This window comes from Schistosoma haematobium, chromosome ZW (genome assembly GCF_000699445.3).
Source record: "Schistosoma haematobium chromosome ZW, whole genome shotgun sequence".
Lineage (NCBI taxonomy): Eukaryota > Metazoa > Platyhelminthes > Trematoda > Strigeidida > Schistosomatidae > Schistosoma > Schistosoma haematobium.
Genome location: NC_067195.1, coordinates 42697703 through 42820965, shown reverse-complemented (window position 1 = coordinate 42820965; position 123263 = coordinate 42697703). Strand labels below are relative to the sequence as shown.

The 123263-nt window shown below is 37.2% G+C and overlaps 4 protein-coding genes across 14 annotated transcripts; 2 read left to right on the top strand and 2 right to left on the bottom strand.

Moving 5' to 3' along the window:
- Positions 1-27687: 27687 nt before the first annotated feature.
- MS3_00003615 (uncharacterized protein) lies at positions 27688-28530 on the bottom strand (the record flags this gene model as incomplete). 8 transcript variants are annotated; one of them, XM_051211449.1, is made up of 6 exons in its annotated part: positions 27688-27900; positions 27934-27987; positions 28020-28058; positions 28167-28253; positions 28294-28411; positions 28445-28477. In XM_051211449.1, 6 exons carry the CDS (start codon positions 28475-28477, stop codon positions 27815-27817), a joined length of 417 nt encoding a protein of 138 aa, XP_051071518.1. In that variant the 3' UTR covers positions 27688-27814. The 8 variants fall into 8 exon arrangements, with proteins under 8 accessions (XP_051071518.1, XP_051071513.1, XP_051071516.1 ...); XM_051211451.1 differs by having other exon boundaries at positions 27688-27894; positions 28194-28253; positions 28294-28530; XM_051211454.1 differs by having other exon boundaries at positions 27688-27894; positions 28294-28527.
- Positions 28531-34892: 6362 nt separating this feature from the next.
- On the top strand, positions 34893-36173 carry RANBP3_3 (Ran-binding protein 3; the record flags this gene model as incomplete). The annotated part of the gene is made up of 2 exons (XM_012941580.2): positions 34893-35112; positions 35857-36173. 2 exons carry the CDS (start codon positions 34893-34895, stop codon positions 36171-36173), a joined length of 537 nt encoding a protein of 178 aa, XP_012797034.2.
- A 7118-nt stretch (positions 36174-43291) lies between these two features.
- CLEC16A_1 (Protein CL16A) lies at positions 43292-102594 on the top strand. Of its 3 annotated transcripts, XM_051211447.1 has the most exons (20): positions 43292-43404; positions 47585-47713; positions 47751-47884; positions 47923-47990; positions 48040-48120; positions 48178-48283; positions 48362-48470; positions 51065-51260; positions 59207-59734; positions 66582-66681; positions 70221-70439; positions 73709-73758; positions 75087-75159; positions 78186-78343; positions 87857-88361; positions 91103-91145; positions 93347-93452; positions 96925-97175; positions 97875-98209; positions 101225-102586. In XM_051211447.1, exons 1-20 carry the CDS (start codon positions 43340-43342, stop codon positions 101767-101769), a joined length of 3801 nt encoding a protein of 1266 aa, XP_051071510.1. In that variant the 5' UTR covers positions 43292-43339; the 3' UTR covers positions 101770-102586. The 3 variants fall into 3 exon arrangements, with proteins under 3 accessions (XP_051071510.1, XP_051071509.1, XP_051071511.1); XM_051211445.1 differs by adding an exon at positions 79306-79557 and having other exon boundaries at positions 51065-70439; positions 91078-91145; positions 96925-98209; positions 101225-102594; XM_051211446.1 differs by lacking the exons at positions 73709-73758; positions 75087-75159; positions 78186-78343; ... (4 more) ...; positions 97875-98209; positions 101225-102586 and having other exon boundaries at positions 59207-71161.
- Positions 102595-113307: 10713 nt separating this feature from the next.
- MS3_00003611 (uncharacterized protein) lies at positions 113308-117008 on the bottom strand (the record flags this gene model as incomplete). Of its 2 annotated transcripts, none has more annotated exons than XM_012941578.3 (2): positions 113308-115007; positions 116799-117008. In XM_012941578.3, 2 exons carry the CDS (start codon positions 117006-117008, stop codon positions 114030-114032), a joined length of 1188 nt encoding a protein of 395 aa, XP_012797032.3. In that variant the 3' UTR covers positions 113308-114029. The 2 variants fall into 2 exon arrangements, with proteins under 2 accessions (XP_012797032.3, XP_051071508.1); XM_051211444.1 differs by lacking the exon at positions 116799-117008 and adding an exon at positions 115053-115119.
- Between the last annotated feature and the right edge of the window lie 6255 nt (positions 117009-123263).

The following is a 123263-nucleotide window of genomic DNA, read 5'->3' as shown; positions in this document are numbered from 1 at the left end:
AGGCATAGTCATAAAACAACTGATCGCTTTGTTATCTAAATTTTCGTCTTTGATGATTTAATAAACTATCACATTATCCTGACTGAATATTTTGTGTACAAATGAAAGCACTTAATTAAAATCTAATCATCTAACTGACTGTATCCTAAGATTTATTTGACCAATGATAGGAGACAATTTCTTGTCAACGACTTATGAGTTCGATCACATTAAAATTACCATAGGGGTTGTGGAGATTGCTGAATTTTGTAGTTTACATCACGGAACGAGTTTAGTCAGACAAGCGTTGGAAATCAGGAAACACTGAACAGTCGTTTCGTTCTAGCATTGAAATCTTTAGCAGTGCGCATCTATAGTCTTCCAAGGGACCTAGCTCAAAACAGAGAGATAATGTATCCGTTTATAATTGTCAAATATGTGTTTAGTATCAAGCATTCCCATGAATTTTTCGTTCATTTAATGAGCTATCACTCCATGTAAGGCCATAATTTTCACTGAGGATTACATTTGAAGCCCTAAATTTCACTCTGTTTACTTTTTCCTTCCAACAAGTTCGGATGAGGTACAGTAGTTTGTAAATAGAAGACATAAGAGATAGCTTCAGATGACTGAAGTGAAATTCCTAGTGGAAACTATTACATTATATATAGTTTTCACCTACAAAATGAACGGAGACATGCTAGTTAATGTTAGATGTTGCACTTTTATTGAACTGTGAAAAACAGATGTATAACCTCACACATCTAAGACCTTCAAGTCTTGGAATGAACGCTTGACTCTTGTACCATTAAATCGTCACACCATTTTTAATATAACGTCCAATGACCGCCCAAGACCATTCCATGATATAAGCTATTAATTAAATTGTTATAATATATTACAACTGAGCTATCTTGATTACAAATTATTCATTAAATGACTTCAAATGATAAATTTATTGGTTTGAATTAAACGATCCACCGTCTTAACTACGCTTCTATTTAGTCAAATTGGAAGGTATTTACAAGCATTAACTAACATGTAATTCATGGTCTTAAAAAATTTGATTGCCAATATCTGATCCCAATCATCGAGAATTCCTGGTAGCTTTTTAAACCACGTTGATCAACACAAATACTGGGAATCATCATATCATTTAGAGAAATAAGCGTTCACACAAATACACACATTTTGGTCTTTGTCCTGATCAATCAATATTGGTTGTAGACAAAAATAAATATGAAGGCTGTCTAGTGAATGCAAATGTATCAGTGTGTTTACGTGTTAGCAAGTCTGTGTGTTTGTTTATGTGGAGTAGATTTAGTAAACAATAAACAGAATTCTATCCCATCACTTTTTTGTGAAACTAGTTTATTTTCATACTGATTTTATTGATAAAATAAATTCCTACTATGATTTGGTGATTTTACAATGAAATTCTACTTTACAAAACTAACTAGTTTACTTTAATGTGACCTCTAACTGTGTCTAGAAATTTACATATACCTGCAGTGACATTAACTGAACAGAAACGGAGGCATATCTTATATTTGTTGAACATGTTTCAAAAAGCTTTTGGGATAAGAGAAAGAAATAGTTTAAACAGCGCAATTACTAAACATATCTTGGATACAGGACATGAGGTCAATAACACCTTACAATCTTTCAGATGAATTATTATTGGTTGGAACGACCATTAATTTTAGTGATAAAAGTTCGAATCATGTTAATTTGAATATAATTTTAATCGTGTCGATATTTTTCATACTTTTATTTCAACAACAAATATTGTACATATTGATCATCTATAAAAGACTTACTTACTATAGACACTCACAGTTGTTGGAATGTAACAGTTTTGCATTTTATTTCAGTCATAGTTAATATTTGTAATATAACAAATTCAACATTCTGTTTGGTTGTTGTTTCTTAGTAAGCTTGCATAAATAGTAAATTTTATTTGTGTGATTTATCTTAATGTTGTTTATAAGATAAATAGTGATTAGAACTCATGAAAATAGATTAGTGGTAATAAAGAAAATATGAATTGAAATCAGTCAGTTATGTATGATGTAATTTAAACTTCAGAAAGAGTTGGAATAATGACACAATAAATAAATAAGTAGGAACAAATAAATAAAAAAGGGGGTTATTGTTACCAGGGTAAAGAAAGATTTATTACTGTCTCTTTTTGTATACATAGGTCTGGTTTTAGACGTGTGATTGCTAATGCTTCAGCAAATTTCAGAAGGTTGGAGCTTGATTGTTTATTAATCACCTTGAAAGACTTCAGTATGTCGATTTCGTGTCCTGTGTCAAGGAGATGTTTTGCGATGGCACTGTTGAATGCTTTCAATCCATTTGATGTTAAACTTTTCCGAATATGTTCTTTGAATCGGCTCTCCTTTCTGTTCTACCAATGTAACTGCTTTGGCAGATACATGTGAATTTGTATACACATGAAAGGGATACTTGTCGACCCTTGATTGTGTCAAAGAACATGTTGTTTTGGACAGGACAATCAATTTCGCTGCAGGATAAGTTCTTGTCAGTGGAGTTTTTAGTCTCATATTGATTGATCCTGTGACATCATCACCTTTTAATTTTAGTTGAATGAAAATAAGCTTTTTATTTGCTGTAATTTCTTTGGGTTTTTTTATCTTCACGTTTGCCATATTTCTCAATAAATTTCAGTGGGTATCCATTATTCTTTAAATATTTTTTAACATTCATAACTTCCTCTTCTAGTGTATCGGCAGTACATATTCTTTCTGTTCTGTGAAACAATGTTTTGACCAGTATCCTTTTGTAACTGACTTCAATTCATATTTTCTTTATTACCATTAATCTATTTTCATGAGTTCTAATCACTATTTCAATGTTCCGGACAAAATTTTATGACCTCATTAACTCTATCGGAATCTTCGCTACACCATGATACATTTATTCGACCTTAAGCAAACTATCAGCCAATCAAGAGACAGTGTTTAATTATAAAATAATTAACGATGAATAATAATAGTTTCGACATGATTAACTAACGCTTACAAATTAAACTATTCATTATAGTAAGAGGAAAAAGTTAATTTTACTTACTGAGTCGGGTTGGTATTGTAAGTTCTGGTTATAAACTCATAGAGTTTTTTTACCAACTGACAACAACTATAATTCAATGATTCTTTGCCATCTTTTAGTCTAAAAGCTTAAGAAACTTAGGTTTCAGATTTATAGTCAGAAGTTAGAGAGGGAGAATACTATTCAGCTACACAAACACCCATTACTGTTCACTGAACACGCCAAATGCTCTAATCCGTATTAGGAGATATTTTTTATAACTTAACTTAAGTACGAGCTTATATTCACTGTATGATTCCATAATAGGTATTTTTTATCAGTTCCATGTATTTTAAGAACCAAATATTGACAATTTTCACTTAGATCATAGCAACACACAAACTATCTTTCAATGCATTTTCAGTTCCGTAAAAATTCATGAAACGCTGTCTTGGTTCTTACCGGTTCACTCAAGGTTGTCAGCATAGTATACATTTACCGACAATGTTTTTAAAGATAGTTTGAGACAAATTTCCTAGGGATCGGATATGGTTGTGTACCTATTTAAATCTCCTCCAATAAGTTCACAAACTGCACTACTGTTGTCATCACAAGATAGATAGGCCACCCAAAGTCACGTTTTCCGAAACCACCAATCAGAACACTAGTAAAACCAATTAGTGATCACAGGGACCTATATTATACATTATTTGTAAACAGAACCAATAAATAGATAGCCATGGTGCTATATGAGCAGTTTAATGAAGTTGTAGAAGCTAAACTACTGTAACCTAATAATATTAGGGCTTTTAATTGGATTCTGTCGAATCTCAAAACTATATATTACCAATTAGCACAGAATATGGTTTAGTTCGATTCATCAAAATCTTTATCCCAAATACAGTTGAATGAATTCAGAACATACTTGTTTTTGAGTAACACAAGACTGAATAATGTAACAATTTATATAGTAATAATTCAAAAATGAATATTGACAGCTACAGTGTGTAGTGATGATTCATTAGTTCATCCTAATAAAATCTTACTTCTATGGTAGAACAATTGACTGCTAAGCTACTAGAATAACTGAAGTGATAGAACTGATAATCGAACGAATTTCAGTAACATTGACCAAATGGATGAACATATTCGGGAACTAAAGCTGTCATTTCTACCGCAAATGCCCAAACGAACCAACATGACCAATAAAAAGTAAGAATAATTGATTAAGTGTCATAAGATAATCAATGACGCTTCAGTTCAGTACGCAAATCACATGCAGCTTTAAATTGATAAGTAGCTACATGTCTGCTCAATAATCGATTAATACATAAGAAATTGTGAAAATAAGGGGAAAGATCTAATTGACGCAGTTTGCTAAATAATTTTATGTAGGTAGTCAGGATAACATAAATGTTACGTACATAAACTGATCGTGACCCAAACAAACATCTATGTCTAGACTTAATGATTCTAGCAGAAATTCATTAACATGAATATAAAGGTTCTATGGAGAGTTAACTACACTAACAACTAATACTTTCAATCAGGGATTAGGATTTAGGATATATTATTAAAAACAAAAATTTCCCTTAGTCAAATTAACTGAAGGTTAATAAACTGAAACTCACCACCAGCCGTCTACGTAACCCAAAAATGGTAATCATGTTTATAAATGCGACAATGGACAAATCGACTAGATATCTTAAACATATTACTGTTCCTTTCATAATCACTTAGTACTAGCAGGATCCCTAAATTACTCCTCGGAATTAACTTACAAAAAGCTTTTAAAAACGAGCTAAGTAAAGTCGGGAGCAAATCAGTGGATTAACACAAATCATATGGTCGAAAATATCATTTTGTTGGATTTCCATTAGCATCAATTGGATAGGATCTTTCTATAATTTGCATGTGTGCGTATGTGTAAAGGGGAACAAGAGAAATAAATTCCAGCTTATGGAATACACAGTATGGGTTCTTCTCCTTACCAAAAAATTTTGAATTCATGTTTTGCTATTAACTTAGACAATCACAAATTTACTGTACTATTAGCTAAAACTGAAACCACAAACATTTGGTGTGGAACACACACACAAAGTATTTCCTCTCTTTCTCGCTGTCTATCTATCTATCTTTTTATCTATCCGTCTTACCCAAACACTTATAGTTGTTATCGTATTACATGTTTAAATAAACGGGCACACACAAAAATCCTGGCTAGACAATTAATGAATACAAAACAACTGTTACCAAGTTGACTATTAGACAGAGTTTGTTTCGCAGTCTGTAAAGTATTATTTGGTTTTCATTACAGATCAACACTGAAAAAATCTATCGAATTTATGCGGTCTTCCAAATGTCAAGATTCATTTAATACTTTTTTAACGAAAATTTCGAAAAGTACATTCATTCCCCCACTCTGAAAGTGAACAAAATAGGTATTGTTACTAATAATTTCATGATTTGATTTTTAAGAAACTTATAAAGGAATTTGATTTAGTTAGCAATTATATATAGGGTTTTCATCACGAACTGACATCAGCTATAATGCCAGAAATCTATTTAGTCAAATGGATGAAATGCTTTCACGCCAAAATCCGAGATCTGTTATCTTATACCTGATTGACTCGTCCGCAAATTATAGTCTCGCAGTTTTATTTGTTATAGCCGCTCAGTTATCACGTTTTGTCCCTGTGAACCGATCGTACGTTAGCATTAAGCACTGAAGTTGGCGCCGTAACCTTGAAATCCCTAAAACGCTTCTGATTGGCTCGTCCATAAATTAGAGTCTTGCCGCATACTCATAAAATAGTTTGCACTAATATTTCACAATTATTCTGTATTTAAAGTGAATCTGAAGTTTCGTAAATTCAGTCTACCCAACCGTTGTTGCTACATTGACGTGGTGGTCGGGCTTGCCTATCGTGATGAAGCAACCGAGCACAACAAGGGCGGCCTGCTTGAGCATCTGGGCTACCTGTTCCTGCCATCTAGATATTTCAACAAGTTATCTATTTTTGTTTGTTTTAATATATCATTATGTTTATTAATCACATAACCTACTCTGCTGTGTTTCTGAAAAGTGTACAACCTTTTGTTGTCAAAGTTACAAAAAACTCAATAAGAGACAATGTGGTTGCTGGCAATATACAGCGAAAAGAATGCACATTATTCAGATGTTCATTTACTGAACTGCTAACATCTAACTGGCGATCACTCAATATTTATTGCCAGGACCGACCAAGAAGAAAGAAACGGAAACTTGTTTAAATACTTTGTGCTGAGAATTCTACATTGTACCAAAAATATAATATTGAATAAAGCTTATAATAATAATAATAAAATAATAATAATATACTGGCTTGAACAACTGTTCCTCAAGGTCCTACCATGTCAGACAGGTCGGTTGAAGTGCGGTAAGACTAAAAGCAACAAACCCAAGGTCCGAAGGCGAAGTCGTACTGCTGACTGCATAGAGGTGTGACAGCAGTAAGGTGTTTCCTTCAGACAACCAGCATGACAGCGATGCTGCCTTCCCACAAGGAGGGGTGGGGTTAGAAAAGGTCGACCCTACAAATCCACACCTCGCCTTATCCCACGGGTATCCGTCTCCGGCGGTAAGGTCTCAACAAGTACGGAGCTAACACAAAAAGTACTCATAAAAAGGTCGTGTGTGACCGACCTCAAACAGTTGTCCCTTGGGCACTGCGGTCACGCTCCCAGGTCACTAAGACCACCTCTAATCCAATTCCCTTTTCAGGTACCTCCAGAACAACCCTTCCACGGTGTGGGCAACCGGGAAGTGATAACCGCCCTCATACCTCTAACAGCACTCAAGACCACTGTATTCATAATCAACCTCCGTCTTCACTTTCTATTATTCCTCCTACATCGACTTTCACCTCTAAACTTCCTTTTTCGGCTTCCTCCTCAAGTGTCACCATAGCCAACGATTCTAGTGCTCAAAACACTGTCCCAGGTCTACTGAAACCTCGCTCCAAACTACACATTGGAGCCTTCAACGTACGCACTCTATGTCAAATCGGTCAGCAGGCTTCCTTGGCTAGAACCCTAGAATCTCGTACCATTGATGTATGCTGTGTCTCCATAACACACATACAAGATCCTGGTGAGGTCATTCACTTGACCTCACCTCGGCAAAACGGAGAGCCGACGAGATACACCCTACGTGTATCTGGTGACCCGATGGCCAGCTCTCGTGGACTGGCAGGAGTAGAGATAGCACTAAGCATGAGGGCGGAACAAGCACTGTTAGAGTGGATCCCCGTCAACAGTCGTCTATGTGCTGTTCGGCTAAACGGCTCCGCAAGAACTCGGAAGGATAGGGACACACGTCGTTGCCTTTTCGTCGTTTCTGCCTACGCTCCCACCGACTGCAGCTCAGATGAAGTGAAAGCTGAATTTTACAGAAAGCTATCTGAACTTCTTCAGAAAGCTAAACGTTCAGACATAGTACTCGTAGCAGGTGACTTTAATGCCCAGATAGGCAATTTACACCAAACAGAAAGGCATTTAGGTGGGTATTTTAGTATTCCGGTTCAGCGAACAGATAATGGTGATCGTCTGCTGAAACTATGCTCAGACAATTGTTTATTTTTAGTAAACACAAATTTTAAGCATAAGGAGAGACATCGTCTAACATGGCGACCCCCTACACCAAACCAACGATGGACTCAAATAGATCATATAGCCATCAGTCATCGTTGGAGAGGGTCGGTAGAAGATTGTCGCTCATTCTGGAGTACCTGCTTGGACTCCGACCATGCCCTAATACGGGCACACATCTGCTTGCGCCTCACTGGACGCAAAAAAGACTCAGTAAGAAGACCCATTAGAACTGAATTGAGTAACGAGAAAACCAAAAGTAGGTTCCAGGAACAACTGAGGTCATAATTAGGTAGTTCTGAAAACGAGGTTGACCCAGATGTTGCTTGGAAGGCTATACAAACTGCTGTGGAAACAGCAGTGACATCTATCAGTGATTTAAACCACAGGGTTACAAAGAACCAATGGATTTCCTCTAGGTCTATTGCACTGATGGATTCTCATAAACTCATCCCATCAGGCTCTGAACACGATGAAGAGCGACAACAAATCAGATCTAGGTTAAGAAAAAGTCTAAGGAACGACCGTGAGCAGTGGTGGGCAACGAAAGCAAAAGAGATGGAAAAGGCGGCGGCTATAGGGAACACAAGACAGCTCTACAGACTAATAAGTCAAGTGTAAGTCAGACTATTTAGGAAAAAGACGACACTCTCATCTGCTCCCAGTCCAGACGTTTAGAACGGTGGGCGGGACATTTTAGAGAACAGTTCAGCTGGCCTTCAGCTACTCTACAACTACCCTCCATTCCCAGACAGTGTGAATGGAACATTGAAGTAGGTCCCCCAACTCTAGCTGAAGTTCAAGAGGCTATGGTTAATCTGAAACGAGGAAGGGCAGCTGGTCCAGATGGATTAGCTCCAGAGGTCTTTAAGGATGGTGGTCCAATTTTAGCGATTAGGTTTACTAATATTTTAGCTAAAATCTGGGAGTTAGACGTTATCCCATCTGACTGGTCACAGTCACTTATCGTCCCAATATATAAGAGAGGGTCAAAATCATCCTGTGACAACCACAGAGGGATTAGTTTAACTAATATAGCATCTGAAATACTAGCCTCGATAATTATCAGCAGCATTTAACTCGGTAGACCGCGTTTGGCTTTTGCCAACTTACGTCACCTATGGCGAAGGCGAGATATCCCTCTATCAATAAAAGGACGAGTATACTGCGCGGCAGTCCGTTCTGTTTTAATTTACGGCAGCGAAACATGGCCATTAAGAGTAGAAGACACTCGTAAGCTACTAGTATTTGAAGACAGATGCCTCAGAAATATTGCTGGCGTCTGCTGGGATCACCGGGTAAGTAATAGGGAGGTTAGACGCAGCGTATCAGAGCATGACGGTAAACTAGTTGATAGGGTTGTGAATCAACATCGACTGAGATGGTTGGGCCACGTGTTACGTATGCCCAAACACCGATTACCACGACGTGCAATGCTAACCGGTGTTCGGGATGGTTGGAAGAAAGTTAGGGGCGGCCAAACCAAAACGTGGCATCAGTGCTCGAAGTCACTAACTTCTAGTCTGAGCCATGTTGGTAGATGCAGACTACTTGGTTGGGGTCCGCGTGACTATCGTAACGAATGGTTGGAGACTCTTGGTGACATGGCTCAGAATCGAACACAATGGCGTCGGTATATACACTCTCTATCTTCCCTTAAACTAAGATATTAAAACCACTTCATATCTTTCTTTCTACGAAGAAAGAATTAGTTCGTAGAAAGAAAGATATGAGACGATTATGTATATGGTCGTTTCCATCTACGATAATTAGCCGTGGTTTGAGCCTTTTTTCAGCTCGATTTAATTCATGCAATGCAATCATCCTCTACAAATTGTTTAATTCAGAATAAATTTTAATGTTTATTTATTCTCTTATTTCTTCGTCAGTTCATTTCTACACTTGAATCGATTGGTTATTGATTGAAATTGCTTAAAAGTACATTGCTAGAATTCATCCGATTATGACATTAAACTGAATAACAATTCTCTTGACTTAATCAAACTGGTTCATTCTTTTCTCACCTACATGCGTCATTTAAACATGCTGATTATTAACTTTTTAAATTTGTCTCTCATGTGATTCAAATTCATGTATGTCTGTCTCACAATCTATCTGGAGCAGATTCTGAGTCAAATACAAATTAATGTAGTGTTAATTTTGGATACCATGTGATAGACTCATAATCTCACATCGATAACAATCCTCATTGTGTAACAACCTAGTAAGTATTTTGAAAATCTACTCACTTTGTCTCCACGTTTTGTGGTGAACTTGTTGATTACTCTGATATTTAATGATCTGGATGGTGTGATGATCTAGACAATATATATATTATATATCGATCACCTCAGTTATTAACTCGATCAGACATCAACTCCGTGTTTTGGTCTTGATTTCATTTATGAAATATAAGACATTAGTCGTTAATCTAATTTGTCATCACGCTGATTGAAGTTGAGCGGTAATCTTCCATTTTAACCATTGAGCACTATGGGAAGGTTGGGAAACTTCGTAATCATAGTTTGGAACTACTTAACAAAGCGTAACATAAGCCTACACATGATCAAACCTTGGACTATAAGATCTCATGCCAAGCCCTAGATTATTGAGATAAATCCCAACTTCTGATACAGCATGATCCTTATTTAGTACTATCTGTAAGTTAAGATTCTATTCATTATGTTTGGTTTATGTCACCGAACTTAATTTGTTATATTTACTGATAAATCTACGTCTTTTGATTTACAGGACTTTGATGAAGTGTGTATTTCAGCACCTAATTATTTTATTGTAGGGTGTTGTGGAGATGGTTGACTCTGAATTTCATTGTACGCATTGAATTTGGTCAGACAATCTTAATTTTTATTATATATAATCTATTAGTTTAAAATAAAATGAAAGAAGTAGTGATTGATTAGGTTGTATACTGCAAAATTATTTCAAAAATATTTGGATGAGAGTATCCAAAATCCATATACAATATATTTGGCTGGACTTAGTGACAAAACGGAAATCCGTAGTAAAATAATTAGTAGACAATCACACCAAGTAGCTGAATTTGATGTTGATCGTAGAGAAGTACCCAGGAAACAGCCTCGCTATGTTGATAGGAGACCTGAAATGCTTAAATACCACACAAATAATCGATCACTAAAATTCTTACTAACAATAAGATGCTACATATTCTCATATGATACCTAAGTAAACTCATGGACAGAGGTTACAAAACCATAAGCTGATTAGAATATTTTCTTCTCAAACAATATTTTGCAAACACTAATGTTTTCTCACAAGCACTGAGTCGTGCTTTTTAATGTGGTCTATCCAAGTAGCATAATGGTAAGATCAATATGAACAGTTTTCTCTCCTTAATCAAGACCTTAGCCATCTGGTGTGCATATTTGTTAGGTTTTACCGATCAACTTTTGTTCCAAAATGGATCCAAACTAAAGAGTTTAATAAACAAAGGATCAAACCGTTAACCTAACCCTGTATAGGCTGTCTACTCGAACACTACTGGTCGAGTCAGAATTTATGGTGACCTGTCATTGAAATTGAAGACTTCAAGCGGTGTTCGTCAGCGTTATCTTTTTTCTCTATTTTTATTTAACTTTGTGATAGATATCCTTCTACATATGACATTCATCATCTGACTTGTCAGGAGTCGATCTTCTGCCAGGAAATTCTCTTGTTGGTTTGAAATACTCAGGTGATACAGTTCTGTTTGATGAAGACGCTGACAAAGTGTAAGGTATTCTGGACGCCGTAAGCAACAATGTTGACATTTCTGGGATGAGTTTCTCTCCCTCCAAATGCAAAACGTTTCTTCAAAACTGGTTTATATCAACGCCTGAACTAGTTATAGGGAGTGAATTAGTTGGGTACGTCGATCGGTTCATTTATCTTGGAAGCCTCTTTAGTCCTGATGGACTGGTGTTTGACGACATCTCAGCAAGAATTCAGAAAGCTCAATCAGTTTTTGCCGACTTTCGTTACTTGCGGCGTTGGAAAGATCTCCGCCTGGAAACCAAAGGATGAGTTTACTGTGCAGCAGTTAGATCCATTCTCGTTCGTGCCTGCGAAAAGTGGTCATTTTAAGTAGAGAATATTCGCAGGTTACTAGTTTTTATCATTGATGTCTTCAAAGCATTGTTCATTTATGTTGGGATCATCAAGTAGGGAATTCTAAGGTTAGATGCAGAGTACTAGGTAGTTAAGGCAAACAGATGGATGAGGTAGTCAATCTTTATCGAATGAGATGGTTAGAATATGTATTGTGTGTTCACATTCATCGAATTGTTCGATGAGTGATAATGGCTGTTGTAGGGAGTAAGTTGAAAGAAAGCTAGTTGTAGCCAAACCAATACACAGCAGAAGTCCATGAAGATACTAACTGTCAGAGTAACCCTAGTAGGCATTCTCAGATTACCGAATCGGACTGCGAGTTATTGTCGCGACCAATGGTTAGAGACTTCGAATAACATGACTCAGAATCGTTCGCAATGGTTTGGGTGTATCCACTCTGTTTTCAACTCCACCTGTATCTCTTCTAGAGTTACTGCCGGTCCCAAGCCCGGGTAAAGGAGGAGGTTTGAGCATGGGGTCGACAACCACATCCCGTACAAAACAAGTGTGCTAAAAAACGCCAACCAGATTAAACAAATGAAAACATTTAAACTCTACCCTGAGAGTTGAAGGAAGAATTATGACGCCTCATACAGAAAAACAAAATTCTTAGGAAGTCACAAGACTGATGCCCATTCTAACAGCAAGATCAACAATTTTTGTAGGGACATGGAACATCCTGAAAATGTGGGAGACCGGGAGGACCAATCAAATAGTTCAGAAAATGAGGAGATACAACTTGGCAGTACTCGGAATCAGCGAAACCCATTGGACCCAAACTGGACAGAAATGGATAGATTCGGGAAAGATGCTGTTGTACTCTGGTCACGAAGAAGAAAATACTTAGCACACTCAGGGAGTGGCTCTGGTGCTGTCCAAAAAAGCACGTGATGCACTTGCAGGATGGAAGTCTCACGGACTCGGAATCATCAAAGCATCTTTAAAAACAAAGAAGGAGGGACTTACAATGAATGTCAAGCAGTGTCATGCACCCACCAATGATACCAATGACGACAATAAAGATCAGTTTTAAAGGAGGCTGCAATCAATCATAGCGAAGTGCCTAGGTAAAGACCTGACCATCCTGATGGAAGACCTAAACGCCAAAGTCGGAATGGACAACATCAGGTGTGAAGACATCATGGGACAACATGGACTGACTAGAAGAAAGGAACGAGAATGGTGACAGATTTTCGAATTTGTGTGTATTCAACAATATGCATATATGTGGCACAATATCCCCACACAAACACACACACAAAGCTACATGGGTCTCACCGGAACACACCACGGAGAACCAGATCAATCAGATTTACATCACCGACAAATTCAGATCAATGGAAGATGTGAGAACCAGGGGAGGAGCTGACATAGCTTCAGATCAAAACTAGCTAGTAGTTGCCAAGATGAAACTGAAGCTAAAGAAGCAGTGGACAACGGGGAAACAACATTACATAGGTTCAATGTAGCCTTCCTTCGAGATACCGTCAAACTCGACGAATTCAAGACAACTCTCAACAACAAGTTCCGAACCTTACAGGATCTACTGAAAGAAGAAACTACTATGAACCACAACTACAAAGGGATCAAAGAATCACCGACTTCAACAAGTCAAGAGGTTCTTGGCAGCAACAAGCATCATCATCATAAGGAATGGATCTCTATCAAAACCCTAGACAACATTCACGAATGAAACAACAAGAAGGTAGCAATTAATAACAGCCGAACAAGAGCAGAGAAAGTCAGGGCACAGGCTGAATACACAGAAGTAATCAAGAGAGTGAAGAAAGGCATTAGAGCTGACAAGTAGAAATATGTGGAAGACATAGCAATGAAAGTGGAAAACTCGGCAAGTGAAGGAAATATGAGACAACCATGTGATGCGACGGGGAAAACAGCGGGGAAATATAGTAAACCAGAGAGACCGGTCAAGAACAAAGAAGGCAAGCCAATCACCGAGATTCAAGAACGGAGTAACAGAAGGGTAGGATAATTCGAGGGACTCTTGAGGGTCGGAAGCAGACGTAAAGGCGAGGACTGGCAAAGCAAGGGCCGCATTCCTACAATTGAAGAACATATGGAACTCAAAACAACTGTCAGCCGACATCAAAGTCAGAATCTTCAATACGAACGTCAAGACAGTCCTACTGTACGGAGCTGGAACTTGAAGGACTACCACAACCATCCCAAAAGGTAAAGGTATTTCTAAACAATTGTCTACGTAAGATACTCAATATCCGTTGGCCGGATACCATCGACAACAACCTACTGTGGGAGTGACCAAACCAGCTTCCAGTTGGAGAGGAAATCAAGAATAGATGTTGGAGGTGGACAGGACAAACTTTGCAAAAACCACCAAACTTTATCACGAGGCAAGAGATAACTTGGGATCCTGAAGAGAAACGGAAAATGGAAAGGCCAAAGAACACACTGTGTCGAGGATTGGGGGCAGACATGAAAAGGATGAATAGCAGCTGGAAAGGATCGCCCAAAACAAAGATGGAAAATGCTGGTGGGAGGCTTATGCTCCTGCACGAAGTGTAACAAGCGTTTGTTCACATACGGTTCCTTTCATCTCTTGTCCTTCGTCTGCATTATCGAATGTCTGAAATATACATTCCCCAAATACTTTATATATATATAATTCATATCGGTTTGAAATCTTTCAGAATACAGAGTATAGTAGGATACTTGTTATTTTGATCGATAGTTTGTGGGAACGGGCTAAGATCTTTTTATGAGTTATCGATTTTGTTGGAGTATAGACTGAGTTAATGGACTCATAATTAATGCAGTGTGATTAAAAGAATAAATAACAATGATTAACTTCTGAATATTAATTAGTCCGTTTAAACAGTTTCAATTTACTCCATCACCAGCTATGATTACTAACAACTGCGATAGAAGAGAACAAACCATAAAATTAGTAATAGTGAAGCTTGACTTTGAAGAAGTAAAAAACATCTCGTCACATTATTGTTTTAAAAAACAGTGGGTTTTTATAGAATTTCTTTAGACCGCATCATTTTTTTCTGAATTTATACTGTTATTTCACCACAGACTCAGTCATTTACGATCTCTTCAGGAATCACTAGGGGGCATCTTAGCAGGTAATTGTTAACCTGTGATTTAAAAATTGTATAATATTGTTATTTTATCTTACTAAATTATCCATTTTATTATTTTAAATGATTGAATTCAGTTAATCATCTCAATTAAGATAATTCATCATTAAAGTTGTTTTAAGACGATGCATTTATGTAATGATAGCTAGTAACAGACAGTGTTCATGACGATTATGATATTTCACAATTATAATGTCATATGGATTGTTTAATTCAATGTTGAGTATAATCTAATGTTATTGAGTATCCTAATATTTATAGCTTATCACTGTAGAGTTTGTTCTTTGCATTTCTTTGAGAACGAATCATGATATGTTACTTAGTAATTCCATTGCAAACAGGTTATAATGTTTCTGGTGGTGTTGTATTCTCTAGACTGTATGACTTAATTACGGGGCGTTTTTCTCTTTGATTAATATTGACAAAGTCTTTTTCATATTGAAGTAGATCATGATGTACCAAAGTTGGTTAGCAATATTTTTATTTCACTGTTTCATATCATGCCTTCGAAAATATAAGACGTTACTGATGAAAGTGTGAATTAGCTTAGTAGTGTCGTGGTTGTCATAAAGCCTAAAGGTTCTGGGTTTGAGCACATGTTATATATTATACAACTACAATAAAAAATTTCTATCAATCATCAACTATCAATGATTCTAAGGACTTTAAATTTCATGGCAAGGACATTTTCTTCAGAGCAATCGGTCGGGATCTAGTGGTTGACACTTTTAGCTTCAATCAAATAGCGATATGTGACATTGATACATCCTGAGTGGAGATTGCCGAGGATCCATACGCTAAGATGATTCTCTCTAGTTTTCCATTTTTCTCTGGATGAAAACTAACCTCATTATTTGTTCATTAGTCTGTGAAATTTGTTTATAAACACAACTTATTCAGTTATAATTAAGATTTGTAGCCTACTGTTGTTCATCACTCAGGTTACACTTTACATTTCTTGATGCTCTGTTAAATGATCATAGAAACGTGTTAAAATATTGACACATTTAGACTACTGTCATACCAAGATTTATTTAAGAAAAATGTGTACAAAATTGGGTTGCTGAGAGTTTCATCAACATTGTAAGACAGTTATCAGAGTTGATGCTTGTTTACGACCATTTTTCTAATAGTCTTTTTTGTCGTCACAGTTATATTCTAGTCAGACAGTGAAAAGACCTACTTAAGCGTATAAATCTGAAATAAGGTTCAAACACTAAAGGTCATTGAACAGCCAACAGAATTCCATTGATCTAATGATCACTATCATTGAGACAACCAATCCAGATTAAGTTCACTGGGACATAATATTAGGCTATTCGTCAAAAGTTTTCAGCCTAATGTGTGTTAAGTTTAAATGATTCAAAATCATGGTTTCTATTCTATTTTTATCGTTAAAATTCATCCTTTCAATATATGTCTAGGTTGTAAGTATTTTTATGATTGTTTGACGATAGGTAATGATGGTTTCGTGAGAGTTGAGAACTATATGTTTAGATGAGGACATAAAAATACCTACATTCCCTAGTTGATCTTACTGAATCCACTTATTTCTTAAAGGTGAAGAGAATTTCATGAAAGAATAAAATGGAATGACCTCATAGAAAATAAGTAGAATACACATCATTCCTCCTATTTCTAATATTTTAAGCGTATTATATGCTGGATGAACATGATTACATATATATTTGTTAATCTTAATATTTTCAGTTTTCATAACTATACTGAATAGACAATTATCAGTTGTTTGTTCGAACAGGTTTTGAGAAATCATTTGATTTGTGGGCCATATTCGTTACGGATTGATCTCATTTGGGGCACCACTGGGAAACAAAGAGAACTAGAAGGATATTTTATCCCAGTATGAGGCTCCATAGCACTGCACTCCCGCGACCCCAGGACATTGAGATCTAAAGGAGCTCAGATATGTCAGGAGTGGATTAGTCATCACCAATCCGATTGGACAATCATCGCGTTACATAGCAAAGTTGAGACTAGACAACTGAAAACCTATTTAGTGATCCTAGTGGTTATAGGTTCATCATGAGACCTGAAATTTATGGTCCCCATCTTTGATGGGGTCACGGGTACGTACGGCAGCAGAGTCACATAATAGGATGAAACTTTCAAACACTACTTGGTTTCCAGTGGCACCCCAAATATGACCAGTTTCTGACGAATACAAACGACAAATTCTCAGTTGCCTTGAAAATTATGAATTAGATGTGGTCCTTTCAACTAGTCTGTAAGTGTGGAATGATTTCTAGGTATAAATAAACTCCACCATTTTGAAGGGCCCCCAAATGTCCTGGTATGGCTGAGAGCTGGGTGGGTTTGCCCTCCCTCTTGAAGTACTCTCACACGGCCACGCTTATACAGCCTCTGCCAGGGAAGTCCTACTCACTACCTTCTCGTGGCGGGGGTTTTGTTTACGAAAATGAGAGGACGAAAAGCGAATGTCCGGCGCTTTAACCGGATTCCAAATCAATGGTGAACATGGGCTCCAGTATCCTGAGGGAACAAATGGCGTATGAACCAATTTTCGGTTGCCGGCTACCATGGGACTGCATCTCCTCACGATGCTCCACTGCCTTGTGGGTTAGACCATTAGGTCAAAGGCTCGGGGTGTGGCCCCCTAAGATAACCACCTGCTTCGTTTTTGGCACCTGGGCAGTATCGCAGCCCACACACAATTAATGAACTGAACTGTCTATGATCATGAGAACTAATTCTCTTGCTTCGACGAACCTTCAAATGATTCAATTATTATTATTGCTATTATTATTATTATTATTATTATTTACTACGTCACTTATCCACTCTCTTTTATTCCCACTCTGTGTATCCTTATTTTTCGACTTATACAGCAGCTCGTCTATGGTGGAAATTCGACTGTATCTAGACGTTCTCGAGTCACTGTCCGGTTGAAAATTGTATGTTACCACCGAATACGAGGACTGAAGCAGTCTTTCTGAAACCACGTGCACCATTCAAACTGGCTGCCTTCAACGTTCGCACACTTATGCAGGTCGGACAACAGATAGGGCTGGCTATGTCTTTGGAAAGTCTTAATATTGATGTTTGCTGTCTATCCGAGACCCGTATTTAAGACTCTGGTGAAGTACTACAAATTTGCTCTACATCTGTCACTTCAAAAAGCTTGTTTTACGTGCGCTTATCCGAGGACCCTGTGGCATCTTCGTCTGGTCTTGCTGGCGTTGGTGTCGCACTAACCGCTAGAGCTGAGGTAGCACTAATTAATTGGATCCCCATTAACAGTCGTTTATGTGCTGTTAGATTAGGAATTTCCATCAAAGTGAGAAGAAATCAGCGTGAGAAACGATTTCTTTTCGTCATCTCCGCCTATGCCCCGACAGATTGCAGCCCGGATGCAATCAAGGATGAGTTTTACCACCAGTTATCTGTTCTTCTCCAGAAAGTGCGTTCGACAGATATTGTAGTACTAGTCGGAGACTTGAATGCTCAGGTCGGGCGTCTAGGCACAGAAGAGAGTCGTTTAGGTGGCCGATGGGGACTTGTTAGTCGCAGGACAGATAACGGGGACCGTCTACTGCAACTGTGCACAGACCACAACCTGTTTCTGGCTAGCACTAACTTTCGGCACAGTCATCGCCGATGTGTCACCTGGCGTCCTCCCTCTGTATCCCAAACCTCGACTCAGATTGATCACATCGCGATCAGCTACCGCTGGCGTGGTTGCGTACAAGACTTCCGCTCCTTTTGGAGTATCTATCTGGACTCTGACCATGCCTTGGTCTGCGCCAATCTTACCTTACTTTTCAGTTGCCAACGAAGTGACCGCCACCAACGGATTGATGTTAGCAAGCTGGTTGCAACTTCTGTTGCTAGTAAGTATCGAACCGAGCTAGCTTGTAGGCTAGCTACCAATCCACCGAAAAGTATAGATGAGCATTGGTTGCAATTGCATGACGCCATGAAAATGGCGGGTACAGTCAGTTGTGGGTTCTCGAAACGCCCCGCTTTTAAGCACTGAGTTTCTTCAGGCTCCTTACAATTCATTGAAGCCCGTCGGTCTACTCCGGGTGACCGTGAGTTTGACCACAAACGAAGGTTGTTACGTAGTGAAATTGGGCAAAGCTTGCGTAAGGACCGACAAGCCTGGTGGTCGGAGCGTGCTAATGAGCTGGAAGCAGCAGGTGCATCTGATAACTACCGGAAGCTCTTCCAACTCATCCAAGCCACTGGCAGCTAGAAGTCTGATGTGAGCGAGACAATCTGTGAGGATGACGGGATGCCAATCACTAACATCCATCGACGTCTTGGACGATGGGCAGAATTTTTCGAAGGGCAGTTCAACTGGCCTGCTGCACCGGCAACATCGGTCAGACTGTCCTGCCCTCCATGGCCGGTGACGACTGATCCACCAAATGAGGCGGAAGTCCGCAAGGAACTCCAACTCTTGAAGCGTTACAAATCACCTGGCCCAGATGACTTACCTCCGGCTCTTTTTAAAGATGGTGGTGACTTCCTGACTAGAGAACTGACGACGTTGTTTACAAAGGTGTGGGAACTAGAGAGTGTACCAACGTCATGGAATGAGTCGATAGTTGTCCCTATCTTTAAAAAGGGTTCACGTCGTTCCTGTAACAACTATCGGGGGATAAGTCTACTTCCGATTGCGTCCGAGCTATTGGCTTCCGTCATACTGTTGTGACTTTAAACTTGGGTCGATTTTTACCCCGTGCCAATTGTCGTGTCCGTAACTGAAAAGATTAGAGAGCAGTGTATTATAGATCGAATCAGTGACACGTAAAACACGCACGAACGGCCTACTGATCTGACTGATCCTGCTTTCCTGTCTAGCCCAGCCAGTTGAGTCCAGAACACAAGTCACAACCTCTGAGATATGAATCGTTATATTTCAAGCACACTCTGCTTATATACCAATCAAGCATACGACATCGTACCATAAAATAGAAAACAACATTTTGTACAATATTTAACAAGTGAACAAATATTGACCAGTAGGAAATGTCCATTTAAAGTCCAAGGACACCATTGGACTTAATAATTATTGGTATATTCCTCTGCATCTGTAACACATACTTCGTAGGTTGTTCAAAACCCGAGAAAGATTGACTCGCGAGAAGCAGGCTGGTTTTTGTTCTGGTCGAGGATGTATTGATCATATCTTCACCCTCCACCAGATGTTAGAACACCGCCATACTTTTCAAAGGCCAACAATCATAGTGTTTCTTGACATCAGGGCTGCCTTCGATTCGTTGGATAGGACTGTTCTCTGGGATTGTCTATTGAAGAAGGGTGTGCCTGAGAAGTTTATTAACATCCTAAAAACCCTATATAAAAACACCTCAGGCAGAGTGAGGGCACACAACCACCTCTCTCCATTGTTCCATTAGAGCAGTGGGGTTAGACAGGGTTGCCCAATCTCACCATTCCTCTTCAACTTTGCCATCGACGACATTCTGGAAACAGCTCTGATGGATGTAAGTAATGGCGGTGTGGATCTGTTTACTGGAGAAAGACTTCTCGACCTTGAGTATGTGGATGATGATATTGTCTTACTGTGCGATAATGCCCAAGGCGTTCAATCCTCAATTAATCAGTTGGCAATCAGTGTCCGTAGGTATGGTATGTGCTTTGCACCTTCGAAGTGCAAAGTACTCCTACAAGACTGGCAGGATTCCAATCCTGTACTCACCCTGGATGGTGAGCAGATAGAAGTAGTTGAGAAGTTCGTGTATCTGAGTAGCTGTATGAGTGCTGGTGGGGGGTGTGAGTGATGAGATAAATGCACGTATAGTGAAAGCCAGAGCGGCTTATGCCAATCTGGGCCATCTTTGGCGCCTTCGTGATGTTAGTCTGGCTGTAAAAGGTCGGATCTACAACGCGTCGGTGAGAGCAGTTTTGCTCTATGCTTGTGAAACCTGGCCTCTCCGAGTTGAGGACGTTAGACGACTCTCTGTGTTCGATCATCGTTGTCTCCGAAGGATTGCTGACATCCAGTGGCAACACCATGTTAGTAATGCAGAGGTCCGGCATCGTGTGTTCGGGCACAGAGACGATAATGCAATTGGTGTCACCATCTTGAAACACCGACTTCGGTGGCTTGGACATGTTCTACGAATGTCGTCCCAGAGAATTCCACGTCGTGCATTATTTGCCGACTCTGGGACTGGTTGGAAAGAGCGGAGAGATGGTCAGTATATGACATGGCGTAGTGGTATGAAAGAAAGCTGCAAAAGACTGGCTTGTGTCGGTCCTTCAGGACTCCCTGGTTGGGGTCCTAGAGATGGTGCTACACAGTGGCTAGAGACGTTATCAAATATGGCTCAGAATAGAAGCCAGTGGCGATCCTGCTGTAACCTTCTTTTACTTTCTTCATAAAAAAGTGGTTGTATCTTCCTTAACTGAAAGATTTCTTGTGATTGTACCCTTCTGTTCCCCTACTATTGCTATTATTATTACTACACTACCTTACACCCATCTCTTCGTTATTGTTATTATTATTATTATTATTTTGTTTTACGTTCCTCACTTTTTTTTCTTCTTAGATTCTCATTGTTTTGTGTGGCGCATATATATTCGGCGCACTCCTGTACCAATATATATGTGTTCAAATAAATAAATAAATAATAAATTTTTGAAGGATCAAGATTCAACATTTCCAATCATATATTTAGTTAAGTATCTTAATTATCGCGTTATTTCATGAGTAAGTAATATAAAAAGAAATGTGTTTAATTTTTTATTTGAATTAACGAAATCAGTTTTGACAGGATGATATCAACATTTTCAAATACAAAATAATTTAGAAGCAAAGATGCAACGCATTTATTAAATATCATATGTCACTAACAATGAACTAATCGATTTTCTTAGCGATGTCGTCATATAATGCTCACGAAAATTTATCTTTACTTCGTATCATTCTTATTAATTTGAAAGATATTTTTTGATCATAATTAATTTTAATATTTGGATTGATTTCTTTTACGATTACACTATACTTAGAACTGCGAAATTAATTTTTTGATTGCTTTTATATTGATATTCTAAGGAGTAAAGAAATTAGGATGAGAGGAGTGTAAAAACTGTTCAATTCGAAGATAGTTTACATTACAGACTGGCTTCAAGAAATTTTCCGGAGTTCCAGTATGAAAGTATAACCGTCCGAACTTATTTATGCCTAGAAAGAGGCGTACGATGTTGACAGACACATTATACCAAGAAATCAAATTGGAAATGCTAACGATTGGATGTAGACATAGTGCTCTAAAGGTAGCACGACCAACATTGGGAGTTGGTACCTTGACTCAGTCATAAGTATGTATTGCTGATGGGCCCCACAGTATGATAAAACAGCTACTTGACACTCGCTATCTATCATTAATTTTGAATACACAAATTATTTCTTTGGACCAATTCAATATACATGTGACTGGATAGCTTTAACAGTGAAATCACCGAAAGGATTTGTCATTGATGAACCTATTGTTCCAGGACTTTAAAATTTTATTCATATAAATTAGATTGAGGCAGGAATCTTTCGACAGAAGAAAAAAACGAATGGGTTGTTCTGTTAGTTAAAGGAAATCTCATTAGTAAATGACTGGGATCCATCAATTAATGTGATAATCCGAACACCTATATTATAAGATAATGTATTGGGAAAAATACTATAGCAATCATAAAAGGAGTTTGATGAAACGAATCAACTGATATTAACTCTACCAAATTATTTTCGTGGAATATATATATATATATATATATATATATATATATATATATATATATATATATATATATATATATATATATATATACTATCCATTACAAATGTTATTCCACATTCAAAACTTGAAGGATACATACTGAATCGTCATTAAAGGACATTATACATCAAATATTTTCTTGATAAAATATTGTGAAAAGTTTCACACGTAAAACCTCAGCGTTTTATTTGAAAAAAAAAGAGACAAAAAGAGCGAAACAATACACATACATTTTTAATTAAATTACCATTATGTCTCAACATTACAATTTGTTGATCCTTTAAAACGTCACCTATGGCGAAGGCAAGATATCCGTCTATCAATAAACGGACGAGTATACTGCGCAGCAGTTCGTACTGTTCTACTTTACGGATGCGAAATGTGGCCATTACGGAGTAGAAGATACTCGTAAGCCACTAGTATTCTAGCACAGGTGCCTTAGAAATATTGAAAGCACCTGCTGGAATCACCGGATAAGTAATAGGGAGGTTAGACGCAGGGTATCAGTGCATGATGGTAAATCAGTTGATGAGGTTGTGAATCAACATCGACTGAGATGATTGAGCCACGTGTTACGTATGCCCAAACACCGATTAACACAGCCCAATGCTGACTATTGTTGGAGACGGTTGGAAGAAAGTTAGGGGCGGCCAAACCAAAACATGGCATCAGTGCTTGAAGTCACTAACTTCTAGTCTGAGCCATGTTGGTAGATGCAGACTACTTGGTTGGGGTCCGCGTGACTATCGTAACCAATGGTTGGAGACTCTTGGTGACATGGCTCAGAATCGATCACAATGGCGTCGGTGTATACACTCTCTTCCTTCCCTTAAACCGTGAGATTAAAATCGTCTCATATCTTTCTTTCTACGAATTAATTTTTCCTTCCTGTACTATGTCCTTATGTGCAATCTTTCTTTTATATATTACCACCTCTGAATCCAGTGTTCATCTTGTTGTGCTAATGAGGAATGGCGCATAACTGAGCACGTGATTAAAATACTCATTCAGAAGTAACGAGGTAAAACAATTCTATTTATTGTGGGTGCGATCACAATGTAAATATAGGTATATTTACTTAATAGATGATATGACAAAGTACTTGTTACTTACCAGTAGTTCTAACAAAAATATTTGGAGAGAGAAGAACTATAATCGTACTATTACAAAAATATAGGTTTGGAAGTGTTTCAGGTAAAATTGTAGGTCTTAGTTAAAATGAAATGAAGATCGGTCATTTCTTTTCTTCAACGATGGTTTACCTCAGTGAATATATTCAAAGTATGAAAATTGTTAAGCAAATTGTTTTTATTAAATAAATGATGGTGACTAATTTTTTAAAGGATATTTTTGTGTTTAACATGGAAACTTGAAATCAAAAGCTGCTCAACGCGTTTTCGTGCCTGTGCATAATGCAGAAGTACCACTTGGAGACGTTAATCATCGTACCCGTATACTGTTTCTGCTTGTAAGGTTTTATTCATTAAACTTTTAGATATTCAGAGATAGAACTTAGAACTACTAATCCGGATGCTCGCACGCGAATGTCATGTCAACTGTGAACACTTCTTAAGCACGTCAGAGTTTTAAACAAATGAAGGTATAAAATTTAAAGCATTTTTCGAATTTGTTTCGTTCTTTCGTATCTGCAACGACGTACATAAATAAGTTGTCTCGAAATTAGATGAACTCAGGTTGTAGATGAATTGATAAAGCTGAAGTTGAAAATAATTCGTACTATGTCACGAACTACTACTGAATCCAGTTCTACTAACTTTAATTTTACTAACTAAAATAAATCTTACACTTTTCAGGTCCTGATTTCTAATATTTCGTCACAAAAAGAATACAAATTACTGGTTCACATGTTCGAATAAGATCTATCACGCAATCTTATCTTAACGTTCTACGTACTACTCGAACAAAAAGCATATAGCTGAAAGCGTGAACGCCTACTGTTTTTCACTGCTAGACACTAATGAAGATCCTACTAAAGTTCCCAAACACTGATGTCGAGCAAACTATTCAAAATGGGTAACGATATGCAGAATTGTCTCACAGTCAGAAACAAGTTTATTTTTATATATAGTACTGACGGAGAAATTTACTAACTTCTATTTGACATTTCCAATCTTTAGACTATCTATCATTGCCACAAAACTGTTTAATACATAATAGGTCCTTAATAAAAAGAATTGATTATACGGCAAATCACCATAGCCATTTGGAAGACATGATCAATCAACACCCCTTACGTGATTCGTTTGTGTGAAGAAACTGTACAAACCATTGATTGTCTACCCCTTGTGGGATGGACATTCTTAGCAAATAAAGAGGAATATTTTAAAAAATCAGGTCCAGCTGAGAGTTCAAATTCCTCCCCCACGTTACCTCGATTAACATAACAAATAGTTGCCGATATAATTTAATTAATGCGGTGAATACCGAAACAATGATCATTAAATTAGGACATCTCAGTCCTAAAGCTTACGTACAACGAACATGGTTGACAAGAAAACCCACAGACCTAACCATCGTCTATCTTGATAAACATGACTATTCCCAAGTTTAATTGTTATTTAGATGGAACTTTCTGCTCTACTTTTCCAAACATATATTTGATATCGAATTATCTTATTTAATTACATGATAGTTTCTCAATACTGACCATTTAAAACTAGGATGCATCTAGGAGTCGTTTCACCAGTCCATAACTCTTGTGTACTGTATACATGTATCCTCATTATCTAATGACCCTTACACCACTGACCTGGGGATTGATGTTTTGCATTTTCAATTCCATGTATTTATGGTCTGATACAACAAGAATATTCAAACACTCCATATATAAATTTCAGTCTAGACTTCAGCCTGTGACGAATCACTAGAAGTTGTGAGTTGACACTACGAAGAGTAATCTTGCTTTCACTTTAACATGAATGAGGACTAAAATCAAGTCAATGGATGGGTTTGATTGATTCACTAAATATTTCTTGGTTACCTAATAATTTCCTTTCTATATGCCCTTAGACCATTAATATGAAAGGTTAGAGGTTTAATTAGTATAACATTCTGATATATATATATTCTGAATTAAGGCAGACGGAACTAAAGATGAGCAGAGACAGATGGTGTGCGGTGAAATCGAGGATGCGCATTCCACCCTGTTCGGGTCTCACTAGCTGTACGTTCACTCGGGACTTGAACCTAGTAACTTTCACTCCAAACACAGTCGCGTTACCAACCTAGCTACTGAGTTCCGGTAGCAATTAGCTTATGCAATGTGAAGTCCAAGTCATCTTGTGTTGGTACTTTGGATCCTTTTGTATTACTTCCTGCCAAAAATAAGATATAGATTGCTGTTAACAAGAACTTGTCTCGTTGGAGTGGTGTATGTGGAATGGCCAGTCTTCATTTAGACCCCGAAATGTGTTGAATACCAGTTTAATGTAGATCCGGGTGACTGAAACAAACAATTTGATGCCAGAGAAACTTTGCAAACGATCCGCTATAAGATGTTCAATCTTTGAGGACTTTAGTGCACCCATAGAGGAATGAACAAAGCCATTCGATCAGACTATAGTCCAAATCATGTGTATAATTGCTCTCGAACAACACCTAAATGAAAGCGTAATCAAGATTCAGCGTCATCAGCATACGACCATACATCATCTTACCATAAAGTAGATATTCTAGCCCATGAGAAAACGCCACCTCAGCTCTAAGACAACTAAGCGGAGATACCCACCACCTAAACTGTCACCAAAAATAATTGGTCTGCCCCAGTTAGATGAAACACCTCGAAAGCGAATATTGAGAATATCATGTCTCGAGCAAATTAATCTGCGGTGACAAATTCCCTCGAATAAGATCTGACTGATATTTCAATGACTATTGAGTCACTTGGTAGTTCTTACAGATGGACCAAACCAAGAAAGGGCAATGTCAAGTCCCCCAATGAACATGTACGTGCACATGGACCTTGGTGTGCTGAACTTGCGTTTACATAGTTTGTAGGATTTTGACACATCATATCCAGGCTGGTGTCTGGTCTACTGATTCATAGTGAACTTATATTCGATTTTGTACAACACAACTTTTTGGGACATGCACACATCAGGACAAGCAACTTTTTTGGACGTGTTCATATCATTACTGCTTAAAGATCATAGCCGTTATAATTTGCTACACAATCCTAGCGAGTCCTTTTCACACAACTCCCGTCAAAACAAAGGGTTAGTTTACGTGAGCAGTTGGTCACGAGTCGGTTTGTTGCAACTTGCAATCGTAAAGCAAGGCAGCATTTTAACGGTCCTCATTGGAGACCACTATTAAGAACCAAACTGAACGCTATGTGAACTCCTTCACATAAGAGGATCGATAGTTGGGATCCCAAAATCGTATTCGCACGGCACCCTAAAATGTTTCCGAACCGCGGAAGTCTTACATAATTCAACCTCGGGACAACGGCAAGTACAGGAGGCGGTTACTCCATTTAACAAACAAGAAACACGCAGTATTGCGTCACCACCAACCACATCACATTTACTCAACCGTTCTGAGAAAACCCAATCAAACAACACTGTCAACATCTTGAGTGCTGAGAAATGTTAAATGCGTGCCCGTGAGAACTTGTGACACTACGTGTTCGGACTAGAGATGGCAAATCCAATCCGATGGATTCAAGAACATGAGGTTTCTAGAAATCCTCTTGCATTTCAGCACAGAGGCGAAGTACTTATCACTGCGTTAGCGAACTTCATGACCAAATACATTTATTAAACCGTACGCCGAACTGATCGAATGTCAGGATACTTAACGCAAAAATTAGGTCCAAAACTGGACTGTAAGCGACAAATCGGACGGAGTGAATGCTAACCAGTTCGTTGTCAGTGGTAGACCGAATCTTGGTTCGGACACATCAGGTTATTTCGAACAGAAGTTGGGGAAATTACCAAACATGCCAACCAGAATCGAGGAAAGAAGAAAATGAGTCCGAGCATCTGTTATATTAGATATAAGTGAATAATAAACTTGTGCAAAAGCTGCCGGGTTAGAATAAAAATCGATAAAAATGTTATAAAAAGACATAAATGCCTGGAGTGCATGGAAATGCCGAGGTTAATCACTGGCCTCTTCGTTTGACTCCTTGTCAACTGAAGGTGCATCACCTCTTTCCGATTCCGAATCGGACCCTTCATCTGATTCTAAAATTTGCGTCAATGACTATGAGCAATTACTTTCAGTTTGATGTTCACCGACATGTTCGCCGTTACTGCCGTTTACATGTTCGCCTAGGAAATGGTCACACAAACACAATACTTACTTGTTCCATTGGTGCCTTTGGTGTCTTGTGAGGCATCGTCTAAAAGTCGAAATTACAGAACTTATGAAACTTAGAAATATATAGGTCGAAAATCAGTGTGAGTAATCAAGGGGTATGGCACGAATGCCGAAGAGTAAATTAGCTCACCTTCGTTACCATCTTCGTACAACTCACCCTCGGTTGGTCTATTCTCTGGACTGTGAGCCTTTTCGTCGCCATCATTATCATCAGTCTCTACATTACGCTTTAATACCTAACAAAACAGAATGCAAACCTTTCCTTATCTTCTTGACAACTGGCTCATCGTTACCATTCTTAGCTTCATGATCTGCAACGTCTTTGGCATCCACAGACTTTCTTTTCAACTCGTCAATTTTCGACTCAACGTGAGTCTTACCATAGAAAGAAACAATAAAACAACTTACGACTTCATCTTTGTGTGCAGCAACGGACTCCATCCTAAACAGGTTTGAGGGCGTGCACCAACGACTTCAAATGCAAACCTAATGGCGAACCTCGCCATTATACTCTCATACAGTAGGTTAAAACAAACTTCAGTATACAATTGCCTAAGTAAACACAGTAAAAAGATTGTTCATTATATTTCAAGTCAAATTGCGTTAATTAGTTCATAATGCCTTGAATAATTGAAAATAATGTTTTAATGCTATCTATATTTGAATTATGAAACTGAGTTGACTTCTTCGTTTCTGTTGTGAGGTAAATGTTGGTATTATTAGGTACTAGACCCGATCATCGCTGAGATTTTGTTGGATTAACTCATTGGAATCTTTTATATGCCAAAAGTCATCAAAAACCATGGACATGAGTGAAACTCCATACAACTGGAGTACGTTACGAAAGTGTCTCACAATGACTGGGCTACGGTCTTTGTAGAGAGAAGGAGTTAGTCTATGATAAAAGTGATCGACAAGTAACGCCTGGAATAATCTTTTCCAGTTTCAATGGAACCAAAGTAGTCACTCACTGTTCTTATTGTGGATGTAGCCAAAGATTGGGTCGTTATGTCTTCTGTTAGGGAGTTCCATAACTCACTGACTCGGACTGCGAAAACGTCTGTATTGACGTTTGTATGTAGTCATTATTATTCTATTCTTGGAGAATATTTTTGTAGTGAGACGTACTTGTAGTCTGTTATGATGAAGGGTTAAAAGCGGTATGACATACCATGACCTCACCCTGCAAATACAATTCTACTGCTATAACTATAGAAGTGAAGCCTGAAAGCCAGTTAGACAAGGTTTGTTCTTAGTTTGGATTCTTCCATAATTGAGTTGTTGCGAACGCGTTTTTACGAGAGCAAAATCCCGATAAGTGTAGAGAGGCATAATGCGTGAATCGATATCCGGATAAAATATTTAGCAAACATTGAAAGGTTTTTGATAATTGCAGTTCAAAACTGTCTAACATTTCGAAAATAAAACGCAGGAGTGAGGCTTTTATGCTCTCAGAATGCTGATGGGGAGCGACCCTGAAGACAATGACGAAATGTAATGTCCATTTTTTTCAGTTACGGAGATTGTAACGTCGGAATCTCCCAAAGATTTCCAAATGGATAAATTTTATCTTATTGTTTTCACTAGCATACCACATTTGCTGACAATGTTAGGAGAGAGGTTCTGTCGGTCTGAAGTCTATCCCACTCAAGTCTCCTTGTTGGGACTTCAGGAGTTGGACTTAGTCTCTAGCTCACTGAAGACAATGGTGTACGGTGGCGCAACTTCATGGATTGGTTGAAGTTGGACATTAACACCATTGGATGCCGGCTCAGTGGTCCAGTTGGCCAAGCGCCTGGCGCGAGACTGATAGGTCCTGAGTTCGAATCCCGCGGGGTGCGGGATCGTGGATGCGCACTCCTGAGGAGTCCCACACTAGGACGAAACGGCCATACAGTGCCTCCAAGTTTTCCATGGTGGTCTATCTTCGATTGAGTCATGATTTCAATCTGTGAGACTCTGTCATACTCTGACACGTTACCTTAGCACTCGTCATGACCGTAGACAATCTCAAACTACTCGAATGAGTTCTTCACGAAAACCATCTATCTTTAGAGCAAGAGAAACTGATAAATATGATTGGTGCTGGTATCATAGTCAATACGAAAAATCTCAAAGTTTCAAGAAACTGCGATTTTCCGAGCTCCAAACTGATCAGCATGGAAAACGTTTCGGGTAACCCCCCAGCCGGCACGCGTCGACGGCAACCGTAGTCGGCGAAGATCGCCACATATAGTGCGAGGTACATTTATCTTAACATGGGTTTGCGCTAACTCACCCACCTCGTTGTTGCAGATGTATTAATGCTAATCACTGGCATAGACCTGCGACAACATCATAATTTACTCGTGGACAAGCGCTAAAGGTGGTTAGTAGACCAAAATACTAATTTGTCTGTTTGTGTCCCCAGGCACAGTAAAACATACGATCGATCCTTCCTACTAACTTAAACTCGATAAGTACCTTGAGTTGTATCAAACGCAACCGAAATTACCAAGCGTAACCAGCAATGTTACACATCACATCACGACAACAGGAACACCTGTATTCTCGAAAGCGCGTCAGCTAGCTTCCAAACAGCTGGGGTTGGCTAAAAAGGAATTCGACCATGTGATGGACTCAGGAAACATTCGGCCATAAAACGGCCGATGAGCGTATCCCTTATACATGGCCCCTAAAAACGACAGCAGAGACTGATGTCCAACTGGTGATTATCGGCAAGTGAACACGAAAACCACTAGCAATCTTTATCTGTCACTGCACAGTCACCACCTGACAGCTAACTTAAAGGGTTCAACTGTTTTCTTGAAAACCAATCTGGTTTAAGAGTATAGCCAAATTAACATGGCTACAGGCGACATCCCTGATATTACTTTCACCGCCCACTTCGGAATCCATAAATTTTTGCGCGCGCCTTTAGGTTTAAGAAGTGCTGCACAAACTATTCACCAACTCGTCGATGATGTCTTCCGAGGTCTCAATTTTGTACACTCAAGTATAGATGACTGCTTGATATCAAGTCCGGAGAGAGAATCCCATCCTCAGCAACCGAGCCTTGTCCTCGAACGACTACTAAAGCACGACATTACTGTAAACACTCACATATGTTAGGTCGGGACCGACTCCCTAGATTTTGTTAGACATTCTACTGGTACCCAAGGCATCCGGCCACTGGAAAGTAAAGTGGCGGCCATTCTGGATTACACGAAACCGACCACAATCAGGCCTAGTAAGCTTCTATAATCGACTCATACCGAATTGCGCATCCCTTATGAAACCTTTAACCGACCAACATCGTAAAAATGCGAAATCCATCAATTTGGACGATATCTGGAAAAAAAGCATTCTCTTCAATAAAGCAAATTATCACCAAAGCAACTCTGCATGTACACCAGAACACCGAAGCACCCATTAGTATCGCAGTAAACACATCAGACTCGGCAGTCAGAGTGTTACAACAATGGTTTAACCATACCTGAAAACCATTGGCATTCCTCTCGAGACGGTTGCTGCATTCCGATTCGAAGTATCACACTTTCCGCGAGAACTATCAGTCATAAATTGATCTGTGAGACACTTTCAACACTCCATTGAAGATCGTGAAATCATTTTTCCACCAATCACAAAACTCTTACCTTCACTTTAAGCTCGTCGTCAGACAAACACTCTCCTGTGCTGAAAACGGTGTTCTGATACACAAATGGCTATCTCTTCTTCCTCATCAAGCTTATTTCAGCTGATTTTTATTTTTATAGATTTTATAGGGTCATGAGCAGGCTTCGTTTTTAGCAAATCGTCTCGTTTTGCTTGCAATGGGATTACTCGGTAGGAAGTGAAACCAATTCAACTTCACAAACACGATTTGAAGAGGTATTTTGCATAATAAATTAGCATCGACAGCATTGGTTCGTGACATCCCACTTGACCGTGATGAGCCGTAATTTAACAAAATGTTCTGCCCTACAGACATTAGTGTATTGAAGTTATTTCTAAAGTGTGTTGAAATTAGACATATCCAGTCGGTTTGTAAAATTACTATTCATTTCGCCGCAAGTAATATTAAACTTTGTAATTCAGATCACATTAATTTGGGCGATCCCAATGATTAGATGCTATAGTTATTTACAACTTCCAGTAATTTACTTCACAATAAAAAACGATTATATTTGCCCAGTCATGCTTTTCACGATTTTTTTGTTGACTCGCAGTATCGAATCCATCATATCGGTCGGAAAATTTCACCACAGAATCGAAGTGCAAAGAAATACGTTCGTCTCTACAACTCTGTCATTCTAAATGCACAAGCAAGAAATTTTAAGATTTTGAAAACAAACGTCAATTCCATTCTAGCTCCAAAATTCAAGGACCACAAGAGGAGAGTATATAATTTTTTTCAGTGCAGAATTAACAGACTGTGTGCAGAAGAAAGAATGAGGAAAAAATAAAAGGACAAGCACAAAACTAAATAGTAAAAGCGCAAACACAACTATCATTTCTTAAAAGGTTTTAGAAATGTTGACATAATCTGAGCACACTTGCGGAACACTAAATGAGTTCTTAAGAAACATACAAGTGGGGATTTGTCCAACTGACGAGCTTAACTAATAAAACTTTAGTTACAAGCAACTTGTTGATATCAACTTAAAATAATCCATGGGGAACAATGTGGAGGTGGTAAATATCTCTTCCAGTTTTAGTGGGATTCTCAACCACTCATTGACGATAGGCGCTGTATTTTATACAATACATACTCAGCAGAAATTCCGTTTTCCAAAAAAATTTTAAGCTGAGATAACCTAAGATTATAAATGAATTGATGAAGCTCAAGTCACAAATAATTTGTGCTATGTCGCAAATTAATACTGAATCCAGTTCTACTAAAATGAGTATAAAATAAAATCTTGCATATGTCAGGTTTCGATTTCCAATTTTTTCATACCGAGAATAAGAATTACTGATCCAGATCCACAATCTCAACGCCATCTCTCACGATAGGATGAGTAAGTGTAGATAATGATATGACTTCCGCGTTAGATCTAATAGGTTAGGTATTTGCATCATGATTGATCGACGATTTTGGGATTAGGTCCATTTTTATGATAGCAAAGATAGATCCAACATATTCACTACTAACAGTTCCACATCAGATACTGGTATGTTGTGAGCTTTTTCAGAGTTCAGTATAGTTTACTATGGAATAGGCTGTCATCGCCTGACAGTGACTATAGCTGTACCACCAAGCCAAAATAACTTATAACCTCGTCCTACAAATTTAAGGGCATTTATCAAATATTCCCAGGACTTCCGCTTAACCCCAAAGTACATTAGCATGGATCACCCAGCATATAGGTATGTCTTAAAAAACTATCAACCGGTCATAAATATATCCCACATCTACTTTCACTTATGTGTTTACAAAAAAGTAACAAAAAACATGATCTCCCCTCAATCATCAACCATTGTGGGTCACGCCTTTACACTCCTACTCCTTCCATCGAACTCAGAGTTTTTTCAATGTTCGAAGCCCTCTTATTTTCATGTATGAAGCTGCATATGATTTTTAAGGTTTTTATTTCAAGTATCGTATGGAACTTGTATAACCCGGTTACAGTAACAAATTCCGTTCTGTCTTTCGGGTGCACCTCAATCGGCTAGTAACTTGATTAAAAATATGAGGTTGAAAACTATGAGGCGGCCGCCAGTGCCTTCGAGATTTTGTAAATGTGTGGCAGGGTTAATGAATTTTTACGAGTAATCACATTTAGTTTTCAATAATCAGTTGTTGTCTGAGGACTTAAATGTAGAAGGTCTATCATGAAATTTATTGTCACACTATTTAGAAAACATTTCGATATTCTGCAACATGATAAGGATGTCAAAGGTATTCGGAGTTCGACAATGCTTTTACAAATAGTACCTTTATAATGAAAGTAAACCAACCCAGCCAAATCAGAAGTCAGAAATAAAGTGTCTCGAAGATATATTTGGAAGGCTGTCAATACGTCGGGAAGCGTTTTGTTCAAGCTGGGTAATGGTTGCAAGGAGTGCACAACACAACGTACTCATTAGTGATCTGGTGTTTTTGATGGAGTTTTGTTCTCTGAGCTGGATGGTTTGGTCGTGAGGCTTTCATTGTTCTTCTGAACGACATCATCAGCACAAACTTCAGATAGAAGTGAAGTGTTCGAATTTCTCCATATGCGTTTCACAGTTTGTCCTGTACACCTGGACGTTGATTGGTTCTCATTGACCTTAAATTTGTCATTGTTTACTTCTTTGTTTTGGTTGTGTCTCCCACTGGTTTGATTTTTGTTCCTATATTTGTGCATAATTTTCCTGATTGGTGATCTGGTGTGCGTGCGTGATCGAGGACCTTCAGCCATGTGTAATCACTGAAAATATTGTGTTGGGCATCCATGTCAGTGACTAACAAAACTGTTTATTTTGGAAATTTATTTACCGCTACAGGCTGAACTTAACCTTTTCCCATTGTCATGTAGAAGAATCAAAGGCGACGACATCATAGTTTTTAAACTAATGGTAGAGCTCTAGTTTTCGCAATTGGAGTAGTTGCGTATACCAAATATTCGCTCGTCATCAAGTTCTGAAACACAAACATACCTACCGACTACTAGTCACAGTTCCATTTCTCGATTTTATAGAAGTGCCCGTCCATTTTTCATTTAACTGTCATAGACATCTTTGGAAGATAACACTTTCCTCATTTAATCTACCAAGAATCGATTTATCAGGAGATTCTGTTTTGAACTTACTCTAAACAGATGATATAGTTATATTTCCTAAAGATATTGACAAGATGCATAGTCTACTGGTAGCCTTGGACAAGAGTGCAAAAATGTCTGGGATGTATTTCTCTTCATCTAAACGCACAATGTTACTTCAAAATAGATTCGCACTGACACCTGAACCAATGATAAAGAGTGAAGTAATTGAGTGGGTCGACCAGCTCACTTATTTTAAGGATCTCTTCAGTCCTGATAGGCCTTTATTTGATGAAATCTCGGCACAAACCCAGAAAGTTCACTCGGCTTTTGCTAACTTGTGTTGTTTGTGGCGTAAGTCAGTTAGTCAGCTACAACGTAGGACTAGCCACATATAAGTTTGTGGGGTAAGCGAGATGTCCGCTTGCCAACTAAAGGACGGGTTTACTCTGTAGCAGTTTGCTTCGTTCTAGTTAATGGTTGGAACGTGTCCTTTTAAAACAGGATGTTCGTAGGTCACTGGTATTCGCTCATAGGTGTTTTGAAGCAATTCTCCTTTACGTTGGGACCATTAAGCTAGCAGTTCTGAGGTTAGATGCATAGTACTAAGTTAATATAACAAACCAAATGAGGAAGTAGTGGATCTTTATCTACTAAGATGGTTGGGATATGTATTATGTATCCCCATCCACCAACTATTTTATCTCGTACTTTTTCAACTTCTTAGTATATGTGATTTATTTTGATACATCAAAGGTTAAACAGGCTGAAGACGTTTAGCGTTTACTTTTGTCACAATGAATACTTTTTAATGGCTAGAAATTAAAAATGTATCATGCAGATGCTTAATCCCTTGGTTGCCGGAATAGTGACTTAAAATTCGGTAAGGTTTAAAAATAGGATAATTTCAACCAGTGTTCTTAGGTCATATACGACAGGGTTTAGTTAGCTTAAAAACTGACAGGTTTGTAGTCTTCTATATGAAATTCCCAAATGATATTGTCCTGTCAAATGTGTCAGATAATTTTCCCTCATGGCTGCTTATTTTAAACTTCCCGCAAATTTGAGTATATTCATACAGCATTTCTTTTTTTGTAGAGAAATTGAATTTGTTCATTATGGAAAGTAACGCTGATCTGGAAGAAGTTCAAATTAACGTCAATGGAACGAACCGTCCTCACGCTAAATCGATAGAACAGAATTTTTCTAGTTCAATACGTAATCATTCAGTTTCTTGCACAGAAGCTCCCGCTGTGTCGCTTGAAACATCAAATGATTTGTCTAAGTCACCTACCATTTCGTCAAGTTCTACTGTAACCAAAGAAGAATTTTGGTTGGATTACGATTTTGGGTCAAATATTTCATCACGTGTTGTAAATGCTCGTGTGTTGAAAGGTGCCTCGGTTAATTTATAAATATCAGCATCTACAATTCATGATTCTTCCTCGTGTGTTTTGCTACACTAGCTAAAGCAGTCACTGCTCCCCAAAAAATCTCAAGGAGATTACAAAGATATCCATAGGCGTTAGCTGGTTTAGTAGCTGTCTTATTAACTCGATATCATGCTCGAAACCAGTTCGAAGGTTTTAATCTCACTGACTCTATGAAAAATAATTGACCCGTCATTACGATACGTCTTCAATGTCTCAGCTGCTGTTTGAGGGGGTCTGACTTTTCATTAATAATATTGGGTCGTTTATTATTCTTGATCTGCATTAATCCATCAACTTTTATTGGAGTCACAATCGCAGTCGCGTTACACATACTAGTTAAATTATTGTTTTTCCTGCTAGAAGCAGACCTAGACCTGTGTTTAGGTTTTCTAGGTGTTTCCTTCTCGCTGCAATTTGGAGAGTGGGGGATGGAGGAATCTTCTTTTCTTGAACTTCTTGATACCATCCCTTGCACTCATCGCATTTCATGCCAATTCCCACGGGGTAACGACAGCCTTAGTGTAGGCAATCGGCTTTTTTCACAGTCCTGTCATCAATCAGATGTATTCAAAGGTAGCTGGGCACAAACAATATCTAAAAACAAAAGAAAATAATGGCCAGAAAAAAGTGAAAAATTGTAAACTGTTAGATCCGAAATGGCAGACATATACAAAAAGAAGAAATACACCCAAAATTACAAATGATAAATTACTTTTGAAAATAGTCATACTATTAAAGATTACTTTAACTAAGATATATTTAAATAAGGGGTCATGTGGGACATCGCTTCCCACCGTCCTAGCAAAGCAAAGAAAGAAAATGTGTGAAATTATACAAAACGGATGAAAAACGGAAATTGAATTGGTATATGTGCGTTTTGTTAAAATTCAATAACGTGAAAACAATTTCCGCACAATGATCTTTTTGGGAAAAATTGACTAAAATATACGCATATATATGAGCATATTATAAAAAATAATCACTGTATTTTTGTTATATCCCGATAAGAATAATGAATGGTAATTCTTGAGATCCATTTATAGACCGATACTATGAGTATATTTTTGCCGTATAATTGTTATGTAACTAAACTATTCATATTCATGTTGCTCTTATTATAAGCTTTAATTTGACTTATAGAATATTACTACACGACTTACCATTCTTGAGTTATGGCCTGTCTATTAATTACTATCTTCCTCATTCACAGCCACTTTTGGCCAAATATTGTACAAATGTTATTTTCTATTTTATGGTACCTTGTGGTCGGTTTGATTGGTATATAAACCCAGTATATTTGAAATAAATTATTCGTATTGCCGAGGCTGAGATTGGTGCTCTGGTCTTAACTGGCTGGGCTAGACAGGAAGCGAGACCAATCAGGACTCTAGGCTGCTTGCACGTGTTTTATGCGTCACTGGTTCGATCGACAACTCGCTGTACTCTAATTAGCGGTATCTTTGCGTTATCCAATATACAGGGCACACAGGTCCACAAGATATAACGATTTTTGACATAGTTACACGAAAGAAATCGAAATAAAACGTTGTGAAGCCTCCTACTCTCACTATTCCTTTAAATGTTCTAGAAACCTTGCCGTTCTTCCACGAGGTTTTGGGCACTTTTCGGATATCATCAAAGTTTCTTCATAATTTTTGCTTATTGGTCGGTGTATCGTGATTGTGCGATTCGTGCCGTTCGAGTGTATAGGATGAAAATCGACATTAATATGGTCTCACTCTAAATATGTGGCTCTATGGTAGTTCCGTTTCTATCAATGACATAGTACTCAGGTTCACTTTGGAGGATTATGAAAGGTCCTTCGTAATGAGTCACGGTGTACGAATACTTTTATACTTTGTCGTAAGTTGGATTAAACAAAAACAACAGTTGACTGCGGTTGAGTGAAAACAGGTTTAACCGAATGCATAACGTTTGTGAGCCTGCCCGTGTAAGTTTAGAACCATATTCATTAAGGATTCACAAACTGTCCCATCACTTGGAGTGCTATTCCGCGAACGATTTGTGCTGCAGTGTATCCAACTTAAGCCTTCGCCACACTGAGAATACCAAGTAAAACGGGCAAAAGAGTGTCAGTCCACTGTGAAAAGTTTTGCATCTGAGAGTGAAGCCTTTGATTGCCGATGAAACCATCCTCCCAACCGTCAGCTAGTGAATGGTAGGCGATCGTTCGAAATCATGTGATTCCTAGGACTGTAGTATGACAGCGGAAAAGTTCAGATACAAATTGGCGTCCATGGTTTGTAGTCTTAGTTGAAGGGAAGACGAAGTTTGTTACCCATTGTTCGACGGGGGCACTGGCCATTGTTTCAGCAGTAATGTTCTTGTTGGGTACTGCTACTGTTCATCGTGTGAACCGCCCTGCACAAGATAAAAGATAGGATAGCGAGATGTAACTAGCCATTGGTATTGATGCTTAACTATAGTGCAGGAATTTAATGACTTAAATTTTCCAACTGATATGATGGATTCGATACTGCGAGTCAACAAAAAAATCGTGAAAAGCATGACTGGGCAAATATAATCGTTTTTTATTGTGAAGTAAATTACTGGAAGTTGTAAATAACTATAGCATCTAATCATTGGGATCGCCCAAATTAATGTGATCTGAATTACAAAGTTTAATATTACTTGCGGCGAAATGAATAGTAATTTTACAAACCGACTGGATATGTCTAATTTCAACACACTTTAGAAATAACTTCAATACACTAATGTCTGTAGGGCAGAACATTTTGTTAAATTACGGCTCATCACGGTCAAGTGGGATGTCACGAACCAATGCTGTCGATGCTAATTTATTATGCAAAATACCTCTTCAAATCGTGTTTGTGAAGTTGAATTGGTTTCACTTCCTACCGAGTAATCCCATTGCAAGCAAAACGAGACGATTTGCTAAAAACGAAGCCTGCTCATGACCCTATAAAATCTATAAAAATAAAAATCAGCTGAAATAAGCTTGATGAGGAAGAAGAGATAGCCATTTGTGTATCAGAACACCGTTTTCAGCATTGCATTTTTAAACTACACATAATCCTACACTTTCAGATTTTTTTAAACAACCTCCATTTATACAGTTCCTTGTCCATTCATTATTATATTTACCCCTGTGTTTTTTAAGCATTTTAGAATGCCCTTGTTTAAGAATTAACTTAATAAAGGAGAATAAATCTAAGTGGTCATATCTTTATTATTCCATCACAAATGACCTCACTCCAGTAGTCATGAACACTGTCTGCTCAGCTTCTTATCCTTTCTTTTTTTACTCTACTTTTAAGGACCTTTATGGTGTGCCACTGAAACACGTATGGAACGTATGACGATGACCTGCGCAATCATTATTATTTGAGGTATTCCAGAAGGATATAAGCTTGCGGTTTCTAGAAGCTCTCAACTTTACGTGGATTTACTCCCGACTATCAGTTGCACGTCTCAACACAACCTCCATAAAGCGCGTCAACTGTCATACTGACAATACGAAGCTTACTAATATTATTTGCACTTATATATAAGAAGTGTTATCCCCAGTAATTTTATGATCAGTGTACCTTATAAAATATCACACTAATTGAGTAACCCACCACAGTGAAGATTGTATCTTCCGTAACAATTCGGTATATTGATATCACAAATCAACCGATCACGAATTAGAGTTCCTAAATGGTCACCATAATTGTACCATAACCCATTTTATGAAACTGTGCTCTCTCTTTACATTCATATCTATCACTGATTTATATTTCCTGGAGAGATTGACTTGACAATGAAATTAGATTCTTCAATAGGTTATACGCTTCTCTGATGATGAATATCAGGAAGTAGGCTGCGAATTAATCATGTTCTATATCTTTCTTAGTCATGAACCAGATTTTGAATCAATCCAGATGGTCTTCAAAGACATCCACACTTAATTTAACATTCAACTGTTCAAGATTTGACACCATAGGGATTTTGAAATGAGAAATAGTACAACGTGAGTCAGGTAGAACTAGATGAGTACAACCGACGGTATCATATTTGGAACTCGTAATCAGCAGGCCATCAAGTACAAAGGAATTATCAGTTAATACAAATGCTGCACATCCTCGGATGGATAGGAAGATTCCCTGCTTATTTAAGTTAATTAAAAGGTGTTGGGGCATGTTCAAAGAGGCTGTTCTCATCAATTTTGTAACAAGAATGAAACCATGGATTCCTGGTTTAGACAAAGAAAAGAATCACCACAAATGACAGAAAATGACCAAGACAAAGCAGAATGCAGGGTCGATTGCTTGGTGTCAGTGTTTCATCATGAGCCTTTTCTCGATAAAGAACTAGGCCCAGAACCAATACTACTAGCTGTGATTTTCAATAGAGACGACATAGCAAAGGCAAAAAACATTTTAGACACGGAAAAATCAACAGGATCGAGTCAGTTATACCCCAAATCTGGAGACAAATCGCACTTTATATTGCTACTTTGCTGACTACGATATTCAAGATGTCTTCTAGTTGATTTAAGTTGCCTAAGGGTTAGAAGGATTCAATCATCACTTCAAATCACAAGACAGGGTCGAAAAAACTTGTACCAAATTACGGACTTGTCAGCCTCAACAATATCGTAGGTCAAATACTGGAAAGAGTTATGAAAAATGCCATTATGTCATTCATGGAGACTAACAGCTTGTTTAACGGCAAACAACATGGTCTCGGGAGGGCTTTTTTTAAACATCTAAGTTCTTTTTAGCATGACGGAGATAGAAGGAGTCATTTAGGAGTGGGGTGCCAGTTGAGGCTGTGTACGTCTACTTCAGAAAAGGATTTGATAATGTTTCGCATGGTAGATACCTAATAAATGTGGAAAACCTAGGAATTTCTAGACCTCGTGGTAGGCCAAAATGAAAGTGTGCATTTTAGATTTTCTTCAGGGAAACCAGTGCTTAGTAGAGCACTGTAAGTCTATTTCTTAAGTCCTTTACACTTTATCCTACTTGCAGATAAACTTCCACTTATCTTTATATCGCGGATCTTACTTTATGTCTATAAAGTCAAAGTCTGACCGTAAGTATCAGGTGGTGTGGATGCACGTGCACCCCTGTCCGACCTAGACGTTTCGCTTAGCCGACGCCTATCGACGTGCCCAAGTGTGTCTACATGAACATCGGAGATTAAAGAGTGAATGACTTCAGCATTGGAGAAGCCTCGGTGCCCTTAGACCTGTCTTATATTGATTTTGGGGCAGTGGTGAGCCACAACAGTCTACTGCCATGCGATTGCAGCCAAGAGGCTTAGAACCATACGAACAGACGTTTACCAAGCTGGGTACAAATATGTCTACCATAGTATACACAGCCTTAGTGAGGTCCAAACTTGAAAACTGCGTTTAGGCTGCAAGCCCATGTTTAGGATATGTCTTTAGTATCTTGAAAAAAGTGAAAAATAGCTATCTGTGCAAGTACAGGATTTCTGGGTCTACCATACATAGGGTGGCCTGAGAAGTTAGACTTCTTTACCCCGTCTTTCCGTATATACGGAGATGGTCTGACTTTGATGTATAGAATACTTAGAAATGGCTTTGAACCTGGCGTATTTACTCTCCTTCTCCCCAAAAGATCAGAAAGATTTAGAATGCACCACAAAGGGATTCAAAAGAGAGGAACGAACAAAATATATGTGGTATTCATGTTTTCGCATTGAGTCATAAACGCTTGGAACCTTCTATTCGGGGAAGTAGTGTTCACACTTTCACTTGAGCCATTCAGTAGAACAAGGCTCAGAGAGACCTACTAAAAGGGAATAGCACAGTCCGTTGGTCTTTTATCCTCAATACACAAGGTGCCAACTAATAGACTGCTATTGAAGTTGGCAAACCTTGGTATTGCCGGACCTCTTTTAAAATGGATTAAGGATTTCCTAGTAGGTCGTAGGCAAAAAGTAAGAATAAATTCCAAGTGCTCCATCTGGAGACCAGTACTTAGTGGAGTACCCCAAGGTTCCGTCTTAGGTCCTTTACTTTTTATAATGTACGTTAATGATCTTACAAGTATAGTACAGTCTCCAATGTTATTATACGCTGACGATGTAAAAATTTGGCGAGTAATAACTGGAGACAAAGACGCATTTACTCTTCAGGCGGACTTAAATAATATGATAAACTGGTCTAAAGAGTGGCTGATGCCTATCAACTCGGAAAAGTGTGTCCACATGCACTTGGGGGATTCAAAGGTTAATACGTACAACATAGGGGATGTGTCATTACCCGTAGTCCGGTCTCATAAGGACCTAGGGGTGACAGTGAGCAATGATCTTAAGACGACGGCCCATTGCCGGGAGGTCGCAGTTAAGGGGTTTCGAACCCTCTGGGCTTTAAAAAGGACATTCACTAAGTTTGATACTACCATGTTCACCACATTATACACATCCTTAGTGAGAAATAAGTTAGAGAACTGTGTTCAGGCTGCAAGCCCCTGTTTAAAAGGTGACTCAGACATACTAGAAAAGGTACAGAGGGCAGCTACGCGTGCAATTCCGGAACTCCGGGGTTTATCATATAAAGAGCGGCTTGAAAAACTGAACCTCTTTACTCTGTCCTATCGCAGACTAAGGGGAGATCTAATATTGATGTACAGAATACTGAGAAATGATTTCGGTCCTAACTTATTCTCTCTCTTTCTTCCCACTAGATCGGGACACCTCAGAGGACATAGCAGGCGAGTAGAAAAGCCAAGAACGAACAAAATACCCGTGGCATACAGGTTTTCACACCGAGTCATCAATACTTGGAACCTGCTGCCTGAAGCAGTGGTGTCCGCACCTTCAATTGACTCTTTCAAGAGAAGACTGGACACTCTCAGAAGCATACTAGAAAAGGAATAACATAGGCCGTAGGCCTTCTGTCCTTACTACACAAATCTGAATCTGAATCTGATCTGGAAAATCAGACTCAACTCAAAAGTAGTCGATCTCCAGACACATTCCCGGTTTGATGGAACGTATTTAGCAACGTGAGTCTATCAGCCTGCTAAAATTTGCCAAAGAAATGCTCCTTTAAATCATGTATAAATCAAAACGTACTAATCCAATTCATCACAAGCATTTTTGGATATTGGACAGCGCGTACTAAGACTATGTGCGTATCAACCTAAAAGATGTTCGGACGAGGGAAAAGTAGTCTCTCGAAGCCAAAAAAGGTTCATTCTCTTGAAAATTTGAAGTTAGTTCTAGTCGTTCCGAATTTTTCAATGTCTTTCAATGATGTATTCATTACTTTGTTGTTCATTTATATACGTCTAGGTAATTTCGTGTGAAGTATAATGCACGGCAAAGTAGTCTCCAACTAGTCACCACAGATCCATTTTCTTGTCAAAAATCCGTGTATGACTCATCTCTCTCCCTCAAACAGGAATATTAAATAGAAATCGGAGCATACTTCCTACCTTATTGTTATGTATAGCTTGCATTTGACCTGCATTCTTACTTAGTCAAGGACTTTCTGAGTATCGCTGGCGTTTTAATTTAGACCCTCAAACACTTTCAGCGTTGGAGTTGCTTCATTTCGTGACGTTCGTGGAGTATTTGTCCACAAATACTATGGGAACTATCGTAAATACTTCATTATGGCGTTTGTGACTTTCTAAGCAGCCGAGGGGTATACTGCTTTTTATCCCCAATGAGTGAATGCCTTTAGCAAATATAGCCTCTCGAGGCGTCCAAAACTGACTAAATACTTGACTAAACATAAGTTATGTATAACCATATTATACATTTAAAATTTAAGTTTTTTTCAGCGGTAGATTATTGATCTTATCGAGGGTGTATCCTCGTCGACCAAAGTTAGTTCGGTTATCGTTGTCATACAGTTTTAGCAATATAGCATAGTGTAGCTTCATCATTCTTCTGTGTAATCTGGGATCAGAGGCTAAGATATTCGTCACAAGTTTCCGTATGGCCCGCTGCACATAGGACAGAATAATTCAGTTTGAACTAACTAGTGATACCCAGTTAGTTTATCTTCATCTCCTGAATGGGGTCATGGATATTTCTCAACACAATGGTGAAAGACACCATCGTAGGTGACAAGGAAAAGGAGTCTGTATCTGTGTTACTGTAATATTTTGTTGTGTTGCTTATGAACAGTATGGTATATTGCTACTGGATGAGATGTATCTTGGTCCCGCTAATCTTTGAATTGTTGTTCTGCAGCTAAACTCGTTTTCTTTGTATTACATGGTTTTTGGGTTGTTTTCACCCTCAATATCTTTATTTCGCTTTAAGCAACTCATATCTTGGTGTCTGATTGCACCAAGTTTGTTCTGTTATAAATAAATAACATGGAATTGTATTGAATTTATCTTCGAAGTCAGGAGGAAAGCGGAAATCTAAACTTTCCAGTTACAGTGAAAAATCCTACTGTTCTGTTCTAAAATACTACGTGTCAACTATGTTTTCTATGTTAACATGGGACTTCATTAAAAGTGATATTCTTAATCAGTGAGTTTTCTCATTCGATCGCCTGTTGAACATCCTATTATATTCATGCTTGGGGCTGATATACGAGTTTGGAACAGTTTGGGCTAGATTTCTTCCCGTTTTTGGAAATTAGATGAAGGATGGTCCATTTGTGTTAATTTGGTTCTTGCGAGTTCACCGCGTTTCAGAACAGGTTCCAGGTAGGTGTACCAAGCACGTTTCTGAACTACCTCGGGGTTGATGGACGTACTTCACTGAAGTCTCCCGAACTGCTCGAAAACCGGGTTTACCCATTTCCCAGTAACAAGCCAGGAGTTAAATATGTTATACGGGAACTTTCATCTCTGAGGTACTTAAATATCAGAGATCTCGATGTACTTGTTCAGTTCAGTTGTGTAAAGTGGCGTTTAAGGAACTGGGTCCTTTCCAGGCTGATTCATTGCTATCCATTAGGACATGATAATGTAGGATACCTGGTTTTTGGGTTCATTTGTTCTGTGTGTCATATGTTTTATGGTTTTATTAAGAGTTTTGACGCAAGGTTGATCAAGAAAGATCCTACATTTTTACGCACTATATGTCCAACTGATATCTCACTTGATTGATCCCATCCCTATCTACTTCGTGTTGGGAAACCGAATGATATCAATAGCTGTTACAAAAAATATTATAACATGATACTTAGTAGATGAAGCCATATATAGTACGTGAGCTCCACTCAAGAAGTAAGTTTGTGGTGGTGGGTAGCGAAAGATGGACATATTATACATTCTCAATCCAGGAGATTGGGCAAAACACTTTAGGGATCAGTTCAACTGGCCTTCAGCCACACTTCGGTTTCCTACGATCGCCAGTCAACCTGAATGGCAAGTTAGTGTACGTCCTCCGACTCTTTACGAAGTTGAAAAAGCCATAGGAAATCTGAAGCGAGGGAGAGCAGCAGGCCCTGACAGGTTTACTCCTGAGATTTTTAAGGATGGTTGTTCAGTATTAGCAGTGAGATTAACTGAGGTCTTAGGTAGAATCTGGGAACTAGACGTAATCCCATCTGACTGGTCTCAATCACTGATTGTGCCACTCTATCAGAAAGAACAAAAGTCCTCTTTTGACAATCACAGAGGAATCAGTTTGACAAATATAGTGTCTATAATATTAGCTTCAATAATACTTCGACACCTAACTAAAGCTCGTGAAGAGCAGACTAGAGAAAACCAAGCTGGTTTTCAACCTGGACGTGGTTGTATAGACCACATATTCACACTACGTCAGGTTCTAGAACACAGACACACATTCAGGCGCCCCACAATCGTAGTATTTCTCGACCTTAAAGCAGCATTCGACTCTGTTGATCGTAAGGTTCTATGGCAGTGTTTGTCACTGAAAGGAGTACCAAAGAAGTACATTAACCTTATACAGGCTCTCTACTCGAACACAACTGGTAGAGTGAGAGCTTATGGCGAACTGTCATCACAATTGATTACCTCAAGTGGTGTTCGTCAGGGCTGTCCACTCTCCCCATTCTTGTTCAACTTTGCGGTCGACGTACTTTTAGAGATAACACTCTCCTCATCTAAGTTTCCAGGGGTTGAACTTCTACCAGGAGATTCACTTGTTGACTTAGAATATGCCGATGACATAGTTTTATTTGGCGAAGACGCTGACAAAATGCAGAGTCTTCTGACCACTCTAAGCAACAATGCAAGCATGTTCGGCATGCGATTCTTCCCCTCGAAATGCAAAATGTTGCTTCAGGATTGGGTTGCATTGATACCCGAACTAATTATAGAGAGTGAAGTAATTGAGCGTGTCGATCGCTTCACTTATCTTGGAAGTCTCATCAGCCCTTGTGGTCTGGTGTGTGACGAAATCTCAGCACGGATACAGAAGGCTTGACTAGCTTTTGCCAACTTGCGTCATTTATGGCGTAGGCGAGATATCCGTCTGTCAACCAAAGGACGGGTTTACTGCGCAGCAGTTCGTTCCGTCCTACTTTATGGCAGTGAAACATGGCCGGTAAGAGTAGAGGATATTCGTAGGTTACTAGTATTTGATCATAGGTGTCTTCGAAATATTGCTCGTATATCCTGGGACTATCGAGTAAGTAACGCAGTTGTTAGGAAACGGGTACTAGGTAAGGATGGCAAATCAATTGATGATGTAGTGAAACTTCATCAGTTGAGATGGCTGGGACACGTGTTACGTATGCCCAACCACCGACTGCCTCGACATGCGATGTTTTATGATGTAGAAGTAGGTTGGAAGAAAGCTAGGGGCGGCCAGACCACAACATGGCACAAATCCATGAAGTCACTGACAAGTGGACTGAGTCATGTTGGTAGGTGTAGACTACCTGGTTGGGGACCGTGAGATGATAGCAACCGATGGTTAGAGACCCTGAATGACATGGCTCAAAATCGTTTGCAATGGAGCAGGTGCATACACTCTTTGTGTTCTCCCAAATTTTGATCTCTTTATTCCTCCTTGTCTCTTTTTTTCTTTTCCAAATTTATTTCACTGTATTATACTCTTTAAATAACATCTCTAAACACGAAGCTCTACGTTGTTACTGACTGACTGACTGTAACTTTGTGGTTAAAGGACCCAGTTTTTTGCCATTGATTTGCAAGTTGAAAACCCCACTACTTTATATATATACTTTATATTAAGTTATGACAACCCTTGCAAGTCAGTCAGTCGTTGTAGCTGACTGACTGACTGACTTGCGAATAAATCATATTTCTGTAAGCCACTTGTTGACCACATGTTTCTTACGTAAAGTTAAATGTTTGTCTCTCATAGAATTCGTACCCTAGTTGATTACATATTTTTTGCTAGTTTTTTGAATTCCAGTTAACTGTTTCTTCTCAGTAATTCGATCGAAGTTGACCAAGACTCGGAGTTTGATTTATCCTCTATTTCCATAGATATCTTCACTCCGTGTTACAAAAGAATCGAGCTGTTAGTGAACAAAACTATGGGATACTAGTTGAAGCTCTTCGATTAATTGCAGAAATTTTAATCTGGGGTGATCAAAATGATAGTTCAGTCATGGAGTAACTTTCTGATTCATTAAAAAAAAATATTATTTAGCTTTTTTCTTGAAAAGAATATTCTGGAGTACTTTTTGCAGTATATGAAACAAGATTTAAGTCGAAGAATATGTGTTCAGTTACTACAAACTTTAAATATCTTATTTGAAAATATAACAAATCAAACAGCTATCTGTAAGTATTCATTTGCCTTATTTGAATTTTTTCTTCAGATTACCTTCTGTCAAACAATCATACAAATGCTATCATTACGCATCGTTTTGATTTCACCGACGAAGAAGTAGATCCACATAGCTATTTGTCAACCCTTTTCTATTTCTCTCTCTTAGGTGATGGCTTATTATATTTCCTTTCTAAAAATATTATCCTTTCGTCTCAACGTAAATACCATCAGCTTTTTCTACATTGAGGTAATGCTGTTTTAAAAACGCATTTAAAAACTGTTCATTATCATTATTATATTTTAGTCTCGTCGAGAGTTTAATTTATATGTTGAAGCGATTAAATTGTTCGCTCACCCGGAGGGTATGGTTCGTATTGCTGTACGTACTATCACTCTAAATGTACATAAAGGTAGGATTTATCATAATTAGTTGTTTATCGTTTTGTTTTGATTCATTTTTTAACCAATGTGTTCTTTGTTGTTAATAGTTAAAGATGAAGCTGCTTTGGAGTTTATTCACCATCAGACTTCATTAATTTACTTCTCACATCTTGTGTGGTCAATAGGTAATACAATATTAGATATTGATTGCCATAAGTAAGTGATATTTTTTCATCGTATATAATACATATAACACTTACTATTCCACATGTTTTTTCCCTTCTTTTCATATATTCGCTAAGTTGATTAAAATAGACCAGTCAGTTGTAAAGACGTCTAGTACGTCGTTCTGCTGTGTATAATATTGAGTTAATAGGACATGTGACGAGAAAGGAAAAGAGAGGGAAGTCCAATGACTAGGATATAAGTTATCGGGAATGAGTTTTATATAACAAAGTGTAGATTTTCTCAGGTTGTTAGAGTATTAGGAACTTGTGGTTATGGACGCCCAGTATGCAGATGAATTCGTTTTATTTGAGTGAAAATGTTAAATAATCAATTATTATCGTATATGTACTTTTTAGTTTTTTGTTGCGTCTTTATGTAGATGTATTTTAATTTCAACCCCATTTTTATGCTCTTATGAATCAGTTTGTTAATATTTTAAAGTTACATGATTTCTAGATCATTGCTATATTGGAGATCAATTCAGATTTTTCAGAACTATATATAGACTTAAATTTTTCAATAGTTATATTTACAATTTAGTAGTAGTTCTGAAAATTCTATACTTTATCAGGTAGATGATTAGATTGAAATCGTCAATAAAACGTGAACAATATTTGTAGAACAAAATGAATTTATTATATTTCGAGGCTTCTCACCAGCTGCGAATGGTATAAATTCACAATCGAAATATTTCCGTATAAATACTAATCAACCTTAATTATTATGTTAAATATATTGTTTCCTCTTGTTTAAGGCGTTTCAAATTAAATTTCATTGATTATGGTATGCAATAACAATTTTATAATAATATTTCGATTGTAAACTTAGGCCGTTTGCAACTGGTGAGGAGCCTTGAAATATAATGAATTCACTCTATTCTGGAAATATTGTCCTCGCTTTTTCTTAAGCCTATCAAGGGGTCAGGATGTATGAAAGATTGAAATCTACTATGTTTAATAATTTTCTAGTTGATTTTGGTTCTCTTTAGTTCTGTCGCAGAGATTTTAATGGCCTATTCCTTAACCCTATTTCGCCTAATTCAGTTCTAACGGCCTGGTAGTATCATTAGTTTTCACCAATAGAAATTGACTATGCTTAGAACATGAATTTATACTTGATTTTTGAGTTGTATTACAGTAATTAAAATGGAACGTTCAGCAAATTTATACTTATAATCAGAAAGGGGTTCTGTGGAGTTCAACGGGGTCTGTTGTGAGATAGTAACAACTCTCTGGAGACAATGGTGGACGGTGGCGTGATTCCGTGGATTGGTTGGAGTTAGACATTAACACCGTTGGATGCTGGCTCAGTGGTCTAGAGGTTAATCGTTCGCACGCTTGACCGGTAGGTCCTGGGTTGAAATCCCGCGAGCGGAATCGTGGAAGTGCACTGTTGAGTCCCATACTAGGACAAAACGGCCGTCCAGTGTTTCCAGGCTGTCATGGTGGTCTAGCTTTAATTGACTCATGAATTCAACTATTAAATTTATAATTATTAACGAAAACACTGAGAATTTAAATTTAGTGGCACTTTAATTTCTTGTGGATGCTTAACACTAAATAAACTGTACGACAGTGTTATATCACGTTCCGTTCGTTGTTTAATATAATTTAGTTTGTATTAGGGATTAAGGCATGATTTATATATTTACTGTCCAATTTTTAATTCGCTTAAACTGGAATGATCTTTAAGGTTATGAAAAAATAAGTTACGTTTGGGATTTAACCAGTAACCCTCACTTTTGTAACTGGAAGCATTATTCATTAGGCCAATAAGTTACGTTGATTGCTTTTCATCAAATATGCAGTAGGTTGATATTACTACTCATAGCAGCCTGTTGACTGAAGTTGTTGAAAACTTTTGGGATATCTGTTTGTGCACATTCTTCATGTTGTGGCTTAAGATCATTGGTCGATATCACGCGTTAAAACTACTACTCAGAATTTTAACTCCGACTTTTATTTATGACGCGTCTACTATTTTTTCTACGTCCTGGTGTCCTAAACTTGTCCACTTACACATCTGATCAGCGCCGTCAACCTTGGGTCGACGTAGAGTAAGTCCCGATTGGTCTGCTATACTCAAGCCTTCTCTATCCCTTGCCTCAAGTCCAAGGAGAAATCAACAGCCAGCTTCTGTCATTATTCCAAACATACATGGGTTTTTATATAGACATATTGGGCCTCATCCCACCTTTAAAATAAAGTCACAGTTATTCATAAATAAGCCAAAAGTGGTTGCGAATAGGGCAAGCTAAGAATAATCGATTGGCAATAAAATAGGAATTATAAAGAACACAATAATAGATAGTGAGTTAAACGGAAGCTTAAGATAAACACTATATAAACATATCCCAGTTACCCAGTAACAATACAATAATATTACAATAATCGATGAATTAGTTCAGAGAGTTACCATTTCTCCAATTTTCGTCCGGGTATGTTCTTCCATGTTACTTATGTTCGTGTCTTCGTTATATCATGTTTTCATTTCACAGTAAATATGTTTGCCTTCAAATATTCATTCAATGTTTGGTACGAATTCATTAACAATAGAAATTTTTTTTTGTAATTACTTAATAGGTGTCAAACTAAGTTGAAAGATTTAGTTGCAGAGCATATTGATCATTTACACTACATAGATGACTTGTTGTCACTGGGTATAGAAGGTTTAAATGAAGTACTGTGTGACCAGTTACTGAGGAGATTATTTATACCGTTACATATCTACTCCTTATTGAAGCAATACAAGTCGGATGCAACAACAAATCTAGGGACAGTAAGTTGACAAGTGTTTTTTATGTGTAGCCTGAATATATATGTGATGGGAAAAAGAAACTACGCGTTTTAATTTCCACATACGATATATTTTTCAAGTTAACACATATCCGTCCACCATTTAATTAGGCTTAATTAGGTTTTTATTGTGTACTTTATGTAAGAACTAACAGTTAATTACACCATAGACTAAGTTTCGTGTCTTGGGTTTACAACCCCAACACATTTATAGTCCTAGTCTCATTTCAGCCAACCACCTATAACCAACAAACTCAAAAGTTTATTTTGAAGAGAAAACGGATTTATAAAGTTTTATGCTGCGGCTGTACTGTAGGCAACTATTTTAGCTTCTCTAATGAGTTGTAAAACACTAGGAACCATATAGCTGGGTAAATTTTAAATGAAACAATGCAAAAAATAGTTCATCTATTTTCTTATAATGAATTTAAAGGCGTTTTAGTTTCATTCAGAAAGTAACGTCTACTATAATAATCAAAGTAACTGTGATTAAGCTGTCTGAAAACCAATATTCTGGATTACTCATCCATTGATAGGAGTATCTCGTAAATTCAAGCAAGTCGTTGACTACATCTCGGTTAGAATAAATACTTTTTTCTTTTGTGTTCCAACTGCTTTCTACATCTGTTTCATATTAACTCATAGCCATCTTTTGTGGCCATATAGGTCATTTTGTCTAATCAATCATCGTTTATTTACTAAAATACTTTTGTGGAGACTTTTCAAGTATATTCTAAAGATGATTTACATTACGAACAAGTGGCTTTAGTTGGCAGACTATTGAAAATTAGAGAGTAAAATTGCACAGTTGGATTGTTTAGCTTGAAACTACTAGAAAATGAGTGCTCACGTGCCCGTGGGGTATATAGCCTAGGCTCTTCGTGTCTTACAGTAAGCACAAATTCTTTGCGCCATTGAATGGTTTCTGTATTGACGTAGTGATCGGGCTTGCTTATCGTAATGATCTGACCGGGCTATACTTAGGAAGAAATTGTTCATTTAGGTTCTACCATGTTAAGCAGATCAGTTGGGAGCGGTAAGACTAAAAGTAACAAAATAATGGTCTGAGAGCAAAGTTATATTGCTGACGGTACCGAGGTATGACGGCAGTAAGGTGTTCCTCTCAGGCAGTCAGTACCTATGGCGAAGTTGCTTTACAACGGAAGGAGGGGGTTAGAAAAGACTGACACTAAAAACATCATATCTCATGTTAAGCCACGGATTTCTGTCTCCGGTGATAAGATCTTTTGAAGCACGGAGTTAACATGTCACAAACTTCCCACAGAAAGATCGTGTATAACTGGCCTCAAGCAGTTGTCCTTTGGGTTCCTCGGTCACTCTTCCAGGTTATTAAGACTACCCATAACCTAGTTTCCTTTTCAGGTCCCCAAAACACCCTGGTACGATCAAGAGTCAGTTCTCCGTTTCGAAACACTCTTACATGACCACGCGTATACAGCAACTGCCAGGGAAGTTTTACTCACTGCCTTCTCGCGAAGGAGATGTTTTTTTCAAAATCGAGAGGACGAAAAGCGAATATCTGGCCCTTTGACCGGATTGGTGGATATGGAAGATCCACCTAGGGGAGTTAGAAAATTCTGATCCCAAACCACTAGTGCACATGGGCCCCAGGGCCCTGAGGAAACAAATGGCGTATGAACCTATTGTTGGTCATTGGCTACATTGGGGCTGCATCTCCTTACGTTGTTCCATTGCCTTGTGGATTAGTGCTCTAGGTCAAAGGCTCGGGGAGTGGCTCACTAAGAAAACCACCTGCTTCGGTTTAAGCATCTGGGCAGTATCTCAGCCCTCACACAAATTAAATGGTTTGTGTGGTGCTAAGTTTTTTGTACCATTTTTTATGTGCTTAAATAAATAAATAAATCAGGTCCGTCAAGAAGAAATATCCTTTTCCGGTTTGGGTAACCTGGAAGTGACAACTGCCCTCGTACCCCTAACAGCACTAGAGATCCTCTTGTTCACGATCGAATCCCTTCGTCACTTCTTGATATTCCTATCCCCACCACTAGCCTTTCTCCCGTGACTTTATCTCTATGTGCCACCAATGCTAACTATTCGAGTCTACGAAACTTATTCCTGATCTCTTGAAATTGCCTTCCAAACTACACGTTAGAGCTCTCACCATTCAGGCCTTATGTTAAATAGGTCGACAGGCTTTTATTATATCTTGTGATTGCTGGTCAAAATCATGTGACAATTCGCCTATCAGAATCCTGATTCTAATTCGCATCTAATATTACTCGGTAGCTTGGTATCTCCTCTGACAGTCAATTACACGTCCGACCAGCACTATTAACCTTGATTCAGCAGCTAAGTTCCTATTGGTCCACCGTTTTCTAGCTTCTCTTTGTGCCCTTTCTTTGAGTCTAAAAGTTAGCAACCAGTCTCCACTGTACCCATGTTCTAAACGCAGTTTATATACAAACAGACCAGACCGCATCACACTATAAAATAAAAAATAACATTTATGCATAGACAGACCAAAAAGTGTCTGTGAATGAGGGAGACTGAGTAATCGCCTGGCTAGTATGGAAGAACAAAATATTTCCCGTAAAACTCAACCTTCACTTTATCCGACTTGCAGTCAATTTGAGTGCAAACAGGGACGACGAAAAGGCCACACCGTTTGTCCCCATCCTTCCATGTTCTTACTTCTTCACTTAGTCAGACAGCCTACAAACGACTGCTTGTTGGAATCCAGTCTAGGAGATCTTGTTTTTTTGACGTATATATATATTGATAAACAGGGGATTCCGAATGTCTAGCTTGTACTATTTGAAGTTTTTTAATCAAACAAAAGTGTTTCAAAGATTGGTTCAAATAACGATATACTTGAATCCGTAAACAAAACTATTTTAACTAATAAGGACAGTTTGTCAGTGACAGTAATGGATAGATAGCCTACGATTTTACGCCGGTGTGATCGATTGATGAGGAGGAGCACAGGCCTCCCACCAGCATTCTCCATCTAACTCTGTTTTGGGCAATCCTTTCCAGCTGCTATTCATCCTTTTCATGTCTGCCCCCAATCCTCGACACAGTGTGTTCTTTGGCCTTTCCATTTTCCGTTTCTCTTCAGGATTCCAAGTTATCTCTTGCCTCGTGATAAAGTTTGGTGGTTTTTGCAAAGTTTGTCCTGTCCACCTCCAACATCTGTTCTTAATTTCCTCTCCAACTGGAAGCTGGTTTGGTTTCTCCCACAGTAGGTTGTTGTCGATGGTATCCGGCCAACGGATATTGAGTATCTTACGTAGACAATTGTTTAGAAATACTTTTACCTTTTGGGATGGTTGTGGTAGTCCTTCAAGTTCCAGCTCCGTACAGTAGGACTGTCTTGACGTTCGTATTGAAGATTCTGACTTTGATGTCGGCTGACAGTTGTTTTGAGTTCCATATGTTCTTCAATTGTAGGAATGCGGCCCTTGCTTTGCCAGTCCTCGCCTTTACGTCTGCATCCGACCCTCTTTGTTAATCCATTATGCTTCCCAGGTACGTGAAATATTCCACATCTTCTAGAGCTTCTCGATCAAGTGTGATTGGGTTGGTGTTCACCGTGTTTTATTTGAGGATCTTGCTTTTTCATATGTGCATATTGAGGCCTACTGATGTAGTGGCTGCTGCTACACTAGTTGTCTTGATCTGCATTTGTTCGTGTGTATGGGATAGGAGGGCCAGGTCCAAATCGTCTAATTGATTCTAAGCTGTCCATCGTATTTCGTGCTTCCCCTCAGATGTGGAGGCCTTCATAATCCAGCCAATCACCAGAAGATAAAGAAAAGGGGAGAGTAAGCAGTCTTGTCTGACACTAGTCCTCAATCGGAACGCGTATGTTAACTGTCGTCCATGCATGATATTGCAGTGTAGTCCGTCGTATGAATTCTGGATGATGTTGACGATTTTTTCACGTACTCCATAGTGTCGAAGAAAGCTCCACAAGGTTTTTCCATCCATGCTATCAAACGTCTTCCCATGATCAAGGAAGTTGATGTATAGTGACGAGTACCATTCAATTGATTGCTCAACGATGATCCATAGTGTCGCAGTTTGGTTTGTACACGACCGATTCTTACGGAATCCAATCTGTTGATCTCGAAGTTGGGCGTCCATTGAATCTTTCATTCGGTTCAATAACACACTGTTGGAAATTTTTCCTGGTGCTGACAGTAGTATGATGCTTCTGTAGTTCTCACATTTGCTCAAATCTCCTTTCTTTGATATCTTGATGAGGTGTCCTTCTTTCCAGTCCGTCGGCACTTGTTCCTCCTCCCGAATCTTCCTGAATAGAACGTGAAGCATACCTGTAGTTACTTCTATGTCTGGCTTCAGAGCTTCAGCTGGTATATTGTCTGATGATCATCCTGATTTCTTCCATCGTTGTTGGAGTGACATCTATAATGAGGTCTGTGTGTGCTGCTTCGATGTCCGATGGATTCAGTGGGGCTGGTCTATTCAAGAGTCCCTCGAATTATCCTACCCTTCTGTTACTCCGTTCTTGAATCTCGGTGATTGGCTTGCCTTCTTTGTTCTTGACCGGTCTCTCTGGTTTACTATATTTCCCCGCTGTTTTCCCCGTCGCATCACATGGTTGTCTCATATTTCCTTCACTTGCCGAGTTTTCCACTTTCATTGCTATGTCTTCCACATATTTCTACTTGTCAGCTCTAATGCCTTTCTTCACTCTCTTGATTACTTCTGTGTATTCAGCCTGTGCCCTGACTTTCTCTGCTCTTGTTCGGCTGTTATTAATTGCTACCTTCTTGTTGTTTCATTCGTGAATGTTGTCTAGGGTTTTGATAGAGATCCATTCCTTATGATGATGATGCTTGTTGCTGCCAAGAACCTCTTGACTTGTTGAAGTCGGTGATTCTTTAATCCCTTTGTAGTTGTGGTTCATAGTAGTTTCTTCTTTCAGTAGATCCTGTAAGGTTCGGAACTTGTTGTTGAGAGTTGTCTTGAATTCGTCGAGTTTGACGGTATCTCGAAGGAAGGCTACATTGAACCTATGTAATGTTGTTTCCCCGTTGTCCACTGCTTCTTTAGCTTCAGTTTCATCTTGGCAACTACTAGCTAGTTTTGATCTGAAGCTATGTCAGCTCCTCCCCTGGTTCTCACATCTTCCATTGATCTGAATTTGTCGGTGATGTAAATCTGATTGATCTGGTTCTCCGTGGTGTGTTCCGGTGAGACCCATGTAGCTTTGTGTGTGTGTTTGTGTGGGGATATTGTGCCACATATATGCATATTGTTGAATACACACAAATTCGAAAATCTGTCACCATTCTCGTTCCTTTCTTCTAGTCAGTCCATGTTGTCCCATGATGTCTTCACACCTGATGTTGTCCATTCCGACTTTGGCGTTTAGGTCTTCCATCAGGATGGTCAGGTCTTTACCTAGGCACTTCGCTATGATTGATTGCAGCCTCCTTTAAAACTGATCTTTATTGTCGTCATTGGTATCATTGGTGGGTGCATGACACTGCTTGACATTCATTGTAAGTCCCTCCTTCTTTGTTTTTAAAGATGCTTTGATGATTCCGAGTCCGTGAGACTTCCATCCTGCAAGTGCATCACGTGCTTTTTGGACAGCACCAGAGCCACTCCCTGAGTGTGCTAAGTATTTTCTTCTTCGTGACCAGAGTACAACAGCATCTTTCCCGAATCTATCCATTTCTGTCCAGCTTGGGTCCAATGGGTTTCGCTGATTCCGAGTACTGCCAAGTTGTATCTCCTCATTTTCTGAACTATTTGATTGGTCCTCCCGGTCTCCCACATTTTCAGGATGTTCCATGTCCCTACAAAAATTGTTGATCTTGCTGTTAGAATGGGCATCAGTCTTGTGACTTCCTAAGAATTTTGTTTTTCTGTATGAGGCGTCATAATTCTTCCTTCAACTCTCAGGGTAGAGTTTAAATGTTTTCATTTGTTTAATCTGGTTGGCGTTTTTTAGCACACTTGTTTTGTACGGGATGTGGTTGTCGACCCCATGCTCAAACCTCCTCCTTTACCCGGGCTTGGGACCGGCAGTAACTCTAGAAGAGATACAGGTGGAGTTGAAAACAGAGTGGATACACCCAAACCATTGCGAACGATTCTGAGTCATGTTATTCGAAGTCTCTAACCATTGGTCGCGACAATAACTCGCCGTCCGATTCGGTAATCTGAGAATGCCTACTAGGGTTACTCTGACAGTTAGTATCTTCATGGACTTCTGCTGTGTATTGGTTTGGCTACAACTAGCTTTCTTTCAACTTACTCCCCTACAACAGCCATTATCACTCATCGAACAATTCGATGAATGTGAACACGCAATACATATTCTAACCATCTCATTCGATAAAGATTGACTACCTCATCCATCTGTTTGCCTTAACTACCTAGTACTCTGCATCTAACCTTAGAATTCCCTACTTGATGATCCCAACATAAATGAACAATGCTTTGAAGACATCAATGATAAAAACTAGTAACCTGCGAATATTCTCTACTTAAAATGACCACTTTTCGCAGGCACGAACGAGAATGGATCTAACTGCTGCACAGTAAACTCATCCTTTGGTTTCCAGGCGGAGATCTTTCCAACGCCGCAAGTAACGAAAGTCGGCAAAAACTGATTGAGCTTTCTGAATTCTTGCTGAGATGTCGTCAAACACCAGTCCATCAGGACTAAAGAGGCTTCCAAGATAAATGAACCGATCGACGTACCCAACTAATTCACTCCCTATAACTAGTTCAGGCGTTGATATAAACCAGTTTTGAAGAAACGTTTTGCATTTGGAGGGAGAGAAACTCATCCCAGAAATGTCAACATTGTTGCTTACGGCGTCCAGAATACCTTACACTTTGTCAGCGTCTTCATCAAACAGAACTGTATCACCTGAGTATTTCAAACCAACAAGAGAATTTCCTGGCAGAAGATCGACTCCTGACAAGTCAGATGATGAATGTCATATGTAGAAGGATATCTATCACAAAGTTAAATAAAAATAGAGAAAAAAGATAACGCTGACGAACACCGCTTGAAGTCTTCAATTTCAATGACAGGTCACCATAAATTCTGACTCGACCAGTAGTGTTCGAGTAGACAGCCTATACAGGGTTAGGTTAACGGTTTGATCCTCTGTTTATTAAACTCTTTAGTTTGGATCCATTTTGGAACAAAAGTTGATCGGTAAAACCTAACAAATATGCACACCAGATGGCTAAGGTCTTGATTAAGGAGAGAAAACTGTTCATATTGATCTTACCATTATGCTACTTGGATAGACCACATTAAAAAGCACGACTCAGTGCTTGTGAGAAAACATTAGTGTTTGCAAAATATTGTTTGAGAAGAAAATATTCTAATCAGCTTATGGTTTTGTAACCTCTGTCCATGAGTTTACTTAGGTATCATATGAGAATATGTAGCATCTTATTGTTAGTAAGAATTTTAGTGATCGATTATTTGTGTGGTATTTAAGCATTTCAAAGAATATGAGGTTGTTTTTTAGAACTATTTGTGTTTATGCGCATTATATAAGATTAATAACAACTATGCACATTATTTACTACGTGCATTTTCTTCATGTACTAGGGTTTTAGGCAGATCTTATAGATGCAAGTTGATGATGTTATCTGGCTGTCCAAACTCTAAATCAAAAGAATGGCATCTAGAGCCAAGATTGAATAATTAAAAATCAAGTGAATTGAATCATTATCTTTACAGTAATTAACAGTTAGTGTCATAATATTGATACTGTATTAATGATAAGTTAGTCATTGATAATGATGTTTTATAATGTTTCCAACAGTATAGTAATAACGGGACAGGCTTTGTATATGTAACAAGTATTACGATCTAACCAATTTTTCGTTTCTTTTTAATAACAATGAAACGGTACTAATTTTTTGATTTATTTATTTTGAAAGGTTCGTAGACCTCGTCTATCCTATTCCGTGACAGTGTTTACACTAATTCATATGTATTTATTTCTACGTGATACTCGACTAATCTGTTTACTTACGGAAGCTATTCTAATTGGCGATCTCACATTGCCTGGCTTAATAATACCTTGTAATATACCATGTTCCAATTCACAAATTGTCTTCAATGACCCCACAACTCAGGATTGTTCTGTAAGTTTTCAAAGAAATTTAAATTACGAAGAGACTGATGATACTGCATGTGATGATGATCCAGCAATGATCATTGCTAAAACGTTAATTGCTGCCACTGTGTCTTTACGAGCTTCTGACCAGGCATCACCTGGGCAAAGATTAACTACCTACTTAATACATTCAGTGACATCCAAAAATCCATTGATATTTTCTCAACCTAGTGAATCATTAGAACATGGATTAACTCAAGCGAAAGGTGTAACACCGACATTGATGTCTGTTCTATGGCCACCCAATGTGGCTCCACTAAAACTAGTGGAGAAGAATACAGAAACTTACGTGAGTTTAAAATAGACAGGGTTTTAACTGTTATTATTATTACTTTGGAAATTATAGTCAACCTCTAATCATACAGATTTCTGATTTGTTTAAAATTTCTATCGTACTGCATGAAAATGGTGTATTAGTTATAAGAACGTTGTTTTAACTAACTGAAGTGTATAATCATTATATATTTTCTGCGACATGTTTCTATTCTTGACTGTTTATCCATTAATTGGTTTACAAATAACTCGTAGTTAGACTATATTTACGTCGATTATTTTGTGTATACAATGGTAGTTTTGTTCTCTTAAGGTACGTCATGCTTTTTTATAAAAGTTCATTCAGTTGAGATTCTAGACGATTATTGGTCTTGTGAACAAAGATTAACAGCTTGGCCAACACAGTCGCAAATCAGTTGGGCCGTCACAACGGAAACGATATTTTTTATGTAGACAGTGAAAATCAACGGTTTGGCAAGTGGTCATTCATGGAATAGTTTGGTTTAAATATATGAATTCAATAGGGTTTAGCTTTATCTAATTATATGGAACTTATTTACTAAGTACAAGCATAGATACCTCCCTATGAGCTACATGTTTTACGTATGAAGACTTACTTCGTGGAAGTTCGTTCTGTTCTACTTTACGGCTGCGAAATGTGGCCATTAAGAGTAGAAGATACTCGTAAGTCACCAGTATTTGATCACACATTTTTTCTGGAAATATTACCAACATTTGCTGGGATCACCGGATAAGTAATAGTGAAGTTAGACGCAGGATATTAGCGAATGATGGTTGGGCCACGTGTTACGTATGTCTGAATACCGATTAACACAGCGCTAAATATAATCGGTTGTCCTCTCCTGTGCTTTCCTTCACTACAATACTACTCGGCTGTTCGAACTGAAATGAGTGGAGTGTGGTCTCAATGTTTAACCTAAGGGTTGATGGCCGGCTGCTTTATCCTGGAAGGCGGTGAAAAGGGAAAATGTTCTATTTCTTCACATAACTCATGAAACCTTAGGGCATTTTTCATTTATTTTTCCTTGGTAACATCATGATCTGTACTTATGACTGTCTAAATTTAATGAATTTTTACATTAAAGAAACATATATTTTAGTCACATGTAATTTCTTGTGAAGATCAGGTCGAGAAATGACAATCGTCACATCATTTCGAATATTTTTACCGAATTAAAATATGAAATTATGGAAGTTTTAATCATTGGAGGTCATATTAACTGATAACAAAGATGGGTGAAAAGCTAACTTCTATTTAAGACACAAGTAGTTCTGACGTTTTCTTCGTCTCGAGTATCGTGAAAATCCGGTTGACGCGACTTTAAAAAATGGTAGAATTTCCTTCATATTTGCCGTAGAAATAAGGTCAGTCAGTCGTAAACAACACACAATCTGGGACAGATATGGATTGCTGTAAGCTGTTACATTACATTAGCACAACAAAAATGCTAACAAGCTAAAAAAAGACAATGATTGGGAATAATAATAGTACCAATGATAATAGAAAACTAAACATATAGGAATATATTTCAAAAAGAGTAAATAAAACTGCTGAGTAAAGAGTATGGAATGATAATACTGAACTCAAGATATAAACGATAACATGCGTGCATTTATTGTCTCTGTTGCTGGTTTCAAACCATTTTAAAACAGCAAGTTAATGAGTTTGTAAGTATCATTACTAAGGTTTGAATTCCAAATAAACTGAGCAGTTATATCCCAATGAGTAGAAAAACCTAACTTTTATACTAATTGGGATATTACAAATATATTATTTTTATTTATAGCAAGTTAATGAGTAAAGGACCACTGGTTTACTGAATTAGGAGAGGCTAGTGATAGTTTCGTACTTATTCTATATACATGTATGCCCTCCGTCCACCGTATTCGTACAATTGGAGCAAAATTAATGTTTTTCCTTGAAATATTATGAAATGTGATGAAATTTCGATTATAAAAATATAATAAAAGAAGTCCTAAAAATAGTTAAAATATATAAACAATGTCTACATGTTTTTGCGCAATTATAATGTGTTTAGAAATTGTTATACTATATGACTGACTGTGTTTATTTCAGAAATAAATCGTATTACATTATACATGCATTAAGTTACAGTTACTTAATAATTCCATTTTCTTATGGTTTACACTGAGGATTGATCTGAGACAACTATTGGGGACCATGAAGCACTGAGTAGCCGTTTCGTCTTAGTACAGGACTCCTCAGCCGTACTCATTCAGAACTTCACTCGATGATCGGAACCAAGACTTTCAGTTTTGGGGTGAAGGCATTATCCTCTAACCAACTGGACCATCATCTTAGTGTGTACTTGTCCAACTTCACACAATTCGTGATATTGTGCGTCCATTTTTCATTGTATACGGTGATTAACTATCTCTTAATCAATGTGAATGAACTCTATTAGTCACAGCTTCTCATTGGGACTCTTAGAATTAGTCGCTAATGAGCACATGGTCGTTATTAGTATAGGGGGTTTGTATAGATTGTTGGGTTTTCGCACAATATCGCGAGCCGATTAAGACCAGACATATACACTAATGGTTGTCGGCTCAGTGGTCTAGAGCTGCGGACGAGTACGGCTGAGGAGTCCTACACTAAGATGAAACAGTTACTCAGTGCTTCTTGTTTTTCAATGTTTGTCTAAGATCAGTCCGCAATGTAAACCGTGAAAGTTCAACAGTCTCTTTAAACTTCCCATACTAATTTCATATTCGTTTCATATTTATTATGCATATATACTTTTTATCACATTCAGTGAATCAGCTACAACGTAGAACCAGGCATATATATGCGTCGGTTCAAGTTGCCACACCTCATTAGCACGGCAAGATGATCACCAAATTCATAGAAGTAGTTACTTCAATGGTAGTAATATATAAAAGAAGGATTGAATATAATAAAAAAAATTAGTTCGTAGAATGAAAAGCATAAGGTAATTTTAATCTCACTGTTTAAGGGAAGACAAAGAGCGTATACACCTACGCCATTGTGGTCGATTCTGAGCCATGTCACCAAGAGTCTCCAACCATTCGTTACGATAGTCACGCGGACCCCAACCAAGTAGTCTGCATCTACCAACATGGCTCAAACTAGGAGTCAGTGACTTCAAGCACTGGTGCCACGTTTTGGTTTGGCCGCCCCCAACCTTCTTCCAACCATCTCCAACACCGGTTAGCATTGCACGTCGTGGTAATCGGTGTTTGGGCATACGTAACACGTGGCCCAACCATCTCAGTCGATGTTGATTCACAACCCTATCAACTAGTTTACCGTCATGCTCTGATACGCTGCGTCTAACCTCCCTATTACTTATCCGGTGATCCCAGATGTTGGTAATATTTCCAAAAAATATGTGATCAAATACTAGTGACTTACGAGTATCTCATACTCTTAATGGCCGCGTTTCGCAGCCGTAAAGTAGAACAGAACAAACTGCTGCGCAGTATACTCGTCCTTTTATCGATAGACCGATATCTCACCTTCACCATAGGTGACATTTGGCGAAAGCCAAACGAGCTTTTCGAATCCGTGCTGAGATTTCGTTAGACCCCTACCCATTAGGGCTGATCAGACTTCCAAGATAAGTGAAGTTGTCAATGCGTTCGACTACTTCACTCTTTATTCTTAGTTTAGGTGTTGACGCAGGCCAGTCAGTCCTGAATCAACAATTTGAATTTAGAGGGGTGAAACGGATCCCAAACATCACGACATTGTTGTTCGGTGCTACCAAAAAACTGTACATTTTATCAGCGTCTTCACCAAACAGGACTATGTCATTTGCGTATTCTAACTTGTTAAGTGGACCTCCTGTAAGGAGACCAATTCCTGAAAATTCAGTCGACGAGAACGTTATTTGCAGTAGTAAGTCTATGATGAAATTAAACAGAAATGGACATATTGGACAGCCTTGTCGGACACAACCTAGTGTTGCAAAATCAGATGACAGTTCGCCATGAGCTCTGACTAGACTAGTGTTCGAAAAAGGAATCTTCACAAAGTTTATGTACTTCTGAGGTAAACCTTTCAATGACAGACACTGCCACAGAACCTCTCGATCTACAGAGTCAAATTCTGCTTTTAAGTTAAGAAAAGCCATCATTGTCGGACGCTGATAAACATGCCTCTGTTCTAAGGTCTGACGAATGGTGCAGCCACGACCAGGTCTGAAGCCAGCCTGATTTTCTCATGTTCGCTGCTCACGAGTTTTTGTTAGGCATCTGATAATCATTGAGGCTAGTATTTTAGACGCTGTGTTAGTCAAACTAATCCCTCTATGGTTATCACAGGATCATTTTGATCCCTTTTTTATATTGGGACAATCAGTGACACATGGTTGCGTAAACATTCATCCATTGCCTGAAGTAGATACCTGTCTCTACCCGGCACGGATTGAACTCCACTAATCACAGCTTTAGTGGTCTAGTTTACATCAGCTCAAATATAGGGACACAAAAATCCAAGGGTCTACTAAATACGCCGTAAAAATATAACAATACTCCCATTAGTTAAACTTACATACTACTCGCGCTATTATATCAGGCACTAATATGTTTAACTTTATATCACTCTGAAAGCTAAATAGCATTTATTTCTTAGTTTTCACGGATTTCTAAAACTCTGGAATGTATCAGGACTGTCATTTGTGAATACGATGATTTTAGGTATAATAAGGATTCACTCGTGAATAAATTTATAAGCGGTATAGCAGTACAGTACAGGAATCAATTAATTGTTAAATATTTTTGTTGTGACCCACAGTTTTCGATAGTTGATACTGTTATTCAGTCTTCTTGTGAATATGAACCCAACCGGCTACTCGAGTGAAGAAGGCTGAGAGTAAGAAAGAAAGTTTACTGACTAACCGAATATGCTTGTACGTATATACATACATACATACATATATCCTTCAGAAAATAAAGCCACCAGTGGTGTGTTTTATCATTCCTACGAAATGTAAACCACTTCTGGTCCAATCGCGTGCACTTCTCATTTGGCTGATTTCTGATCGGACTAATGTATAAATTTTTCATCTTATTTCAATATGGAACTTCTTATGATGTTATTTATAGTGTTTTTCTGAAACATTGGTTTAGTGGTTGGAGAATTCACGTATCAGCCTCTGCGTGATGGGTTCGAACCCAGCTGGCTACATCTACTTCATTTTTAGTGTCTGAGCAATACCATTAGCCTTTACTTGCTAATGTTATAACAGAACGAGTATTGGAGAGGTTCTTACTGTTTAGACTATCTTCATCAATATTGTTGTTTATTTTTACATTGTGTAACTACTGAGTAACCGGACTATGTTTTTGTATTCCGTTTGTTGTAAACCCGTAACAGCACACAAGATCAAGTTGGTCACATTCAAATCCCTCCTACATCCAGATAAATCTCTTATTGCCACGACTAACCCTTCTCACGTCCCTTTATCACCTCGCACCGCTAGGGCAAACGATTCGAGTACGCGGAACGTTATTCCTTGGTTTCCTGAAACCACGCTCTAAACTACATGTAGGAGCTTTCAACGTCCAAACACTGTGCCAAATAGGACAACAGGCTTTCTTAGCTAGGACTTTAGAATCTCGCGCCACCGATGTGTGTTGCGTCTCCGAAACGCGCATACAGGGTCCGAGTAGTGTCATTCATTTAACCTCACAATGTCAAAGTAACGGACCAACTCGATTTACGCTTCGTGTATCTGGAAGCCCTGATTCTGATTCCCATGGCCTCGCTGGCGTAGGTATAACATTGAGTCATAGGGCAGAACTAGCTCTCTTAGACTGGATCCCAGTAGACAGTCGTTTATGCGCTGTCCGATTAAACGGAACAATAAGGACTCGGAAAGATAGGGACACTCGTCGTTGCCTCTTCGTCGTCTCTGCCTATTCTCCCACTGACTGCAGCGCAGATGATGTAAAAGATGAGTTTTACAGAAAGCTCTCCGACCTTCTCCGAAAAGCTAGTCGCTTGGATGTAGTAATAATGGCCGGTGACTTTAATGCTCAAGTAGGTAAACTAAGCGAAAGGGAAAGACACCTAGGTGGATCTTATGGTGTCGTAGCTCAAAGAACAGATAATGGCGACCGTCTGTTGCAGCTATGCTCAGATAACCGCTTGTTTCTTGCAAATACTAGCTTTAAGCATAAGCAAAAACATCTTTTGACTACTACCTCTACCACTACGGAATTTGAATCTATAATTGTATCTGTGTGCTAATGTGGTATGGCAACTTGAACCAATGTATGTACGTACGAAGTTTCACGTTGTTACTGACTGACTGAGTTGTTGTAAGCGTCCGTTTGACCCACTACATATTACTGTACGTTTTATTGTTCCTATATTATCGCTAATCAACTATTTACAGTTTTCCTAGTTGACAGTCACTTTTGACATGTTTGTGTAATAACGATGATTTTCTATTTTATGTTGTTGGTTTTGTCGGGCATATAAGCTAATGAGGGCTTGGGATAGCTGCTGGAGAGGCTTTTCAAAATATAGTATAGAGGTTTGGCTACGGCTTTCTTCTCAGACTTAGGGTTGAGGATTGAAGTCATTGCATATAGGCCGATCAATAAGCTTACGATGGCTTAAGGTTGATTGTGTCGATCAGAATGTATAATTAGTCAAGACTAAGGGCGCTAGGTTATAAACGGAGTGACAGAAGTGTATCAGAGAAAATGTAATCTTAATTCTGATTGAAGAACTTAGCAAGTGATATTAATCAATCGCTCAGACACAACACTTGGTAAGTTTATTTTGTCTTTACTTATCCCATAATGAGAAAATTCTTCTGCATATTTTTACCCTCATGAATAAACAGGTTCAGTCATTCATTTCTTCAAATCCATGTGAAAAACGCTCATCTGATCTGTCACCAGGCGATTCACAAATACAATCTCCTAACAGCTGTAAAGATTCGTGTATGGGTTTGTTTTTCTGAATGTTATAATTATAATAATAATTATTATTATCGTCACATCATCATCGACATAGTTTTGTTTAATTATCAGTAAATTGATGTACTGTGAAACATTTTCCGTCCTGATTATTGATCTGCTTATGAAAGGAAGTTGATCATTTATTTTCAATGAATTCAAGTGATGTGTAGTTTTTTATATATTAGTTTCCATTATCCCAATAAATTAAATATCAGTTAACTTGACTTTCGGATTATTAGTTATTTTCATTGGCTAAGTTATTGTAAGAAAGGATAATCGACATTTTCCTTTACTCTAACATTAACTATGATGTTCTTATGATATCCACCAATATGTTATAGGTTCAAAATATAATTGTACTTTTCGGTGGTAATGCTTTACTGTCATAAAGGGTTGCTAAAGTTAGATGGTAACTTTAGAAGATAATAAACATGTAAATGAGCATCCTTTTAGCGTAATGTAGGCTACCAAGATAGATTAACCGTACAGTTGTTTATATTGTATGCACAATTAATCATATTGATGTAACATTGTGTTAGTCACAGAGTTAATTTCAATCAGTCGGTAATATGTAGCCGTACATAGAACCTGGCACATATGTGTATCGGTTGAAGTTGCCATATCACTTCAACACAGTGAGGTATCAGTGTAGTGTAGGTAGTAACAGTATAAGTGGTAGCAGTAAATATTAGTTATAGAAGATAGCGTTCAAGAAAAAGATATAAATTCATCAAATGAAAATCATTGTAAGATAATCGAGAAACTTAGAATCTAAGGGAAGATAAAGAGTGAATACGCTTGAACCATTGCGGATGATCCTGAGTTATCAGTCAAAGTCTCTAACCACTGGTCACCACTATAACTTCACTGACCTCAATCAGGTAGTCTGAAACTATCTACAGAGCTCAGTTCAAAAGTCGGTGTTTTCGTGAACTAATTCCACTTTTTGATTTAATCGCTTTAGCTTTCTTCCTACTTACCCCCTCTACACCAACCGTCACGTGTCGAGGTGGGAATGGAATTAGTTCATGTCACAATAATTGCTGATTACAAAGTAATAGAACCCATACCAAATGTCAGTTCCCGTGGTTAGTTGTTGATACCATTGTACAGAATTAGAGTAGTTTAAACTATTTGGAGTTTCAACAATATGGTAATTCAATATGGCTTACATGCTGGCAAATGCCCTGTTTATTCTTTAGCGTTACTTTGTTAGTAACCTAATGACAGTGTGCTAGCTCTAATCCGAATACATATGAGGTTGTGTAATTTGGATTAGGTAATGTATAAATCTTCCGTAAATGTATGACATAAGTGGAGTGACTAACAACAATCATGTAGGCTGCATGCTCAAGAGAAAACAGTCACAAACTGTACTCGATGAATTCTATCAACTAAACGCATACATGTTAACATATTTTCTTGGTTATCAGATTAATTCTTTCGCATAAATTCCGATTGTGTTTCTGAAAAGTAAAATCTTCGAACAATTTCTTTCTGTTTTGTAATGGGGTTTATGACTCTAATTGTATATTTACCAAATGGAAAGTCTCATTAAGGTGATACCCAAATATTATTTCAACAGTAAAGATCACATATCACACTAGTAAATCATCCTTTTAATGTGACTAAGTGATAACCAAAGTCAGATGATTTATCATAGGATATGAAAGCTGTCTTGCACTCACATCTCTAGATTACAATCAACTTTAAAAAACGAATTCTTATGACTTGTGGGTGTTTTGTTGCTCACGGAGTTAAATACCAATGAAAATCAATTGAATACGCGTTGGGATACAGAAAACATAGAAGAATTATGATTTTAAAATAACTTATAGTAAACTGATTTACCATCAAACAATTCTCGTCATGAATCCGTGCAATGAACTTCACTGTGTACAAGAGTATGGGATAAATAGCATTAGGTAGATCATTCACTGTTATAAGGACTTGTCTGTTAATATATTCAATGATCTAAATCAAATAATCAGTTTTAATCAATATTTAATTTCTGATTGTTTTCATCAACAAATTAATTGATGTGACTGTTTGTCTTCGTGCATATTAGTTAGCTTATTTGAATGAATTATTTTTAAAACACCCGGCGATTCCGCTTATGTCAGCTTCTCACGACCAACTATGATTGACTACATTTTCAGCTAATTGTTATTTCTAATTTATACATTAACGATATTTCTATGGAGGACATTTTTTTACAATTATTTATACTAAATCTTTTTACTCACAGTTACATCGTCTTTTAATACCTCTTTTTATGATTTCAGAATTATCTTTCATCTGTTTAGAATACTATGCTATTCAATGAAACGTTTAAGAAAGTATATTCAAAGATATATTACGTTTAAACCTGTTCTTCCGCGTTTGTAGGAGAAAAAACACCCATGTTGATCTTAGGGAGGGGGGTTAGGTAGTTTTAAAGAAACCCTAGACAAGATAAAATTCTTTATTTACTCATCAAAATGTTTTCACATATTCCAATGTTGTATAACGTCAGTTATGACCTTATTTGAGTATGATAATTAATCACGAGAAGTTAAATGATTTTTCCCAAGTTGTAGTCACCACCTACTGTTTGGTGATATATATTGTGTAGTAGAGTAGTAGATCGGAAGCACGCTAATGATAAACAATCTCAAGAAGTCACACCAATCCATGATTTCACTAAGCGTTGATATGAGTTTTGTTAGTAGGTGCAAAGCTCATGAATATGATCCAAGAGATAATTAATAGTCTGTGATTGAAATCCTTTGGTAATATAACTCGAAATTGGTGAAAGTGGATCGGATGGAATTCATTCTCCATGTACTTTCAAGTTCTAATTTTTAGTGTTATTTCAGTTAAATAGTTTAACTCATTTCTTCCTGAATTATTATATTTCATATGTTTATTGTTCTGCAGTGAATGAACGCTCATGTAGGGGCAACTAATTTGTTATTTAATACAAAGTTACAGTCCTTTCATAAAATGTGAAAACCACACATTAAATATTTCATTCGCAAATCCTCAATCATCTGTATCAAACTACATCGTTCCTTCATTGCTATTACAATTACTCTCTGTTTACATTGCCATTCTCTTCGGTTCGATCTTCTCAACCTTCTGCTACCAGGCATTCCACTCCTGATTGGTGTTACATACTACTTATGTCGGCAGACATAAGTAGCATATACCACAATTCTACTATATTGGTACTATTATTTCGTCTGATCACCTTTCGCGGTTTTTTTTTTAACTTCCTGCCTCATTGAATTTATGCAAATTGTGAAAATTTGGACAGTTGTTTTTATTATGTATATATACAGGGTTCCATGTTGTTCATAACTAATGAGCTGACCAATTATCTCTAAGTCTTCCTCAAATTTTAGCCATATGTTGTTCTAGAATATAACATTTAACTCTGCTTTCATCCTGTATTTATGACCTTGTGACTTGATTACAGGTTTTACTGTAAATTAACAATTTTATAAACGTCCATTTGTTTCTTAATTGTTTTCTTTTAGATGCATCTATTGAAAAATCCCCAGTTAAAATTGAAGATTCATCATCTAATTCATCAGTCGTTTTTGAACAAAACGATAAAACGATCGATGCTGACTTATCAAATCTATCTGGCCGTGTTTTTTTAAGATCTTTATTTCGTTCTTTGGAAATTGGTTCCGGTTCAGATCAAGATGCTATATTCTCTATTCTCCTTTTATTCGCTATAAAATCAAATAAAGGTGAGGTGTTACGTCTCTTTTTCCTATCCCAAAAGGTTTTTTTTCATATTTCCAAATCTTAGCCTACAAAGCAATTGATAGATCCTATCAGAATAAACTTCGAAATTGAATCTTCTTATAACTGTAACTTCATCAGTATAAAATTTATGGGTAAATCTGTAAGAAGTATATTCAATTATATTCAGTATTCACCCTCTGAGGTGTCAGGTTAAACTGTCGCTTAGTTTGATACAGTATTGTAAGTAAAGTTGAAGTGAAATGTAAAAAATATCTGATGTGGTCATCGTCAAGCTAAATAATCGATTCTTGAAGTCATTGACCATTTAAATCAGCAGTTAGTAATCTACCACAATAGCATAGAAGCATTTCACGACCGTTGTTGCTACCTTGACGTAGTGGTCGGGCTTGCCTATCGTGATGAAGCAACCGAGCTATACTGGCTTGAACAACTGTTCCTCAAGGTCCTACCATGTCAGACAGGTCGGTTGAAGTGCGGTAAGACTAAAAGCAACAAACCCAAGGTCCGAAGGCGAAGTCGTACTGCTGACTGCATAGAGGTGTGACAGCAGTAAGGTGTTTCCTTCAGACAACCAGCATGACAGCGATGCTGCCTTCCCACAAGGAGGGGTGGGGTTAGAAAAGGTCGACCCTACAAATCCACACCTCGCCTTATCCCACGGGTATCCGTCTCCGGCGGTAAGGTCTCAACAAGTACGGAGCTAACACAAAAAGTACTCATAAAAAGGTCGTGTGTGACCGACCTCAAACAGTTGTCCCTTGGGCACTGCGGTCACGCTCCCAGGTCACTAAGACCACCTCTAATCCAATTCCCTTTTCAGGTACCTCCAGAACAACCCTTCCACGGTGTGGGCAACCGGGAAGTGATAACCGCCTTCATACCTCTAACAGCACTCAAGACCACTGTATTCATTAATCAACCTAGAAATATTTGTTCTTGACTTCTCTATGTTGGTGTTACTTTATTACTCATTACCTCTTTATGCTTATGGATTTCATATTTTTCTTTTATTCTTGTTCATTTTAATATATTTTTTATGACCTACTATTGTAGCTTGTGACAAAATTAAACAAAGATACATTTCTATATAGGATTATTTCTCTCTTCTTTCCTCTTTATATTTTTAAATAAGAAGTAAAATGATCCCAATTTTATTCAACCATTTAAATTGGAATCCATACATTGGGTTATTGATGGGATTATTGATCAACTGGTTAGGTTTTGAGTTGGTAATCGTTTGATGAAAGACATTATCAGATCACAGTTGGTTAATTTAATGTACAAATTAAAAGCACATAGAATTAGCCCATGAAGACACCGACTTTTGAACTGAGCTCTGTAGATAGTTTCAGACTACCTGATTGAGGTCAGTGAAGTTATAGTGGTGACCAGTGGTTAGAGACTTTGACTGATAACTCAGGATCATCCGCAATGGTTCAAGCGTATTCACTCTTTATCTTCCCTTAGATTCTAAGTTTCTCGATTATCTTACAATGATTTTCATTTGATGAATTCATATCTTTTTCTTGAACCTATGTTCATCTCCACATTATGTAACTTACTTTCATCATATGATTTGTTATTTATTCGGTTGTTAGTAATATTTTATTATTGTATTCATTAAGATTTGATTTTTTTTTTACCGAGTCGTAAGTTCGAGCTCTTCTCTACTTGTTTTAATTGAGGTAGCTAGATTGGATCATCAGTCATTGCGCAGGATGTTTTGTACATGAACCTGATTTTTTAAAATTAATTTACATCAATGGGTTTGTATCTTTGCTTCCTGTTCATTACAGCATTTTACCTAAATTTTACTTTATATGCATATATTAAATCGGAAATGTGACTGTATATTTCAATCAATTAAAAAAATGATTACGTTGTTGACTTAGTATACAGTTAATGTATTGTGTTTCTGTTTGCATTTGAATACGTCTTTGTATTGCATATACATAGCTTAAGTTACGTAACAATGTTTAAACATTATTTTAAATTATCATAGAAAAAACACGTTTTCTTCGAAAGTTTTATTTCCTTTTAAAGTGTTTATTAAATTATTTTTGAGATACTTTAGCTTGACAATTGAAGAATAGTCTTTTGTTTTCGTGTCTGTTCAATGGGTTTTTTGTTCCTTATTGTTAATTGGCATACTAAGTCTCATTAAATCTATCCAAGTCATTTTATAAGCAGCTTTGTACATAACTTATATTTAAGTCATAGATACAATTTTACTTCGTTTACAATTAAAATAAAATAATTTATTGTATATTTTTGGTAAAAATAAGAGAATGAATGCGTTTGTATTGGGTGGCAACTGGTCGTTTTTGTCACAGTTACTGAATCTTCTTGTTACTATTTTCGTAACTTACTTTTGAAATATAATATTGTATTGGTAGATCTTTCAGCAACGTATTCATTGACGTGTCAGCTATCATATTAAAGTCAGTGACTAAGTTACTTCCCCTTCCCATGACATATGGGATTGATTGTTGAGTGGTTGTTTATTAAAGAAATATTGTTTATGTAATCTTACCACGAAGTTCAATGATAGCGAAGTTAGGGGAAAATGGTGATCATAATGTAGTCAAAGCAAACAAATCATCGGGATAGTTGGCTCTTCGGTTTAATTTAGAGATAGTGCAATGCATACGCATGTTTCTACGTAAAAAGCCGCATGTTTGGGGATCTATAAGAGCAAAGTTCCTTTAGTGTTAGATCTTTTTGGTTACTTTATTTTCAAGCGTGACGATATTTTTAGCCGTGTTGATTATATTTTGTAAAGGTTAGTTAGCAAGGTTAAATTAAAACATGGCGTCGGTCCAGATGTTCACTAACTATTAATAGGAGTTATGTTGGTAGGTACGCGCGACTGTCATGTTGGAGTCTGTGCGATTGTCGTAGCCATTCGTATGAAACATCAGATGATATGATTCGAAATCTCTCTCTACATTTATTTTTCGTGTTCCATTAGATCTTGACTAACATTTTATTCCGCAAAATATGTTTCGAATCATACTCGTCATACATAATTTTTTTCTACTACTACTAGTATTAATACTGTTTTCATCCTGGTAATTTCATTTTGTTGAGCTGCGTGTTCTTACAACTTGGATCACTATACATGTATACAAGGTTATCTTTTTATTGCATATGTATGGAATATTAGAGTTTATGTGTATGTATACTTGTTCCTCTTTTGCACACTTTTTCACTCCTCAATGTATTTCTTCGTATTTAAAAACTCTCCTAGGTGTTGATTTGGCTACTTTGAAACTTGCCCAATTAAACGGTCCCGATATAGTAAGAGTTTGTAAAAGTATACGTTACTAATTTTGATTACTTTATAAATCTCTTTCACATGGAATTTGATATTACCTAGAATATATTGGAATTTTCTTTATACCCCGTAAAATATCTAAAATAAACAATGTTAGCAACGAGTATAATAACATTAAAATCGATGCATTCAACTTGTGACTTCAAAAGTTACAACTTTTTCCACATATATGAAATATGTAGATTTTTATAATTGTAGAAGAATTAAGGAATCCTATATAAACAATTTGTTCCTGTTGTTTTATTGGTGATTAGAGTTTGTCGATCACAAAGTCTGACCTCAATGTTGTATGGTCATCGATGCCTCTAGTATATTGTATTTAGTGAATGTCACATATATCACCATTATCATCCTTAGTTGAAAGCTGGGAACAAATGTATACATTTCTCAAAACTTCTACATTTTCTCAAACAGACATGTAATCATCCATGTAATCTTCCCATATCATCATGGACTATTGAAAAGCAACGATTAAAGTGAATTTCCGCTATTTATGGATTTAGAATACACCGAATCAGTTGTGTCTCTTGTAAATCAACAGTTATTCAGTTGGGTGTTATTTAGAACACGTGTTTTTTTAGGACTGCAACTTAGTCCATTAGTAACTTTTGGCATAGATGTGAATCTGTCCAAGTTGTTACACCTTATAACAGTGTGTCTAGACATGAAGCTAACAAAAAAGGAAACATGTAATCAAAAATAATATGGAGAGTCAAATATATAGTTTGAAAAGAGCTCAAAATCGGGGAATGGAAAGTATATAATAATGCTAAGACTTGATATATAAAGGGAGGTGCATAATGAATAGTTTTGCTCTGATTCAACTGGTTTCTAACTATGTAATTTAAGATCTTCAATAAACCATTACCTTTATCTATTGTACTCTAAACAGGAAGTCTACCGCCTGACACAGCTCAGTTCAACAACCAATAGCTTCATCTAGTCACCTTCAACGTTTTTTTTCAACTTCTTACGCTAACCAGTGTAGCACATTCAAGTGGATAATGGCTGGATCTGTGCATCTCAGTCGATAATTGTTCGTAACCTCATTAACTGATTTTCCATCTCTGCCTGATAAACCCAGAACTAACTATTCAGTTGTTCCACCAAACGTGAAATTATTCTTCATCTTATTCATTACTGAATGAATTTACACTGCAAACATACGTTGATTGATAAGAAATACCAGCTATAATTCATTTATTTTATTTAGAAATTGCTTCTTATTTTAGTATAATATTTTTGGTTGTCTATATTTTCTACCCTCTTGTCTTTCTGTCCTGTATATTAGGAAAATGAACCATCGTATAATTATACACTTGTCACAAAGCTTATTGAATTAATTGGTGACGCATGTAAAGCTGGTGAGTAAATAGTTACTGTTTTGATATTTCATTGTGTAAAAATGTGTTTTATTTGCATTGTAATCATGGTAGTATATTTTCTTCGTGTTCACTCATGATCATGTTTGAAATGATTATTCATTTTAGTAATGAGCAAACTGCATCATTTATGCATTGTATAAATTTTAAGCATAGTTACGGTTGATTGTCTGAATAGAATGACAGCATTTGAACTAGTAAATGACAACAATGTCTGCTGAAATTCTTAGAAATAACAGTGATAGGCAAAGAGATATATCAGGACCTTCACGCAAGTGTTGCAGTTCAGGTTGTCACATTTAACGACATAATAATAGCAGGAGGCCAACTAAATGAATGCGATGTTGAAAAGTACACAATGAAAATTAGTCAATAAAAGGTTTGACTTGTGCAAGGTTTATATTTTAAGTTAGGTCATGAAGTGATCATCCTTATTTTGTACTATGTAGTCTCATCATCTCATAGTCGGATACCAGGATGAATTATTACATAAGTATCTAAGCCGTCTCAATCAATGTAAAAAAATGTCTTGTCTTCATCGACTGGTGTATGACACGAAGTGTTCCCAACACATGCATATGATGATATGAAACGTCGATTTTATGTCGGATGTGGTTGTGTGAATAATTTTATTTACAGTTTTCTGTGAATTTACGTTCAAACCATTCGGTGTGTGATATAATATCGAGATATAATACGATTGGGTTTTAATCCCATCATTTGGATAACTAATAATCTGCTATATAGACTGTCTGGTTGGATATACATTTCATCTTTAGAATTTCCAATATTATCAACATTCATTCTCCCGTGCTCATTTTTTTTACTTTATTGCTTCATGTTTTCGTCAATATCTCAGTGGTTAAATCGATCTAGTCTCAGTCATTGGATTACAGATGCAAACCGCTTCATACATACTCTTAATTGAACTAACGTGCGGGTAGTAACAGTAGTTCTCTCCTTCTTACACAAAATATCGTTTAAAAATTTCATAAATATTCATGAATTTGGCATATAAATTACTGTTTAAAATTGCAACATCAATTACAATGAATAGTGCGTATTGGTCTACCGTTCCTTTTACTCCTCACTTATTTAATCTTTGTTAGTCTAGATAGAAGTGGTGCTACTGGAATTTTTAAGAAGTCATCTATTCCATTTCACTATTTTCTATACTTTCTTCTCGGATATCAGCAGCTTATTTGTACTTTTTGACCTTATTATTTTACTGTTTCGTATTTACCGTTTTCCGTTTCACATCCTCTGCACTTCTTATAGGGTAGTAATGATTCATCACTAAATAAAATGTTTGTGTATGTATTGGTTGTGCAAAATACTCTTAGTTGTTTCAATGCTTGTGAGTTAGTTAATTAGATGTCTTCTGGACCTATTGTTTCTGTGTGATTGATCATATACATATATATGATGTAAGGATTTTCAAATTTCATTGGTCTACTTCATGATTGATATAGTTAGGAATGCTAATTGAAAGTATACGTATGTATTTTGTTAATTCGGTTTTTTAGAATGTTTTTCCGTGCTAAATGTATGGTATGATTTGTATATGTAGGTGAGAGTATTGGATGTTCAACTACAAACGGGAGTTTATTACTTACGTAGAAGGGATCGATTGTGATAAAACTGTTTAAACTACTCTCAATATACTTTGTGTTTAGCAAATGAAACTGTAAATAATCATTTTTTTTATTCTTGTTCAGTAAAAAGTGATGTTTGAGTATAATGTATCCAGACAATGTAAGTTATGATAGACAGTCAGAAGGATCATATATTAATGGACTACTTTGACATTGTAAATAAATTCTTCCTACTATTATTATGTTTTTGTTGTTTATGTCTGGTTCTTGATTAAATAGTCGAAGAAGTATATCTGTACATTGTCGATTTAGTCTAAACCTAAAAATATCGTAGAATACCGATAACGGTTGGATTTCCACGTTTACACGTATGGGACGTTAATTTACCTTAGACGAATATCTACACTAGATTCCCTTCCAGTGTCTATTCTACAGAACATCAACACAACTCAAATCAAGAACACGTGACTAGCCTGACTAGAACGTAAGTATATTTCCACACCAAAATCCGACACAATCCAACAATAATGAACAATCAATCATAATAATTATAAGGATAGGGGAATACATAACTCATCTGACACCTGTTAGACTATCTACTGTCTGACTAAGCAGACAACCAATCATTATCATCCTCGTCCACACATCAAATACCATTAATTCAATGATATTCCATGCACTATTGGTCTATAAGGCTTTAAATTATGAAGACTTGAATGTACTAGTGACTGTTTAAGTTAAATTAAATAAATTAGCCGAGGGAGGAGACAATGTTTAGGCAATCAAATTATACTCTTGGGGTTATTTTTATCAGTTTTATCAACAAAAGTCTCACCATACGCTCCCCAGTTATACAAATCAATTAGAATGGATTGGGATGTAATGTTTAAACGCGTACTTTCCTCGTATTATTTTTTATGTACTTAAATGGATGCACGATGTTCAAATGTTCAAACCAATAGTAACATGTATTTATGTTGTAATACTAACTGGTTCTCTCCCGAAAATGTTTTATAACACTGTAACAACAAATAATGCCTTAAAATATACATTTCAGTGGATTATATTTAACACTTGCGGCCTATGCTCCACTAGGTGTAACAGGAGTAAGTGTTTGACACTTCATAATAAACTTGTTAATTTTAATGAATGAAGCTAATTGAAGGTATACAGTCAAACGTCGATGTCATCCTATTGTTCACTTGTGTAAGTTGTACATGCTTCCATCTCACCTAACCAGATAAGTAATATCCTCAGACCAGTATTATTTCGGGTTGTTTTTTTGAAATAGACGATCAATTGTGTTTATATAGAACAGCATGTTAAAATCTTGATATTAATACGGTTAGATTTTCTTTAAGTTAACCTTTCCTATGCATTCTATTCTTCTGTATTTTATTTTTAAAATTACAGAAAGTCGTATTCGTTTAATCACTGTACGAATGGCTATTCGTTTGCTAACAGACTTAGTATATAGCGTCAATTGTGGTTGTCAATTATCCGATCAACATTTCGCTGAAATTATTAATGCTCGCGAAGAAGCGATGCTTGTATTAAGGAGCTATTTTGAGGTATTCTTGCTATATGTATATAAATTAATATTTCGCAGTATATGTTTGCTATGAATATTTTTTTTACTAACAATGAAGTTAAAATAAAATTTGATAGGACGTATTCATATTCACTATAGTGAAATAGTGACCTAGTAGTTGAAGTACTTGACTTTCAATTACCGGTTTGCATGTTTTAATTTCGCTTCATCTCTACTTCAGTTTGTAAGGTCATAGATAGTATCACCGAGCCATCATTGCACATAAAATCAATTCCTTGAAACTGACTACGTAAAACTGGTACTATGATAATCCTAAGATCGGATTCAATTTTTTTCAGCTTCATATTGCTTAGTGAACTATATTGTTTCTTGTGAGAGTGTTCAGTTTTCAGTTCAGTTCAGGTGTATTCAGTCAGTTAGATACAAGAAACATTCATTTTATATTTCAATGCTAATTATCACTTAATGTATTTTACAGTATGAACAACGTAGATCAGACGTTTTTTCTAGAAATCAATCTTATTATCGTCCTAAGTAGTAGCTAACGTTGTTTTGTAAATCTCCACATTTGTTTCTGTAGTACGATCGTCAAATTTTACCACTGAATTTGTATTCAACATTAAAACCAAATGACTAACTTATCAGCTTAAACATTTGATTACTTTCAATTCATTGTTGATTATCTAATCGTTTACATGTATCATTTACCAAGTTAAAATGGTAATATCGATAACTTATACATTTACTCGTATGTGGTCATTTTGTTCATTAGAAAGACAAGAGTATTTGAACGAAGTCATTATTGGTCCTAGTGGGTTAACCCCAAAAATATTCGTTTCTCAATATATGTTTTCTAAATCTATACCTTGCTTCATAGAGTTCTGTTGTATTTCGAAAGATAGCATATAATTGATTTTTTAAAATGGTAGTTTTGAAGTTAGCGTATCATTCTTTGTTTTGCATATTTTGTATAATTCATAGAAATCTGGGAGGCTTCATCAGTCATACTGTATTGTAGCTTCATTGACCGGTGTGTTTGATTGTTAGATATTTTGAATATTGGTTATTCAAAGGTTTGAGAAAATAAAGTGGCATTCACGAATACTTTGGATAAAATTCTACTGTTCATCACATACTCTGCTATGTTCAGCGTATCGTTTAAAGTAATCTTGACAATCGGACCATGAATTGTCTGATAAACGAGAATCTACTACTGTTGGCAAATTCGCAAGAGTATGTTATTTCGAGTTTGAAAGATTATTTCATTTATCAACAGAATAAGATATACTGAATATGATCATTTCGAGAATGAACTAACTAATTACAAAAATGGTATGTACTCTAGACCAGGAGTTCTGTAGTGCCGGTCTCAAGACAGTGACATTAAAAGGACTGTGGTGAAACCGGTGGACAAAACGTCTACAAACTAGTATATTTGGTCACAAGCTTCAAGAGTAATATCTGTTGCCCCAACCTGACCGTGTCTTTTCTGATAAGGCTAGTGTCTTTTTTGGGAGGTGGGAGCATTCAGTATTGTTCCGTGATTTCTATCTAGGAATTTACAAGATGTTGTCGCTCCAAATATATCGTCAGTTATCACAGCAACGGATAGCTAATTTAACTGTATAAGTTATAAAAAATAAACATGAATTTTTGCCAGTTAAACCTGGATTGATATTTTGAACTGATATCTGAGGACATCACTTTAATATTTATCAGTAGACGAATATTGTACCACTAATGTAGAGACGCCGACCACTGTTTATTAGGTGCCAAAAAACTTTGTAGACACGTGGTAGGATTTGGTTTCTATTCAATTTCTTCAATTATCTAGATATCCAGATTTTGCAACCTAGAAAACGTTATGTAGTTCACTGATTTCAAGTAAAATTTACGTAAAACTTACATGATATACAGACTAAATCATGCCTTAATATTAATCTGGTATTCTCAAGAATCTAAATGATTGTTCTGTTGAAGCAAACTACATAGTATATAAACAGCTAACATTCCCACTGGATAGTTTAATTTCATTGAAAATCTCCTGGTTGTAATTTTGATACCATATTCCTAATGAATATATTTTATTTGTATTAAACATGGAATGAGAAAGCAGATAATTCACTTTACTATCCTCCCTTATGATCAATTATTAATCACATTAGATATTTAACATTTTCATACTAACTTTTTTCTTCCATACAAATGTGTGTATTTTCAACGGAAAAATTGAACGTTATTCTCTCATTTACATTAATACGCTCATTTTCCATGTAGAGGTGTGAGAGATCAGTCATTATTATAAAGTTGTACTTACTTACTTACTTTCGCCTGTTACTCCTAATGGAGCATAGGCCGCCGACCAGAATTCTCCAACCCACTCTTTCCTGGACCTTCTTTTCTAGTTCCATCCAATTCTTGTTCATTTCTCTCACGCCTATTTCCATTTCTCGGCGTAATGTGTTCTTTGGTCTTCCTCTTTTCCTTTGACCTTCAGGATTCCATGTGAGGGCTTGTCTTGTGACGCAGTTGGGTGCTTTCCTCAATGTGTGTCCTATCCACTTCCAGCGCTTCTTCCTGATTTCTTCCTCCGCTGGGATCTGGTTTGTTCTTTCCCACAGTAGGTTGTTGCTAATAGTGTCTGGCCAACGGATCCGAAGTATTTTACGCAGACAACTGTTAATAAACACCTTTATCTTCTGGATGGTGGCTTTCGTAGTTCTCCAGGTTTCTGCCCCATACAGTAGAATTGTCTTGACATTTGTATTGAAAATCCCGACCTTGGTGTTGGTTGACAGTTGCTTTGAGTTCCAGATGTTCTTCAGTTGTAAATATGTTGCTCTTGATCTGCCGATCCGCGCCTTCACATCTGCATCAGATCCACCATGTTCATTAATGATGCTCCCTAAAAATGTAAAGGTTTTTACATCTTCCAAATTTTCTCCGTCAATTGTGATTGGGTTGGTGCATGCTGTGTTGTATCGGAGAACCTTGCTTTTCCCTTTGTGTATATTGAGACCTACTGCTGCTGAGGCTGCTGCTAAACTGATCGTTTTCTCCTGCATTTGTTGTTGCGTTTGGGATAGAAGGGCCAGATCATCTGCGAAGTCTAGATCGTCCAACTGCATCCTATCTATACACTGTATCCCGTGTTTCCCTTCAGATGTTGATGTCTTCATGATCCAGTCGATCACCAGGAGGAAGAGAAAGGGTGAGAGTAAGCAACCTTGCCTGACACCGGTCTTTACTTCGAACGACTTTGTCAACTGTCCTTCATGCACGATTTTGCAGTTTAATCCATCATATGAACTCTGTATGATATTGACTATCTTCTGAGGCACGCTGTAGTGTCGAAGAAGCTTCCATAGTGTTGTTCTGTCCACGCTATCAAATGCCTTTTCGTAGTCAATGAAGTTGATGTAGAGCGATGAATTCCATTCAATTGATTGTTCCACAATGATCCGTAGAGTTGCGATTTGGTCTGTACACGATCTATCCTTACGGAATCCTGACTGTTGGTCACGAGGTTGGGCGTCTACACAGTCCTTCATCCTGTTTAATAATACCCTGTTGAAGACTTTCCCCGGTATTGAGAGAAGAGTGATGCCACTGTGGTTGTCACAGTTGCTGAGATCGCCTTTCTTCGGTATTTCGATCAGAAGTCCTTCTTTCCAGTCTGTTGGTACTTGTTCCTCATCCCAAATCTTATTGAAGAGAATGTGGAGTATCGTTGCAGTTACTGCTACGTCTGCTTTTAGTGCCTGTGCTGGAATGTTGTCTGGTCCTGCTGCTTTGCCACTCTTGATTTGCCTGATGGCCATGCTGATTTCTTCAATTGTTGGTGGGCCAACATTGATTGGGAGGTCCGTGGGTGCTGCTTCAATATTGGTGATTACCTCACCTTCCTTGCTTTTCACTAGTCGTTCTGGTTTGCGGCGATTTCCAGAGAGTTTCTTTGTCGTGTCATACAGTTCTCTCATGTTTCCTTCTCTTGCAGCCTTTTCCGCCGTCGTTGCTAAATCTTCCACATATTTACGTTTGTCGGTTCTGATGCTCCTCTTCACTTGTTTGTTTACTTCTGTGTATTCAGCTTGTGCCTTGGCTTTTTTCTGCTCTTGTTCGACTGGTATTGATTGCTGCCTTCTTGTTCCTACTTTCTTGAATCTTATCCAGTGTATCAGTCAGTCAGTCAGTCAGTCAGTCAGTCAGTCAGTCAGTCAGTCAGTCAGTCAGTCAGTCAGTCAGTCAGTCAGTCAGTCAGTCAGTCAGTCAGTCAGTTAGTCAGTCAGTCAGTTAGTCAGTCAGCTACAACGTAGGACCAGGCACATATGTGCATCGGTCCAGGTTGCCATACCGCATCAGCACAACAAGATGAACACCTGATTCATAGCAGTGGTTAGGTCAAAGGTAGTAATATGTAAGAGAAAGATTGCATATAGAGATATAGTACAAGAAGAAAGAATTGGTTCGTAGAAAGAAAGATATGAAGCGATTTTAATCTCTTAGTTTAAGGGAAGACAGGGAGTGTATACACCGACGCCATTGTGATCGATTCTGAGCCATGTCACCAAGAGTCTCCAACCATTGGTTACGATAGTCACGCGGACCCCAACCAAGTAGTCTGCATCTACCAACATGGCTCAGACTAGAAGTTAGTGACTTCGAGCACTGATGCCACGTTTTGGTTTGGCCTATCCAGTGTATCAACAAAGACCGATTCCTTGTGGTGGTGCTTCTTGTGACCCAGGACCTCATGACATGTTGAAGTGATTGCCTCTTTGATCCCCTTCTAGTTGCTCTCCACAGTAGTTCCTTCTCCATTGAGTAGATCATGAAAGGCCTGAAACTTGTTGCTGAGGTCTATCTTGAATTTGTTGAGTTTGTTAGTATCGTGAAGAAAGGCCATATTGAACTTTTGTGATATTGTCCGCCCCATTGTCCAGTGCTTCTTGAGTTTCAATTTCATCTTGGCGATCACCAAGTGATGATCTGATGCTATGTTAGCTCCTCTCTTGGTTCTCACGTCCTCTATAGTCCTCCTGAACGTTTTGTTGATGCAAATATGGTCGATTTGGTTTTGCGTGGTGTGATCCGGTGAAGTCCATGTGATTTTGTGAATGCGCTTATGTGGGAATATAGTGCCGCCTATGACCAGTTTATTGAAGGCACATAGGTTTGCGAATTTCTCACCATTTTCGTTTCTTTCTCCCAGTCCGTGTCGTCCCATGATGTCTTCATATCCAGTGTTGTCCGTTCCAACCTTGGCATTGAAATCTTCCATCAGAATGGTCAGGTCCTTTGTTGGGCACTTCTCGACGATTGACTGCAGCTTATCGTAGAATTGATATATAGCGTCTTCTTTGTAGTCGTTGTTAGGCGCATAGCATTGGATGACGTTCATTGAAATGCCCTCTTCCTTTGTTTTGAAGGAGGCTTTGATGATCCTTGGTCCATGAGATTCTTATCCTATAAGTGCGTTTTGTGCTTGTTTGGACAGTATCAATGCAACTCGTTGTGTATGTGGGGTATTTTCTTCTTCATGGCCGGAGTATAACAGAAGCTCCCCTGAAGCTAGTCGTTGTTGTCCAACTTGTGTCCAATGTGTTTCATTGATTCCAAGCACCTCTAGGTTGTAATTTGGAAGACTCTCCCAGTCTCTCACATTGTACGAGTATTCCATGTACCTGAATAAATGGTTGCTCTGTTTGTCAGAAGGGGCATCGGCCTCGTAACTTCCGAAGGAATTCGGCTTTCATCATGAGGCGTCATAGTTCTTCTAAATGAAGACCTTCTGACTCCCAAGACAGAGTTTAGAAGGTTTGAATAATTTTTTCTGGTTAGCGTTTTTTTGGCGAGTTAGTTTTCTACGGGATGGGGTCGCTAATTCCATGCCCAACCCTCCTTCTTTATCCGGGCTTGGGACCGGCAGCAGCCCCAGGAGGGACTCCAGGCGGAGTTATGAAGTCGTAGACTAGAATAAGACAGTTTTTCTGTGCCACACTGAATCTCAGACATCTCACTAATGTCATTTCGTGATTAAACACCTAAATCATATTTTAAATAGGTATCACTTTGTCTGTTGACGTTTGTCAAGTTCGATTATCTGAAGCTATCATTTCTTAATTGATTATATATATATATATATATATATATATATATATATATATATATATATATATATATATATATATATATATATATGCATTCCATAACTAAACATTCAAAATTGATTCATATCTCAGGTTGACTGGGTTTGAAAATACCAATCTTTCTGATAGACAGACCTAACAATTCATAATCTGTTTTGGTTATATGAAAATGTTAGACCAAGCAAGGTAATTTGTAGTGATAATAATAAATTTATTCAATACTATATATTTAGTACAATTTAGAATTCTCAGCATTAGTCAATGGTCACAATGAAATAGATTGCATAACTACATATTATAGGTAAAAGTTACAAATTGGTGATGATAGGACAGGTGTACTAGTACTGTTAAGAATAATAAAATAACAAAGGTTCTATTCATTAGTTCAACACATGAAATCAAACTTGAATAAATAAACTTCAAAATAATAATCACAAAACACCACTAAAATTACGTAATAAGAATTGTATAAGTAATTGGATAGTGAAGCATATAAGTGAAAGGAGGTGAAAAATGACAAACATATACAGGATGTGAAAAAAGTCGTTTATTAGGTCATCTCATACCCAGCTAAAGATGGGACAGATGTATCACTAATTTATTCTGAACACATAAACTAGGGTTATAGGTTCAGATCCCTATTGCCTGTGGTATATATGGAAGACGGGATCAAATCCCATTGGGAAACGGCGATGGTATATGATAGATCATCTGATTTGATTTAGTTTTATCTACCTTATGACCACTGTCAACCAGTTGTGGCATGGTAGAATTGCGTATTATCTTCATCTGGTCCTTTCAAAGTCAAGATGGAAGATGTTCACTCGTTCGTTAGTTAAGTTGTCTAGTAGTCTGTCCAATATAGCCATCTCTTCGGGAGCAGCTGAATTTATAGATGGACATCGGAGAGGAGAATTTATACTTTGTTTGAGTAGATATCACTGGTTTAATTGGTTGCGTAAAATGTTCATCTAACTATCATCGCTAATGCTTTATGCAGTATATCGCAAGGCATAATCCTGTTGAATTTTAACTTGAGGAAAGGGGGTTTCTTACTATCGGTTCATATCTCCAACTTGTTTCTCTTTCTATATATGCACTTCTTAAAAAAATTTCTGGTACTCTATGACCGTCAGCTTATTAATATTTCCCAACACTTTTATGGTATCATCTAAGATCTTTTTTGCTCTGCTTGTGAGACATCTAACTAGATTTCTTTTGTAGAGTATGGGTGTGTATTGACACGGGAAATTTTTCTTTACACGTTTCTGCTTAACGGGCCCTCACTTTATCTACTTAATGAGATGTCAAGGAAATCTGATTTGTTGTCACACTCGTCCCCACCAATGCCAGATGTACACTGTTAAACTAGTTTAAAAGTTCTTTATGAATATTGTGATCTACGATGATAAATGTGTTGTCAATGTATCGGCAGTATAGATATAGCTTGTCGAGAACCTCATTGAGGGGTTTGTTTTCTAAGTTTGTTAACAAGCGATAGACTGAAATCGGGTCCAGTGGTGAACTCATAGCTATCCCATCGATTTTTCCCATTATAAATATTGTTACCGACAAAATGACCGTTCATCAAACATATTAGGAATAGTTCTTTTAGACTATCCTCAAGGGAGCCACTGTTTTGTCTTTCTGATATTTGTTTACATATGAACTCGATTTTCTCGATTAGTTGTAGTACATTAGTAAATAAAGATACGACGTTTAGAGAAATAATGTTTTTCTTTACTAACATTTGTTCCTTCCACGTCGGAAGTGAAGTCAAGAACGTCATTAACACTTGTTTTTACGACTGATTTGTTCAGAGGCTCTAGGATTCAAATTAACCAGTTAGCGATTTTCGATATAGAGAATTGTATGTATTTAGAACTGAACAAAGAAAAAGACCCGACTTTTAAAATTTAGGTAGACCGTTGAGTCGTGGTGTGTTTAATCCAGTTGGTTAAATGAATCAGGCATCTCAGATGAAATTATCCTCATTCGTTTTAAGTTTTCTGAGAGAACTAGCCATCTGTTAGCCTACTTTTTCATTGATGTTTTTAATATCAATAAGTTCTTGAAGTTTAGTAAGATCATTAAGCATCAAATCCACTTTATCAATGTTTTCCGTTTTGTCCATTAAAACTGCAACTCCCTTATGTGACTTAGTTATGGCCAAGGTATAATCTTTGCTTAGCTATGTTCAAGCCCCCTCATGTTGCTTGTTTAGCATACGTGGTGTTGGCAACTATCGACTAACGTGGTATTAAGCCTGACAACCTCGTCTAGTCAGAAGCAAAAAGATTCGAATTGAACCAAATCTAACTCAACACTGTTTTGAGTCTAAAGAAAATTACCTTCTCGGTTTTTGATTCCAGAGTTTCCACTAATTTTTCCATTGTTTTCTCAGGTCTGTTTTTGGATACCATATCCACATAATCCATAAAAAGTGATTTAATTTCCAATGGTTTGTTTTTAACAGCAAAATTCCTCTCTAGGAGATTCCTTTCTAAGTCACTGATATTAATTTTTAAAAGGTTTGTTTAACTAAACGCATGTCTTCTAAGTGTTTTTACATTAGAGTGGATTTTATAGCGTAAAGATTTCTAGTGATTTTTAGGTTATCTGCTAGTCTGTTATATGCAATCATTAGTAAATTCTCGGGTTGCTTTCGCTTCAGTGAAACCTGGATTGGAATTCGGGAACTCATTGAGTCCCTTGAACGTAGTAGAATCCCAATGTGATTTTTGAAATAAAGAAGATTCACATTGTGGATCAATTAGATCATCATCAGACTTTACTGTATATTGAATCACCTGATACATTGTCAGCAAATTCAGCTATACCATCGGATTTGTTATAGTCATAATGTGGTGCTGAGATTAAGGTATTTTATCCACGTGAATTTTATGAGTGGGATGTGTAGCTGATAATGGAATTATTTACTAGAGTATATAAGTACTCTGAACGATCGACATCATTAAGCTATGTAAAGAAGTATTCATACGAAAACTGTTTAATTTGAAACATAAATAGCTTACAGGTAAGCTTACAAACAATCATTCAGACTCTCTGTATGCAGCGTAGTATGTTTTTAACTTTTTAGGGAAGCTTACTTGCGTAAATATCAATGTTCCGATTGGATGTCCGAGGTCAAACAATTGCTGAAGATCATTGCTTTTCCATAGTCTTTACCTCATTTTTCCCATTCAGTTAATTTATCAATTAATATGATTGCATAATGAAAGAAATTTGCTACGAAATTTTTTATTGTGAACGTCTATCATATAATTCTTATTATTAGTTAATTCTGTGGATATTATACATTGGGAGAAATAACTTTTTGACTTTTTTGTTTTCTGATATTTGGTCCCGTCTATCAAAAATAGATTAGTGCAATATTTCTAGACCTGTTTGAAAATGAATTACGTCGTATTCAATCAGCACTTCCTCTGCTATCTACATTAGCTACAGATGCTCGTCTGTTAATACAACCATATTCATCATTCTTGGAGCAATCAGACGAGATAACAAAACATACTACTAATGCTACTACTAGTAGTAATAAGATGCAAATGTTGACATGTAATGATATGGATTTAATCTATCGATTACCGAATAATGAACGTGAGCATATTCAACGTGCAATCGGGATATATCTTATTGTACATATTTGGTTAGAAAGAATGCTGACTTTAAAAATGAATGTTACCTCATGTCAAGATGTTATTGTCGATGCTGATAACATTTGTTTATCAGTTCAGAATTCGGAGATATTTCCAAATGATTTGTTTTCCAATCTTGTTGGTATACCTGGATTAGGAGGATTTTGTAGTATACCAGATCCTAAAACAACTACACCTTCATTAAAGACAGGAGATAGACTAGACCTATGTGAGTTCAGTTCTTATATTAATTATTGTAGATTTTTTCTACGTTTTCTAGCCTAGTCTTGTAATGTACAGAGTAAAAACAATGTAAGTGTATGTATGTACATGTATAGTTTAGTTCTAGTGAGTTGTGTGGCCTATGTAGTTAAAATGTTATGAGTAAAGTAGTAGTTATCCCCTGCTTCAGTCTGGGCACCCGGGCAGTATCACAGCCCACAAAAAATCAAATCAAATGACAATTACTACTGGAACTATCATTCTTGCTTCAATTAAAATTCAGACGAATCACATTCACATTCATTTGATAACATTCATCTGATAACATTCATCTTCATCTTTTATATACCACGTCACTTATCTACTCTCTTCCATTCTCACTTTGTTTATTCTTATTTTTCAACTTATACAGCAACTCGCCTATGGTGGAAACCCTATCCTATCTAAACGATCTCGAGTCAATGACTGGTTGGAATTTAAACGCTACCACCGAATACGAACACTGAAACCACATATACCATTCAAACTGGCTTCCTTCAACGTTCGCACACTAATACAGATCGGACAACAGATAGGGTTGGCTATGTCTTTAGAAAGTCTCAATATCGATATCTGTTGTCTATCCGAGATCTTTATTCAAGACTCTAGTGAAATACTATGGATTCGCTCTTCATCTTTCGTTTCGAAAAGCTTGTTTCACATGCTTTTATCCAGGGACTCGGTAGCATCTTCATCTTGTTTGACTGGCGTTGGTGTCACACAAAGAGCTAGAGCTGAGGCGGCACTAATCGATTGGATCCCCGTTAATAGTCGGTTACGTGCTGTTAGATTAGGAATTTCCATCAAAGTGAGAAGAAATCGGCGTGAGAAACGATTTCTTTTCGTCATCTCCGCCTATGCCCCGACAGATTGCAGCCCGGATGCTATAAAGGATGAGTTCTACCACTAGTTAACAGTTCTTCTAAAGAAAGTGCGTTCGACAGATATCGTAGTACTAGCCTAGGACTTGAATGCTCATGTCGGGCGTCTAGGTACAGAAGAGAGTCGCTTAGGTGGCCGATGGGGACTTGTTGGTTGCAGGACAGATAAAGGGGACCGTCTACTGCAGCTGTGCACAGACCACAACCTGTTTCTGGCTATCACTAACTACCGGCACAGCCACTGCCGATGTGCTACCTGGCGTCCTCCCTCTGTATCCCAAGCCTGGACTCAGATTAATCACATCGCTATCAGCTACCAATGGCTTAGTTGTGTACAAGACTGCTGCTCCTTTTGGAGTATCTATCTGGACTCTGATCATGCCCTTGTCTGCACTAATTTTATCTTTTCAGTGGTCAACAAATTCGTCGTCCTAAACGGATCGATGTCAGTAAATGGGTTGTAGCTTCTGTTGCAACTAAATATCAAACCAAGCTAGGTTCAGGGCTAGCTACCATCCCACCGAAAAGTGTAGATGAGCATTGGTTGCAATTGCATGACGTCATGAAAATGGCGAGTAACGTCGCTTGCGGCTTCTCTAAACGTCCAGCCTATAAACACCGGGTTTCTTGAGGCTCCTTACAACTCATTGAAGCCCGTTGGTCTGCTCTGAGTGACCGCGAGTTTGACCATAAATGTTGCGCAATGAAATTGGGCGAAGCTTGCGCAAGTATCGAGAAGTCTGGTGGTCGAAGTTTGCTAATGAGTTGGAAGTAGCAGCTGCATCTCGTAACTGCCGGAATATCTTTCAACTCATCTGAGTCACTGGCAGCAAGTAGTCTGGTGTGAGTTAAACAATCTGTGAAGATGACGGGATACTAATCATTAACATCTATCGACGTCTTGGACGATGAAGAGTTTTTTGAGGAGCAGTCCGACTGATCTGCTGCCCCTATGACATCGATCAGACTGTCCTGCTCTCCAAGCCCTATATACTGACACCTCAGGCAAAGTGAGGGCACACAACCGCCTCTCTACACTGTTCCATTCAAGCAGTGGGGTTAGACAGGGTTACTCAATTTCACCATTCTTCTTCAACTTTGCGTCCGAAGACGTTCTAGAAACAGCTCTGATGGATGTAAGTGGTAGTGGTGGTGTAGATCTGTTGCTGGGAAGGACTTTTTCACCTTGAGTATGTGGATTATAATGTCTTACTGTGCAATGGTACCCGAACTATGCAATCCGCACTTAATCAGTTGGCAATCACTATCCGTAGGTATGGTATGTGCTTTGCACCTTCGAAGTGTAAAGTGGTTTTACAAGATTGACAAGAACTTGATCCTGCACTCACCCTGGGTAGTGAACAGATGGAAGTAGCCAAGAACTTCGTGTATCTGAGTAGCTGCATTAGCAAACTAGAACTTAGTACTGATGTAGATGTTGATCATTGGATTTCTCAAAGTACTAAATGTGTAGCTCGATGTGACAAATTTGGTTTCAGTTACAGATTTTTGAGAGATTTTTCAACGTGTGACCCGATACTCGACATTCTCAACTTCTGTTAGTTTTCGGTAGATTACAGTCATTATGCTTATCTACTTTGGTGACTGTCATCATAATAGTAATTAGGTCATTAAAACACTTGGTAAATCTTTGACAATATAAGTCTTTATAAATGTAATTTAACTAAGTCATTTGGAATTATGAAGATACAAAAGCAATCTGATACTTCTCTCAGTAATATCAGTATTCATGGCAGATAATCATCTCCAACTTTATTATTTTGGATTTTCATTTTTAATAAGGTCAATATTATTATTATTACTTTAGTCTCTGAAACACTGATTGGATGTACAGTGGAATGTTCTGGCATGTAAGTATCCGTACTTCCTATTCACTGTTTATTTCTTTTTTCAATAAAATCTTTTATCATTAGAAATTTCCTTGTTGTATGTGTTGTCTTTTATCTTAATCCTTTTTGCGTAAGTTTGTTTGTACTAAAAATATAGTTTTATAAAATTAACTTTAACGTGTATCATTGGTTTTTCATAGGGAAAAGTGTGATATACTGTTGTTATTCTCATAGAGGACTAATAAATGAAACGAATAAAGATTGAATATTTTAAAAAGTGATTAATGGATATTAATTTCTCTTAGTCATGCGCGTTTATATAAAGGGAAATTTACATGGTATATATGACTTCCGTCTTTTAGAATTATGTGTATATATAAGCAGCAGATTTAAGTTGCGAGGGGAAAGCTGTACTACCGACTGCTTTGAGGTGAGATGACAATAAAGTATTCCTATCAAACAATGAGGATATTTAGCAATGATGCCTTCCCACGATGGAAAAATGGGATTACAAAAGGTTGACTCTAAAACTATTACACCTCACACTGGCCTATGGATTTCCTTTGGTTACGATTAGACCTTTAAAGTATGAAGCTAATTCATCTAAACCTTTAAAAACAAATCCCCTAGCAGTTATCTATCAAGCACTGTTGTCATGCTCTGTGGTTTTCAAAACCACTCATAGCGCAGTTTACATTTTAGATATCCTTAAGAAGACGTTTCCTTTCATGGTTTGTTTGTGAATAACGGAAATGAATTAATACTTACAATTAACGTTGCTTCACTGCCTTATGAATCAGACCTTCAGGTCGTAGGCTCCGGGTGTGGCCCCCTAGGAAAACCACCTGTTTCGGTTTAGGCACCCGGACAGTATCTCAGCCATCACACATTGAATTATTTATGTGGCGCATATATATTTGGCTCCTCCTTGTACCAATGTTTATGTGTTTAGATAAATAAATAAACTTACGATTAAACTTGAACATTAATCGGGTGCAAATGAACACAAAGAGAGTTAGAGTTGTATTAGTATCGATGGTAGCTCGATTGTCAATTATATATCCTGTATTTTTATAGATTTTCTGATTTGTACAGTCTCTTGTCTCATGAATTCATGATGCATAAAGTCGGTGTGATTCCGTATTTTGCTGTATGATTTCGATTGTAAATCGATTATTTTGTTGAACTGTTAGTTAAGGCTTATTAGCCCGATTTATATATAACAAATAAAGCTCTCTTGACAAAAAGGTATTCATCAAATCCATATGCATCAATTTAATAACTGGCGTTTGTAATTTCAGCACAATTTACTCTTCAATCTGAAATATTCTAATGCTATATATAATACTCTTTTGTCTCTTCACGTTATAACCTCCTGTCTTAGTGTAAAATAACTGGTATTAAATCAATTAATAATGCATCCCAAGTGTTAATTTCAATTAAACGGATAGTATTGATGTGTACTTAATTCAATAGCTTGAAGGTTAATGCGCATGTTGATGGTTAGAGACCTTGAATGACGTGGTTCAAAATCGTTTGCAATGGCTCAGGTGCATCCACTTTGTATTCTCCCAAATTCTAATCTTCTGAATTCTTCATGTCCCTTTTTTTCTCTTTCCAAATTTAGTTCACTGTATTATGCTCCTTGAATAACATCTTCAAACCCTAATCCTTCCGATTACTGCTTATACCTTTACTACCTCTACCACTACGGAATTTGAATCTACAATTGTATCTGTGTGCTAATGTGGTATGGCAACTTGAACCAATGTACGTACGTACGAAGTTCTACGTTGATGCTGACTGAATGCGCATGTCAAGAAGGCCGCACCGTTATTTATTCTAACTGAAGAAATATCTAATAACCTATACCTGATTGGTTGTGGCATTCAACGAAACAAAAGTGATGTTTAGTGCCGAAGCAAAGTGATGGGAATTTTTAATATGTAGTATACATATAACTGAGATAATTTTCTTCTACTTTGTCACGTTCATGGTTATGTTTTTGTATTTTCACTTGGAAAAAAGAATTGCTGGGTACTCTTAGGTTATCAACACCTCTCCAACAGATATCAACTTGTTAAAACTAACATGAGATTCAAAAATCTGCACAAACTGTTATTTGAATGATCACATTGAGATTGGTGCTTTTCTTTTGACTTTTTTCATGAATAATAGGTGCTTTAACTTTGTGTATATTTCTTTCTTAATATATATTATAGTCATGAAAAACGTTTTATAGTTAGTTGTGGTCAGCAGTTGGTTCTGGTAAAACCTGACTCAAAACAACTTGGTTGGGGTGTCATAACATTTATTGGACCATTACAAGTTAGTAAATATATACATAGTTATTATATTCGCAATTGTAGTTCACTTTTTTCAGTAATTAACTTTATCAACTAAATAGGTAGTTTAAACAAATGTCATCTAATGAATCTCATATTAATGAATTGAGTAATGCTCATATTTATACAGAATAAGTGCGGTTTGCCAGTTTAACGTCTATGTAATATGGGTTACGAAGTGACATGTAGTTCGCATGTCTCTTGTTTCATAGAATACTGATCTTAAGTGAGTGATAGTTCAAGTGAACTTTCATGTAGTCATCACTCCACATTGTCTTAATTAACGTAATACATAACGGTGTTCAAATCTGTAACTTGATAGTTGAAAGTTAAGTGTTTCAATTTCCAAGCCACCGCTCCATTTCAGTGATAATTGTAGGGAATTATAATTGCTGTTGTATTTTTTCTTATATACTTTTAGAACTAATATTTTTGCTAATGTTTTGTAGAAATTTTACGCTATAATATCCAAATGAACGAGGAAAAACTGATATTTGATTGGTAGGAGGAAAGGGGACCTAATAATTAAAATAAGTAAATTACTACTGTTGGATCTTGGATTCGAACGTAATCTTATCCATTCCAGTTTAAAAAGCTTGACAATATCACTAGGTGTTCTATGAAAATTGCCCAACGATTTTACGAATCTTTACTTGGTTACTGAGTTCCATCATTAATCGTCTTTGCTTACTTATGACTTATCAAGTTGTTAATTAAAGCATTTCAATGAAATTTTTAATTACTGAACCATATGAATTTGTTCCAAGTGTCATATTTTGGGCATAGGATGGGACTGAAGTCTCAGATGATCGTTCCGTCCTAATTGAGACTCTTCCACTATCCCAGTATTGATATATCATACTGAAACTTGAGCTCAGTATCTACTACTATCTACTATCTATAACAATTGGTCTATAAATCAAACCTATATACATGTATTGAAGTAGACGGATTGTTAACATTACTCAGTTTAAAGTTAGTTTTTCTCTCAGTGATATCAAGAGGAGTATGATTGGGGAATAATATGCATTCGAAAGCCATTTCGTCCTTGTTTGTAGTTCTTCAGCGGTTCATTTTAAATGCTTTCTTAAGAATCAAATCCAGATTTCTTTGTCCGTTGAATAATCTAGTAGTTTGACAACACTGCAAATGGTGAAATTGTTTAGAACGAAAGGTCAACGTAAAATGATCCACAAGCATCATCAATGTAGAGCCTGACATATGTGGATTTGCCCAGGTTGCCGTGCCATATTAGCAGGATGAGATAAATGAACAAAGAGATCGGAATAACGTGTTAGCAATGATATAAAAAAAAAAACTAAACCTTAGTAACACGGTTTCAAAAGACAGTAGAAAGTTATTCATGAAGGGATACTAGAATTCAACATCTAGAGGAAGATAAGGAGTGAATATATCTACTCTAGTGCTCTAGCGTCTCAAAACACTTATCGCAGTTGTCACCCATATCCCAGCTAAACAGTTTGAAACTGTCTTTTCGGATCACCTGAAAAGTTTATGACATCATAGACTGATGTCACAAACATTCCGTAGAGATTTTCTACTTCGTCAACCAATTCACCACATTTGCCAAATAGCCTGTACTTAACCTCGAAATTTCTTACTCGGTCGTTCCACAAGAGTCAAGAAATGTTTTGAAGACAGATGATTAGAAATCTTCAGCCTACTTGTGTCTTCTACTTTCATAGACTATGTTTCATAACGATAAATTAATAAAAGGCTTCTGCACAGTCTACACATCCTTTGGATGGGAGAGGGATATCTCACCTACTCCACAAGTGACGCAAGTTGGCAAATATCAAAAAGGCTTTTTGAATCCTTGCCATGATTTCTGCAGACACCAACCTACGTGGGTTGATAAGACTTAAAGTGGTGAACTCGCTCAACTACTTCAATCTCTATTGCTAGTTCAGGGGTTAACATAGACTTGTTCTGAAGCGAAATCTTGTATTAAGGTAAATGGATCCGACACATGGTCGCATTGTTGCTCAATGCGATCAAAAACTTTGCATTCTATCAGTGTTCAGTTAGAAAAAAAGCCAGTCTTAAGCTGAATGTATTTATATTCGGATTAAGTGATTTTTTTTTTGAAAAAAATGATTGAATCTGGAAGAAATTGGAAGTAATTACTATTATTATTGAATGAAACTGATTAAATTAATTTTTGTAAGTTCATGTTGAACAATTGAACAAGAATGATAGATAGTAAACAAATCTTCGATTATTAATCTTGGTGTCAGTAAATTACAAAGACAATTTTCTACTTATTGGGATATCACAAAAAAAATATATATTTGTTATTAAATGCAATTGTCGTTCTACATTTTGATCCATAAAATTAATTCTTTTTGTACTCAATACCTAGGTGTTCATTATTCACTGGTTCTCTTTATGACATATGAGACTTCCTAGTTTGTTTTTCTTTCGCAAAAATACTGTGATTTTGTCTTATATATTCATGAACGCATTCACTTGATAAAGTCATGGACAAAATCTGATGTTCAAAGTAAACTTAATACATAGTTAGTTCGATTCCAATGTTCAGTCGGTAAAATTCCAAGTCAGTAGTACTGACACCTTGGTCAATGTCTACACAATGCTTTAAATCAAGTGTCTCATGCATAGTGCAAAATCGATTGCACTACTACAGCTACATTCATTATTTATGTTCTAAATCTGTATTTGAGTGTTATGATTAACCTTTCAATCTCCAATCTCATTTGTTCCATCCGAAATGTTTCTTTCATCGTTTTGGTTTGCACAGGAGTTGAAACTAGTTAATTTTTTTCCTTAAGTACTTGTTTTGTTAATTTTCCTTTCACTGTACTGGTGGGGTATACGACAACTTGGGTTGTTGTACATTCGTGACAAGTGTTACTCTGATGATGACTTGAGTCAACGAATCAAATCCTATACGATTTTATTTTTACTTAACTTTCAATTTTCGTCATCTTTGAGTTTAGTTTGTTAAAACGTTTTTATCAATTAATTCATCTCTAAATGTAGGATTGGTTATTCACTCTGAGATGGTGGAGAAGATTTGTAGCTCAGGTGGATGATTTTGGTGGAGTTTTGTTCTCTGAGCTGGATGGTTTTGGTCGTGACCAAAACTCCACCAAAAGTTATTCACTCTTAAACTAATTTTTGTATAATGTTGATGGAGAGTTCCTGAACGAGAATGGAGCAACTGTTCAGTGCTACTTGATGTTCACCAACTCCCAGGCTGATAATAATCGACAATGTAAACCAGTTTTTATAATAATAAACTAATCTACAAAACCTGTTCAACTAAGTCTTTAATAATATTACTACAACATAACAAAGATTTCCCTCAGTCTAATGTGCACTTTATCTAAAATTGGTTTCTAGATGAACAAGATGATTTCACAGTTCTAGTATTTTGTTTTATTTCGTTTTTTAATTTATTGCATAAATAGGATTTGGAATCTCATTGTGATCCAGCTGATAGTCGTTGTCTTCATGTGACCATTCATGCGCCTGGTCATTTAACCTGTCAAAATTCCAGTCCTGGACGATTATTCAGTAATATTAATAATACTGATAGTAAATCGCCGATTATGGTTGCAAAGTTTCTATTTGAAGATCATATACGTTGTATGACAGCTCGGCAATTATTATCCCGTGGTAAAACAGTCGTTGAACAAACGAAACTACGGAAGATCGCATCGTAAGTTATTGGAAATATTTATGTGTCGAATTCGGTGTGTTTCTGTCTATTCAGAAGTATAACTTCAGTTATACTCTTGACTTCAATAGAGACAGGGGTTTTGCGAACATTTTCGTATATTTTGAAGGCAGATTAACTGTCGAGGTTCAAGAGGTGGAGGTTATTAAGAACTAATTATTGTTTCCATGCCCAAGATGTTACCGTGTTTTAATTTTTGGCTGAGAGCGATTGTGTATCTAAAGCTGGACTTACCTCTTCTGCCTTAAGTACATGTAGCCACTTTTTACAGCACACTCTGATCATTGATTTCTGCATTGAAACTTCATGCTGCTCAGCCGTTAGCATTTGATAAATATTGTTTTACTTGATTCTCACTCTAAGTCAATCCAGATGTGATTTTATTTATCACAGCCTATACCGTTTGTGTTGTTAGGTTGCTCTCTAACTACTCGTCAACTTTTTTCTAATACCATTTAGGTCGAGGTGATATATATGGATACACGTCCACCGAAGTGGCTAGGATGTGTATGATTTATTTGTCTCGAAACAGCACATCAATTAAAGTTATGTTGGAATGCATATGAGGGTTTTTGGTTAAAGACAATAAGACCTATTGATTGAAGGTAAACACAGGAAATGTAGTCTTATATATATAGGGAATGTTTTTTGTTTTCCTATACCTTTCTCTTTTTTTTACAGTTTGCTTGATTTCCCACCTCAATTTATACGCGAAAAGTTTTTAGCTAATAACACAAGTACTGGTTATAACAATGGCATTGTTGGTAGTAAAAATTATATGTGTAATAACCAACACACAATGATTGTCAACAACCGTTTTGATCCGGCAAATACACGTGGTATGCACTTAAATAGTAGCAGTAGTAGTGTTAAACGAATCAGTGCAAATGTAATAACTGGAACGAAAAGAGCTGAACAATCACCGCCTGTGCAAATAAGAAAGTTTATAAATGACAATGACAATAATAATACTAATATGGATAGCAGTGGTAAGATTGGTGAAAGTGTACGCCCAGGTAATTTTGAGTAGAATTCTAACCAATTGCTCGTTATATTTATAAGTTCATGATATTAACATGTACATATTTGAAGGTGGACAGACCATCATTATTATCATCTGGTAGTTAGGTTCTAGTTCGATTGTTTATATTTTGCGATTTAATTTGAAAACAATTCAATACTCAGCTATATTCTTGGTGTAGAATGAATCATCGGAAATTCGTTTGGATGTCATTACTTGTGTGGTTAACCTGATTAGGATTTGAAGAGAATGTTAACTGATAAGATTTAGTTATGGTCATTTTTTATGAAATAATATGTTGAAGTTTAAAATTATGAATCATTTAAGTGTAAGTAACCGCGTGTTTTGTTGCTAGCTGGCACTCGTCAGCAGGACTCATCTACAGTCTTAATAGACCTGATACTCTCTATAGGATTTGAATCAAAGGTTTTGAATTACTTAGGCTAGTGTTCATATTGAATATATTTCGATTAAGAAAACATGACATTGGTTACTACTATTTAGAGATTAATTAGTGTAAATCAAGAACTGATGTTTGGTAACCTAAATAGTACCATACTACTTATTCAGCTAATTCAGAATGATGCAGTTTCTTTTTTACATGTGAATTGTTTATTGTGTTTTTTCTGAGTCTATATATCAGCATTTTGTTTGGGATAATGAATATGAAGTAATTAGACTAATTAAAAGTATCTATTAATCTTTTAAGTTGATTAATCACGTCTGGAATGGTTAGACATTATCAATGAATCATAAATTTAGTAAGATGATTTATTCATTTTGTTTTCGTGACTACTTCACAGTTAAATCACTGAAGGAATAATGAATCAAGCATGATTTAAAATGATAACTACTGATAAACTCTTACTTTAAATTAAAGTTAAATATTGTACAAAAAAAATATTTATCTGTCGGATAACTATTATTGTCTATTTAATGATATTTATTTTTGAGGTCCATCGTTGTTGATTTTCTAAGGTAAATAGAAAAGCTAATGTTAGTTAAGATAACCGTTTTACGACCAATAGGTCTCATGTTCAAACTGCACTCTACCTATGGTCAGTTCGGGCAACTGAGTAGCATCACTAATCACCCAACCAAACAACATGGTTCAAATCTGACGTCATAAAATTGTATTTGGTAAATACGTTTAGAGGAAAAATAGTGAACTTTGTTATGTGTGAAACAACATTTACATATGACCAGATTAATTTGTCTAAGTGAATGAAATTCACGATCAAACATTTCTAGTTATTTTTCCCATTGGAATTTTTTAAAAAAAAAAAGCTCCAACTAGCATTTAGCTTACAAAATATTTTTGTAGAGATTATTTATATTTTCAGTTCAAACAACTCAGAATTCTTAAGAACAAGTTCCTTTTGTACAGTGTATATGATTGAAGTGGGAGCGAAAATATATTACTGATAATATAATACTGATACCAATTCCATTCGAAAGATAAATTTAATTGAAGATTCTTTTTGTTCCAAGTAAACTGTCAATGGAGTTGTCTCATTATTGAAAAATTTAATAATAGGCGTTATTATTTGACATGAATTATTTAAAATACTTGCTAATTTTACTGATAATTTATCCAGCGAAATAATATATATATATATATATATATATATATATATATATATATATATGAATAAGTTTTTATCACAAATAATATCCTTTAAGAAAATCAAATCTCATCGTCCAGATTAAAAAACTCGTGTCTTATGGTCACCCACTAATATCACTTGAAAAAACACCATTCGGAATCCGTCTCAGCACTAGTAACTTTGAGTCAACTGTTAAGTCCTTACTTTTCCACTATTCTGTAATTCTCTCTCCTCCCGGTCCTTGAGTTCAGAAGTTAGTGATCAGCCTCCACAATATTATATTTCAACCAGACGTTGTTTATATACAGGGATACCAGACCACATCACACCATAAGGTGAAAAATAGAAATTATACATGAGTATGCCAAAGAGTGACTGTGATTAGAGAAGACAGTAAATAACACATTGGTAACAGATTAGGAGTGGTAAATTGTATAAAAGTAACTAATAAGTCAATTTAAATCTGACCGATCGTTGCTGCTAGCTTGACATGGTGGTCGGACCTGCCTATCGCAATAAACCAATCGAGCTATACTGGTTGGAACAATCGTTTCTCAAGGTTCTACCATGACAGAAAGGTTGGCTGAAGGGCAGTAAGACTAAAAGCAGCAAACCTAAGGTTCGAGGGCAAGGTCGTACTACTAACTGTACAGAGGTGTAACGGCAGTAAGTTGTTTCCTTCAGACAACCAGCATAACAGCGATACCGCCTTCTCACAAGGAGGGGTGGGTTAAGAAAAGACCGACCCTAAAAATGCACACCTCGCCTTACCTAACGGATTTCCGTCTCCGACGGTAAGATGCCTAACGATGTGAATGTCTAACTTCAATCAGTCCACGAAATTGCACGACTATCTTCTATTTTCTTCAGTGGGTAACTACCTTACGCCCGACACGGATTAGCCTCACTGGTCACAGCTTCTCACTAGTACTCCTAGAATTTCCTCTCGAAGCTAGTCACTAGTGAGCAAATGGTAATTATTATTATGTTTAAAAAGTGATCAGAATTGATGGGAAGAGAACTGTATTGATCATTTTCATCATTTCACCCCCAGATGTTAATAATATGTTATTCTTCTTTCACCTCAAGAATGTTCGCAACGAATTACTAATATATCATGTCTTTTCTTGAAGATAATAGTTGTTATAACAACATTATGTTGACAAAAACACGATGTTTTTAGTAATATTTTACTACTTGGAAAATCTATCATAAATAATTTTAGATGGTAATTGTTTACAGTTCTGTTAGTTAATAAAATTATTTTAATTATGATAGGAGGAAACAACTGCTTTCAACTTAGGAATCACTCAACAATTATAACTATTTAGTCAATGTAGTGAGCTTTTTATTTATAATTGTATTCTGTTCCATATATGTACGCATATGTTTCTTTTAACTAGGTGTTTGTCTATTTGATCAGCAAGGTGATGTGAATACATCTGGTTGTTTACATGATACATATGGAACTGACTCATCATCGTTAGTGGCACCATTAGTTTGTTTGGCTAATTCAAGTACTTCAACAATTTCAATGACTAAAGCAATAGAGTCAACTGCATCAACGAGTACTCTTGGTGAACCAGTTGTAAAATCTAATCCACTGCAAACTTTTACCATCATTAAAACACCTAACAGTAGAACAATGAATCAACAAGAAATTTCCCAATTAACGTCATCTTCTGTTCACAAAACAGTAAGTGATGGAAAGAGAATCAATAAGAAGAAGGAAGACAAGCAGCAGTGGCCACAGCTACATGAGGATGAGGACGAACAGATTGTCGATGAAAAGAAAAAACTTATCAATTTATCTGAAGCGTTTTCCAATTTAAAATCAAATATGTTTACAAATGACTATTCAAGTGGAAATAAACAAGCTGAACACCAGTGCTTATCTTCTGAATCCAAACAGTCAAACTATTCATCAGGTGATATTTCCGATGTGTAAAAATGAGAGACAGGGAGTATGGAGAACTGAGAATTTTTATCTTAACATTTTTGTTTGATTACGACAATGGTTGTTAGAATATTTTGTAAATACTCGTTTAAAACCGAACGAACAGATTAATGAAAAGCGAATACAATGCATCTGTTAATCTATCCATTTAAGCATATATGTATGTGTAAACGAACAATTTCTGCTAAAAGAACCATTTACCTAACGTACTTGAAGGTTGTTCGTATCTTTCAAGTTTCTGTCTTTCAGTACTTCATTTCTTCTTTTCTATTCAAACTCTCCTTTGTTGCTGAGTAAACACAACAGAATGATTGAAATCATATATGCTCATGTTTTTGTATACATATGTGTAACTCACTATCACTACTATTACTATTATTACTGGTAAGTAGTGATAGCGTAGCGTTACCAATATGCACTATTAGTCCTTTCATTAAATATAGACTGAGACAAATACATTCATTATTATTTGTTTTAAATGTATTTAAGATTCATATTTTCAAGAAGAATAAATGTTTATGTCATTATTTAGATGTTTGTAATATTTTTGTTATGACTAACATCGGTAGCAGTCAATAATCATTAATTATTTTTCTCCCTCCATCTCTGTTTACATGATAACTTTAATTTGAGTAGAGAGCGAAATGGAAATAATTGATGTATGTACTTTTTGAATTACTCATGAAAATATGTATTGGGTGATTAGTATAGAATCCAAATGAAAATTCTTTCATTTTCCAAAAGTATAAATTATGTAAATTGCTCTTATTTATCAATTTTATAATCAATGATAAATAATAAAAATGAGTTTCATCATATAATTTATTTAAAAGACAGTGGGTTTTCGTCTTATTCAAATAAAAAAATACACATATTCAACTGTTACTAAGAGATTGATGAACTCAATACTTTCGTGTATATTCGAATTAACATATCGTTAATTAATTTAGCTAGGGAACTCCTATTATTCCATCGCGAAATTCTATTTTTCATAATATCTTTTGTAAATATTTTTGTATTCCTCATAGTCGTCTATTGATTTTAGTTTAACGCTTCACAGTTATAAAGTATAGAAAACAGCTTTTTTACGTCTTGCATTAAAATTATGGAAGTGAATACAATAGTGTAGTACGGAACTTATTTGAGGCAGAAATTTATTTTGTTCTAAATTTGATTTTGTTGGTGACTATCCGTAAGAATAAAGCGAGAGATTCTCACTGAAAAGAGATTTAATTTACTCATCTAATTATCTACCAACTTCATTGATGTCATATCACAATAGCCGTTAGTATCTGGGAGGTTATTTTTCTAAGGTGTTGGGGGGAAATATTCGGCATCACTTAACAGGATTTGCACAGGCATAAAAGAAATGATTTGTCCATTTTCCGGTTGATACAGATATAGATTACGTCTGGTCCTATGTATAGAACAGGATGTGGTGTCATAAGCTTCTTTTTTCGAACAATTGAGACAAGCGTGATTACCGGTGTCTACTACTCATTAACGGCCTGAAGTTCATGCGGGATCTTTTTCAGAAAAAATAGACGTATTGTGGCTAGTAATGTAGCATATGGCACGCATTTCAACGTATTCGCAACTCGTCAGTCGGTTGTACATGGATCTGAGTGATGTTTACATCGGAAGTGTATTATTAAAAGGGAATGGGAGGCAAATATGTCATATTGTCAAAGACTTGTTGTCCTTTGATAGTTCACTGGAAGTTACAACTCTAATACGCTTAGATTGGCGGCCGGCTTGAGTATCTGGGCTACCTGCTTCTGCCAGCTAATTATTTCAACAAGTTATCTTTTCTTTTATCTTGTTTTAACGTGCCATTATGACCATTGATCGTATAACCTGTACAGGCGCTTTTATGAAAAGCCTACGACCTTTCGCTGCACAAGTTACAAAAAGTACTATAAAAGACATTGTGGTGGTTGGCAGTATGCATTAAAGAGAATGAATATTAATCGTATGTCGATTCCCGAGCTGCTAAATTCTGACTGCTGATCACTAGTCAACAAAGTGGACTATCTGCAATTCCTACTAAGTCAAAATATATATCGTAATTGTGGTGTCATCACAATCCAAGAATCTTAGTTAGTTGATTTACAGGACAACTGACTAGTATCACTACGTGATTTCGAAATTTATCGTCAGGATCGATCAAACAATAAAAAAGGAGTGTGGCGGTGGTCTAGCTACGTTTGTAAACGTGAACTGGTGTCGATCTCCGTATGTGTGTTTCAAGTTTTCAAATGACTTTGTCGACTGTCTAACTCTAAGATGCCATCCAAAACATCTGAATAAATACAAATATGTTTATGTTACCAATATCCACGTGACTCCAGACTGCACATCATCTGCGCTATCTGTTTTCGTTGATGAATTCACTGAGTTCGCCGTTCCTGCCTTCAGTGGTTCACTTTCAGTTGCATGTGGTGATTTCAGTTCATGTGACTGTAGTTTTCTTTCGTCACTAGATAACTAAAATGTAGTCGATTTCCCTACTCCTTTGAATGCTCATCTAGACTTCGTTTTCATTAATGATGTGGGTATATATGTGACTCGTAAACGTGCTCCATTGTCTAGCTCGGATCACTGTATAATTCGTGTTCTACTTAAAGTATATGGAAAGCATGGAAAGAGTACACTCTTACATCAAACCAACTCAAATATAAGAATTGCTCAGAAGGAAATTTGAAAAACATGTTTCATACGACTAACTGGTAATGATTTACAGATGACTCACTGGAAAACACTACTGATGTTATCACTTGTTACCTTAAATTCTGTTTTGATATGTGTTGTCCCACTGAAACCATTTTTGCAAGTTTTGACTGATTTACATCTTCACAACTAAAACAATTACGGAGGGTGAGAGAAGGAATGTACAAGGAGAAAAACTCTAATGAAGTTCGTAAGCTAAATGGTCTAATAAGCCTACAGTTTAGACGTCTCAACTCTATTTTTACCCAAAAGCTCCTGTCTTGTAAAAACCCTCCAAGTATGTGGAAACTCTTTAAAGAATTTACAGGTGACAGACAGATTAAGAGCGATAACCAGCTGAATGTTTGTGACTGAAATAAGTCTTTTGTACGTCAGGCATCTGATGTGTTGCTCCCTTTATCCACAGGTCTGAAGAATAGCTGTGTTCCTAGTTCCACTGGAACTGATGTCCGAAGATGTCCCCAGTCACTTAATTCATCCCGATGTTTAGGACCTGATGGTATCTCAAACCTCCTTTTTAAAAAATGTGCTGACGTCCTATGTTATCCATTCACGACTCTAACAGATCCTTCCCATCTAATCTCATGCCGAGCATGTGGAGAAAGATGAAGATAATCCCTGTACCCAAGAAAGTATCTGGCGATAATAATATGAAATTTAGACCTATTGCAATTACTTCACTTTTCCTCAAAACAATGGAAAAAATATTAATACTTCCACTTCAGCATGCGATAAAAGGGCATATTGATCCGTATCAGTTTGCTTACAGATGCAAAAGAAGCACCTTAGATGGTGTTGCTGTTCTGCATCACAATATAGTGTTCAACTTAGAAAAAAGTGAGAAGTAAGTTCTATTCGCTTTTCTGGACTATACTTCAGCTTTTGATTCTATACCAAGACAACGTTTGCTTAACAAGTTAATCAGTGTCAACACTGACAGCTGGATAACGAATCGGGTATGTTCCTACTTCTCTGGAAGGGAACAGTACACTTTACTTGGAGTAAAGTGTTCAGAGTCTCTACTGTCTCATGAAGGTGTACCACAAGGAGCTGTTGTTTAATCTTTTCATTCCACTTTTTTTTGCATGACCTGCCATCTTCCACAGAAAACACTTTTGTGAAATATGCGGATCATCTCACTGTATGTATGCCTATCTCTTCCTCCTTACATCCCATAAAATGAATGAGTTTTTGTCTCGTATTGGTTGTTGGTCTGTTGGTAATGGTCTCATACTTAATCCGTCTAAATGTCAAGCTGTTAACTTTAGCACGAGACATGAACGGAATCTAAACACCATTTTGATATCACATAATGCTTGTGCCATAGGAGACTCTTTGATAAACACAGTGTCGAAGGTCAATTATCTTGGTGTTACCTTTTGTTCTGATCTCTCTTGGTCTTCTCACGTTTTATTGTCATCGAAGAACGTTTTACGTCTGACTTGCTATATAAAGAGATTGCATGCTCTTGGGATTACTCGTCATTTACTCTCACAATTCGTCAATTCTTGCATATTACCTATTATTCTTTACTGTTCTCCATTATTATTTCCCGGGCTTTTGAGAAAAGACTTTGCTGTATTGCGGAGAGTGCTGAAGGCAGTTAGAAAGATGTGTGGTGAATCTTTCGGAGGTCATAATTAATATGGTTGTGGATAGACATCTAAAGTCATGCAAACTTCTAGTAGGTGTTATCTTATCAAATACTAACCATCCCCTTCACTCATATCTTTCTCCTTGTATATCTTCTGGTAGAACGAGACGTAATTACATTAAAATCCATTCACGCAAGCAAAAGTATAAAAGTTCTATAATACCCTACCTAGCAAATATACTCTAAGACGAACAGGTTGTTAGAGATAACCTAGCCAATAACCTGCATTCTTAACATGTCTCTAATTTGAAAAGTTGTACAGTTTTCCGGTTGTCTTTTTTTAAACCTTTTTTTTCGTTTTTGTCTTTGTTTCTGTTTTTTGCGTAAGAAACTTGTTGAAATACCCTGTGCTGAGAATTCTATATTATACCAAAATATAATATTGAATAAAGCCATTAATAATAATAATGAGTGAGCGATCTTTATCAAAAACATCTGTTTTCTGATTTTGAAGTCGAATTCTACAAGTGTAGATAAGACATATGATGATCATTTTGTTCTATTCTGAGTGGCCTATCTCCTGACCTTTCGTTGAATGTTTGATCGAATTATTGCCTATTCGGTAAATAGATATTATGTAACGAATGCTTCAAATCTTAAGCTTAACATGAGCAAGATATTTTTTATTTTGTTTAGGTGAATAAAATATACTATGGTAAGAGGTACTTTATAGTAAATCAGTTTCTTGTAAGAGATCAACATTAGTCATTTAACTTTATGAATGTTCAGATGTAGAGATATCTGTTTGATCAGTAATTATAATTTCATTATTTCGAAACACTCACGCGTTGGAGATAGGATATAGAGGTTTCCAATGATGTTAAAAAATATAACATTTGATTTCAACATTGTGCTTCATACGACCCAACTTAGATATCCGAAGTCTTACTGCACATTAAGTTGACTTTACTTTTGGGTGAGTAATCTCTAGAATCCAGTCGTTACTGAGCAATTTTATTCTAAAAACTATTTGGAATTCATCAAGCAACTTTTGAATATGTTCAAAATCAGCAAACTCTGATTCAATAGTATCTATATTTTACTGGAATTGGTTCACTGTTCACAGGGTTTTTGTGTTAAAACAGGACTGGGTTATATGATATAAACGTCAAAGACTTTGAATTAGCCTTAACCATGTGGATCTTTTTTATTATCTCTAATGATATAAACTGAAATGGTCAGTGTGAATGTGTTTCTGAGTGAACTTCATTTTTCTCAAATTCATTCGATATTATTAAGACGGAGTACTAGGAACGCATTAGAACTCATACATAATAAATGGACAACTATTCGAAGTGAAATTTAAATAACAGACAACTACATCTGGATAACAAACCAAAATACAGCTATGAAAATATGGATTTGAACATGAAAATAAAAAGTGACAACTTTCCACTATGTGTTTACTGAGAAATTCCCCAGATGTCCAGCAAGAATCAGCAAACTAAACAGTTCAGCAAAGCAAAAGTAAAATTAGGACTAAAGATTTTCATACTCCGTTAACAACGGATGAAGTGGTTGGATCCAATTGTAGTTTAAGCCATTCACCAAAAAATGAAAAAAAAGTCAAAGTACGTTATGAGATACGAAAAGCTTGAATTTAGTATCAGTTATTCAGGTAGATGTGGGAGTATAGATTGATTGTAAATGGGGGAAAGATGACCATGTAACAGAAAAGAGCTTTAACTTACGCATGGTAAATGAGAATCATCATATCTGTAGACAAGGTTCTATGCCATACTGTTCAAGAGTTAGTAAGATAAACTCCAATGAACTATCACCCACTAGGTGTTTCTAAGGATCGAGATATAAAATAGCAATCTATTTTATTACGCAGCCTAAGATTGCTGGATGTACACATCCCTTTATGTATTAATTCTCCTGACAGTATCTTAATAAAAGACGACCTTCTTGAAGCGTAGACTAATTCCATATATTTTAAGAGAGGATGTAAAGAACAAGCTAATTAAACTGGTAGGAAAAGCGATAATAATGGCAGTTGAGCAGTTCAGTTGGGCTACTCCCATTGTGACTTCATTAAAGGCGGATGAAGAAATACTACCTGACATTAAATACTCGACTATTGCGACAGAGTTGTATCACTGAAGATATTCTATACAAATTAAGGGGAGCACGGTATTTTTCTAAAATGGACCTGAAAGATGCTTATTTGCAATTCCACTGAATGAGATCTCTAGTGAACTAAATTTATTAATACACCATAAGGGATGTCCAGATACAAATTCCTACCATTCGGATTAAATGTCTTCCCTAAGATATTCCAGGTGATAAATCAAATTATCACTGGTCTTAATGGTGTTGAGTGGTATCGGGATATCGCAGTTCGTGCTGAAAATATTAAATTGCATAATCAACGTCTTTTAAAGTTATTTGGAAGCTTTTGTGACATCTAGCCGTAAATCCATATAAGTGTCAGTTTCAACTTAATTTTATCAACTGCCTAGGCTATACTGTAGATACTAAGGTTTTTAGATCTGATATGAGCAACCTAGCTCTGTTGATTCAAGCACCATCACCTAAGAATACCTCAGCACACATATTATAGTCTGTTACTTTTCAGTTTTGTTCCAGATTTATTCCTAGCTTTACAAAATTATTATCTTCCCTTTCCGACCTGGTGTCTGGTAAAGAATTTGTATGGGAACAACGAGGGACACTTTACGGTTTTTAACTGGTAAGGCTTTCCCGAAACTGTTTACACCGACTGAACAATCTATCCTTATTATAGATGCATCTCCATTTGGGTTAGGTGCAGTCCTAGAGCGGAATAGGAAACCTGTGATTTTTATTTTGAAATGGTTAAGCAAGAGCGAACATTGATATTCTCAGACACAAAAGGAGGCCTTAGTTATGGTATGAGCAGTAAAAAGACTGCATCAATATTTGTTTGATGTGAAACTCCATATTGTAAATAATCATCAGGCGTTAAAGTCTATTTACTATCCAGCTAACTTACTACACTGGCCATCCGTTGCCACGGTTCAGAGAAGGAATGTAGAGTTGAGTGCTCATTATTTCACTATTGAGCACTGAGTGGTCAAAAGCACACCCCATGCAGATTTTCTACCACGCTATTCACATTTCGAAAAACCACCGGTCGAAAGTGTATTTATTTATTTGAATAGATAAATATTGGTACAAAGGGGCACCTAATACATACGCGCCACACAAGTCACTTGATTTGTGTATGGGCTGTGATACTGTCCGGGTACCCAAACCGAAGCAGGTGGTTTTCTTAGGGGGCTGTACCCGGAGTCTTCGACCTAAAGGTCTGGTCCACAAGGCAGTGGAGCAACGTCAGGAGATACAGTTCCACGGTAACCGGTGACCAATAATTGGTTCATACGCCATTTGTTACCTCAGAATACTGGGGACCATGTGCATCATTGGTTTGGAATCAGGGTTTCCTAACTCCCCTAGATGGATCCTCTATATCCACTAACTCAGTTAAGGCGCCGGACACTCGCTTTTCGTCCTCTCAATTTCGTAAACAACGTCGCCGTCGCGAGGCAGTGAGTAGGACTTCCCTGGCAGTTGCTGTATACACGTGGCCATATGAGCGCATTTCAAGAGGGAGAGCTGACTCTCCCCACCCTCGGCCGTAACAGGGTATTTGGGGGCTGGTGTCGCTGCCACGAAAGTGATTGAACGTTGGTTCAACCATTACCTGTTGATATTGCAGGACTTGTGAACGATACTCGCAATTATTTAGGAATTATCACAAGTACAGTGAAAAGAGGTTGAAATGTTCGGTGCAACTGTAGGTTCCCTGAGTTCTTCAAAAGGAGAGAAGACATATTACTACATACCAGTGGTTTTTCGTGTTTTAATGACAGAGTAACTACTCCCCTAGATTTAGGTTTGCAGTATTAAACGACCTTCATTCCGCCCACCTAGGAGCAGAGGAAATGAAATCACTTGCTCGTCAGAATTGTTGGTGGTCTGATATTAATGCTGACATAAGTCGGAAATCGAAGAACTGTCCTTCCTGTTTACATAAGCTATGATACAATAAACCTATTTTGAATCCTCGGCCTGAATATTATGGATCGTGGCAGCGTATTCATGCGGATTATTGTGGCCCATCCTTAAACTCCTACTATGCTTTAGTTATTATTGTTTCATGTTGTAGATGGCCAGAAGTGGTACCCACACACAGTCCTAGGGAACGCTTGACTCAAAGAGCGATGAGAGATGTATTTAATTGTGAAGGAATACCCAATATATTAGTGAAGGATAACAGGACCGATTTCACAGAAAGTTTAACAGTTGGCTTACTGATATTGGATGCCGTCGTCTATTTACAGCTCAACGACATCATCAGCCTAAGTTTAGCAGAAAAGTTCGTTCGAACTTCAAAGAGTGCTATCACATCAGTGAATCCAAATAATATTGAAGAGCCATAAAAATGCATCGATCATTTCATGTTCAACATCGTAATGCAGAACATTCAAGAACTCATGACAGCCCGGCTAAACTCTTTAAATCTCGCATACTTCGAACTGATTTAGTAAACAAAATATCAATTTTACCAAGGAAATGAATACTGACCATCTACAGAGATTGTAAATCAGAAAGTGGAAAGTCGGGCAGTGAAGATTCTTGGTTTAAATGACCATTCAGTTCACAGTAGACATATAGACCAAGTGAAGGTTTATTAAGTAGGTGATCCCAATTTTAATTCTGATCATTCTCTAACTAATCCTGATTCTGAAAATAAAAATCAGAATGCTAGACAATCGAGATCTAACAGAATTACAAATAAACCCATACTAAATCATAGACACATAAGCCGACAATCGTGTAGTGGACGCGGTGAATAGCCAATACATTTACTGCACAGTTAAATTTTTGTGTTTTAACCGACCATAATAATACAATACAATCTCATACTGGGTACTCCAAATTTGAGTTCTTGATTATGTCTTGTCGAGGTTCTAGATTTAATCGGATTAGTGCTATTGCATTATATTGTTTCAAACCCACCGAGTTACATTAACTATGCAAGTCTGAAGATGGATATACAGGTTTGCTGGGTTATAATTCTACACAACGTAAACAGGATAATTTACTTTATAAAACAACTGAAACTTATAAAAAACCAGTATTTAGATAAGTTCATTGAATAAATAAAAACTAGATTAGGAACGTTTACTGATTAATTATTAGATTTATGGATGAAGATTGAGTTTAAGTTCTTCGATAAAGATATTGTACGGATAATACCTTGAAATAGAGGTTTAATTCGTTCGTAAACGGCGTTTGAAGAGATCATTTAAACTTGAAGATCTATTCTTCTGTATCATGAACTGAAAACAGCCGAGAAGTTATTAGAAACCAAGAAGTATTGTCTCCAGCGTTCATTATCGTTCACCAACTTTTTTTAGTCTTCTGATATCTCTTCATTATTTGACAGGTCGTGTCAACAATTAGGGTTTGGTAGACAGCCGTCACTTAGCCACGTTTTCCTGTCATAATAAATCTACGACTAATTAGTGATGATAATGATTGGTCAAAGTTGTAGTGTTTTCGACCACCACACTTTGTAACTAAGTTTCAATATTAAGGCTATATTTATTTTTGCCTATTATCTATTTTTTAGGTTCCAATTTATATAAATAAATGTAGCGTATATTGTCTTAATATTTGATAAAATACGTTAAGGCAATATAACTATGTGGTTGCTTTCATTGAAGCGCTTTAGAGAGCTAGTGGTTTTTTAGAGGTCCAGTCATCAATCAACCACTAGCATATGTCATCAAGCAACAAAGTGTACATCATAGTAATGTAATTCAGTGGTCACATTTTTATCTTTGGTGTTTTGTAAGAAAGTTTTACTGAAAAAGTAGAGTAGGTTGGTATTTGGATAACACTGAATGTGGACAGAAGTTTTATGATGCTCTTTTATTCTCAAGAAGGATATATATATACAACAGTGAAAATTAAATACTTAACCTTTATAGTTGTATGTTACTGGTTTAAAAAACCTCAAAAAACGGAAAGTGCTATTAATGTTTCATTCCTAGCTGGGCATTGTAAAAATAGGCTGTCAAGAGTTTCATACCGAGCTTAAAAAACGTAAGCATATTTTTCTGATCTCTCCCTGGCGAAATATAGTACTAAGACTGGTACGCTGAAACAATTTGTAAGGTCACATCAAGAAGCTAGTCATTGGTGGCTAAAATACAAACCGGTTAAAACTTTCAAGACATATTGGCGACTTAAACAAGGATAGGTTGACGAAGGTGGTAGCATAGACTTATATCAACTTAAGCTAAAAGAATCCTAGCTTAGATTGATAGTAACTCTTGATAGAACTTACTTTTTCCTCCTCCACAACTGTACGCATAAATCGACTACATAGAGATTATGGATAGTGGAATTTTATAGAAATTTGAATTGAGTCAATTAACTGGGCAGTTTCTAAATAACATGTAACACGTGCAGTCTTATCCATGTTCATATAGTATGATTATTTTAAAAAAAAGAGTAGTGACACGAAATTAAGTCTATTATTTACCATATTCACATAGGGGACAGACTTTTCTGTTGGTCCTGTTATACCGAATAATACACTGATCACGGTGAAGTAACAGTTGAGAGATTATTAGATTCTAACTATTCATACGATAGCCAGATGTGATTACAGTCAAAATCCTCCTAGAAATAAGATATGCGTTTATTTGGGGGGGCTGGTGAATTGAAGCAGACAACTCTTCATACTGTTACTTTGAAATAAGTGTCAATCATACTCAACAAAGAGCATAGGACAAATATGTTTCTCCAACCTACCATGCCACATCAGTACGGTGTGGTGGAACTGAAGAGACGAATAACAATAATTGCCGATGATAATGAGAAAGACCAAACAATAAAAAATACAGCTTGAAAAAAAATGCTTGAAGTCGAAGAGTAAAGACATGAAATACTACAGAAGCTCACGTCACTTTATTTTTCTTACTCCCTACTACAGTCATTGAGCACCAAGGTATCGGGTAATTGGAAATACGTAACACACGCCGATATCCTCAAATGAAGAAGTTTTAAAAGCTCACTAACGGATTTGCCCTGTTTACTTAGTACTCTACAACTAAAAACAGTAATACTCACTCAGTTGTTCAACAACACAATGCTTCGAAAGCACAATCGGTCGCAAATCTGCAGCTTACTCCTATTTCTAAAGCATGTATTTCACAAACGGAACAGTGCAGAACGGAATGCTGAGCAGTCAGCCTTGTTGGCAAATTGGCATCTCGGTTCCGTAACAGATGACGCAATTTGGGTGAGCAAACTGCACAACACGCTTAACTACTTTATTCCCTATAACCATTTTAGGCGTTAGCCGAAACCATTTCTGAAGCAACATTTTGTACATATGGAAATGCATCCTACACATGAATCGCTAATTGTATTTCAAAGACATGTGTTTTACAACAACGAAATAAGTATATGCTTAAAACTACCAGACTGTCTAGGGCCAGGTACATGACATTTCCTATCTATATACCTCAGTAAGAGGTGTTCGCGTTTTTTAAGCCCGACAGGAATGTACTGCACTTAGTAATAAAATGAGAAACTAGACTTTATTATCATAGTTAAATAATTGATACTCTTGGACTAACAGCAACCATTATGGTCTCGTTTATAACACACAAATGATACATTAAAATGCAAAGCACATACTGCATAAAATATATCTTTATTTTTGAAAAAAATTATTTACATAGTGGCAGAACCACAATCTATGAAATTTGATGAGCTAGCACAAAATACACATAAAAATAATAAGTAATATGTACACTTTAATTTTCCATCAAAATGTGATCATAAGTTCTTGATGTTCATATCACACATCTAAATTATAAACACAAGCTGAATTGATAAGTGGAACTAAATCATCTTTAGAATTAAAATCTTTTGGGAGTACCAACTGTGGGAGGAGTTTTTGCAAAAGACTTAGCACAAGATGCCGTAAATTACTGAGGCAGTGTTCAGGATCTGGGCATAAAGAAACGACGGGATTATTTTTTGGGAAATCCAATTCCTCATTACTTTGAGCAGAATGACCTAATTCCAAGTTTTTTAAAATGTAGGAAAAAAGTTTATCGACGTTGGGAGATTGAGGATCAAATTTAGTGTGCTGGAAGTGAGGTTCAAGTATATTCAGGAGGCGCAGGGTTTGATATCTAAGCTCTGCAGATGCTCGGTGTGCGCTCATATGCCGCCAAAGTGTCAATTTCTCATCCGATTCTTGACAAGCAACCAACCAATTATTAATACGTTGAGTAAGTTGATTGAGAGCATCGTTGGCGAGAGCTGTAAGCTGATCTGAGTACTCCGGTTCCATGAAAAGCGGAGGGAGATCAATAGGCAAGGCATCCGACGAAGTGATACTTACCGGATAAGTGACTTCCAAGCTATCCACGAAGTCAAAAGTATATAGCTTTCTCTCACTATTGTCCTCCATTATATTCAGGAAACCAAGTTGGTAGGTTTCATGAATAGTTATTACGTGGTTTTGTGTAGGATCATTCATTAACTCATATTCCTTTTTTAGCGGCAATTTATTGCCTAAATGTTTTTGGTATCCATTGGAATCAGTGCGTTCGCGGTTTGCGATCTTCGAACTGACAGTCGTAACGCAATCTTGCCCTTTAGTAGATAATCTCGGCTTTTTACAAACATCCCTTTCACCTTCAAAGTATAAATGGTTTCTTTTGCTTCCGGAATTTTTGAACACACACAATGGTGCATCACCAAAGTCCCTCTGATCCCACTTGTCTTGATGCAACGTAGCATTCATAACAAAATTTGAAGAACAGTCCTATAGCAATATAATTTGAAAAACACTTGGTTAAAGCAACCCTACTTCTATACCGACCGACGAAACCAAATGAACCCGCCAAAACACTTTGATTTGATACGCGCGCAATCGTTGGTCACTCAAAGTACTAAACGGTTGTTCGTGAAGATTCCAAATGGATGTTTATTCATTGTAAAAGGCTTTTGCCAGGGACTTTTAGTGTACTGACTTATAGCGTCCATAATTTTAACTATTTGTTAAATGTCAAGACCACTGTATTTAGTTTAGTAGTTTCAGAAAGCATATTATTGTAAAAGTCCCACTCTCATGAACGTTTTTTTATGTACTCCCTTTTAGCTAAAACTGTATTCTTAATACAGTTTATAGACTTAAAGGTTTATGGTCATTTTTTATTTTACCAAGGTTCCTTGGTTGTACGTCTTTTTTGAAAAATAACAAGTTAGTATTAAGGTAGTGTTTGTCAAAGTCCGGATTGTCAACATTTTGGTGGATAGCGATATATTTTATGGTGACTTAAAGCAGTGAGACTGTGAAGCTCAAACTAAATTGACGGTTTAAACTTTTAAAATGTGTAGTTGGGTCAGTTGTAAATGTTTATGTCAGAAAAGCTAATTGTATTCAAAAATCTTGTCACCAGAAGCTATTGTACTTATAAATTACAGTCGAAAAGCATGTTGAAGAGGGCAACTTTACTAGTCAGCATCTAGATATACATGATAATGCTTACGCTTTCAGTACTTGAGTCGAGGTAGCGTTGTCCAGAGTAACTTAAAGGGTGATGAGTAACTAACAACTGTTACACCTCGTGGAGAAGCATAGGCCTCCCACCGGCAGTCTCTATGAAACTCTACACTGGAAAATCTTTTCCATTACTTTCCAGTTGCTATTCTACCTTTTGATGTCTGCTTCGGAACTCCAAGAGCAATATTCTTTGTTCCTCTTCGTTTCAATTGCCCCTCAGGATTCCAGGTTAGGGCTTGCCTCGTGATAAAGTTTGGTGGTTTTTGCTAAGTTTGTCCTGTCCACCTCCAACATCTGTTCTTAATTTCCACTCCAACTGAAAGCTGGTTTGGTTTCTCCCACAGTAGGCTGTTGCCGATGGTATCCGGCCAACGGATATTGAGTATCTTACGTAGACAATTGTTTAGAAATACTTTTACCTTTGGGGGATGGTTGTGGTAGTCCTTCAAGTTCCAGCTCCGTACAGTAGGACTGTCTTGACGTTCGTATTGAAGATTCTGACTTTGATGTCGGCTGACAGTTGTTTTGAGTTCCATATGTTCTTCAATTGTAGGAATGCGGCCCTTGCTTTGCCAGTCCTCGCCTTTACGTCTGCATCCGACCCTCTTTGTTAATCCATTATGCTTCCCAGGTACGTGAAATATTCCACATCTTCTAGAGCTTCTCGATCAAGTGTGATTGGGTTGGTGTTCACCGTGTTTTATTTGAGGATCTTGCTTTTTCATATGTGCATGTTGAGGCCTACTGATGTAGTGGCTGCTGCTACACTAGTTGTCTTGATCTGCATTTGTTCGTGTGTATGGGATAGGAGGGCCAGGTCCAAATCGTCTAATTGATTCTAAGCTGTCCATCGTATTTCGTGCTTCCCCTCAGATGTGGAGGCCTTCATAATCCAGCCAATCACCAGAAGATAAAGAAAAGGGGAGAGTAAGCAGTCTTGTCTGACACTAGTCCTCAATCGGAACGCGTATGTTAACTGTCGTCCATGCATGATATTGCAGTGTAGTCCGTCGTATGAATTCTGGATGATATTGACGATTTTTCACGTACTCCATAGTGTACAAGAAAGCTCCACAAGGTTTTTCCATCCATGCTATTAAACGTCTTCTTATGGTCAAGGAAGTTGATGTATAGTGACGAGTACCATTCAATTGATTGCTCAACGATGATCCATAGTGTCGCAGTTTGGTTTGTACACGACCGATCCTTACCGAATCCAATCTGCTGATCTCGAAGTTGGGCGTCCATTGAATCTTTCATTCGGTTCAATAACACACTGTTGGAAATTTTTCCTGGTGCTGACAGTAGTATGATGCTTCTGTAGTTCTCACATTTGCTCAAATCTCCTTTCTTTGATATCTTGATGAGGTGTCCTTCTTTCCAGTCCGTCGGCACTTGTTCCTCCTCCCGAATCTTCCTGAATAGAACGTGAAGCATACCTGTAGTTACTTCTATGTCTGGCTTCAGAGCTTCAGCTGGTATATTGTCTGATGATCATCCTGATTTCTTCCATCGTTGTTGGAGTGACATCTATAATGAGGTCTGTGTGTGCTGCTTCGATGTCCGATGGATTCAGTGGGGCTGGTCTATTCAAGAGTCCCTCGAATTATCCTACCCTTCTGTTACTCTGTTCTTGAATCTCGGTGATTGGCTTGCCTTCTTTGTTCTTGACCGGTCTCTCTGGTTTACTATATTTCCCCGCTGTTTTCCCCGTCGCATCACATGGTTGTCTCATATTTCCTTCACTTGCCGAGTTTTCCACTTTCATTGCTATGTCTTCCACATATTTCTACTTGTCAGCTCTAATGCTTTTCTTCACTCTCTTGATTACTTCTGTGTATTCAGCCTGTGCCCTGACTTTCTCTGCTCTTGTTCGGCTGTTATTAATTGCTACCTTCTTGTTGTTTCATTCGTGAATGTTGTCTAGGGTTTTGATAGAGATCCATTCCTTATGATGATGATGCTTGTTGCTGCCAAGAACCTCTTGACTTGTTGAATTCGGTGATTCTTTGATCCCTTTGTAGTTGTGGTTCATAGTAGTTTCTTCTTTCAGTAGATCCTGTAAGGTTCGGAACTTGTTGTTGAGAGTTGTCTTGAATTCGTCGAGTTTGACGGTATCTCGAAGGAAGGCTACATTGAACCTATGTAATGTTGTTTCCCCGTTGTCCACTGCTTCTTTAGCTTCAGTTTCATCTTGGCAACTACTAGCTAGTTTTGATCTGAAGCTATGTCAGCTCCAACTCCGCCTGGAGTCCCTCCGGGGGCTACTGCCGGTCCCAAGCCCGGATAAAGGAGGAGGGTTGGGCATGGAATTAGCGACCCCATCCCGTAGAAAACTAACTCGCTAAAAAACGCTAACCAGAAAAAATTATTCAAACCTTTTAAACGCTGCCCTGGGAGTCAGAAGGTCTTCATTTAGATGAATTATGACGCCTCATGATGAAAGCCGAATTCCTTCGGAAGTTACGAGGCCGATGCCCCTTCTGACAACCAGAGCGACCATTTATTTAGGTACATGGAATGTTCGTACAATGTGGGACACCGGAAGAGTCTTCCAGATTGCTGCAGAAATGAGAAGATACAACCTAGAGGTACTTGGGATCAGTGAAACACATTGGACACAAGTTGGACAACAACGACTAACTACAGGAGAGCTCCTGTTATACTCCGGCCATGAAGAAGAAAATGCACCACATACACAAGGAGTTGCCTTGATGCTGTCCAAACAAGCGCAAAATGCACTTATAGGATGGGAATCTCATGGACCAAGGATCATCAAAGCCTCCTTCAAAACAAAGGAAGAGGGCATTTCAATGAACGTCATCCAATGCTATGCGCCTAACAACGACTACAATGAAGACGCTAAAGATCATTTCTACAATAGGCTGCAGTCAATCGTCGAGAAGTGCCCAACAAAGGACCTGACCATTCTGATGGGAGATTTCAACGCCAAGGTTGGAACGGACAACACTGGATATGAAGACATCATGGGACGACACGGACTGGGAGAAAGAAACGAAAATGGTGAGAAATTTGCAAACCTATGTGCCTTCAATAAACTGGTCATAGGCGGCACTATATTCCCACATAAGCGCATTCACAAAATCACATGGACTTCACCGGATCACACCACGCAAAACCAAATCGACCATATTTGCATCAACAAAACGTTCAGGAGGACTATAGAGGACGTGAGAACCAAGAGAGGAGCTAACATAGCATCAGATCATCACTTGGTGATCGCCAAGATGAAATTGAAACTCAAGAAGCACTGGACAATGGGGCGGACAATATCACAAAAGTTCAATATGGCCTTTCTTCACGATACTAACAAACTCAACAAATTCAAGATAGACCTCAGCAACAAGTTTCAGGCCTTTCATGATCTACTCAATGGAGAAGGAACTACTGTGGAGAGCAACTAGAAGGGGATCAAAGAGGCAATCACTTCAACATGTCATGAGGTCCTGGGTCACAAGAAGCACCATCACAAGGAATCGGTCACTGTTGGCACACTGGATAAGATTCAAGAAAGGAGGAACAAGAAGGCAGCGATCAATACCAGTCGAACAAGAGCAGAAAATGCCAAGGCACAAGCTGAATACACAGAAGTAAACAAACAAGTGAGGAGGAGCATCAGAACCGACAAACGTAAATATGTGGAAGATTTAGCAACGACGGCGGAAAAGGCTGCAAGAGAAGGAAACATGAGACAATTGTATGACACGACAAAGAAACTCTCTGGAAATCGCCGCAAACCAGAACGACTGGTGAAAAGCAAGGAAGGTGAGGTAATCACCAACATTGAAGAGCGACAAAACAGGTGGGCAGAACACTTCAAAGAACTCTTGAATCGACCAGCCCCACTGAACCCACCCAACATCGAAGCAGCACCCACGGACATCCCAATCAATGTTGGCCCACCAACAATTGAAGAAATCAGCATGGCCATCAGATAAATCAAGAGTGGCAAAGCAGCAGGACCGGACAACATCCCAGCAGAGGCACTAAAAGCAGACGTAGCGGCAACTGCAACGATACTCCACATTCTCTTCAATAAGATTTGGGATGAGGAACAAGTACCAAAAGACTGGAAAGAACGACTTCTGGTCAAAATACCAAAGAAAGGCGATCTCAGCAACTGTGACAACCACAGTGGCATCACTCTTCTCTCAATACCGGGGAAAGTCTTCAACAGGGTATTATTAAACAGGATGAAGGACTGCGTAGACGCCCAACTTCGTGACCAACAGTCAGGATTCCGTAAGGATAGATCGTGTACAGACCAAATCGCAACTCTACGGATCATTGTGGAACAATCAATTGAATGGAATTCATCGCTCCACATCAACTTCATTGACTACGAAAAGGCATTTGATAGCGTGGACAGAACAACACTATGGAAACTTCTTCGACACTACAGCGTGCCTCAGAAGATAGTCAATATCATACAGAACTCATATGATGGATTACACTGCAAAATCGTGCATGGAGGACAATTGACAAAGTCGTTCGAAGTGAAGACCGGTGTTAGGCAAGGTTGCTTACTCTCACCCTTTCTCTTTCTCCTGGTGATCGACTGGATCATGAAGACGTCAACATGTGAAGGGAAACACGGGATACAGTGGATAGATAGGATGCAGTTGGACGATCTAGACTTCGCAGATGATCTGGCCCTTCTATCCCAAACGCAACAACAGATGCAGGAGAAGACAAACAGTGTGGCAGCAGCCTCAGCAGCAATAGGTCTCAATATACACTAAGGGAAAAGCAGGGTTCTCAGATACAACACAGAATGCACCAGTCCAATCACAATTGACGGAGAAGATTTGGAAGATGTAAAAACCTTTACGTATTTGGGCAGCATCATTGATGAACAGGGTGGATCTGATGCAGATGTGAAGGCGCGGATCAGCAAAGCAAGAGCAGCATATTTACAACTGAGGAACATCTGGAACTCAAAGCAACTGTCAACCAACACCAAGGTCGGGATTTTCAATACAAATGTCAAGACAGTTCTACTGTATGGGGCAGAAACCTGGAGAACTACGAAAGCCATCATCCAGAAAATACAGGTGTTTATTAACAATTGTCTACGCAAAATACTTCAGATCCATTGGCCGGACACTATTAGCAACAACCTACTGTGGGAGAGAACAAACCAGATCCCAGTGGAGGAAGAAATCAGGAAGAAGCGCTGGAAGTGGATAGGACACACATTGAGGAAAGCACCCAACTGCGTCACAAGACAAGCCCTCACATGGAATCCTGAAGGTCAAAGGAAAAGAGGAAGACCAAAGAACACATTACGCCGAGAAATGGAGATAGGCGTGAGAGAAATGAACAAGAATTGGATGGAACTAGAAAAGAAGGCCCAGGACGGAGTGGGTTGGAGAATGCTGGTCAGCGGCCTATGCTCCATTGGGAGTAACAGGCGTAAGTAAGTAAGTAAGTAAGTATGTCAGCTCCTCCTCCGGTTCTCACGTCTTCCATTGATCTGAATTTGTCGGTGATGTAAATCTGATTGATCTGGTTCTCCGTGTTGTGATCCTGTGAGACCCATCCCCTTCGATTGTAATGTTCACTGTATAGCTTCGGGCAGTGGACTTCACTTATTTCAATAGCTGTCAAGTTGTATCTTCTCATTTCCGCAACTGTTAGATTGGTTCTCCAGGTCTTCAATATTGTCCAGACATTCGATGTGCCTGCATTATTTCTTGTTCCGATTGTTAGAAAGAGCATCAGCCTCGTGACGTCCCATGAATCTCGGTTTTCTCCATGAGGTCTCATAATTCTTCTGAATGACCATCTTCCAACTCGAAGGACAGAGTTGGGGTAGTTTTATTGTTTAGTCTGGTTAGTGTTTCTTAAGGGGGTAGTTTTGTACGGTTTTCGGTTTACGACTGCATGCCAAACACTCATCCTCTACCTCGGCTTGGGACCAGCAGGAGCTGTATATTAGCTACAGGCGGAGTTGACGTAAATGTATAAGGAAATATTTTTGAAGCCTCTAGATTCTTTAACTTTTGACTGTCGTTTTTCAAAAATGATCTTTTGTTGTAAGTATACTGTTGAGAATCAACACGCCTTCATATTGCTGACTCACGGGAATCGATAACGTTATGTTTACTGGCCATATATAAATTTTCCATACTCCCTCAAACTTCAAACTTTGAAATTTGTGCATCGACATCTGAGTGATTGACATGAACTTGTAGAATTATGGTCTACTATGATATTAGTACTGCTCTAATAAAAGACCTAATCCCAAATTTTGTAGATTTGTCATGATATAACTGCCTGATCTATAAGATCTTACGTGGAAGTCACACCATCGACTACACCAACTCACTGTATCGTATCAACATGATGTAGAACAAGGTTAGGCTAGAGAAGGAACAATATATTTAATATGAATAGAAGATATAAGGTAACATTCAGATGGACCACGCCTGCATGGTCGAGCCATGCCATCCGATCAACCTCCATTTATTCAATTAACTGTTCCCGCCTTTTCCATCGTTAGGTATTTCTCCGCGTTAAATATTGAATATCTATTTTCCGAGTAGTGTTGTGTTCAGCTTTGAAGATCGTGTGGTTATGGTCCAATGTCACTACACTACTCTCCCACCAGAATCAACGTGATGTTGGTTCGATACCAAATTGGATGGGATCGTCGCGCGCCGGAGGTTACCAAGGATAATAAGAATCCTCCGGGTATTGGTAAGCTGAAAGATAAATCAAAAAGAAAGCAGCAGCATCTGGTCGGGAAATACATGTAATAATTTTAAAATATCTGCCTTCATGCTTAAAACGCTTGAAATGAAAATTTGGGTGAAGATTATTTGAGCTATAAAAAATGGGGTTACAATAATAATAATAATAAAACGATGCGTGTTAATAGCCGTTGGTTAATAACTTAACGTATAGGTAGTAAGTATTTTGTGTTTAGAAATATTAAAGTAATGAATATTGTAGAAATGTTAATATTGGTATTAGTTTTGGTTTAAATTATGAAATCAATCTACAATTATGCCGGTAAGTTGTCCATATGAGTTGAATTCCAATCGCATTTGTATTAGTAGGCTAACTGAAGGAACAAAAGTATACCGTGGAGAAGAATTCCAACTAGTGTTCCAGTTAGTTTGAAACGGTTTATTTAGTTACGGGGAGATTTTCTCAACCTCATTTTTACTTGACCGTGATAGAATTTAGTAATACTACTAATACACATGAATGGTTATCAAAATAAAATTTAAATACATGAGTGATAATTATATGAATTTTGGACAGATAGCTAGGAACAAATCGTTAAACATGAGTGTATTCGTAAGAGACATGCTCTGGACTCAATGTTCTGATCTGCGGCAGACTATTTATTTATATTTATACTTGCTGGCTGATTGGGCATACAAGTTAGTTGCAAGTATGCAATTTATCATAAGGCGGAATACGATTTAATTGAGATATAGTGGTTATAAGTTATTAAAATCAGTTAGACCTGTGTCATATTAC

Coding starts and splice junctions, on each gene's coding strand:
- CLEC16A_1 (XM_051211447.1), top strand. CDS start 43,340: ATGTTCGGACGAGGGAAAAGTAGTCTCTCGAAGCCAAAAAAGGTTCAT. Junction 48,284..48,361: donor CACTCTAAATGTACATAAAG/GTAGGATTTATC, acceptor TGTTGTTAATAG/TTAAAGATGAAGCTGCTTTG. Junction 88,362..91,102: donor AGGAGATAGACTAGACCTAT/GTGAGTTCAGTT, acceptor TTATTACTTTAG/TCTCTGAAACACTGATTGGA.